Source organism: Lagopus leucura, unplaced genomic scaffold, assembly GCF_019238085.1.
Source record: "Lagopus leucura isolate 7727_CA_CO unplaced genomic scaffold, USGS_WTPT01 Super-Scaffold_100009, whole genome shotgun sequence".
NCBI lineage: Eukaryota > Metazoa > Chordata > Aves > Galliformes > Phasianidae > Lagopus > Lagopus leucura.
This window is the reverse complement of record NW_024962266.1, coordinates 8745422-8889600: the sequence shown is the minus strand read 5'-3', so window position 1 is coordinate 8889600 and position 144179 is coordinate 8745422. Positions and strand designations below refer to the sequence as shown.

Sequence of the window (144179 nt, the reverse complement as noted above, 5' to 3'; positions counted from 1 at the left end):
GGTTTTAGTAAGGGTGACAAAGTTGAGCTTTAATTTGCCACAGTGAGGACATGTGCTAGTGATTTTCTCTTTACTACAAACTAAACAAAGAGCACTGAAGTGTACAGACAGATTAAGATTTTTTCTGTGTTGGTATCTTCTATTTGGTTCTGTGGTATTAAGAAAAGTTCTTAGGACAGCACTTCCCTCATATGAGAGTATTTGTCTAGACAAGTTAAAACAGGGATGTACTTCTTTCTCTTTTCATTTAAAGAAGCAGACTGCAATGTCTAGGAAGTTTCTGATGCTTGAAACTTAGGGGGCAAAAAGCAAATAACTAATTACAGATTTGAAAGAAAAATGTTGATAAAATTTAGAATGAAGCTTTTGAAGGGATAGTGAATTGAAAGAAGCTTTTGAAGGAATAGTGAAATCTGGATTTTTCATCGAGATTTTGCAGTGAGCATATGTATGTCTGTTGTGATACAGATCTACTCACACAATATTTCTCTTAGAGAAACACAGGATCCTTTTTTTCTCCTCGCTGTTGTCAAACCTCTCAGTTGTATCTGATCAATTTATTCAGTGGAGAGGCTGTTTCCAGGCTCTCTTTCGTCTCCATCTTACTTGAAAATATCAGGAAATTTTATTTTATTTTTTAAGTCTGTTTGTTGTAATGTGTTCTGACTGCTTACTGAAACAACTCAGAGCTATTCATAGGTGTAATTTTTCTGGAGCAGACAAATCACTGTGAAATGCTGTTTGCAATGAGGAATGGCAGGCAGGCAGATGTAAAAGTATTGAATTACCTTTGCCAATGCTTGAATAAGGTGCTTTAGTTCTATGCGGCCAGTTGCTAAATGTTGTAAAAAAGCAAATAAGTTACTCATATTTCTATTTGTATTCATGTTCCGATTCATATTAAAATATACAAATTGTTGTTTAGGAGAGCAGAATTGAATGATGAACATCAAAACAGAATATTATTTGCTAACATATTTTAAGTTCCTTCAGCCAGCGTACACAACTTTTTCCATTGTCTTTATGAAGAAACTTGTGTTTCTGAAGAAGTCATGAGGTAGGAAAATGCATGGGTTTATTCACCTTGGATAAAAAGGAGTAAAGCAAAGAAATGGGATCACTGAGACTGCAAGAATTCCTATTAACATTTGAATAAGCTACAAGAAAATGAAATGTCAAGCCTTTTGCTCTCTTATGATGAGTAATGGTGGCTTTTCTTTCTAGTAGCTCAGAAATATTTGCTCTTGACTCTCTGTTTTGTAGGGGCTAGAGAGAGAATGACAGCATGTTGAACTTTATCTGGAGCTCTTGCTGTTGCATGCTCAGGTCAGAGCAAGTGCTCTTTGCAGTTTCTTTCAGCACCTGCTTCCTTGGCAAGAAGGAAATGACTAGGCCCCTACTTGAGGCAGCCAGGGGATTTCAGCTGTTCTTTGGTTATCAGTTAAGAGACGACGAGTACATCCTAAAAGTTGGACCAGAGGGAGTGCACACTTAATTCAGCCAAGTTAATATGACAAAGCTTCTAAACTGAGCTCTTTGGGGCACATTTAAAACTAGTGTCTTACTTTGTTTTAGTATGGGAAGAGCTTTAGCAATGGTACAGAACACAGTTTGAAATTCCACATGTCTCATTCTGCTGCCCTGATTTGGTTACAGGCAGCTAGAATCCAGGAAAGAGGAATGGAGATCATCGAGGGATGCTGAATACTAAGGCTTCAAAAAGGGTGCACAATCTTCTAGTTATCAAAGTATTAAAAAAAAATCAGTGACATTTCTAGTACGTGGCCTTTCTCATGTATTAAACTGGTTCGTGGGGATAGAGGTACATTTTCTTGTCTGTTTGCTCCCCGCCTGCTGAGACAGTGGTGTACCTGTTTTGATGTGAACATTTATTCAGCTGAACTGAAACCATCAATTCATTTTTGCAGAGGTCACCAAAAATCCGTCAGGTGGTAATGACATTCAGTCACTACTGATGTGGGCTGGATGTGAGCCAGTGATCTAGAGGAGAAAGGCAGTCTAACCCATTACCAGTCCCCTGGAGACAGCCAGTCCCCCACTTTTTGCTCATCTTTCTGCTTCTGCTGCTCTCGTAGGTTAATCTTTCTTCTGTGTCTAATGTGATAATCTTTCTTTTCTCATGTATCAGCTTTTCACTTTCTTGACAGTACGGCTGACAAACATCCTCAGCATTTTTCCTTCTGATGCATAAGGTCTTAGTTAGGGCAGTGGTCAACACGGATTATTTAAATACAAAACAAACCAAATCCTAACCACACAAAGGGAATATTTTACTATAGCCTTTCAAAGAAGGGAATAAGTTGGTAAACATTTTAAAAGTTCTTATAATAAGAATATGGACATGAAGGACTGGTTGGGCTGTACTTGGTGAGAGAGCTGGAAATCTGTAGCTATGTGCCAAATGGTATACAAAAATGGTATACAGGATACAAAACTGGATGCCGGTGAGCATTTGTTTGGACTCAGTGTTCGTTCTGAGGCGATAAAACCCAAGAATTTTTCCTTACTATTTTTTTTAGATGGTTCCTCCTTACTGCTATACTGTATAAATGCATTCGAAAGAGAACTTCTAAGAAAAGTTGCAGTGGAGCAATAAACTAACACGTTACATAAAAATGTATTCATCCTGGAAAAGGGTTTGCAGCCATCCTGAAAGTACTTTGTTGCCGCTGGAGTGTCCCTAGTTAGGGGAAAAAAGAATCCTGTGACAAATTATAATGTGCAGGATTTGCTGTGAGTATTTTGAAAGCGGTTTGTGTTCTAAGATGCTTCTCCATAACAACGCAGTCTATTTTTAAATGCTTTATCAACATTTAAAAATAAAGCTTTGTTATTTGAATTAATTAATTTTGTTGAGGTCAACTCAGTTTTAAATGGATACTTTGACCTTAATCACGCATTACTCCAATGAGCTGAGAGCTATAATAGCAACATCTACCCCAGTGTCCTGGGCAACTTTCCACCCTCCCTCCCCTCACTCCCCTTCCAAGTGAAAGAAGTCAGGGCCTACTGTTTCTGTTTAACAGAAATTGTTTTAAATTAGTCTGGAGGTGTGGTTACTCCTCTAATCCAGTGCTTGTAAACATGCGATCCTGCCAACAGAACAGCGTAGGGTATTTTAAGCTGATATGGGGTGGATCTATGCCAATAATCATTTTGCTGGAATGCCTGTTTTTCTCTGTCATGCCTCGCTTTGTACAGCTTCAGCTATGCAATAATCCCCAAAATAATTGTGAGCTTCTGTGAAGAAGTTGGAAATTTTGAAAATTGTACTGCAGCAAACACAGCAAGCCTTCTATCACTGTGCAAGCAGCCTGTAGTTGGGAATTCCCTTTCATTTGCATACATGAAATGTGCAATTACTGTAAATGAGTTGGAGCAAAGCTAATATTGTCACCGTTTCCCTTTTGCATTTGATTACATCTTGTATCTTTTCAGGAACTGTTTGCACTTATCTGCGGAGCTTTAAATACTGCCTTAGTGAATAAACATTTCATTTCAGTAAACAATCCCCAGAAATAGATTTTTACCGCAAGCAGTTTGTTTTTAATAACACATGCTGGCTCTTGGAGTTAGATTCCTAAAGGAACTGTAAAATGCATTGCTGTCCCAGCATCTAACTTCCCTTCTTTGTCAGCCTCTGACAGATGTGCTGGGTTCTCCGTAGTTACAGGTCAGCTTTTGTTTATTAAAAGCAAAACCAAAGCAAATCAAAACAAAACAAAAAAGAGGAAAAAAGAAAAGGAGTGCACATATACCAAGGTAGGTTTTTAAATTGTAAGTTGATCATATAGGATCCCAAGTAGTTTTTTTCAAGTTAAAAACAAGCTGATCTTTAAGCTAGTCCTTTGTAATTCCAGGTGTGGTACAAAGTCAGCATTTTAATTCTTTGTGGCACCATTTCCGTGAAAGGGCAGTTCTTGCTGCCATTTTGAGCTTGCCTGTATTCCTTATGAACCTCAAGCCTGAGAGATTGAATTTGGTTTGTTTCTCTTAGTAGTGGTCTGTGACCACATATTCTATGAGCAAGTCATTTTGCTGATTTGTCTGGGGCATGTGGGTGCTGACATGGGGGTAATGCTGTAGGGATAGCACGTAGCAGAAGTGCGCTGAGCAGGAAGAGGGAGCCTCCATGCTACAGGAACATGAGCCCACAGCCCAGGTCAAGTCGAAGTGATGAGAAAGGGTATCCCTATAACGCAGTGTGCTCTGAGTCGTGCCATGGGCTTTGAGCCACAGGAAGGCTGGGCAGAAGCTAGGGACTTCTGGCAAATACAGAGTGTAGTGAGGGTATCTCAGACCTCAGCCCAGAGCTTTGAACATTGGCCTCTCTTACCAAAACTGCCTCTGGGTTTGCAGGTAGTCTTGCAGCAAGAAATCTTAGATTTTATGTCTGAGAGCTGAACAAGGTAGACTCATGATCATAACATTTTTTTAATTTTTTTTTTCCTCAGCTCTGTTCATTTTGTCAGAAACACATTTGATTCAATAATATATTGCATTTAAATCTGGTACGTGGCCAACAACTAGGAGCAACAAGGAGTCTGAGAGCGTGGAGAGAGTTTCTGGATTGGGCTACTCTGTCAAATGTTACATCACTGTACTTGTAACAGATGAATGTGCTCCATTAATATTTTGATTTTTTCCTTGATTTCTGGTTGTTTTTTTTTTTTTTGTTTGTTTTTTGTTTTTGTAGCATTCCATGTCTAATGTTTGCTACACATTTACAATAGATTATATTCTGAGTTCCTTTAAAATAATGTAAAACAAACATGATTTGCCTGGAAGATGTGTCAATATATTCAAATCAGGGTCTGCAGCAGAAAGCTCCCCTACAGCTTCTGTTCTTTTACATGCATGTGCTTGGAAAATACTTGTGTCTGTCATTAGTCTTGTCTCACAAATTTCAGCCATGAGATTTTTGTGAACGAAGGGGAAAAAAATCAATTCTTGTGGATTCATAGTGCTTGTATATGAGGATTAGGCTAATACAGATTCACAAGGAAAAATCAATACAGATTTGAGAAATCCCTTCTGCTAACGATAGAACTGATTGTGCAGTTCACAGCATTAATTATGTATCTTCTTTATGAGACAATAGTAATATCTCTTCACATGCAAGTTAAATTTAACCTTCCACGTATACTTTTTTTTTCCTCACTGGGAAAATATAAGAGAAGTACTAAATATTATTTACCTGGTCAAGAAGTACTGAAAATGACAGGCTATTTTATAATTTGCTCAAAATCATCATCATAAAGAATGGATTCACTTCCCCAATTTCCTGTCCTCCAAAATAAAAAATGTAGAGTATTTCCATAGCAGTGCTGTGTACAGAAATTGTGGTGTTAGGCAGAGGTTTATGGTGATTAGAAAACTTATCATTCAGAGTTTATGCTTTTATGAAGTAATAATGCAGAGATGTTGTGATTTAAGGGTAATAAACACTTCTCAAGGGGAACGAAGGACCCATTTCTTCCAAAGGGTTTCATGTGAAGTCACCCACCTCATCCTGATGGTTACTGAAGAGCTGAAATGCACCACCAGAGGTTTTTGTGGCTGCTGCACAATTACAGAGTGGTTTTCCAGGATGGGTTTCTCTGAAGGCATGTAGGATGCAAGTGTGGTGCACATCCCAGTTGAATTTATGGTCCCCATAAGGTATACTGGTAGGAACAGATGGGGCAGGCCTTGCAAGCTCCTACACTGCCTGCTGCCACTCGTTTCGAGGTTTTGAGATATCCTAACCCAGCTGGTATTCAGCAGATTTCCTTCTTCCTGGTTCTAAGCAAATAAGCTAACCTGAATGCCACTGAATGTTCTGTTGGAGGTCAAATAATATATTAATTTCTACATGCCCACCCTTTCCATCTCTCTCATTTTTACATCTCTCTCATTGCTCTGTCTCTCTCATCCACCTGCCATGGTAATAATTACATCATTTTTGCAATGGTGTGTGGCTCTGCATGAGAGACAAGTTCTTCCTGTGCTCTCCAACAAGAATAATGATGCTCACAGAATAAGCTGTGAATAACAGAGATTTAAAAAAAATAAATAAATCATAAACTCTAGAATGGCCTGGATTGAAGAGGATCTCAAAGATCATCCAGTTTCAACCCCCTGCTACATGCAGGGTTGCCAGCCAGTAGCCACATCCAGCCTGGCCTTGAATGCCTTCAGGTATGGGGCATCCACAACCTTTCTGGGCAAACTGTTCCAGTGTCACCATCCTCTGAGTGCATTACTTCCTCCTAATAGCCAACCTAAGTCTCCTCTGTCTTAGTTTAAAGCCATTCCCCCTTGCTCTGTCAATATCAACCCATGAAAAAAAAAAATAAATAAATAAATAAAAAATTTTCGTTTTGGTGCACCTGGAAAGGATAGAAGTTTTACTTGGTACTTTGAGGAGCAAATAGGGCTCCCATCTAGCACACTTTAAAGAAACAGACTTTGCCAATTATCAGTAGCATTTTTTATTTGTGTATTTTTTTTTTATTTAAATGAAGAAAAATACCTGGGTAAAGAAATGCTTGGCTTGATTTGACTGATGTGTTGCTGAGCTGGAGACACATCCATTCTCTTGCTTTGATGCTTCTGGGATAATGCAGCATATGGTGGTTATTGCTGGATTAAAAAGCAAGGCCCCATTTTAATTCCAGCTGTGATCATGTGACTTTTTGTGAGCTGCAAACACTGATGAGGGGTGGATTTAGAATATGGGATTTGAATTTTATGACCTTGATATTCTCTTAAAAGGGAGCTTTAGATTGTCAGTTCTTTAGATTGCTTCAGTTTTCTGGATTTGTAATGTTAATGGCAGTTGGGCACAGCTGGTGTTGGTTAGGATCGTCTTCTTGAAGGATACTATACCATGTGGCTGCAGAACAGAAAGAAATGTAATTTGTTAGGTGTTTAGAGCAGCTGAAATTCAACCAATTAGACCTGAAACTGTCATTTTGAGATGTATTGTGTTTATAACATAGATTGTGTGAGAGATGATTTAGCTCATGATTAAGAACTGAAATGAGGGGGGAAATCCTAGAGATGACAGTAATTGAGATCAGATGGGAAAATACTGTCTAAGTGGAAGAAATGTAGCTCTCTACAGCCTTTTCAAGATTGTAGTTTGAGTTTGTCTTGTATCTGCCATGGAATGGCCAAAGTATTAAGGTTTGGAGGGAGCTTTGCTCTTCACAGTGTTATGCTGAAATCACAGCAGGGAATTTTCTAGAGAAAATAAAGTTCACAAATAGAAACATTTGTGCACTCTCAAACATACTAAGCACTGCATGGTAGAATACATTAAATCTCTCAACTTTATGAATGCTTCTAAGTACTTTTACCATTTCCTTCCTACACCTTTCAAACGTAAGTATGTCACCTCCAGTATTTTTCCCATCTTTTCTTGAAAATTTTTGTCTGGTGAATAGTTAGAATCTTTGCCTGTTCACCACAGTTAAGTTTTCTCCAAAAAAGGTAACTAACTGATTTTTCAAAGCACGATCTGCTGCTTCTATTTGTACAAGCAATATTCTCTCTCTCTCTCTCCCTCCCTCCCACTTCCTTTCATTCTAGAGCTTCCAGGGTTCAATCAGTGTTTTTCTGTTGTTTTTCCTACATTTGCCTTCACTTTCACTGTTACTGGTTTCAGTTTGGTCTTCTCTACAATATTTTTTTTCAGATTCTCTTCCTTTTTTCCTGTATTTTCTCTTTGACTTCTTTTGCATTTAAAGCTTCAAACCGTGCTTTCATGCTGATGACATCCAAGTTCCCCCTGAAATCTCCATCTCTGACTTTAACTCCTTAGCTATCTAAGTTATCTATCTAGTATATATAGTATAAATATCTAGTTACCTCTAGCTCCATCCCGATCACTGATCATTGCTCCTAATGCTCATGGCAAAGGGATTGATTTTGACTCTTGAGCCTTTTTTCCTTTATCTTGGTGGATAAACCTTCTTAGTTCTTCCTGTGCATGTTGCTTGTTTTCATTCCTGCAATAAAATATTTGTCTTTTGCTGTAGTAACTAGGGTTTTGTTTGTTTGTTTGTTTGTTTTTGTTTGTTTTTTAACTAATACAATTTCTTTCAGTTTGGTTTCTCTTCTTCTCTCTGCAGTCCTCAATCCTATGAATAATGCTGCTTTCTTATTTGGTACCTCAGGATACACCAAAGCCTGTCTGATTCATTGAGAGCTTTCTTTTCAGTTTCCGTATCAGTGACATGACTGTTGTCCTTTGCCTTGTCTGCTGTTGTCCCAAAGTCCCCAGGTTTTTCTTCTTCCTGCTGTGCTTATTTCCTTGTTGCATTATTTCCTCTCTACCCATCAGGGGCATCTTCTCTTCTGCTGTTTGAGGTTAGATCAAAAGGTTTATATGGTATTTTAAAAAAATAAAGATTCTGTTAGTTCAAAGAGGAGGATCTGGTGTATTGTTCTAAGCAAGTGACGTGCAACTCAGGAGCTTGAACATTGAATTTTCCACCTTTTCATTTTGTTAGCAGGAAGTGATGAGATGGTACTGAAGGGTTCTTCTGCACAGTAATGCACATTCAGGAATAATTTCAATTGCAACTTAAAACAAAAAAAGATACGAATTGATATCAAAGAATCAATGAACAGAACAGAGAATGCTTAATAAGCTTACAGGAGGTCTGCAGTGCTGAGACCTCTTCCCAGTGATTTAAAATGCATTTCATGTTGATTTTCCAAAGTTCAGAGGGATTTATATAGGAGATTGAGAGGCTTTTCAGTGCTTGTTGCTTGTAGTTGGCATACCCTTAACTGCCAGCCATATACTGTTACACTACCATTTATTTGGACTGCATACAAATTAAAAAATAAAAACAAAACAAAAGCAAAGCTCATATTTTGATCCTGAATGCCTCTCTGGTATACTGGCAATATGTGCTTGCTTGTTCAGAATACAAAATTGATGATATTTATGGTTGGCACTTGTGTCAGGATGTTTTCCTCTCCCACAGTCACTGGTGTCATCCTGCAGTGAACGGAGGCCCTGCTGCAGTTTTCCTTGACTGCCTAACTACGTGAAAACTGTTTGGACTCTGATTCAAAGCAGAGGTTTGCCAGGTGTTAATTATTCTGGAATCAGCAAACGTGTTTAAGTTAGAAATGCTCCCACGCCCCCCTCACCTTCTTGAAATGTGGGTGCACTCCCATGCAGGGTAGAAACAGTGTCTCAGTTTTCACTAAAGAAATGCCAAAGCACTTAGAACTACTTTGTTTGGAGAGCTGGAGCTTTAATAAATGCAAAACTAAATTGATAATGAAGTTCTGAAACTAGGCAACATACATCGATTCTATATCAAAGTGTATATGGTTCTTATATACTCAAGAAGTTACAAATATTACAAGTAATAAAAATATCTTAACACAGACACGAAAACACTGCTGCCTTCTAATGTTTGCATTACCTGGCCACCTTGTGCTTTATTTAATTTTGACCTCTGCCTGTTTATTTTGCATTGCTTTTAAATGTTATGTGCTCATTAAATTAAATATTAAGTGACAAAAATAACTGAGGAAAGAATGAGAAATACCAGCAGCTATGCTCAGGGAAAATTAAGTTGGTCATTTTGGTATGTAATATTTAATGTATACGTATCATACAGTTTTCCTTACAAAACTTTTTCCAGATGAGGAGTGTAAAACTCTGCCAAAGTTTTCTTTACGTGTGCAAACTTAAACATGTATAATTCCAGCTGCCCACATAGTCCCTGTCTTCTCGTCACTCCATTTGAGGCAGGCATTTAATTATCTTTTACAGTTATAATCTCATACAATGGGAAATATATTAATTTTTAGGAGGATAAAGTAAATGAATTTGATTGAAACTGCCATGAAAAAGCAGTCTGCATCCTATCCTTTCCTGCAGAGTTTAGTGTCTCCAGGAGAAAAAGCAACTACCACTGTACACTATCAAAGTACCTAGCTTTTGTTCTCCTCCGTAGTTCTTAGTTTTGTCGTTAAACACACTAAACATTTCCCATTTTTGCTCACTCTTGAAAGCATAACGTCATATTCTCACACACAATATCCTAAGTAATACCATTGTTCCCCCCTCCTTTCTTCTTAGTGAGATCCTACGTACTTGTGGTTTCAAATTCTGATTGTGCCACTTAAATCTGTTTAAGATTTTGTTTGCTGGTTCTGGCAGATAAAAGTGGTTATGCTTATAGCTCTGTCTGTATCTCAGGAAAGTGAGAGAAACAGGTATGGTTGCATAAAAATGTCCAAAACATCATTATCCTGAAAACGTTGCTGGTCTGTCTTGTGAGATTTCAGACTCTTCTGTTGCCTCACAATTGGGAAATATGTTCTGCAGTCCTCCAGGTACTGCTCTTTCTGTGGGAGAATCAGAAAAACATGAAAACTTTTTCTTTTGAAGTGTCACAAAGCAGGCAAGAGCTGACCCAGGAGGATTGCAAACTGACTTCTTACTATTGAATGAGGTCCTGTGGGTAGCATGTAGTTAAGTTTGGGGGGGGGCACCAAAAGTGAGGACTCTATTATTTATATTCCAACAGAAACAGATTCCAGATCAAAATCTTATTTTGCTACCTGCTGTTCCCCTCTGCAGAAATGGTCCTTCCTATGAATCTTGAAGTCTACTTGTTCCATTTTCAGGTATGGAACATTAGCAAACCTTCCTGATTTCTTGAGGATGAAATGGAGACTTCACTGGTCAAAAACAAGTTGCAACCTGGAAAAGTAGATGTCCAGTAGCTGTCGTCCTGCCTTGACTCTGAGCCAGTAGCTCCTTCAGTATTAGCTTACATGCTCCCCTTTGAGTACAGGGAAAGGAAGTGGAAGCAGCAACATTTTCCCCATTCAACCTCCCTGCTTAGGATGAAATACTGGAAAGGGGGAGCGGGCTTTGTAAAAATTGCAAAGGGAGAACGAATCTATTCTTTGCTAATTAAAGGTTACCTTACTGTTAAAGTCCTGTAAAACAGTTCATTCAGAATGCTGATGTACAGATTTATTTTGTGAGAAGACATCTTGCAGGTGTTGAGACTCACAGCTGTCTTGTGATTCTTCACTCTTGCTATTGAAGTTGCCTCTCCTCTGGCATCACAGAATATCGTAAGTTGAAAGGAACCCACAGGGATCAGTGAATCCATCTCCCAGCTGCACAAAAACCATTTCAAAATTAAGCAACAGTGCATTCGAAAGAAGCATTAGTTTAAGTCTGTTTTGTTGTCTGTACTGTATCCTTCGGGTTTACCAGGTGCTGCTTAGCTTATGCTCTATTTTGTATTGTAAACATGAAGAATTCCAGGTGCTTCTTTAGCTGATTCTAAGCTCAGGCTCAGAGTGTATGTGGCACATAGCATCTCCTGAAAACCTGCATGCTTTACAGGAGATGTTTTTTCTTGTATAAACTCAAACAGAAGTATAGGTAGTGTTTGTTTCTAAAATTTTTGGTGTGACTCCTGTGACTCTGGCTCCAGTAAGTAATGCCAGTAGCATGGGTAGATGGATCTGACAGGGCTGAGAACTAACAGCGTGTCAGGCGCTTTTCTCCAATGAAGGCTATAGATCAGAGCTAGGAATCTGCTGGAGCCAGAGAGGGTGACAGGGGAATAACATCCCTTTCTCTTCCATCGACAGGGGTAATAACTCCTGGCTCTCTAGGGACAGATTGTAAAAGCCAATAGCCAGGAGCTGTGAAGCAGGGAGGGTAGAAGAATTGAAAATTAAAGAGGGAGTGAAAATTTTGTGTAAGGCTTTAGTGAGATGTTGGAGTAAACCATCAAGTGTCAGCCTTTTAACTGCCTCGTTGTGGATAGAAAAGGTTCTTGCAATATTAGTTTTTATTACTTTATAGAGTTAAATATTAGTAAAATACTGGTTAAAATGATTAACTTATGCTATGCGTTGCTCTCATGTGTGGCTAGCTATCACGTGTTCTGTCATAACTGATGTTATTGAAAGAGTGTAGAAAAAATGATTTACATTTATTGCTTTAAAATTTAAAATCCCTCGAATAGTGAAAAATAATATTTTGTTAACGTCACTACTGTATGTAGATACATTTTGAGCGCGGGGATGCTCTTCATTGTGTCAGAATCCAGACATGAATTCATACGGCTGTGTGATTTATGGCTGATCTCTCTTCTTAGGCAAGATTTCACATTCTTGGAGCTTTTGTACTTCATAAGCATTTGAACTCTGCCTGCAGTTGTACCTAAATGGCTAGATTTTACTGGAGTTACGGTACCTGCATCAGACTGAGACTCCTTTGCTCGTTTCTTCCCAGAGCAGAAGCTTTTAGCAGTTTAATAACAAACGTTTACAGAGGCAAAATCACGATAGAAAAGTGGTGTTTTAAAGAAATAGAAGCACTTGAAAGCGGTATTTTTTGTATGAGTTGTTCTTGTTTAGTTTTTAAACTGTGACTGGTGTTTAGTTAAATCTTTTACAGACTCAGTTCACTGAAGGTGACAGAAGTACTCACTTGAGCTCAATGAAAAGTAGACATGACAGTAAATTTTTCAGTCAGAGACAGGAGATCTTGTTATAGGAGTCAGTATGGGGGTCAGGGCAGAGCCTGTTGATGATTGAGGAAAAGAGAAGTAAATTCATTCTGCTTCAGGCACTTTGTCAAGTGCCAGTAGCTTACCATTGAGAACTAGTCACCCGTTCTAGTCTTACAGCCCTAGAGGTCACTCATTTGATATAAATCATAGCACCGCATAGGCTCAGCAACCTATTGCCATTCGAGATGAAATAAAAAAAGAGGAATGCTTCATTCTGAATTGAAATGACTGTGAATATCCCACCACATGTTGCTGTTTAATGCAATATGTGCTTAGATATTGATCTCCAAAATCAAGTCATTAAAATGTGCAGTTTTTGTTTATTGGAATGAAGCAATTAAATGGTTCAGTTATGCCAGACCTTACCTTTTCTGATGAAAACTATTGATTTCTTGCCACAGCTTTATAAGCGACAATGTTTTTGATTACTCTTGACAAACCTCCTTGGAGTGTTAATTAAAATTGTACCAGATGAGCAGGTGTGGGAGATCATTAGATCGCCCGGATCACACACCGCACTTCATATTCTGCAGCCTTGCATAATGAATAGGGCACAAGAGGGGAAAAACAATATCTTCATCAGCAGAATTAGCATCTTCTCTCTCTTTTCTTTTTTAACTAGGTGACAGTACATTTTACAGTGCACCCATTTGTCAGCTCTTGAATAACTTCTACCGCAACCGATTAAATTAAATTTCTTTTGAATTATTACATTGCTGCACAAGCGTAAAAAATTAAATACTCAGCTGGTTTATGTACAAATGTTCATAAACTGATGATATCCATTGTGGTCTTTTAAAAGTAAGGCAGAAACTTTCGAGATTTTCCCAAATAAGGCGTTGTAATAATACCTGCTTTCTTTTTCTTAACCGTATGATGATATGAAATAGCATGAGAACTATTGATTAAGTTGGTTTTGAAAGAGCAAATTGTTTCATGATTTATTAATTTACAATAGATCTTTATGTCTGATGCAGTATTAATCATCAGTTAATAATTTTTTCAAACCTTATTACTGTGATAAGATAACTGTATTGCATTTATTGTACCTGTGTTGCACACTACAGGGGCAGGATGGAGAATGCCTGCTATGGCAGGCAGCTCTTTTGGCTTGACGATATAAAGAAAGAAAGGGAATTAAAGCAAGTAGGAAAACTAGGGATGTAATGTGAAGACATATATGTGTGCAACATTTGTTCACAAGCTGCTTGGTCTGTAAATAAGCAGCTTCAGTTTCCTTTCGCGTCATAGGTCAGCTTACTCAACAGTTAATTGAGAGTCTGTGTGGTACGCTTGTAACCTGGCTCGCCCAACTGAACTGGCAGGTAGGCACTTTGTGGTCTTAAACTGAAAACAAGGATTCTTTTTTTCATTTTTTCTTTTTCTTTTTTTTTCAAATAATATTTGGAAAAGGTAGTGCCTAAGCATCAGCAGCTTTTGGTATAGATGTTCTCCTCTACTGATCCAGAGCTGGAAGCCATGTGCCGCCCTTTGACTAAGTTGCCTTTTGTGTGCCTGTTTGTCTTTCTGGAAATTAGATAAAATGTAATGTGTAGTACTTGCAGTTTGACAGTATTACAATATGCACTCAATGTTCCTAAAACTACTTGAAATCTTAGCATGAATGTAAATTTAAATTGCAGATCTAATCTACATTTCTAAATGATTAATTGGCTGTTACGCTTTCCAAAACCATTCTAAGGGAAGTAAATTTGAAAATAGACAATTCTGGTTTAACTGCTGTGATTACAGAACTATGAGAGCTAAGACCTGACAAAGATAGACAGGAAGGTTTAGAAGTTACCTACGTGTTGGAATTGAGGATATATTTTTGTCTTCCATCAGAAATCCAGCTGACTTGATCTGTCCTTTTGACTTTTGTCAAGTAATAGAACTGAGATGTGGTCCTAAATATAGGCCTTCCTATGTCCAGCTGGACATTTACCTTAGCCCGGGAAGCGATTCATTTGCAGGAGTATTGGTCTATGTTTGAATGTTGTAATTTAATTTTTTTGTTTGTTTGTTTGGTGTTTTTTTTTTTAGCTTGAATCATTGATCACTTATTTTCTTTGTCCGATTCTGCAAGTTGTGGCTATTTTTGAGATACGTGAGGTACTCTTTAATTCACATAATGGATTTACTATTTCCTGGCTTCACCAGCATATATCACTTCTCATTATTTTTGAAAAAGAAGGCCTTTATGCAAATGCGTATACTTTGTCGGATATTATTCTGTAGGCAACTTGGAGGCACTCTGCCATCTGATTAGAAGAAGATATTTCAATTTCAGTTCAGGTTGAAAAAATGAAGGAGAGAGAAGTGACCAAAACTGCCACCTGCATAACAGTTGCTGGGTTGTTCCAAAGTGCATGGAATGAGATTGATTCTCAAAGGATGGTTTGGTGTGGGCACCTCTGAAACAGCTGCTGTCACCTGGTACTCCTTGGAATAGCTTTTGTGAGAGGTTGTTAAGTGAAGTGAAATGGAAACTAATACGCATTCCCAGCCCCTGTCAGGGCTGTGGTATATTGTGAGAAACCTTGGACTGCTGTTGCTTATGTGCTGCTGTTTGGATGGGTAAATAGTTTCTTGCAATGCCTTATAAGACTCAAACTTAAAAGAGTTAAAATTTGCAGGAAAAAGCCAATAACGGAAAAGATCAAGTAATCTAACAGGTATGACAAAGAGAAAGAAGAGAATGTCATGTGTTATAGGCAACTGGGGTGGGTTTCTTTTGTGTTTTTCAGTAGTTTTGTTCCTTTTAATATGAGATTTTATGAATATAATGAGTACAGTTAAGATTTTCACCGGCATGCCAGATGTATCATGATTTATTGAATAATTATGCTGCTGGTAGGAAAAAAAAGATTGCTGTAAGTAGTCAGTGTCCTTAGAAAGGCTGAGCCTAAACTATTTCAGTTTTGTACCCTAAAACTTAAAGTGTTTTTCTCCTGCATGAATGCACCCAAATAATAAGCATTCAGATTGCTGTCGTTCCTGTGTTCTGTGCTTGACAGGCATGGAAAAACGTGTCTGCTCCTAGCTGCTGATTTCCTAACTTTTTTCCAGAACAATTACATCATCATGTTTATTAGTAACTTTTTCTTTTGTTGCACATAAAAGGCTGTTAGCCACATTGCATGTAAAATGAGTGGGACCTGGAATCTCTCAGGACTAGTGGTTCTCTTTATTCTTTGCTCCATATTGAAAATCGTTCCTGTCAGCTGATGCTCTGCAAGCTGCCTGGAAGAACTTTGGCATAGTTTTCCTAACCTTTCAAACAGTAAAGGCAAAACTCTCCTTTGATAAAAAAGCCGGAGGACTTTGGCCCCGAGCCATTAAGGATGCAGGCAACCGCGCTGCGATCTGACAGTGTATTCCACAAAATACTGAGAAGTTCTCCTCGGGGTCCCTGGAGTGGGCTGAGGCACTTTGCTTGTACTTAACATATATCAACTGTCACCCGATGGCAGTCGGTGTAGAACCAAACACAATGGAACATCCAGATGGTCTAAACAAAGCGAGCAAATGTTCGCTGCTATTAAAAGCTGTTTACATCAACTTCCAGTATTTCATGTGCTGAAGTTTATATTGTGTCACTACTGGGGTGCTTAGCTCCATCCTCAGCTCATATCAGGGATTTCTAAACTATTGTTGCTTATGTGTTAAAATAACATTCTGAATATGCCTCAAGTACACGCCGCTGAACCTTTTTGTTTTTTAGATAGGAAATTGGTCATTGTATGCTAATCAGACGCTTTCAAATATTGTAATTGATTGTCCCATCTAATTTCCCCTTGCTTTTCCCCTAGCGTAGGCTTCTTCCAGCACCTCCTCCAGCCAGCACACACAGCACACAGCGCGGCACCGGCTCCCGCCAGGCACTCATCCCTCGCTGCCGCAGCTGTGTGCCACCGCTGTGTGTGCCCGGCTGCTGGGGGCACGCCTTTCCTCTCTCACACACTAACATGTCTGCCGCTGTCCTGTCTGTGGGAGAGGTGTGTAATGACAAATGGATGCCTTGCATCTCCTTCCCCTGACCCTTGTTCCTGGTATCTGCATTACTGAAAGTCCAGGTCCACTGAAATAAATTAATTGGTGGGGCACAAGCTTCCCTTGCTTATTGCTTTTCATGAAGCTGATGTGAAATTCCTAGGAAGACTGAGAATGAAGAGAACTTTCCAAAACGTTACTGTGTTTTGCAAGCATAGTTTCTTGTTAATTGCGTGCTGCTCGTGAAAGGATGATCAAAGGTGCTTAAAGCTCTTCAAAAACAATGATAAATTGAGATGATTTAACCAGTTGAGAGAGGTAATGGTTTTCTTTAAATGAGCGAAAGACCACTTCAAAGCTATTGTGCATTTGCAGAATACTAGCTTACAAAATACAAATGAACTATTTATTCCATTTGTTTTAAAATGAAGCCTAACCAGCTCTTCTTCCTCCCTACAAGCATCAAATTTTTCAGGTCTTAGAAAAGATAGAACTGGACCCTCAGCTTTTTCAGGTGAGGATTGTTCTCCTGTGCCCTGTACACCTAGCAGTTGATGCCAGTCACCATGCTACAAATAATAAAATTAAAAAAAAAGGTGCTTGAAAAACATTTTTAAGGACAAGAATTTAATTTGGGGATTTCACTATTATTTCTTATTACCATTTGTATTTACTCCAGCTTATATCATTCAGCTTCTCGTTTCACAACAACTTGCACAAAACGAACAGAACCATGCATATATCTTCTGAGAGAGAAATCCTGTCACATTTCATAGGTTTTGAGTAAATAGAGCTCTGCAGCATCTAAACAGCACTGCTGTCAAAAGGGTTTATGCTGAGTATGTTAAGGATATTTGTAAAATGTTTAAAAATACAGAAGAGTTTTGAAGTAGTACTGTTGATTTTCAAAATTACTGCCTTAACAAAATGCTTAGAGAAATTACCATTCTGAATTCAAGAGTTTCCTTTAATAAACTATTAATATTTTTTAAAATTGTAATTTTATAATTTAAGTACATCAGTTTATGCTGAAAAATCTTTTTTGCTTGTTTGCAAATAGTAGTTCTGTTAGTTTCTAAGCCTGTTAATTCCAGTGTTGATTACAAGAGTTTGGATATTGAGATACTTCTATCTCAGTATTGAGAACTGTGAAATGATTCATGACTTTGTAAGCGTGATTTTAATTGCTTCTTTACAAATGGATGAATGAACAGTTGAAATGCCTCCATCTTGGTGTCCTTAATGTACAAAATGGGGGTACCGCACAAATGAAAATGTAGTTTTTTCCAGAGCCATTTTCTGTTAGGACAACAATATGTGACCAGAATATGAAATAGAAATGTTAATATTTGATTTTGCTATTAGATGTGAATGTGATGATACAAATGCAAGTAGTGTATTTTTGCCTGGTTTGTTCTAGACAATAATCATGCTGTTGAATACAAGACCAATTCCTGTTTTCACAAACTTTGCATGTGAGTTTCCTAGATTCAAGTTGAAGTATCTGAGTAAGCTGGCATTGATATGAATGACTTTGTCAAGTCTTCCATTTAATTTTTAGCTTTAGTAAAATATTTAACTGTAAGCTCTTGATTTGAAAACTTTGTTTTTTTGTGGGCTTTTTTTTTCTTCCTAAAATGTTGCAGAAGAAAAAAAAACAACAACCTTCCAGGATTTTTGTGCTCTTGCTATTTTATTGTTGTTGTTTTTAAATGGCTAAATTCTCTCAGCGCTGTATCTGTTCTACAGGGACCACATCCTTGGCTTGGCAAACATCCTTAGGAAGAAAGTTACTGCTAGTTGTTTCCTTTGGGCTCTGCAATGCCCACAACATTTTCAGAGATGAAATGGCTCCCAGAAGAATCTTTTTTGGGGATTGTAATGGAGAGGGTCTGATACATCTGTCACAAAGGGCCTATGATCCACCTTGTCCATATTATTTCTCTCTTTTCACATCCCCTTAATCTTTGAACCTAGAAAGTACACAGACTGCTTTGGTTATGTTGAACTTAGCTTTCAGGACATGTAATCTAGAAGCACCTCATTAAGCTTTTGCACAGCATACTTGCAAAATGTTTAATTACTATGGGGTCTATGCATCAGAAAAATATGAAGAAGTAGAGTTGAACATTATTGCCTTTGTTAGATGTTTAAGAATTTTTTTCAGAAGGTACAGCAAGTTCATCTGTTGTGTTGGAACATGACAATGAAATAAATTAATATAATTCACAATTTAAAAATGATTAATCTTTGATGTTTCTGGTCCAAGGGTTTTACTACCAAAACCATAGGAAGTGGATGTACGAGAAAATGTTTTGGCATAGAAGTGATGTTATTAATTTTAAGTGTTTCACTAAGGAAAACCTTTCCTGATAGTGAAGAATGATAAAGAGGAGAAGATTGTACTTATATGAGGGAGCCCTGAGAGGTGTCAGCGCAGAGAACTATTACAAACCCAGAGTTTTCAAGTTTGACAGGGTTCAAGCATTGTGCCCGCCGTAGATGAGACGTTTGGAGCCAGATTGTCAATCCAAATGCAAGCTGCTCCGTTTCCTGTTTATGCCTGCACAGAGTTACACATCCTGACACGCTTGCCTTCAGCTGCAGGTTTTTCCGCACTCCCTAGGAGATTTCTTCCTTAAAACAGCTTGTTATTTACCATTTAAGTAAGCCATTGGAATTTTGTTAATTCCTGTTTTACTTAACACATGCAAAATGATATCATTGGCTAAAGGAAGATAATGTTAAGGTAGTAAGGGTTACTGATACTACTAATTAAGTGACTGTTGCAAAACAAAATCTGATCAGACTCTGCCTGAATGTAGAGAACTGATGCCAAGTTTACTGCTTCAGAGAGGCCTGGCCTATTGTATATCTGACCTGAGGTTATCAGTAATTAAAACCTGGTCTAGTAATTTAAAAATAACCTTTTGGATATTAAAAATTTATGTTTTTCTATCTGTCATAAGGTTAATTCAATATTTTTAGCAGAAGGATTGCTTGGTACAATTATGAAATTCCTCAGATATTGTTTTTGTTATTCACCAGTCTAGTTTCTAATTCATCCTTCTTTTTTTTTCTTTTTTTTTCTGCTTGTCCATGTGAACTAAAACCAAAACATACCTGACAAAATTTGCTGTGCTTTGTCCTTTCCCCCTAAATCAGATTACAACGAGTAATTCACATTATAGCCAGGTTAGCCTTATCAGAGCCCTATTTTGGAGTTCTGCTTTATCTATTTTATTCCTTTCTTTTAAAAACTGAAGTTTTTTCTAAATGTAATTGGCTTTCTTACAGGTAGCAAGAAGTTTCTGTTGATTACCTACATGCCTGGCTTAAAAGCTAAAGGTGAGTAGTGTCTGTGAAAGAAGATGGCTAATCGAGTTTTAATTTCAAAAAAAGTCACTGTTATATGATGAAATTACTGCCAAGGAACTGTATATTCCTCCGTACATCCACCTTTCTGTTGCTTTACTGTAATTTGAAGTCTGATCTGTGTCACAAGCTGCACTGATTTATAACAGCACAAAACTGAAATGGGAAGAAATTTTATTAATCTAACAGTAGCTTATCCCTTAAAATAACTGATGTATGGCACGAGCAGAGTCAATTTATAATAAAAAGTCAGTATGTTGAACCTGCATAATTGGGAAGAAAAAGAGAGATTGTTCTGAAGTTTTCTGCAAATGGAACAGAATTAGAAGTAATATTTTCATCATACTCAGGATTCAGCATTATTTCAGGGGTCAATTGGCCTAGCTTTAAAGTTAATGACCCTCTTGTCATTGACTCTGTCAAAGAATATATCTTGTGAGGTACTTACAGAGATTCTAGCAAAAATATCTAAGCACTCCTAATGAAAACAGAAGTTCTTCATTTGATCACTCATTCATAGTTTGGGAATAATATCATTAAACTCAGTAGAGCGATCTTTGCTTATGGATGTGTTTTATATTGCTATAGTACCTAAATGCTTGCCAAGGATTAATGGATTTTAATTTAGCACTTCCACCGTGAGTTAGAAAAATCTCATTGTTACAGACCATGTTATTTTACAGACCATGTTATGCAGCAGTGACCGTGCTACTTATGGTTTAGGACTATTCGAGACTTAAGCCCTGGTGATTTCAGGCGTAGCCCCCAGGTGGGCTTAGACACTCATCCCTTAAACTTACATATCCAAATTTCACACCTGACACTGATGTTCTGAACTTTTGCCCACTTTTCAACTCCTTCCTTTCCCCTGCCAAAAATAAAAAACAACCTGCAAACAAACCACCCCAGGGCACCAGTCAGCTTTGGAAAACACATTACAGAAAATATCATTCATATACACAACTGAATGAATTCTTTTTCTCCTAAGGGATGATTATATGTAATGATAATGCAGAGCTGGGGTTTGGAAATTTGGTTTTAATAGATGTTACACTAATGACTAAATGCAGTCAAGTTTATTTCCTATGTTATTTTAGGTCGAAAGGGTGCTGACAGCCTCTTTCCAGACATTCCCCGTTGTCTTGATAAATTTTGCTAAATAATAGCTGATGAGAGTATTTACATCTTGAGCAAAGTGAGTATTGTTTGACTATAATTTTCTATTTTTATCATTTATTGTTTGCTTCTTGCATTATAGAAGTAGTTGATGTAAATAGCAAAAAAAAAAGTATTTTAAACCTTTTTTCTCAATTGTCTTTTCAGTAAACACAACACCACAAAACAACTTTGCAGTACCCAAGTTAACATTACAATGGCTAAGCAATTCCCTTGATGACTGTGTTCACATTGTGAGAGGCATCAACACACATGTTTTGACTATCAGGCCAAAAGCATATCCCATTTAGGGCTTTTCCCCACAGTAATCAAAGCTGAAGACAGCAAAACAGCATTCCCTTTAGAGGATGCAACAACAAAATGAACTCAACATTTGTTAAAGCTCTGGTACCAGTTCCTTTTTGCATTATATTCCAATGTGTCTTCAGTTTCTTACATTTCTTCATGTCTTGAGTTTTAAGGCGCTGAAGTTTTAAGCAAAAAAATATAAGACAGCAGATTAATACAGCAAAAAGCATTGCTTTGTGTAAAGCACCCTAGGTTCAGGCTGTTGCTAGTCATAGTTGGCCTACTGGCCCTGGTTCACTACTTGGGTAAACCTACATATCTCTGCCAAGCTGTGCTTGCAGCATGAAATGTCTCAGGCTGTAATTAAATGAATAATGCATGTAAATAGACTTTCCAGATGTTTTCTTTAATGTAACTAATACAAATCTGAGCCTAATTTCTTCCTTTATTTTGGAGGTGAAATGTTGTGAAATATTTTGTAACTTAAAAAATTTCAAAACGTGATTTGTTTTCATCTTATGATTGTCACTTCTAATTTTTTTTTTTAATATCATTTATAGCAAAACACAGTTTGTGTACAAGAAACATATCAACTGCCTTTTTGCTGGAAAAAAAGCTGGTTGGCATAAAAGCAAGAAGCTTGTGGATTTGGCCAGATGTTTAAGGAAAGAAAAAAAAAAGTTGCAATTAATTTCAAAAGATTACTTTTCCATTTTCATTGTACCGTAGTTGAGAAATGTGATTAGAATCAGCATCACAGAATAATAGAATGCCTTGGTTTGGAAGGGACCTTAAAGATTATTTAGTTCCAACTCCTCTGCCATGGGCAGGGTTGCCGTCCTTTAGATCAGGCAACCCAGGATCCCGTCCAACTCACCTCCAGAGGTGGGGCATCCACAGCTTCTCTGGGCAACCTCTTCCAGTACCTTACCAGCCTCTGAGGAAAAAAAACTTCCTCCTAGTAGATAATCTAAGTCTCCCTTCTTACAGTTTAAAACCATTTTTCCTTTTGTTCTATTGCTATCAGCCTGTGTTAAAAAAAAAAAAAAAAAAAAAAAGTCAATTTCCCTCCTTCTTGTAAGCTCCCTTCGAGTGCTGGAAGGCTGCAGTGAGGTCTCCCCAGAAGCTTCTCTTTTCCAGGCTAAAGAAGCCCAGCTCCTTCAGACTTCCTTCATGCTGCAGCCCTCTGAGCATCTTTGTGGCCCTCTGAACACCCTCAAACAGCTTCAATATTGGTCTGACTGTTCTGCACCTTGGGATGGCTGGTTGGAGACTGCCACAGATTTTGCTTTATTAAAAAAATAAAATGACATGGCCATATTCTTTAATCAGTACCAAGTTTTTCTAGGCTTTTTGTAGAATTTTCATTATTTTCGTGATTAGATTAGGGGCTAACTTTGTCAATTTGCTTTGCCTTTTTTAGTTTCATTTTGTATCTGAATTCTTAACCTTTCCATACTTTCAGTGTATTTTTAAATTATTGCAAAAATTCCCTTCCTTCTCCTGTGGCTAGCAGGAAGCCAGCAGGATACCAATACAGCTTACTCACGGAAATTAAAAACAAAACAATAGGTAAGGAAAATAAAGAAATAGAACAAACAAGAGACACTATCCTCTCTGTTGAAGCTTAATTGGTTCTGCAGTGCTTGTTCAAAATACGGGAGCTTATTGATGCTTACCCAGGAGAGTTTCTACAGAATGTGGCTTCTGTTTGTTTCAGTGTCTGCCATTAAAAGACAGTGTTATACTACTAGCAATGTCTCTGTGCCCATAAAATGGGTAAAAAACCAGTAAACTGGCAAACAGTGGCCGAGCAGCCCAGACTCCATACTCAAGGTGTGATAGTTTATTCAGGAAGGCAGTTGGTTTATTTATTCATTTTTGAAGCACAGTTTTGGCATTGATGGGACTCACCAGGCAGGCACAGGTGACGTTGGGCTGTCTGGATGTGCTGTCAATCCCCTCGGTAGATGAGGTCCATCTTACCCTCTTATCCTACCCTGAGTTGTCTGAACTATCCTGCACTGCTGCTCGCAAGCAAAGCCACAGTGTGTGCTAGAGGAAGACTGCTTTATTGTGCAGAGTCCCAGACAGGAGCACTAACAACTCTTCATTGCCCAAGTATGCCCTGAAGTCCTGCTTGTGCTGTTAAACATGGACTTACTAAAAAAGAAAAGGGGAAAGTATGTTTTTCTCCTGGTGTGATTCTAGTAATGTGGTTGTATGATGAAGTTGCCTACTTCTCCTTGAATCAAAACAAAGAATCTTAGGTCATCTATTTTAAACATTTATTTGATAAAATTATTTAATTTTACATGCATGTAAGTTGTTATCCTCCCATCTTCAAAAACCATTAGTTGTTCACCTCGTTTTCACCAAAGTTGCATTTATTTTATTTTCTTCAATGTTTATTCCAAGCTCATCCGCACCCTGGATGTATGGTCAGAGACTTGTATCCAATTTAATGTCTTCACTCTAGACATTGGGAAAAAGAGACTTCTTCATTTGCCACTGACAGGTGTGTGAAGAACAGCTCATAACATGATTGAACTCCATTGATTTTTCATAAAAGTTTAATAAGATGATACAGGTCAAAAGTCCTGCAAAATTTCCAATAAATTCCTGTAGTGATCTGAACAAGACTTGGTGGGGAGAGCTGATACCAGAGGAATTTAAGTACAAGTTGAATTATATGGAGGATTAATATTTTTTTTTGTCTAATCACTTTGAACCTTGGATTTCAGATAATATTTCTAATACTGCACGCCTCTCCTTGTTTGTGTTCTGATTTTCCTTGTGTGTCTAATTTTTACAGATGGCTTGCACATAACAACTGTTTTAGTCCCTCTATTCCTCCAGAAAGAATCTCAGGAAAATGCTCAAATCACCCCCAGAATAGGAAACCTCGGATTTACATGTGAGTAGGCTGCTTCGTTTCTTGCCCATTTTCCCCTGAATATTTACTAACATGTAATGAATGGTGAAGCTCAAGCAATGCTATGGTATTTAAGCATGGTGTAACAAATCCACAATACAGCTCTCTAACAGGTTCCTTGGGCTGGTTACAGCAGGGGTTAGGCAGCTTTCAGAGACTGGCCAGGCAAAAGGTAGAGTGGTTCATCAGTTACAATGCAAAAAATATCTCTGCAGAAAGTCCCAGTAGCTCTTCCAAGGGCTTGAGGGTTCTCCCCCATCCCCTGTTCCATGTCGGTCCTTGGGGAAGCCTCACTGCTGCACAGCGCTGCTGCTGTGCCTGTGGCCACGGGCAGCTGAAGGTTGATCTGAGCAGTAGCAATGCCTTTTCATGGCTTTCCTTTATTCCCCAAGGTTGCAGGCTACGGAGGAGCAGGGTGTTGCTACAGATACAGTGACTGTTCCCCTTGAGGAGGGGCTGCCTTGAGGGCAAGCACTGCTCCACGTGCTCCACGTGGGGTGCTTTACAGCCCCACCTTCCAGCAGTGTTGTGTGGGTGCAAGTCCTGGGGACCTGACAGAAATAGGATGTTTGAGTTGTCTGTGCCTGTCTGCCCTCGTTTTCCTTTTCAGAAACAGAAGGTGTGTTATTCTTTCCTCCTGTGCTTTGTACGCTCTTCCCAGTGCTGACAAGTGCACTGTTTGGTTTTGCTCTCTGTGCTGAGCTCCAGAGCTCTGTGTGGCTGTACTCAGAGGGAGGGAGCATCGTGAGCCATTGGAACCTGGGTTTAGTAATTACCAAAGGATGTTTTAGATTTAAAACCCTCTGGAAAACATTCTCTATAGCTCCACTGAAGTCCCTTAGCTAGTTCATTGTTTACTGTTGACACCAAAGACATCTGAATACTCCTTAATGTATGGGAACGTCCCAGAGTGTCACCAGTAAGAATCGTGCTCTTTTTGGAATGGCACACAGTTTCCTGTGTGTTCCTCTCTATTATCATCATCGCTGTTGACGTATAGGTGAAAAACAGGAAAACAAATTCTCCATTTACTTTATGTGTTGCTTCAGTACAGCAACTACATCCCAACTACATCCCAGAGTGATCTGCTCTAAGAGTGAAGTATGAACCCAGCACTGGCTGGGGGGCTCTTCAGGAGCTTTACATTGCATCTTCTCCTGAGCTTATTTCTGCTCTCACTCTTGCTGTGCAGAACTGATTTCTGCGTTTGGATTGACGTTTAGGTTTATAGGCTAAAAACTTCATGGCATTTTTCTGTTCATCTATCAAACTTAGGGATCCTGTATACTGTTCAGTTTTGTGACTATTTTTTTTTTTTTTTTTGAATTATAGTTCAAGTGAAATGATAATTTCCATTTTCTCCCTTAAACTCTCCTCTTAGTACCTGGATTTCATAAAGACAGTGTAGCAATGGTTTAGGTGCTGATATTTTATAATTAGTATCTTAGAATTACAGTAAGTTGTCATGTAATTTTAATTTATCCAAAATGTGTTTCAGGCTCTAGATCTCTGCACAAAGTCTATTGCTACTTAAGAATGGTATTTATTAGTACTTCAGACATATGACCTATTCTGTTATTTCATTCACTCATGTCTTGATGATGTTTCTATTAGCATCCATTCTGATAGAGGTATTGGGATTAGGAGCTGGTTAGAGGTTTTCAAAAATCATCACTGGAGAGGGTGATACTTTTGCTGCATCAGCAAGTCAAGGTGGCTCATCAAGCAAAAAGCATCCTCTGAGCTGGGAGGCAGGAAGGGGAGGCAGGAGAGGCTCCTGTTGCCATCTCACTGGTGGGTGTGGGCAGCACAGGGGCTGGCCTCTGCCCTCTGCCTTCCCCCCAGCTCTGCTCTTTGGGTGCTGGTGGAAGCTCAGGGCCCTGGGGTGTCACCCTGCCCTTGGATGCACGTTGCTTACTGAGGGCTAAGCTACTGAACAGGGTAGGAGCTGAAGATAGATTATTTTCCATTTCTATTCTGCACTCCCGAAGGTGCTCTGTACATTTCCCCAAATCCCTCTGGAACTCTTTTCTGTTTTCTTGGCTACGTTTTATTATTATCTAAGCCTGTTATTTTTTTCCATCTCTGTCAAGACTTCTGATGTTGAGCTGTGTCTGTGCAGTTTATCCTCCTGCAGTAATGCCACGACTACTTGTATGCTGTGCTTCCATAGGATTCAGAGCTATGGGAGAACGTGCAATGTTATATACCAAAGGAATGGAGGAATATTAGTGTGTTGAAACATAGGGAGATAAAAGTAGAATCCAGACTTGCATTTGTCTGCAAATTACAGGAATATGAACAAGTGTACTTTAACAGAGAATGGCTTAACTGTGGCTTGGTAATGATGCACCTTATCCTGTGCAATAAACAAGATGGTTTTACTTCAAACACAGAGGTAATATGTCACAGAGGGAAAACAGCGTCTCTTGCAGGTAAAGCAGGCGGCCCTAAGGCTGCTGAGGTGCCGGCACGTGCCCTCACCTCCCGGCGGCGCAAGCCCGTGCTGTGCGGCAGGACGCGGGGAGGCCGAGCTGCCCCACGCAGCTGCACCCCCAGCGGGCGGTCGGACAGGTGCCCGTGGCGGGCGCGGGGAAGGCGCCCGAACACTCGCGGGAGCTTCAGCGAAACGCTTTGAAGTGAAATCTTTTTGTACCTGCTGCCTGGGAGGAGCCGGGCCCTCAGGAAGCAGGTAAGTGAGAAGGCGGAGGGCTCGGCTCGGCTGTAGCTTGTGTGGAGCCGCCAGGGCGGAGCCGGGCCGGGAGGGAGCGCAGCTGGGCGCTTTGCACCGCCGCTATTGTTCTCTGCAAGAATTGGAGCACCTGCGTAATTGTGTTTGAAGTGCTTTAAGTGAAATTAATGAGTAATTTATGAATAAATAATAGGAGGAAAGATTTACATTGTGGCCATAAAAGTAATTTTGCATTAACCTTTTAAACTTTCACCTCTTCGTGAGGCCCCAAAGAACAGCCAGGCGGTTCTCAGTAATTTTTATTTGCACCTTCCCATATAGTTGGCATGGCGGAAAATCCTGTTTCTTTCACCTTGGATTTGTGTGAGGATTTTTCTCTGTGTTCTTTTTTTCTTGTCATTCCGGTTTTGAGATGATAATTTTGTTTTCTCCTTTTCATCTTTATTTTGCTGCAGGAACTTTGTTTTCACTTCTGTACGTTCTTTTCTGTTACTTTCCAGGAGGTGTTCTGCTTTTTGTCTTTGAACTTGTGCAAAATATCCCTTCCAAGATCTTGCGTGCACACATAACTTGATTTGCTGTGTTGTACACAAACGTACTGGTCAGACTGTACTTGGCATGGTTTTGGCACTAATGCAAAAAAACATCCAGGGAAGGCCATACCTCTGTGTAAAAAGTAGAATGCAATGCAATCCTTTGCTATCACAGAAACCAAAGGGTGACGTTTTACAAAAGAGGTGATAAGTGTTACTGCCCGCACTGGCTCCAGTCCCGTGATGGGCAGTCCCTGCCCCAGCACTACACACAGGGCTCAGGTCAAAAGAGCAGGCGCATATCAGCCTTGGCTGCTCCGGCTTTGCATGCTCCAACACAGTGATCTATAGTGTGATCTGACCACTTCTTCCTGAAGCTATGCTGAGGACATATGTTTTTCCTGGAACACTGCATTGTATACATAGAATCTCAGTCATGCTGCGTGCTGTAACTGTAACAAAGGGTCTGGGTAAATGCCACCAGATTTAGGTGAAGTACTAGATAAATTCTTGTAGCAGGGGAAAGCTGGCTTTGCTAATTTAGTCACCAAAGCGTCTTTCTCATGTGTGTGTAGAAGAGTGTCTTAGGTGGTACACTGTGAAATGGCTTCTTGGGAATATTGACATGAGTAGCTGCAGGCTTCTGTCCCTTGTGAACACCATTATTTCTGAGAAATTAAAAAAATAGTCCAGACTCATAGGATGTAAATAAGTTCAAAAAACACAAAACTTATTTTGAGAGCTTTCTGGCTGTTGCTGTGTTTTGGAGTAATACATTGTCCAAGACATGGCACCGCTATGATGTATTAATCTAATATATCATAAGAGTGCCATAGCTTTGATGATGTATTAATGTAATATATCGTTAAGGTGCCATTGCTCTTTTGATGCATTACTCAAAACATTACAAACTGTTTGGGTTAGTGCACAAGCATCTGTGTGTATAAGGTAGAAGACAGCAAGTATTTCTATATTTGAAAGTACAGTGAAATTTTAAAAAAATTGTGCATGTGCAAGAGCAGTCTAGGAATCTTAGAAAACTGGAAGCCTCTGTAGAGAGGATTGAACTAGATGGGACCAAAATTGAGGTGGGAGCTGTGCTTGAAAGATCTCTGTCTGAAAGATGTACAGAAGCTTTGCTGAGGGGAAGAGAAATTGCCTTTATTAGAACCAATAACAAGTTTTCATTTCCTTTTGAAGAGTAATGTGATACATGCTGTAATACAGGAACAAGTTCAGCATTTCCCAAAATGTGCTGATATGATTCTTCTCAGAGTACTTTTTGCACCTTATCCTCCACCTTGTACTTTGCTAACATATTTTCTGGGAAAATGAGGCTGGATAGATTTTATGCAGACATAAAAACTCTTTTGCCTTGACTTTTATTTGCTAGCATTTGTTGTGTATGTCAGCCACTTTTGTTTTCAGAAAGGAGCATAAGATAATAATAAATTTTATATTTATTATAATAAATAAACCAGATAAATCTGGTTAGCACTGAGCATCTTTCAAAACTCGTTTTTACCACATTTTCTGACATATCTAGTTTTGGACAAGCTTTGGGAAAGCATTCTGAACCAAACTGAAAAACCCTTTGCCCTAAGCTGGATATCAAATTTGACCGAAAGATACTACAGCATGCATTAAGTGCTGATATGATGATGACGGATACTGATCTCACACACTGCTTTCTAACAAAATGTCTGTATGTGTTAAGTGTGCATTTATCCTTCTGAACTTTCTTGCCTTCTGCAAATGCAGTATAATTGAATGGATGTTGTGGGTGTTGTTGACTGGACATACGTCCTTCATTGCACAGCCTAGGTTGTGTTGACAATCTAGGTCATAAATGCACTAGTCTTGCAATGATAAGTTTAAATATTGCTGTTTAGTGTTATTATCTCAGTTTTGCCACTACTTTTTTTGTTGAGCAAGATTTGCCCATGTGTTGATTTTTTTTCCTTTGCGGAAGGTTGCAGAGGCATATGTAAAATCCTGTACTTTGAACACATTGAGAAGTGCTTTCAAGAGCATTTCTGGGTACTGAGAACTTAAGTATAAATTGCTCTTTTGCTCTCTGTGTTGGCAGGCATATAAAAAGCTGCATTTCTCAAGTTGCTTCCTGAGAGTTATTAGCCAGAACAGTGTGCAAATTTGCCCGGTTTTTAACATCCTGCTATATTGACCACTAGATGGCGTTGATATTGTTAAGATAAGTGGGGAAGAGATGGATGGTGCTGAAACGTCCTCTCCTCAATGGCCCCCAACTTCCTTCCTGCCATTCAAAAAGCCCAACCACACGAGAAAATCCTCAAGTATCCAGAGTTAAGGCCGTACCTTAATTTTGAAGAGCTGCTCACTGGCAGCACGGTGACTACAGAAATGATGACGTAGTTCACGTACTCATATGCGGAAGATTCCTGTTCCCAAATAATTTTCAGTTGACTGAGTGCAGGAAAACAGCTAAGATTGCAGCTGCAGCAACCTCAGACTTAGCCCAAGGAAGGCAGTGGGGTTGGAATGTGCTAGCTTCTGCACTCTAACGCAGTCATCATGCTTAGTGGGTTACCATTTTAATTTTTTCTTTTGTGTGTTTCCTGGTAATAATCTCCATAATACATGCATTGCTCTGAAAGTAATGCCTCCTATTTTTTCTTGGAAAACTACAACAGAGATAAAGAGCATAGTAATGTTATTTGATAGAGCAATTTCTCAGCTACAAAACACTATTTTTTCAACATAGTCGCCACCATTAGCTGTGCATTTTTGTTAGTAATGAACATACCACACTCATAACAATCACCATCCAGAACATAGTTTGTCTTTCATGTCTCTTTTGCCATTGCTGAAACACACCACCCGCCACCTTAGTGCTACCATCCACTGCTTGGACTCTGTCAACAATCAGTAAGCATCAATGAATGTCAATGGCTGCCATTTTCTTTTCATGGAAGAATTCAGTGATGCACCTTTGCTTCATATGAACTTTGATATCAGACTGCTCATCTGCCGCCATCTGTGACATGGCACAAAAATGTAAGGAATACTTGGGGAAGGTTCAACCTCTACTGCTATACCACCAACATCTACCTCTGATGTTTTAGTCGTAATGTAATAGGAGGCATTACTTTCAGAGCAGCCTTTGTAGTTATTGCCATGCTTAACTTATGATCAGGTCACTCCTCTTGTATAAAATTATCAGAAAATATGAAGTTACTTGGTGTTCCTTGAGCATCCTGTGATGAGACGTCTTATAGTTGGTGCTACTAACCAGGGATGTTAAGATAGATCTATCTGTGTAGATTTGCATCTTCTTCAAGCCAACAGAACAGTATTTTGCAGCAGGAAAACTGAGACTGGAAAGTCCCGGAGCTGCTTTTTGGTTGTGCTGGTATAGCCTTAGCTTCTGTGAAATATTACTTCTATTTATTAAAAATCTGGATGAAAAGCTTGAAGAAAATCACAGGAAGGTAAGTATGATCCTATAAAAGGGTGAGGAAAGTGATGTTTAAAGTAGACTTTTGTTTTCCTACCTTTGTTCTCCTGAATTTTTTGAAATTGGAGTGCCACTGGTGTGTTCCAGCCTCAGAAATGGGAAGGTGCTTTGGATGGTGCTCAAGACTCACACCCACCTTGCTTATGCAGAAATAGAATTTAAATTTAGGTTTCTTAGTAGCAGAAAAACAGACTTGTTTGTGTTTTTTTGGGAAGCAATAGGTATTCTCTGCTAATAATGTTGGGAAAGTATTTCTTTGGATTTGCAACACTGCTGCTGATACTGAAGTGTAAAGAGAGAAAAAAACAAGCAATTTCTTCTTCCAGTGATTTCTTCAGTCACTGTGGCTTCTGTCCCATCGGCTTTGCTGGCAACTCAAGCAGTGTGGCAAGTGGTAGCTGTGATAGGTCACAGGCAATTTGACAGTTTGGCATAGTTTGTGACAAGAAGCAGTTCCTAGACCTCGCAGATGTTGCCTTGCTGGTCTCTGATCACTGCACACGTTTGGGAGAGGCTACTGTGTGTGTAGCTGTGTGTGTGTCACAGTTTGATGTAGACTAATATCAAGTGACGGACAGCCTCTGGGACCCAGCTTGCAGCCTGCATGATGCAGGAGCTCGGCATCTCAGTGCCTGCCTGAGGCTTAGTAAAGGTTTGCTTCCACAATCCTGTTTCTTTTGGGATGATTGTTGTAAAGGATAGCAAAAGCTGTTTGTGTTTGGAGATCAGAATTTATGTATAATAAGTAGTGAATTGTTTAGAAAGCAATGCCCAACTTCCTCCAGTATAGCAGTGTATTTCATAGAACTATTTTTAGTCTTCAGGAAATCATTTGTAATGTGCCATTAGACCTAATTATTTTAATGATTGTTTGGTAATGTGATACCAGGCTTGGAGAAGACAGGTAAATGTATTCTCAGAAAGCTGTTTTGTGATTATCTGTTTTCTTTTTCCTATTGTTTTGTTTCCCGATTAAAGTTAGGGAGATGGCATAAGAATGAAAGGACTAGAGCCTGAGAGACCAAGAGGCAAAGTAGCTAATAATCATTTTGTGCAGACTGTAACAGATAGAGTCAAGAACACTGTTGTGTTGTTATATATACTTTTATTAAGCATTAAACTTTTTCAAATTTATTTTGTGCTAATAGCTAGATATTCAGCCAGGTCAGGGCTTTGTCATACTGGTGATAAAATCCAGCTTCCTGCACAGTGGATAAAATTTTATTTCTTCTTTTTAGCAGTCATGAAGATAATCTCAATGATTCTACCTCCCAGTTGTAGACATGCATGCTGTGATCTCTGTCCTGAAAATAAACACTGCTAAGGTAAGTTGATAGAAAACCACATAGAAATGTCTTGAAATAGAATCCTCCTTTTTTCACTCTTGATGAACTATGGTGCATCAGCCAGAGCTGGAGTGTGAGCGTGCTGTTCTGAAAGTATGAAATTCAGTCTTGGAGTGGAGGAGAGGGAAAAAAAAAAAAAAAAAAAGTATTTTGGACTGTAAAAGCTATGCTCTGTTGCTTTGTGCTTTACTGAACTACATAGCATCAGTCATATGTCTGCTCTGTACTGGTATGTTCAGAGGTGTTCCCTCTGAAACTGAGCATCTTCTTTGAGGAAGCCATGAAGGTGGAGCGCGTGTGATTCCCTCCTTGGTGATCCTGTAGTTTGCCTGTCTAGTTGTCACTTTCCTAAGAAAACCCTCAGTAGTGTCAAAGAAGAAAGGAGGCTCTTTCTTACTTGTAGCTTGAACTAGGTAGTTGAACTATGAAGTGCAGGCCAAAATTTATTAGTGATGTTTTCTCCAGAGTAGTTTGCTCTCTCGAAGGAAAGTTGGAAGTTGTATTCCAGGGCCCTGTCTTTTCTCCTACAGCTGGAGTTACTATGTGGTGAACACATCTACTTTAACACTGTAAAAAAGTAAAAGGCTTCTTACTCTGCTTTCACGTGCCAAATGTTTCCAGTGAGCCACCTGAGATGTTTGTTGTGTGGTGACTTCCTTCCACCCACAGCTCTTGGCAGCAGCTCTCTGTGCCAGACAGTCCTGGAGGAGGCAGCTCAGTGGTGGCCAGAGGGGATGCATCAGGGTAGGGAGGTGGACAACAGAACAGAGATTGGTGGTTTTTAGGCCCACTTGGTTGGAGACACACCTTTAGTAGAAATACCTGAGACTTGTCTACTGGCCAACCGATTCTGAATTATAGTACTTGCCACACTCCTGTGTTTTAGATCAGAACTGTCATCTATTGTGGTGTGTGTCTGTAAGGTGTTTTCATTTCAAATGATGATGTGGAGGACCAAGTTAGATCTGGGCTAGGCTTGAGAATTTGTGGTGCACTTGTGAAGGCAGATAAGTAAGAAATGAATGGTAAGAAGGTTAGAGGAAGAACAAAAGGAACAGATCTCTGATAACTTTACAGGGGCTATTGAATCATGTCTTTGGGAAGAAATATGTAACCGATGGTTTTTCAGTAGATTTGTCTGGCTTTATTGTGTGCCAGATTTTGGAGGATTTGGAGAAGAGAATCATGAGAAACACCAAAACTCCCATCATAGTATGATGTGGGGTTTCAGCAAGCTCTTCAGCATCAATTTATTGATGTCAGTGCTGGTTGTGCATACCATTTACATCAGTATTGTTAAACTGCTGGTGGCAGCATGTAGTGTCCTTGAAAATATCTGTGGTTACTATGTGTATTACTAGGAACTGCTGTGTATCCCTCTTTAAAAAGAGAGGCTGGTCTTGGAAATCAAAATGGCTAATTTTTTTCTCTATTAGCTTCACAAGGAGTTCCTTATAACTAAAACCACTAACCCAATGAGCCAAGTACCTCCATCAAATGTTTCATTTAATGATGTCTTTTATTACAGTTCAGCGACCCAATAGACTGAGTATCCGCATGGTGGGCTAAGTGCCTTTGAAAACTCGGCAGTAAAACTTCCTGCGTGTCATAAGCTGTGAAAATGTTCTCCCCTGACTGGAGTGTGCTTTTTTTTGTGTAACTTTGAAGAAATTAAGCAGCAGACAAAACAAATCAGGAGAACCAGTGCCTGTAAACCTACCTGTAATAATCAAAGGTCATTGTGCTCCAGAGAGATGTTTTATAATGTGAATGAAATAAGAAATTAATGTATTTCAGTCAAAACATTGATTCACCCTTGAGAACACATTTCTCTGGGTCCCCTCTTGTTCTCTCTGCATATTCTATAATTTGCTGTGTTCTCTTGCTAGCCATTTTCCTCGATTCACTCTTGTTCCTTCTATTCCTGTGGTCTGTGTCACTGCTATAGTGGAATAACCTAGCGATTCCTGGGTGAAGACTCTGATTTGTAGGCTGTGTTATCTTCTGCAGGAGCTTCTGCAGGGCACTCAGCAGCATGGGCAGGTGCCAGTCTTGTGCTCCCAAGCTGCCCCGTGGGTCCCTCACCATCTGTCATAGCAGTTATTTCATCGTGGCTTGTGTGAGCTGAGTCACCAACACTACCATCTTCAGAAGCACACAGGCTTGTGGCTCTTACTGGGCTGAATTTTTTGTGCTAGTGTTTGTTTTTTTTTGCTTGTTTTTTAATGGCAATAATGGCATTTAAATAAACTAATTGAAAAGTGATCCCCCTTTTAGTTTTCATACAACACTAACCAACTGTTACTAACTGAAAATGATTTATAGAGTTTCTAACAAAATTGGAGCAGAACCATCACACCACAGTGAGTAACTGAGTATTTCAGAGTATCACCATGCATATCTCTGTGCTTAGGAGTGCAACTGTCAAATACAGAATGAGACCCATTCCTAAACTAACTGTGAAGCTTTGGGCTTGGAGACGATTGTTTCTGCACTGCAGTTTTTCCCACTCTTATTTAGTTATTTCTTAATAATTCCATGTGATCCCTTTCCCTTTTAGCTCTTGCAGAAAAACATTCTTGGATTGATGATCTTGTGGTGTTTACATTCTGCAATGTGTTAGAATGAACAGAAACCAAATAAACTATGTTATGTGAATGAGCTGTGCAAATAAACTCTTAGGATAAAGTGAATTGACTGCCCTCAATCATTTTCAGCTTCTCTTTTCTCTCTAATTGGAATGAATTACTTTGTTTACATCTCTGCTGGGGCTTTGTGTGGTTTCTTTTAAAACCTCATCTCCTAGTTGTTCCATTCTCATTTAGCTGTGCAGTGAATTTTACCAGCTTGTAACAGCTCTATCAGTAAAGGGAGGAATACTTCCTTCAGCAAGGTCTCAGTTATGGATATCGCAGATGTGCCTTGTGAGTTCTGCTCATGAACCAGGTAGGCTGAGATACTGAGACTGGCAGTTTCTGAGGTATGTGAATGAGGCGTGACAAAGATCTAAAACTGAGGACTTTATTTCTGGGGAAGTTCAGATCCTAAAGATCAGTTTTGCAATACAAACTGAGTTACTTGGAAAGGACCCCTCTCATCTTTACACACATAAAAGATGAGTATTCGGCTTCATGTCAGAAATGGGAATTAACAGAATTTTTAAAAACTTTTGAAGACGGCTGCAATTGTTGTATTTTGTTTTGGGTGGAGAATTTCAAAGGTTTATTTCATGAAAATAAACTCTTAGGGGCAGGAACTGTTACTCATCCATATTTGGAAAGCACCACCAACACGATTTGGATAACAATAGTACTACAGAAGGCTGAAAGAACAATTAAAGAGTGGAAATAATGAGCTAAGGGGGGAACATGTAACTTAGTGTGGGGATGGCTGCACGTTGACTGAGAGAGGCTAATGCTGCCAGAAGAAAAATGTTGAAGTTTCTACTTAGAGATGATTGAAATGGTATCAAATAACTTGAAGAAAAATCCTCTGAAATGGAAAAAAAGGAATTTGGCCTCGTTCATGTGTTCTCCCAGGAAATTTCCTTCATGCTTCAGCTCTCTCTTTTTCCTTCCTTGGGAAGGGGGAGCCTGTCAGTAGAACACCATCCTATATGTGTATGCCAAGAGACATACTGAATAGTTACCTTCTGCCTGGTAAATCCAACCAGTCAAGTCTGCTGCCTCCACTTGCCCCTTTAGAGTGGTTGAGTGCTCTTGAGGTGCTCATTGACCTCTAGAGTGGATGTGCCAGTAACAGTTCAGATCCTAACGGTATTTATAAACTAGTCCTTGTGTTTTAAATATTACTGTGACAAATAATCGGGTTTTTGGAATAGCGTAGCAAGTAGGTCAGACTTGTCTGTGTGTTACAGATGATACATCTGGGAATTTTCCAGGATTTCAGAGGAGTTTGTGACTGCAGAGGGTTTTAGGGATACCAGCGTTGGCTGCTCTGGATCGCAGTAGGCATCGCTCATACCAGCTCTGCTACAGACCTGAACCTCATGTAGCTCAGGACTGGCAGCCCTATGGGAATAGTACACATTTTAAAAATATTTATTTTTTAAAGAAAAAGTTGGATTGAGACTTTTTGCTCTTTTATCTCTGTTCTAAATTACATGAAGTATGTGTGTACTTGCTTATTCTAATATAGTTTCTTAAACTACAAACGACCTTTTTTTTTTTTTTTCTGGATTAAATTAGTTTGTTTTCCATTAATTATGGTTTTCATGAGAAACATTAAAAAAAACCCAGGAGAACAACTATAAAGTAGCTACCAGGAAGAAAGCAGGGTTTTTCTAGTGTCCTTGGTCTCAATTTTATCAACCTAAAGTGATCACTTCCTTTCTGGAGCTGTTTTCATGCTTTGTGTATATTATTTCTGTGTGTTGTTGTTCACATGAAATTCACCTCCAAACAAAGCTAAAATGTAAATACAGGGGAGGTGAGAGGAGAGATAAGCTGGGTAAAACTATGGCATTGGTACAGTGAACTTTTAATGAATCATTTGGTCTAAATATTAGAAAATATGCTAGTAAAATACTGCTGTTTTCTTCATGACTCTCATGTTAGATAGGTGGACACTGGTTGTGTAGTAGATAGGGGGATATAGTGCTAGATGACCTCATAAAATGTTCCTTCTGCTTCTGTTCACAGGCTGACCACTTGTGACACCAGTGTGCTGTATCCCCACATAGGCAGCGCTCAGGCTGTGCCTGCAGCAACCTCTGTTGCGTGTTTGTTGATGTTCATTCTTGAACAAAACAGTGCTGAGACATGGTTGATGCTGTTCAGGCAGGCTTCCTGAGGGCTCTGGAACACCAGGTGAGATATCAGCCAGCTTTTTCTGACCTGCAAAAGTGCCTTAACTCTGTCACCCTGGAAAGTACGGCACTTTTTGGGAAGTTTTATTTTTTTTCCTTGCAGGATGCTCAAGGGGTAGGGCTATGTCAAAGCTGGATATACAAACAAATTTAAAAAAGGAAGACTTTGTTCCCTTTACTCGTCTTGGCAAAGGCTGTTTCTTGGTTATATTGAATATTACTATGTGTGTTGTTGGAGCAAAAAATAAAAACTGTCTTAAAATAATTTCATTCTAGCACTGATGCTGCTTCTCTGTTTAGATTCCACTATGAATATTTTAGTGTTATTGTTAAACTAAAATTCTTTTATGTTTCCTATTTTTATTCTGAAAACAATGTTTGGTGAGGACTGTTGATGTTTTAACTGGTTGTTGTAAGCTAAGACATAGCGGGCTGACTGGTGACCTTGTCTTGCTTTTGGCTGGGCTTGCTTTAGCCTGGTGTGGCCAGGTTTCAGCAGTTGTTTTCCTGTTTTGACATTTGTGGTCACTCTGCTGCCTCTAAACATGCAGACACTTACTACTAAATCCTCAACACTCCCATTTTTATTCCCTTCATCCTCCAACCCTCAAACGTATAGATGACTCTTCTCAAAATATGAACAAATTGGGTCAAGTTGACTTGTGATTTTCTCTTTGTGGTACAAAGAAAAAGAAAATTAAACAGGGAAATTTCAGACATGAAAGAAAAATGTGGAAAGGCAGCGAGAGCTCATATGAAGAGTAATGATGTCATCACTGGAAGAATCAGGTGGGTTTTAAATAACATAATGAGCAGAGAAGAGACACTAATACAGAGAAACAAAAGTCAGGAGATGTGCTCAGCTCCAGCGTGTTGGGGCCAGCACCTCTCTCAGCTTCAGTTCTGTTTCCAAAGACATGTAAGACCTGGGGGAGGTCTATAATTGCAAAACCAAGTGGTGTGGAACTTGTGGACAGGTCTTATTTGAAAGAGTAAGAATTTGTTGTAGAGCATTTAACTGAATTTGCTAAGAAAAACAAACAGTGTAAACTTTGGGAAGGAGCTATAGTGCGTTGTTTTAAATTAAAATAAACTCCAGTGATAAGCTTCAGTTGTCTCAGCAGGAGTTTAATATATTGATTAAACCTTCTTAACTAATTATTCCACGTCATTTTTATCTGAAATGTATAAAAATTGTAAAATTAAATGAAAATTAGAAACAGTATCACTTGCTGTGGCAGGTCTGTAAAATATAAAAATAATAATTTATTCAGGCCTTGTTAATACTTCCAATTGATGATAATAATCCAGCATATTTTATTTATTTTTTCTTTTACATTAAAAGTGAATCATGAAATATTTATGGAACAGAAATATCAGTTTGCATATTCTACATTTGTGCTTAGTTCTTCTTATGTTTTCTTCTGGAGCACCCCTGCCCCCAGTTATTTCTTTTGCTTTCTACTATATGGACTGATTATAATAGGCATCTGTGTTTCTTACTGTGGGATTCAAACTCAGGCATTTTTCTAGACCTTCTTCTTAAATAAAGCTGTGATGTGCTTTTGGAAGCACTTTGTAGAACTTACCCTTTTTGATACTTGCAGGTGTAGATCAAGTGGTGAAGAGTACCACAGCTATGATGTAGCACATGTTATAAATGCTGTTGTATTGTTTAGAAGAGCATGCCCCTCTCTTGTATTATTCTGCACCAACATGTTTCTGCTTACGCAAGTGGAAAGGCAGACTGCGAAGCAGAGCTCTAGCTATCCCCATGGGGAGCACTGCCTCACAAATCGTCCTGGACAGCAACCAGAGAATTGGATTTTTGAGTGCTCTTAAGGAATTCCCTAAAGTGGTTTGTGGCACGTGTGCATATCTGTATGCATGTCAGTAGCTATTAAATGGCCTTCAGCAGGTTTTGTTGTACATACAGTGTCTTGCAAATATACTTTTTTCCCTCTGATACAGAGTCCCCATATTACTGTATAACCGACAGTCGGCAGCGATAGTATCCAGCAAACATTCTGTAATATCTGTCATAGTGTGATTGACACAAATGCCTGCAGGGAAGCTCCTGTTCTGTGAAGTTTTTGGTTGGGGATATTGCACTTGATGTTGCACCATGGATCACACAGCTTCGTGTAGCTGCAGCAGCACATGCAATGAGCAACTGGTGTTACTGAAGTGTTTCTATGTTCTGCACCTCACACCAAGAATCATTTCCCCATTTTACAGTGAACTTACTCATCCCAAAGCATAGGAAAAGCAAAATCTAAGAGGACAAATGATGACTACAACACTAAGTTTTCCTACTGTTCGTTTCAGCCTGTATTATAAGCCCTGTGGTTTGCAATAGGGTTGGGCTCCAGTGATCTGAGCAGAGTACTACAGCTGAGCCATTGTTAATATAGGCACTATCAGGAGTCTGTATTCCATCCACATTTTGCTTTACTTTGCATGTGAATTATCCTCCTGGGTGTGCGCAGAAACTACCATAAAACTGAATGTTAATCTAGGACTAAAGGACATTAGAGTGATTTCAGGAAACAGGGGTCATCACTTTCTTGGAGTGATGGAAAAAGCTCACCTATTATTGAGTAAGTCCAATCTTGCATGCCAAACTTAAATAAATTGGAAAGACTTTTGTCCCACAGATGAGCAAAAAAAGGGGCTTTGGAAAACGTTTGATGATGGAAAGCCTTGTCTTGTCCTATGGGCATGGGCTGGACTGGGCTGAAACTACCAAGTAATGCAGCTGCTAGCAAACTTGGTTCCACTGACATCAGGGAAGGCATGTCTGCTCGGAGTGAGGTTAGGTCGTCTTCTACCTTTAATAATTTAGCAAAGTTTTCCATATTGTTGGCAAAAACTGCCATTAGAAACTGAATCTTTTCTCTAAAAGCTGATACGCAGCTGAGAATATGGGATGGACACAGAAGTATTTACTCTCATGCCAGCATCACAGGGTTACAAAGCTGTGAGATTTGGTGCTCTTAAAATTTACCTGGAATTTTTTTGTATTGTTATTAGTTCAGTCTAATTCTCTGAACTGTGGTCTATAGCAAATACATCTGCACAGAGAAAATTATAGCAACTGTACTGGAGTAGCTAAGAGTGTCATTAGAAGTTTTATCACGTATCTAGACTATGGGCTTCATATTAAGGGTTAATGAAAAGTGTTATTCAGTATTCCAGGAAATTGTCAAGATCACCAAGTATGGTACTGGTGACCTGTGTTACACTGAACTCACTCTTTCCATGTTTCCAATAAAAACACACAGCAGATTGTTCCAAAACCAGTGTCAAACACAGTTAAAAATAAATTCCCTTATAATTTAAATCTGTAGTACATATACTAAATATAGTCTTTCTATATATAATATAAATAAATATGTTTTCCTTAGATGAGATTTTAATCCTGAGACCTCACCTGGATCTTATGAGATATTGTAATTTTCAGTTATGATTCCCAACAGTTAGAAGTATCCTTTCTATTTGACTCTGTTTTTATTGCAACACTAACATGGCTTTGTTTCATTCAAACACAGTATTTGTAAATAACTAATTATGGACCTGTTTCTTCCCCTTGAAGCATTAACACTTGGCACTGTGCAAAACAGTCCCTTTTCTGCTACAAGACAGCTTAGGGGAAGCAGTGGACTTGATCTCAGAACAGTAGGGTGCTACTGACAAGCTGTTGGACCACTTCACTCCCTGCTCTTGGAATGGCAATGAGCCAGAGGGCAACTTTAAGAGAATATTTTTCTGTAGTAGCTGTAACATCTGCCTCCTTGGCAGCCTCTGATGGCAGTTGTGCTGGAAGCTCTGGAGTTGCCCCTGGCCCTGTGCTGTATTTACATTGCTGAGAGGTTAACCTGAGCTCTGCTGGATCCTGTTGCCTGATTTTCTTTTGTTCTGTCATTTTTCTCCTCCGATTGTTTGGCTGCTTAACCCTTTTTGCACAGTGTTTAGAGTGAAATCAATTGTGCAGAATGAGATGAAATGCATTAATGTTTTTAGTAAACATTTTTTTGGTAAATTCCTTTTTGAGTCAACACAGCTTTTCTGATCTCTTTAGCTGGGTTTATTTTGCTTCAGCCTATGCAATTTCACCATTGCTGTCTGAGCATTTGAAAGTGCTGTTCCCTATGTTTGTACTTTTCGCTTAGCATCAGTTTGTTTATTTTTCTGGGGACTCTGTTGTGTTTTATATTTCACTCTTCTCTTCTGAGAAACTGTATTTTGATTAGTGCTTCATTTTGGTGGAATGATGTGGAATGCATAAAGACAATTTAAAAGTAGTCAGCATGAACATATCAATATTTATTGAAATACTGAAAAAAAATCCATTGGCGATGAGAAACTTCTGGCAAGAACTGACGTGACAATATGTATTTCACTGATACAGTAAGAAAACTTCAACTTCAACAAGTAACTCACTGCACATTCTAAGAGTTGCATGGATTTAAATCCAAGGCAGCTGCAGAACATCTGTAGTACAAATAGTCAGACTTTACAGATTGTCTGTTTACACACACAGAACAACTATAATAAACCAGCCAAAGCCAAAACCTTTGAATTTTAGTCTGCTTTTACTAATGTGTCCTGTAATCAATAAGACAGTCAAAAGCAAATGTCTGGTTACAAAGTAGTTAACAATTAACATGAGGTTAGGTTATTTTCTTTTTCTTTTTTTTTCGTTTGTTTGCAAACTTTGGGCAATCAAGTGGGATTCTTGGAATGACAGATATGGGCAAATATATGGTAGTTTATCTGAAATTGTTTCAATTGTTTAAATTGTATGCGAAAAATCTTCTCTCTTATATCCTTATTTAAATTCTTTTGTCCTGTATGTAGATTATCATGCTGCGAATACAGCTAGTAACATTTTTAAAGCTTTTTATGTAAATATTCAGTGATATTCACTGTAGCATTTCAATAAGAAAAAAAAAAAAGAAAATGCAAACACTTGAAATATGCTTTGTTTTTCTTTTAAAAAGGAAATGCATGACCAAACTTTGAACTATGCTCATGATATGTAGATATCACAGCCACAGTCAATTGCCACCTGCATCTTACTATCTGTTAATTTAGTTTGTTTGACGGAGCATGCTCTTAGGAAAATAACGTTGCCATGCTTGCTGTGTGGGATGACCATGGGGGTGTATATATGGTTTGCTTTTGGCCAGTATGTCACTGTGTGCATTCTGTGATTCAAGGCAGGCATCTAGGAGGTGCAGACATTGGGCTTTGCTGTGTTTGTACCCTATGCATGGACAGAATACAGCTGAGTAATACAGGTGATTAAAATAACATGTTAACTAATGCAGATGAAATAATTAATGTCTTTGGTATACAGTGTGTGGATAGTTGGAAAAAAATGAGAGAATGCACCTTTTCAAGTTCACATGAAACAGAAAAAGCTACAACTCACATAATTTACAATAGATTTAAATAAACTACATTTAAGATTATGAAGATTTACAGACAATCAAGTGAATGATTTAAACTTATGAAGACCTTTGTGTGTCCCTGAACTATGTTCCACTAGCTTGAAGACATGCTACAGTAAACACATATATTTGGCTTCTTCATTCTGGCTATATCTTAGATAAAGATGAAACCAACAAACAATAAATTAGCATCATAATTGTCTACAGTGGAAACTATCATATACAGTATAAATAAACTATTCAAAAGCCAGCAATCTTCATGAAAAAAAAAATCAAAGAATTAGGATTTTATACAGTTTCTACAAGTGATTGTACAGCTGATAATCTCAAAATTAAAGTCAAACTAAAGTCCCCTCCCCCCACTGATTTTAGTGTCTCACGACATACAGTAATTAAGTACTGGTAAAATAATTACCAATTTGAAAGCAACATTAAGGAAATCACTGCTTTGCAATTTTATCACAGTTTTTTTTTTTTTTTTTTTTTTTTTTCTTTCTTTCTTTCTTCCCACAGGACCTAAAGAATGTAAACACTATTTTTTTGTTAATGTTAGAGGCTAATACTTTATTTTTAAATATATGTTGATCCACATCTGCACAGTTACCTTTAAGGATAGTGAAATAAGGCAAGACTTAGAACCGTGGCACTACATTTTAATACTGATACCTTCATTTGGACAGAGAGAGATTTGTTTGTTCTTCTTCAGTATTTGTTCTGCAGCAGACTTTGGCCTACATAGATATAGCAGTATCACTCTTCTTTTTTGTGTTAAAAAAGTGTGCAATTTACTTGCCTTTTCTTGCATTGCTTAATGCATTTCTGTTCTTTTTTATTTTATTTTTGTTTAACAACAGTGTTTGTTGAAGAAGTTGTCACTTTTAGTGGCTTGGGTATCTTCCTTTTTTTTTCTTTTTTCTTTTTTTTTGGAAAAGGCCATGAGTACATAGCAGAGCTGTATTTTAGCCACTGCAGTAGTGAAGTATATATTTGAGTTGAATTTTTGTTGTTGTTGCGTATTTATGTTAGATTTTTAATGACAGCCAGTGACAGTAGTAGAAGAAGGATACTGCCTGATTTAACAACATGAACACGTAATGAAACAGACTTTAGAACATAGTAAGAATGCCAAGCTAACTTGAAAACAGACTCTTGATATTAGCTATCTGCAGGCCTGAGAGACTGTCAAAACCAGCGTCTAGGGAAGTGGTGGCCATACTACCTAGAAGGTGGCCTAGGCCAACTCTCTCGTACAGACTGTTAAATGGATGCCACATCGTTTATCACAGAAGAAGTGTTGGGTCCTTGGGAGAATGACAGAAGATGGTATAGATGCAGCTTTGCATCTGTTATAACTGTTCTAGAAGTCCTGCTGTACAATGAAGGAATTTAGTGCACTCAAATTCCCCACTCTCTTAGCTCAACAATACAGATCAGTTTTCCCCTAAATTTCTTCACATTGGCAATCAGAAGTTAAATATACAAGAATCATTCTGTTGTTATTCATGTTGACATTGGTGATAGTATCCACTTTTTAAGTTTACTTCACTCCAGTTTATAAAGTCCTAAAGAGATTCCTTTGGGGATGTGTAGCATATGATTCACAGTTTGCAATACAAATACCCTGATACATCACTTATTTACTATTAGTATTTGATTATTATACCATTTTGCAAAGTCTTAAAACCACATTTTAATTAGTGTTGCTTGGAGCAGTTCAGAGTATATCTTTTCCTTGAAAGCAGAAGCTCTAACGGATATAATTTATGCTCTCTTTGCATGCAGCATCTCAATGAGAAGGTTATTACATGGAACATCTCCGTTCAGGTGTTTGTAGTAGAGGTATTCTTCTGCCTGCATACTGATGGCCCGGATTTCTGGTAGTCGCAGGAGAAGCTGCCCAAATTTGTCTGTTTGCTGTGGGTAATTACACATTGTGTAGTCCAGCAGAGCAGCATTCACTTGTTCCTGAACACCCTCCACAAGCTGGAAGTTCTCTAGATTTTTGACATCTGAATGATAATTAAAACAACAAGAAAAAGTAAGAACAATTGAGTTGCATTTTAATTACAGCTTACTAGGGCAATTTTTCACTAAATGTTGTGGGTTTTTTGTATTTTTTTTCCTCCTGACAAAAGCATACTCTACAAGCTGCTGAATATTCAGTGATCCCTTTTGCGCACTTTCCTGGGAAAATGATCACAAAAGAGCTTTAGCGGAGTGTCTTGTTGAAATTCTGCATATACCTCAAATCAATTAGACACCAATGGAGTCTGAGCAAGGTCAGCTCTTTTCATATCTTACGAAAAGAAAGGTTGAGGATTCCTAAAGTAGAAGACCATGATATATTGCTAGCAAATGAGTCCCAAGAGGAAGCCCTATCTTTAACCTAGTATGTTACACAATTCATATAATTCTGTATTAATTTTTCTGACCCAAGGTGAAATCTGTGTCCAGGGTATGATGTAGTTAATTCTAATAAAAAGTGACAGGGCTCTTGTTTCTGTTTGACATTTTCTAAATGATTCTGAAAGCCTTTGACTTGTCTAGTCTATGTTAATGAACCATCTGGTACACTCCAGTGACTGCCAAAATAATCTTCCCTACTAGAAACTCTCTAAAATATATATTTCATTGACTAATGATCTTTATAAATTGAAATCATTGTCCTTTGGGTGGAATACCAGATAAGAATAGTGCCCTTTAGCCTGACTCTGCTTCCTGAAATCCAACAGGCTAATTTTATTTGATATTGGACAACACAGGCGCTTACATCAGTAGGTAGGCAAGATTTGTTCACTCTGCCTCTCTGATTATCTTCTTTCTGTTCCTATGCAGGAAGTTTAAGCTATGGAAATGGCAGTCAGAGATAAATCACAGAATCATAGAATCACAGAATTGTAGGGCGGGAAGGGACCTGTGGAGACCATTGAGTCCAACCCCCCTGCCTAAGCATGCTCCCTAGAGTGGGTCGCACAGGTAGGCATCCAGGTGGGTCTTGAATGTCTCCAGAGAAGGAGACTCCACAACCTCCCTGGGCAGCCTGTTCCGGTGCTCCGTCACCCTTATCACAAAGAAGTTCTTACTCACATTTGTGCGGAACTTCCTATGCTCTGGTTTGTGGCTTTTTCCCCTTGTCCTATCGCTGTGCACTGCTGAGAGGAGTCTGCCAATATTCTAACTCCTTACTGTTTGAGTCCGTTTGTAAAACCTGTTTCCATGCTGTCTTTTGAGATATCTGAAGACTGCAGAAATTATCCAAAAATTTGCAAATCAGACTGCTGCTATAATGCAGAAAGTAGGAAGCAATCAAAGCGCTCTTGCTGGGAGAACTTATTTTGGTTGACGTTCAATCATTTATACCATCAGTAGAGTACTGTAATACAGTTTCTTTGAATAAAGACAAATGTGTCCCTATATGGATGTTCTTTGAGCAAGGGAGAGTGGGAATTTGGCAGAATTTGGTTCATTGTAAATCCTAGCCTTTGAATGGAGGGGAAATGAGTGTTTTCCTTTGTAAAACACTTTGGTTCCCCAATCCATCAGTAGACTGGAAAGCTGTGTAAGTTGGATCTAATTGCACCTTTTCCTAGAAGAGCTTTAAATAGAACAAATGGTTCCTGCTCATTACTGTGCTAGAATAAGAGGAAAATGGTTGAAGGTGGCCAACATTTTTCCTCAGGATCAGAAAACAAGAGGGAAGCTACGGATCCCAATGGCAGAGCTGGACAGCATGCACAGACTTTGAGCAGGAGCCTCTCAGGAGCATGCTGTACTTGCTGCCGGCTGCCTGTTAGCTTCACTCTTGCACGGGCTTTCTGCAAGGTGGATGGTTCCTGCCGTCATTACTCTCTTGCCTCTTTCCTGTCCCAGTTTCGCTGTGGAAATGAAGCAAGTGGTTCCCTAAATCTGATGCTGCTTGCTTGGGAGCCAAGACATGCCATCTGCTTGAATTTTGCTATCTGGCTTTAAAGAACTCACTAGCAGTACTTAGGTGACGATGACTGTCCAACTAGAATCATCTGAAATTTCAGTATCCAGAGTGAGGAGAACTGGAAATTTCAGAGCCACTGTGCGTGGTCTCTGAGCTATTCACACTTATTTCTCTGAAGTCTTTCTGCCCGTGTCCCTGGTAAATCATGTTTTCATATGTTACTCTGGATGTTTTCTAAGAACTGTTTGTTTTTAGGTACCTAAAACTCCCAAGGTATTTTGCAGTGAGTGTGACTTGATTTAAAAGTTAAGTGTTTTGTTATGATTGCTTTCAGGGGCAAGTTGCAATCATGAATGAATTGGCAGAACATAAATTTCCCCAGAAAATGTGGCCTGTGTTGGAGTGTTAAACTGTGTTAAACAGGCAGATAAATTGTATAATGATTTTAGAATTAGCATGTCAAACCTTTTTCCTGCTAAAAATAACTTCAAAATCATTTTAAACGGTTCTTTAAATACTTGTGCATGGCAACAAAAGCGTTAGAGTCAGATTTAAAAATAAGTACAATCAACACGAACAGTAAACAAAAAGTAGTTCTGGGGCTTCTATGCTGCATCCAGGCAGAGGAAATACTTTTAATGTATTCCTGGCATTTGTGATGAGAATCGGATGTTTGTAAACAAGGTGGTTTTAATTAATCAGTCTGAATGCAAGGAATTTTCCTTACTCTTTCTATACTGAATCGGAGCATTCCTGGTCCAAGTGACTATGGTGTTGGACATCATGACATCTGTGTGTTGATCTCTCTGGCAGCACAGTCATGACAGAGATGGTGTGGAGGCAACCTGATGACCAGTTGTGTCTTGTGTGTGAGGTCCTCATGGCATAACCAAGATTGGCAATTTAGTATTCAGATGATAGTGATTTTATCTAACTACAGTTTTATTTTTGTTGCAGATGTTTCTCACGTGCTTTGGGTTTGTTTCTGTTCTTGACAGTTATTATTTAACTTTGGCTAAAGGAGCTTGATTTAGTTTTCCAAGTATTTCCTTTTCGATAAGGATCCTTTGAACGCTAATGAGGTAAACTGGCAAAACACCAGGTGATGCTGATGTAACTCTGCTGAAGTCAGAGTTGTATAACGAGCATGAAATCTGCTACTGATGTACAACACATCAGTCTTTTGTGCTTTCGTGTAATTCTTCACTCCTGTCTGCTTTTTAGAATTGCAGTGTCTCTTACCAATTTTATTTCAGTTAGTAACAATTTAAAATACACATGTTTAAGCTTAATGCAAGAAATAATTTTCCAGTGCTTAGACACTTGTAAATTAAATGAGTAGGAATAGGTCCCCCCCCTCCCACCCACACACCCTTAAATCTAGCAGCTAGAAAAAGTGTTTTGTGTTGCTTACAGTAAGTATCAGCCTCTTATCTCTTCTACTTATTCACTCAGGGACTAATTACGAACTTTTTACATGAAACAGCCTTACTGCAAGCTCACAGTGGGGCGCACATCTATTTCTATCCTTATTGGAAAGTAAACCCTTAGGTCTTCTGGAATATATTATATGTTTTACAAGAAATAGCAATTGCTTTTCTGTCAAACAAAGAATTTTTTGTTCTCTATAGCTTACTTTTGACGATTAAGACAAAAGCAGTATTATACTGTGTCAGGAGCTGCTCTGCACTCACTGTAAAAATGTGCTACTATTCCTACAAATCTCCCAATTTTGATTCTTTTATACATCTGCTGTAAAGCTGTGTTTTTAGCTGAAACTGCATGCCACATTCAGAGCAACATGAACACTTTTGCATATTTTTCCCAAAAATGGGTCTGGTCTTCAGAGGGGAAAATATTTAGGTTTCAGAGAGGTTTTCTCCCTCTCATATTCTGAACATGAAATACTGAAAATTTGGTGGTGTATTAATCTGTAGAGAGATTCCTTTGGTCTGGGAATTCTGAAAAGCAAAATGAAAGAGAATGAGAGATTTAAATCTGAAAAATAGTAACTCCTTAGGAGCAGCGCAAATATTTCCTAGCGAAAGCTGGTTAAATTTTACTGCACACATTTTATCAGGCACCTTTTCCATGTAAAACGAGGAACAGGTGCACACACTGCTACATCGGCTTCCACTGTGGATTTTGCACCATTGCAAATTATGGTATTTCAAAGGTGAAATAAGGTTATGTTCAAGATTCTCTGAGGGTAGAAGTCCCTCATTTTCATAAGACTGGAAATGGACGTTCCAGTCAGTAAGACTTGATCCCAGCCCAAGGCTCATCTTCCTCTCCTTGAAAGGGTACAGCACTATCCATGTAAGGAGGCTAAGGGATTTCATTAAAAGCCAACAGGCCCCAGTGCTTAGCAACTCTTCGGAATGGTCAAAAAAGTATAGCTATAATATGTTTTTTAAACTATGCCAGGATGGCCTTCAAGCTCATCTTCAAGAATTTTGTCCAGCTGGACTGGAAATTTTGTTGGTAAATTTTGATATGTGATCAAGAAATCTTTGAGAGCAAGAGTAGTAATGGTTGGTAACTGCCAGCTTGAAAATTGTTCATGATTCTCTGTAGTTTAAACAGGAGCATCCCAGCGCATCTGCCATGATAGCAGATGTATGACATTCTGTGTCTAATTTCTCTTGACAAGCAGACTACTATAATGAAGGAAGATTTGTGTAAAGATGAACTCCTTATTGGAAAATTCCCCTTGGTTTTATTTGAGCTTGCTTGTACTGAATATTATTTACTTAGAAGGCATGGGAAACAAATTATTTTAGATGTGTTTATTAATTGATTGGAAGGTGCTATACTCAGCACTTCCCAAAACTTGAAAAACTTTTACATTTTACACATCTGTCTTCGTAGAGCTTCCCAAATCTGAAGTAAATGTATTGAAAACTTTTCCTGTTCTCTAAAGGGTTCTTTCTCTGTCTCTAGCAGTGTAAAGATTTATCTCTGACTGTTTATGAGGGTCCTAAAGCAATTTTCATCTTGTGTTGAACATAACATCAGATAATGGGCACAGTGTTTTGAAAATCTTAATTAAATTATTCTCTAGCAATGCATTTAATTCGTAGGTGTTAGGCAAAAAAAACCAACAACTGTATTTCCATGGTAAGAATAGGACACTAATGAGAAAGGAGGCTGTAATTCATAGTCCAAACGTATTCCATCCCCCATATTTGATCTTGGTGGACTTTTGGTTTGTTTCAGAACAATTCAGAAATCAACTAAGACATATTTTGGTGTTGTTTCATAGCGATAGGCGTCTTTCTAATGGTATTTAAAATATTGAGGCATATTTTTTCTCTGCCAAAAAGACTGTAAAATCACAGATTTGGACCTGTATTTATTTACTTCATTAAATAATTTTATAATTGCTTTTGCTACTGTTAGATCTCCAATGAAAAGGGAGCTAGGGATTATTTATCTGAGTTCTCTTTACACAACTGTGAAAATATTTTACTAAATTTCAGTTGTTTCTGTTCTTGCACTCTCAGTGAAGTCAAAGGATGAAACCTGATTTGATCTTGTCAGTCTTTATGACTGGTGTAATTACTGACTGAGTCATCAGTCAGGAAAATAAAACAGCTTGACTTTCAGCAGCTCAGGCTGAGAGTTTACTGACTTTAAAGTTAAGCAAACAAACAAAATTTCCACCTGCCTCTCATCCTGGCAATGCGGGAATGGACATCCTTATACCTTTCAAATGACGCATATATGATATGGTAGTCATTGAAACATAACAAAGCAGGATCCTGCCAGGCCCCTTCTGGAGGAAGAGCTGCTCACAGGTCCTGACCCCAAGTCCATAAGCAGCTACCTGTAAATGTAAAGTCCAGTGCTTCTCACTGGGGCTCATGAGGGAAAGCAGGACTAGGTACAGGAACACAGCTAGGGCTGTGGAGAGCCAATGGGGAGAGCAGGTTATCCCAGAGGAGGTATGGATGGACCAGATACACCAGATCCAAGGAGTGGTTGCACAGGTAGCACTTCATTTTAGAAATGCCTTATCTGTAGGGACCGCCTAACTTTTTTACCCACCGGTTCCCTACATGCCTGGAGTTAATTTCCTGCTGATGTTGCATTCTTATCTGTGGATTGGGTGAGCTATAAAGCATGTGCTTAACTCTTTGCTCCACCTAGCATTCACTGTATGCAACCTGTTGATATGTTAATCCATGCTTAGCATTCACTGATGTAGTTAGGTTCCGTGTAAGAGAGTTGCTGCTGCTTTCTTTGAAGGCACAGAAAAAGGGCAGGAATTTCACAGAATCATGGGATCACAGAATCTGGAAAAGACCTCTAGAGTCTTCAAGTCCAACCATCAACCCATTTCTACCAGGTCCACTGAACCGTGTCCTTCAGTGTCACATCTGCATGTTTCTAGAACGCCTTCAGGGATGGTGACTCCACCACTTCCCTGAGCAGCCTGTTCTAACACTTGACCACCCTTTCAAAGAGAATTTTTTTCCTAATATCCAACCTGAATGTATTCAAAGAAGAAAGTGGAGTCTCCTGACTCTTCAAAGGGTGATCTTAGCTATTGCTGGCTACAGGCTGTTCTTTCTAGAGGTATGCTCCAGTCTTTGAGTTGAAGCTGTGCTGCTGCAGAGAAAGGTAGAACACAAGGATTTAAGCCCAAATTAAAAGTCTGGTTGCAAGCTGGTGATGAGACATGTGAAACAGCTGCCTGGTCCGACATGGCTTTCTGGTTCCTGCTTTCAGGATTGTTTGTGTTTTTGATAGGGTGACCCTTTCAGTTAACCTGCAGATCAGTCTTAGGAAAAAAAATGACTCAACCCAAGTCTCTTTTTCAGGGACAAGTTCTATAGCTCTGTCCTATGTAGCCATGGTTGTATTTCTATGCAGGCATGTGTTGATAGCTGGGGCTGAAACAGTTTAGGGAAGATCTCATGGATAAACTAAGAAAGAACATCACTTAAGACTAATTTTTCCTAACTCCTCACCTATTCCCAGCTCCATAGTGTAAGCCTGAGCTAGAAATGATTGTCTTTCAAATATTCAGTTGGAATAAGCACAGCTAAGAAAAACAGCTAAGAAAGTAAATGTCATGATATCAACAGGCTTCAGTAGATGCATGTTTGAATGTGGGCAGACCTACAGCCCTACCATTAGTTTTATATCACACAGTGACCAGAGAAAAAGAATTACATTTGAGAAAACAAGAAAATTAGAATTATCATAAGAGTTAACAAAATAAGAGTAAACAGTAAATTTAATGAACCAAGTAGTTTCCCAACTTAATTTCTGAAACATCACTTCAATCTTCAGTAATGCATGAACAGTACTGGATTGTTGATATTTTAAAGAAATTGGCTGTCAGTATCTACAATTTGTAGGGCGTGGATGGTTTAAAATGTCATAAATATTTATGAAGTTCCTGTGAATGGTGATAGGGACATCATACAAAAGCCTTGAAGTTATGAACTGAGGCAGAAAGGGTGTTGTATGCAACTTGCAGTAAACGGCTGTGCAGTGCAATGGAAAGAGGAGCAAGGAACAGTCTGCTGTTTGGATGGGAAGCCACTGAGTGCGCAGAAACAAAAAAGAATGTACATTTAGAAATTCACCTCCTTTTAGAAAAGTTTGCTCTGCTTTTGCTTAGATGTTTTCAACTTTTCCGAATTATTAGATTTGTATTCTGCAGTCACGAGAATTTTAGATGTTATCTATCCTTTTCCTCCCTGTTCCTCTTTTCTGTTACTCAAGTACTGCTTAAAATAGGAATAATGGACCAGAATAATATCAGAGGTATTTCTGCTGCTGTCACTGGAACTACACGAAAAGGGAATGTAGTCCTAAAAGAAGTAGTATAAATATTTTCTGGAAAAATACCCTATATACATTTCTACTGAGGTTAAAGCACAGAAGTGCAGCTGCCACTGAAACCCTTTTGAGTAGCAGGCTCTATCCTTTTATAAAGCCCATCTGTCTCTACAGAGTATAAAAAATGCATGATCATAAAAAGCAGTGCTCCTTGGGGGAAAAATCTCTCTGTACTAATCTTGTAGTCACTTTACAAAACAGTTTTTAATCCCAAATTTGCATTTGATTTTCAGTCAGGAACTTTTGTGGTTTTTGCAAAGTTTTCTTATTCCATTAGAATAAGATATGAGGTACAGTTTGTTCAGGTGGCAAGTCCAGACTATGAATAAACCAACGTTATCATATGAAAGAGAATTAAACAGGCAGATCCAAGTGGGGATATATTAAGCCAAATTTAAGCTCCAGTAGTTGAATTTAGCCTGTACTAGATGTCTGGTTTGCCTCAGGATATATTCAGCTTTTCAGCTAATCGACTGAGGAAAACTGCCTCAGGTATGATAAAATTTACAAGACAGCTCAGTCGAATAGTTCTTGTTATAAATACTAGCTTAAAGGCATTCTTCTGGTCTTTGGGATCACGACTGTATTTGCATTTAATTATTATATTTCAAACTTTTTTGAACTTGATTAAAAATATTAGGCCAGCCAATTATATTATTATAGTGGTTTCTAGGTAGGAGCAGAACTTCATACCACTTTTTTACTACTTGGTGAATTTTTGCACTTTTCCTTCTGTTTATTTCCAGAATCCCACAGGAGTGGAAACTATTACAATGTCTTTTCTTTAAAAGAGGAAAAGCAAAGGCGTTTTAGTGCTGTTCTGCTCTAGGGGATACAGAACTATACCACAACACTCTGTCAGTGTAATCAAGAAACAATTTAAACATTAAGTCCTGTGCCTTATTTGAGACAAGGATCGGTGTGATACAGTTATCCTTTCTTTTTTTCCAAACTTTGATTTAAAAAAAAAAAAAAAATCAGTAAAATAACCAGTGTTTTATTGTCTTATTTTGAAACAATCTGAAGCAAAACATCATTCATTTACTTGCTCATTGCTGAAAGCCCTATGGCACAACTAGAGTAGAACTACAGACTTCTCTTAACCAAACACTTGAATTTTCTACTTAGAAGAGCTAGAATTCACTGTTGACATTTACAGCTATTTACTATGTAAGTGTAACAGCAAGCCGCAATTTGGTACATTTAAGCTGTTGTCTCTGAGGTATTGTTTCAATTCCACATCAAATTAGTGTTGATAAAGAATCTGCAGGCTTAGGTGAAATGTGTTGATGAGTTTGGCTTTTCTCATATGTTTGTATCAGTGATCATATTATTACCAGGCCTGATCACAGCAGCCTGTGTGCTTGCCCAGCTGTAGTGCACCAAGTGCTGGGCTCCTGGCTGAGTGGCAGCAAAGCCCAGGCCCCAGGGCAAGGCTCTTCCAATCTCTAGCACTGGTGGAATAAAGGAACGCTTCTGTCTCTGTTGTTGCCTATTGATCTGAGAGAAAGTTACGGATCTCATTTTGTCCTGTGATACGTATGTGCTGTGTTATGGAAGAGGTTTATGAAAGGAAGCCCAAACAAAAATGTCTGCAGCTATACGGCACTCTGTAATGCTTCTTGTTTGAGTCTCGTGGTGCTTTATTTGTTTAGGTTGTGGATTTTGTCTTCCCTACTCACCCTTTGGAAGCATTTTGAGTTTCAGATTCACCACAACCTAAATTCACACTCACTGTTGAGGGCAGTTGTAGCTCGGCCTCCCTACGCTATGCAAAGCAGGGTGTTCACCACCTGGAGGTATTTCTGGATGGGCAGGACTAAATTGCCATTTGGAATGAAATTTCTATTTTATTTTTGATTTTTTATTACAAGATTTCTGTGATGCTTTTGCATTTTTTGAAGTACTGATTTGGATTTCTTTCCTTAAAGGTTAATTTTACTAAAAGTTTTGTCCAGGGCAAGAAACGTGGCTTTCTTCTAATCTTGTGGCCGTGATAGATGATGGATGTACATTTCATGGGATGCAATTCATGTAAGTACCCATGTGCATCCTCATGTTTGAGTTTCATGGCAGTGCACAGGCTTTCAAACTAAGATATTCAGCAACAAACACTGCATTCATAGCTATAAATCAGCACAGTCTCCAGGAGCCAAGGTAATCACTGACTTCTGCAGCAGAGCCTGCCCTGCAGGAGCTCTGTGCTTGAGGACACCAATGGCCTGAACATGCTCAGAGCAATGCTTGTTAGCATTTACTTTTGTTCTTGGCATTCCTGGTTTACATTCACTAATTGAAGCTCTGTGTTTCCACTGGCAAATAAACATATTATACCAAAAATTATGCTTCCCCTCCCCCCCCCAACCATGCATTGAAAAGTTTTTTCTTAGTGTACAGTCCAAGGAGCACCTCTGATCCTGTAGCCATAGTGTAGTATGGCTTTTAATCTCTGCTCTGTTTGTGAGATTAACACAGATGTTGTTGGCCCGCTCACCATAATCAATTTACTTGATACAGTCTAGTTCAATAAACATTAACACAATTCTTACCACTTCTGTTCAACCAAACATAATGAGCTTCCAGTGAAGGATAGCCCAGCAATATGTTATTTTTATATTAATTTCCTGGGTCAGCTAGAGATCCCAGCACAGAAAAGACAAATCAAGGCTGACGCTCAGATAAAAAATCACATACTCAAAAAATTTGACATGGAATCCAGTGATGTCAGAAATCCTAGCTATTTGATGCTTCAAATTCAGACATTCTTCATGTAGACCAAAATAACAGACATTTATAGTGTACCTTACTGCTGGTGACTATTTAACAACTAGGTGCTCTCACAGCATGGTACTCTTTATGTGCTCAGTAATGAAAGTTGGCTATTGATTTTTCTGTAGCTGCTTGTAACTATTATAGTTGATACATCAATAGAAAAGGAAAGCACAATGTTTCATAGCAGGCAGAAAATCAGAGAATACATGATGCTGTGACAGTAAATCATGGCATAATCTCAAGAATTGATAGATGGTTACTGCTAACTTGAAACCCATGGCTTTCTCTGAAAAGGCTGGCTTATAATCACCCAATACGTTCTAACAGACTGACTGCCCGTAATAGTGGTAAAGGACACCACACAATGCTTCATCTTCAGAATAATGGTTTCCACGAGGCAAGTTGTTTTGTTGTGGTGGAATTCATTTTGTGCCTTACCACAGAAGGAGGGCAAAAGAATGGTTTGAATGCAGTTTAGATTAGCAGTTAGAGGTTGTAGGAAAAAGATTGTTTTATTTTCAGGGAAGCACAAAAAGGTTATGTTTAAAAAAAAAAAAAAAAAAGAAAGAAAAAAAAGAGGAAGAGAAGTTGTCATTAATTTTTAACTTGCAAAAGTCTGCAGTTAGTTGAAAAGGAAACACAAAAGACCTGATTATTCTTGAGATCAAAATATTGGAGCTGTTCTGTCAAGAAAGGCAAACTCAGAGAAAATAACTTTACCACAGCCATTTCCAGCTCCACAGCATCCTGAAAGGGCGCCAAAGGCACGTAAGTAATTGAAAGCTCTTTTTAGTGCCTGCTTCTGTCTGCCATGTTTTTGAGGGGGTACAACACACTCAAAACTTTACAGTATGCCTACTGAGGGTTTAGCAGGAAAGTTCTTAATTGCTCTGTTCTCTCCTTACTCCCTGGATCAACTCTGGTATTTTTCTATGGTTTTAATTAATTATGGGCTCTTACTTTCCTCTCTTAAAACAGAAAGGGAGGAAGAATGACAAGTAGAAGTGAGCTGGCCAGCTGGAACACAGTGGGCAGTTGAGAGGACGCTGGTCCTGCAGTAGGCTCTTGGCAATGTTCCTCTCTGAAGGAACACTTTCAGTGTGCCGTACTGTTTTCCAGCACTTCTTTAGAGAATGTGAGTATGATACCTGTCCTTTTCAACCTTGCCAGTTTCCCCATTCTCTGGCACCAAACGTTTCCCTGGAGAGATGCTTGTAGACAAAAGGAAATGACTTTCTCAACCTACCCATTCAGCCTGCTTCAGGCTGAGCATGAAGAACAGTCTGCCTCAGATGTTCTGTTCTGGGATATGGATTTTCCCCACTGGATGACAGGATAACATTGTCTGTCTCATCCTGAGCAGTTTGCTGATCTCTTACAATCTTTGCTGTTGGCAGAGGGGAAAGATACTGTTGTAGTGTAATTCCCTGTTCTGATGCTGAAATTCATCTCCTTCCTGAGAATTGCCTTCACCTGGCAAGCAGATGCCTTGTACAATATATTTAAAATGTTCATCTACTGGGGATGATTCTAAATGTAAGATTCTCTTTATTAATTCTTGAATAATCTTATATAGTGAATACTTAAAATTTCCTTAAAAAAATGGCTGTGTGCAGACTAAACTTTTGGAAGCCATGTAGACTGTTTTTAGGCTTATGTTATATTTTTCAGTTTGCCCCATTCTTGATGGCTCTGCAAAAGCTCAGAGTAACAGGGAGAACCTGTGCTCTACGAAGTTCATCCAGCCTCAATAGTGGCTTTGCAAGAGCCTGAGGAGCTGCAGTTTTCACTCCCATTTCCTGCCAACATAAGTCAGTGGGACGTGCTCCAAGCCGTGAGCTTGGGAATTAGTGTTTCTGCACAGTCCCCTTCTGATCCCAATTCATGATCACAGCTGTGTTCAAGGCTGACCTGTAAAGTTTGTTTCTTTCCTGTTTGCCACTGTTTCCTCTCTCTCCCTCTCTCACTTGGCTTTGATCACAGTTCCATGGTTTCTCTTTCCTTCCTGTCTTTTTCCCCCTTCTTGGTTCTTGTTCTGCTCAAGTATCTTATTCTCTACTGCTCTTCTCCCACCACTTTTGCAATTCTTTCCTTCTCCTGGCTTCTGTGTATTTTTTCCCAAACCTATTTTTCAGTGTTTCTTTGCAGTGTTTGGGGTCTTTTTCCTCAGTTATAGACAACCACTGCTTTTGTTTCCCTTCCCTTCCAGTGTCTAAGCTGTCATAGGCATCAAAGGGATAAGAGAAGAACAGGGGAGTGGGGCACGTGTCTGCAGTGTGTCTCCAATGAATGGCTGACAGTAGCAAACAGCCTTTCAGGTAAGAGTCTCTGCAATAGAAATAAGTGAGAAGCAGTTCCTAATCTGTGGGCTGTACCTTGTGGTATAGAAAGTATTTCATAAGTGGTCTGTTACAGAAACAGTCAAGTGAATTTTGCCATTGCATTCCTTTAGCATGTTCCTCCTTCAGTGAAGCATTTAAGTATATGTCCAAATGGAAAATATATATTTAAATTAAATATTCATTTGTTTATTTAGATATTTAAATATTCTCACATTTAAATATACTCAGTAAGTGATTCTGGGAGCCTTGTCTAACAAAAGTAATCACTGATATTAAGTGCTTATGCCAATACCAGCTAAAAATTTTATATAGCAATATATTTGTTCCATGTAAAATACATTCAAGCTTGTATCTTAAACATCCACAATGTGTATTGAAGGTGGGACAGAAATTCCAAAAGTATTTCCAAAGTGGACACGAGTGTGCTTCTGAGTTATTTGCAAGTGATTTTTCCTACTTGTAGGAACTGTTTGAGCCATTCTTGCTAGTATTCTATGGACATATTACAAAGTGTAAAAGTGCACACCAATTGGGTTATTCTGAAATCCTCACTGTCTGCACAGAAAGGCAGCTGCACAGAATGCAAATACTGCTTGATACTCATGTTTCTAATTACTTGTGAGATTTGTATTTAACAAATAAATGACCTAATTTTCTCTCAAGCATCTAATGCTTTTGTTATTTCAAAACCTTCTAATATATGCATTTTATTTATTAAAAAAAAAAAAAAAAAAAAAAAAGGAAAAGGAAATGCACTTGATCAAATCTTTTTTTCCATGGCTTGCAACTGGCAGACAACCAGATAATGTAAACCAGTAATGATCATGTTCATTGCATTTTGTGAAATAAAATCAGGATAAATCAGAAGTGATTAAATTTTATCTATAATTTAATGTAATTTATAAAAAAAACAAGCAAAAAAAAACTTTGGTCAGCCACAAAATAGAAGGCTATTTCTGAAAATTCTGCAAGAAGTTTATCATTTATGACTTTGGCATCCAAGGCTGAGAAGAATTACTGAAATCTTGTATTTAATAAATACTGGTTTAGTTCATAACTCAAATAAACAACCCCACTATTTATCTATATATATGTAATCTGTATTTTATTCACAAGAATAATTGACCAGACATTTCATCAAGAAAGATATCTGCAATATAGCTGCTGCCATGACTTCTTTCATCCTTCCTGCGCTATGTTTGAAACCTGCATGGGAGGCTGAACTAAAACCTGTCAGCTCCATGAAAAAGTGTTCTCAGGAGCAAAGGTCTGTTTATCAGAGTCTCCACTCCATTCATCATCATTTAGCGTCTCTAAGAACTTTCAGGGACTGATTTTTAATTGTTTGACTGTGCTACAGATTTTGATAGATAAAGAGAAGGGAAGATGTCTTTGCTTTTGTTTCTCTAAAGAATTCAGTAAAAACAAAGAAATAAAAGAACACAGCAAAAGGAAATCCACTTGGTCCTGCATGTTGCACACAATGCTACAATTCACTTCTGAAAATATTGTTTTTGCAGTTTCAGATGCTAGCATGAAAATAGAGCAAGGAACTCCTGTAATGTTATTTCCAAAGGAAAATATCAAACTTGCTCAAAATGTATTCTACGTACTTTAAATCAGGTTGATTTAACTATTGCCTTTGGTCTTTAGCTTACTTAAACAAAGCTGTTTTCATTAGGTTTCATTAGGTTGTATCTTACATAGTATCTCTGGATTTCACCACTTTTTACAAAGATATCTCTAGTATTCATTTACCAGATAAAGTAACTCAGATATCATATAAAATTCTTCTGAGCTCTATGGTCTGTAATGGAGTCAGAAACAACCATAAACAAGAGGATTGATTTCTGTATTTCTGTATGCTGGCTCTGTGAATGGAGTAAGTCCTTCATGAGCTGATCCTAAAATGATCTTTGTTTATTCTTTTTCATTCTTTCCCAGAGGATTAAAGTAGAAAAGTGGAATAGCTCTTCTACTTGCAGAATAGAAAGGAGGACAGGCTGCTTTACCAAAAAATCAGAGACAAATTAAATGTTTCAGGGCTAGACTGGATATTTAACTGTTCTACTGACCCACATAATCTCTAATGAAACAGTCATCCTTAGTTTCTGTCATTAACATGGGACATACAGCAGTGAGAGTCCATATAGAATTGCATTATAACTTGGAAGATTGGGTAGAGCTTGTAAAAACAGTGAAATTGCGAGACTCATGATGAATTTGAACTTCTTGCCTATGAAATTTGCTTTCGCTGATGTGGATACAAGAAAGGACCTTTATAGTTGTTATCAATATCTCCTTCATCATTTTGTTCAGTTCAAGTCGAACATCTCCATTTAGATGGTTTGTACATTGTCTATAATTTTCAATCCAGTTATGTCAAAATAATCTAAATAATTGTTCATCTTGATTTCTAGAAACAGAGCCTCCATTTTATCTATAGATGAGATCACCCAAAAGACAGTGATGTTGACCTTTAAGTAGGCCTATTTCTAATATAAGTAATTCCAAACTAATATAACATAGCTGAACCTGTAAATGTGTTTTTATAGACTTCCATGGACTATGAACAGAAGCCATTGTTTGCTGGGTTTAATTCTTAACAAATAGCATTAGCCTCATCGTATTATGTCTCAGTTACCACAACGTTTCTTCCTTTGACCTTGGGAAACACCATTTTCAAGACTCCCTTCCAATCTCACTGCTTTGCTATCTTTGCATCCTCCCTTTTCCTCTGCTACATCAGACAAAAATTGTATTCACTGTATTCACTGTCAAGGTCCTGTAGCTGTTCCTTCCATATTTATCATCAACCATCCAGCATCATGAGGTCACTTCCTGCCTCTGGCTTGCCCTACAATGCCATCCCTGTCTCACCCGCACCCTTTCCAGGCTAAGTGCCTTTCTGCTTTCTCCACTCTGACTCATGCTGAATTGGAGCTCTCCCCAGCACTCTTGATCTACCTACTTCGTATTCACTCTCAAAGCTTTTACTGTGACATTTAAGAAAAGTGACCCTGGGCTGTAGATGTGTTGGAATTGTGCCTCTCAACTTTATATTCTGTTCCAGTTAAAACCTAGCTATCATTGCGTATGTGCATCACAAACTTTAAAGGAATATAGACTGTTAAGAATCCCTCACCAGAAAATTAGGAAATGTTATACTACTAAGAGTTTTACTTTGAACAATGAGCTTTTCACAGTGAAAGGATCCTCCTTGGTAGATGTCTCATTTTAAGTTCTCTGGTGTCTCTCCCAGCCTTTCTGTGGCTGGGGAATTCCTTCAATAAGTCTTCTATTTGAAATACTGTTAGTACAGCAAAAAATAATTAAGAATCAAAGAGAGCAAATATTTTGTCAGAAACTAGTATGTGGAAAAATGTACTAAAATAAATCTTGTCTTTATCTATTAGCCAGTTTTCAGCTAGCAATAAATTATATTCAGTCCCTCCCTTGTTATAAATACATATTGATTAATTTTAAACTTTGAACTTCAGAATGAGTTATATCTGGTCATTGCTAAACTGCTCTCTTCACTAAGGGGGAAAAAAAAGCCTCAACACCTATTACACTGCATTTAATTAAGACAAGCATCAGCTTTATGTACCATTATTTGCTTCTGCCAAATCTCAATGGCATAAATATTGAAGTCACATCTCCTGAATGCTAATTTATCCTTCCTTAATTCCAAATGATTACATAAAATTTAGGAAGAAGTTTCTTTGCCAACATTATCCTCATATACTATTGTAGATAGATATGATAGGATATATTAGGATATATTAGGATTTGGCCCTGCATGTGGCAGGGGAGTTGGAGATTCATGATCCTTGAGGTCCTTTCCAACCCAGGCCATTCTGTGATTCTGTGATTCTGTGATTCTGTGATTCTGTGATTCTGTGATTCTGTGATTCTGTGATGTGAGCCTGAATTTAATAAGTGTGCGGAAACTGTTTTTCTAAATTCAGATGTGATGTGGGGGAGCTTGAAGGACATGGCTGAATGCTGATTGTACAGAACACCTTGACTGCCTGTTCACCAGGTGCTGTCTTAGAAGTGCGCTTCAGTGAACTTTGGATGAATATTAAAAAACTGCCAATGGATTTAAAAAAACCATCTCATAATAATGACACAACTATAAGTACATGCTGTTGATTACATATGTATGCAATTGATTGTGAAAACATTTGTATATTTACAAACTATGAAAAGAATAAACTGGTAAAGTGAGCGTTTTGGCTTCAGAGCTGTCTCAGGGCTTTAAGACACTCTTCAAGATTTAAGTGTTTTCTGTTAGAGGAATTAAGAAGAGACTCAGTGAGTACCATTCTGTTCCTGGATGAGTGCTCCACCATGGACTTGTACTGGCTTGTCAGGGCAGCCTTTGTTATGGTACACTTTGCATGTTCAGAGCACCCACTTCAGATCTTGCACTGAAAGTGCTACTGAAAATAAAGTATTGTTTTCTGGTAATTTTTGTTATCTTGCTGAAGAAATAGTAGGCCAGTTTACAGAAGGGAAATCTTTGACCCTGAAATTTATAAATGACTTAGGCTTATCTTGTAAGAGCATGAGAATAGCCATACTATGGCACTATGGCTCATCTAAATCATGATCTGATCTTTGACAGTAACCAGGAACAGATGTCCTAGGGAACAGTGTAAGAAGAAAACATGGAATGATCCCTACCAACAGCAGCTGCTGAGGTTCCAGCTGCTAGAGGTTACAAACAGAACTAACAGTCCTCTGTATTTCATAGTTTTAGGTGGATTTTCTTTCCAGTAATTTCTCTGAGTGACTCTTAGCACAAAAACTACAGCATTCTCTGTATCTGCTGTCTTGAAGAATATGTGGTTGCATTTTGAGCTGATCACCTGCTAACTTTATTTATTTAGTTCTGATACCAAAATTTGCAAGTGATGGGAGAATAGAGGAAGATATTTTGACTAATTCTCTTTTTTTAGTTATGTTCCCATTTTTTTCTGGACTGAGCTTTGAAAAGTTGGTGCAGTTTCTTTAACTAGAAAGTGTAAAAGGCACATCTGCAGCTGTTGAAAGTATAGTGGGATTATTAGGCAGGCTGCAAAAAAAATCAAAATATACAAAAATGTCTTAAGTTGTGCCATTATATTTAAGGGTTTATAATCCTGCATGAATACTTTCATGTATAATTCTCCATTTGTATTTCCTATTTCATTTTTCAGGCCCATTCTGGTCTGACAAGGCCTTCTGCCTCAATAGCTCCTTTATTTCTTTGTCGTTCATTTTGTTTCTGTGCCCCTAAGTGTCATCAATACCACCAACACGTAATCAGTATCCCTTGTTATTTTACTTCCAGTTGATGCTTATACACTAAATTTTTGATCTGCATACATCAGACTGCAAATTAAACCGTCAATACGAGCCATGGAAGTGGAAGTCTGTACATCTGATAGACCAAGGATGTTATATAAAATATACTAAAAAGTGCAATAGCTGATTTAAGTTTGTTGGTTTTTTTTTTTTTTTCCAGCTACAGGGATTTTCATAACTGTGCTGATTTGATTTAATGGCGCAAAATGAAACTAAGCACAGGCAGGCTCTGTGCAACTACTCCTGTGTGTTCACAGGAAGCTTCTCATTCACTGTGTTTAATCTACATGAGGATCCTAACAGGAAGGGTTTTTTTTCCAAAATTGCCTGCAGTGGAGCCCAGTACTGAAATCTACTCTCCTCCCATCTCTACCCTCGAGCTGTAGGGAGACTGAAAGCATGGAAATATTTGCTAATATTCTTCTTACCCAAAAGAAATGGGTATGGAGTATTGCCTAGTCAGAGTGGATCTTTGCTGTACTGTTAAGTAACTGCTGTGGTTTGTTTGAAAATTGAGTTTTTTGGGTTTTTTTCTCCCTTTCTTTCTTTTATTTGCCATCCATAGCAAGTAAATGTTTACCATTTCTACAGGTCCACAGGTCCCTCTTGACTCACATTAAGTGAGATGTGAGATCGATAGTGGCTCTGCAATTATTTGCCTATTGATAAAACCTTCATTTCTTAAATGAAGTACATTTATCTGTGCCCTGACAGTGATAAGAGGGCAGTACCAGTAAGTTGCTGCCTACTCTAGCATTTAGCTCCAGGCAGACAAGTGCTTGGACATGGGTCAAATGATGTCTAACTTTCTTCCTATTGGCATTTCACTTTATAAACTGCTTTGATGGAAGGCTTGACAAATCATCCTTGCTGAGTTCAAATAATAAAAGCAAGCAGGACAAATGGGAAGTTTTGGGAAAAAGTGAACAGTGGCTGATTTCAGTTTAACTGAACAGTTTGTAACGTTACTGAATTGTGAAACGAAAAGAGATTTGTTACATCAGAAGATAATAAAAAGTAACCTGTATTATAGACAGTTGTTTGGTTCACAATTTTTTTTTTTTTAAATCACTTAAATCAAATTGAGTGGTTGAAAAGTTGATCTGAACTTTATTTTGTGATAGGAGGAAAATTAAAGAAACATTGAGGCGCATTTTCACTCTGGTAAAATCAGTGAGAAATTCTATTTGACTTTAGTGAAGCCAAGATTTCACTACAGTGAGTCATGGCGATCTATTTCTTCCCCAGTATTAGAGAATTCAACGTTGAAATAAATAATTAGAATGAAGAGAATAAAATAGAAGAAATTTCTAACTCTGTCACAATAGAAAAGGAGTTTCCAAACTGCTGTCAGATTCATTAGTGGTAATTCAGAGATAAACAGACTCAATTGCTTTTCCTGTCTGCAACATATGTTGATTTAAGCTAGCAATTTTTGATGATGTGTACTGTGGACTATATTGGCTATATACTATTGGCTGTATACTATAGAAAAATTAGTCGTATTACTGTGGGTAAAGAAATTGCATTATTGACAACTTGGCTAGCTTTTAGAAAGACAGTTATGTTAATTTCTATTTATTGGGAAGTTTGGTAAAGACTTGCACACCTATCTGATAATCAGCTTTCTCACATATGCCCTTTCTGTTTTTTGGACATGAATTAAGAAATGTGAAGCCTGCAGAGCAAATGGGAAAAGTAGTCTTAACACCCAAGTCTCTCAAAGATTCCTTTCTTCTTTTCCAGTTTATTACTATGTGCCTGCTCAATATGTTTCCATCAATTGTACAATGACTATTGTTGAATTGCTTGGTTCACCATTCCTTGAAAGAAGCCTCTCAAATGCAAGTAAAAAAAAAAAAAAAGAAAGAAAAAAAAATCCAATTTTTATTTATGTCTCTCTTGAGCTACTGAATATTTTTATTGAATACCTTAAGATTGTGGAAAAAAATTGAGTGTAACACTTAAATTTTGATTTGGAGTCTACCAGCTCGCCTCCCTTCCTCTGTTGGAATTAACAGGAGAATATATCTCTTATTCCTCTTCAGGGCCTGGCAGTGAGTGGACTGATAGCAAGAGAAGCCACTGAGGATGGACACACATTCACTGAAGTATGAAGATATGTTGGTGTGGAAGGAGAATTTTTTCAGTATGGAGAGGTAAAGTGTTTTTTTTATAACCAGTAGGGGAAATTTAAAAGTTAGCTAATTCTAAATGTATTCATTCTAGGTAGGCTAAACTAAAGAGAGGTCACACCATCTAAAAACACAAGGTACCAAAATGTTTTGGTTTCTTCAGCTGTATCATTATGTACTTGGCAAGGTTGCTTAGATGGGACAGGTGGCTGGAGAAAGGAATAGATCTCCGGTGCCTGGATGTGCCACTCATATGGCTGCAGAAACAGTTGTGCACTGCTGGCTACAAAGGTTGCGATAAATATACACCTGTCTAAGCTTCCACAGCATCTTTACACTACCAGCAATCAAAAACATTTTCTTATATAAATCCTTCGGAACCTCTGGCAAATATATAATGAACAATTTACCTCTCTCATTTAAACGCTAGCAAGCAAGACTGATACGATTAAATTGTAATTTTAAAAATTTTTGTATACGCTATGAGTTTTGAATGTTATTTTACTGTTAGTTCACTCAGCCTTCTGAAATGTCTACTGTCACTTCTGAAATGTTAGGGGAAAAAAAGAGGCGGTGTTATTTGCCCTCAAGGAGATGGCCATCCTACGAAGATACAGACAATAAGGTATAGTCAAGAATAACAGACAGCTTTTCAAGGTAGCTTTGTAACTGTGATTATAAAAAGCCAAATGGTTTCTTCTCAGTAAATGAATGTTGTGGATTATTGAGTCTGTGCTAACACGGAAGCAAGAGTATAATAGTATATATTTACACCATGGAGGGGATATCCTCAGAAATGAGAAAGGTTGGTATTTCTTGATATGCTTCTTATTCCATTAAACGTTACAGAGTCAGATTTTCAATGAAAGTCAGCTCAGACTCTTGAAATATTGTTTTGATTAATAATGTGTTTTCAGCATTAAGTTCACTTTTCTGTTAAGATACCTTAAGAAACAAAGATATGCATCCAATGCATCTCAGTACTTAGATACAGTAATTACTCCCAATTTTTTCCACTGAATTTGCTGCTTAGCTAGTTTTTACAACTCTGCTGAATGCTTACCAGCATTGCAGGGTACTTTAGTGTCTTAAAAAACCTAACTCACTCAACTTCATCCAGACAACTCATTCATACTTTTGGGCATAAACTAACATAGTTAGCTGGAAAAGTTATGTGTGTTTTTTATTTCAGTTTTATCATCGTTCTCTACAAATATATGCCTTAGCTCTTTGGGTCAAGTGGCAACACCGTAGTATTTTACTATTTACAGAATAACATCTAATTTTGACTTTCATGTAATTGAGTTACGCAATGCACTAACTAGTGAATTAATAGTTGGGAAAGTGCTGACTCTTTTTTTGCTACATTGTTTCTATAAAGAAGCAATATGACTGCAAGGCTTCCATTAGCAGGAGAAGTAGCTCTTTTTATTGTAGCGTAAATCAGAGAAAAATGCTATTTGTGTTTTGAGAGAGCTTCATCTAAACTTTCCATAACAGATTCAAACACTATAAATACCACACAGAAGGACATATTTCAGAGAGTAATTGAGTTTTCACAGCGTATGCAAAATTGTCTTACTTCTCATGGTTTATCTGCAATTGTATTTTTGTATTTTAATAATTTGTCTGTAGAATTTTATTCCTTCACAGAGAAGCTTTAAAAAAAAAAGGGTAATTAAAGAAAAAGATCGTTAAATGTCAGCACTGCTGGTATTTCTTTCATTGTTGTGCTTGGCTCAACTGTTCACTCTCTTTGTAGACAAACAACTTCTGAGTAAAACCATAATTTTGGCTATGGAGAAATTGCTGGATCTGACCTTATTTATGTTTTTAAGTCTCTCTTTTCAACTGCTTGTAAATAAAAAGTAACTGTAAATAAGAAATTCACATAGCCAAAGTTTATTTAGACCAGTTCTATTAAGTCAACAGTGTGCAAACCTGAAATAGAAGACAAGAGAAAAATCTGTTCCTATGAAGTCAATAGGAATCCATCCCCCTAAGCCCTTTTTTTATTCCTGGCGTTGGTGATTTTTCTTGACTGATTCATTGAAGGACACTGGTTTAACTAATTTGTCTTGCATAGGTATCTTTCCTCTGCATCCTCTCTGCTAGTGCAAAACAATCTTCCCTTTAAAGGTTATTTCCTACCTAGATTTGTCATAAAGCTATTATCATTAATCTGTGCTTCAAGAGTTCCTTTCACTTTTTAAAGACCATGAGTTATCTTCCTGATTTATGTGTTACAGTGTGACAACCATATGCAAACAAGACTGTTTATACTTACCTGAAGTTCCTTTAAAAAGAATATTTTAATCATCTCTCCAAATCATCTGCTTTATATAAACAAATATCATAAAAATATACCAATCTATATTTTCCTCTGTCCTCTGGAATTTATAATAAAATGTTATCTTTGTTCAGGGATATTCAGAGAGTATGTAGAGTAAGCTTGTAATACTCTACTAAATTCTGTAGGTTTTAGAAACCACTACAATCAAAACCCACTTTTAATCTTTCCATTTAATTGTCCTGCAAGTTATAATTAAAAGATGATCATCTGTTTACTGTGGACCTCATAAAATATATTTTGAAATCATATTTGTTTTTCAGGAAACAATAATAAAAGCAAAATATATTCAGCACTTTTAGGGAAAAAAGAAACAATGCAGCAGTAATAAGTAAGGAATAATGTAAGCATGAAAAGTAGAACTTACTTACCTAAACTAAACAGCACCAGGAATTTGAGACATACAAATTCTCGTAGATCAAACTGCAGGGAACGAAGCTTTGCTACTAGTTCTTGTGCGTGGCTCATAAGGTTGTTGAGGGTGGCTCCAGCTTGTGATGCTATTACAGAATAATCTACCTGCGAAAGAGAAGTACATATTTCTGTGAAATATATCTGTCTGTGCCCACAGAACCACTTTAGAATATTTCAAGTAGTCACATAGTCACAAGTAGCTAGGATACTCCTGGATGAAAGAATCACTCTCAATTTAATGATGTCATCAAGTCAGGATGATTTCATATACAAACCCATTTTAGCACAACAGTATATATTGGAATTATTATCAAACCATACATCTTAATGGTATGTCACATCTCTGTGAATGCTGGTTTGTCTGTATTAGCTTGTGTTCGAGGCTTTATATATGACTATTGCTTATGACACTGGGAGCTATGTCCCTTATTAGTCTGTCTTATACACTTGGGGTCTCTTGTTCTCATTGTAACTGTATGATCTTGCGGGGAGAGACTGATGAAGTTGGGCTTTGCCCTCACACCAGGCATATTAGTCCTGAGGGATATAAAGTTATTCGTGGGAAATAATCTGGTGCCCGTAACTTGGCCAGAAACCTCTATTCAAGCCCTGAAATGTCGGTGTATTCCCACAGGAAGTGGAGGTATTGTGAGGGTAGTTTCTGTTCTCTTTAGCTACACAAAATCCTGGCACTTTCTGGAGGTGGCTCCAAGGGACTTTTTCTAGCAGTTCCTTCTCTGGTATGAGAGGAGGAGTGGGCAGGTGTGTGGCACAGGCCAGCTGCACAGACACAGTCCCAGGCAGTCACCGTGGTGCACGAAACCCCTTCATCTGTAGCACAGTAAGGAGTGTGACTGCAGGGGAGGTCTGCTGCCCTTGACATGCTGCCCTTTCCTTCTCAGAGAGACTGGCCTCTCCACAAGCTGTTCTAAACGTCTCTTGTATGGAGAGGACCAACAGAAAGCTGCAATGAATGCACTCTATTTTAAAACGGCAATGTTTATTAGCCAAGGGTGCTTAAAACCCTTCCTAGCTGATATACTCAACTGCAATTCTTGAAATCAGTCAACCTCACCACTGTGCATACCAAAACATTCTTATGGAAATGCTAGTGTCATTAAGGGGATGCATCCATTCAAATGGCTGCACCAGCCACTGCCACTCTGAGAATGGTCACTGCTAACTTCTGTGGAATTTGTTATGGGATGATGAAAGCTGAGACGTACTTAGGCTCTATGGCCTCAGGGAATGCCATGGTCTAGAGACAAAGTGCAGCAGCTATGATGTGCTAGGTGTTTTCAAAATGCCTTTCTTGCCTGGCTATTCTAATATTTGCAGAGCTTTAGTCTCTTAGGGGCCTCCACAGCAACAGGGGAATTGACAGCCATACTTCATATAACCACATGTTGGTGAAGCCCGGCTTTAAACTAAGGCAAAGTCTAATGGTAAGTGCACGCTGTAGGTTAACAGTGTGTTTAAAGATGTCAGTGCACTAACCCAGCCTTTAAGGTCTCTCAAAATAAAGTATTTAATGAAGAAGGATCAGATACCACCAAAAGAAATAGAACAGTACTGAAAATTTTGTTTTTCCAGGCACTGATCCCTTAGAATTTATACTTTCTAAATAAGTGCTATGGATACTGTCTTTTGAAACATATTCTTTCTTTATTTTAAAAGTATTAAATTATTTCGCTCAATCATAAACAGCTATAAAGCAAGAAGAAAACTCTAGGACTTAAACCTGTCAAAATTTCAGCCAGGAAAGATAAGATAAATGATTGAAAAGGTCTAAAACTAACCTCTCCTAGAGATGACCTTTATGTAATCAATAGGTTACAGACATTAATAAGACATTTTATTTATATATACTTAGTGCTCCCAAGACATTGATTGGAAGCAACTGTACAAGAAAAATGAAGTTACTCTTTTGGCATGGATGTTAAAAATAGCACTGCAGAGCATTTAGTGTTGTGCTTATGTTTCAGTGAAGCCAATGGATAATGCTTAAATATCCTATGAGATAGTTTTTATTGCTGTCTTTTATACTTGGGAACACTAAATTGTTATTACATATGACATTAAATTGTTTATTCTCGTCCAAAGAAATCTGTGACAAAACTAGGATCCAGTCTTTGTGACTCCTAGACAAACTGTCTTTCAAAAACTGCTTTCTACTTCGTCCGTTCTCTCTCTCTCTCTCTCTCTCTCTCTCTCTCCCCCCCCTCCCTCCCTACCCCCTCCACATACATAAATTTATTTACATATTTCTTTATAGATAAGGATATATGTTTACTTAAATAGTAACAAATAAGTAGTAAAGTGCCCAAATGCTTTTTATTCATAGAGCAGTTTAATATGGTGATATGATTCAACTACTTCCTATTGAGAAACTGGTCACATACAAATATCAACTCATTCTCAACTTAATTTCCCTTTTGTAATGTTAATTCTTTGTTATGTGGAGGAAGAAAGCTCGAAATCCCTCACTGAGGTTCCAGTTTGAGGGGGAAATATACCTTTCAATTCATAACAAGATGTTAAGATGTCTGGATGTCAAGAATATCAGTGGCTTTAGTGCAGCAATTATGCCGTAATGGAAAAGCCCAGTAGATGTCTGGATCTCCCACCATCCCTCTACTGGAGAGCTCTCACACAACCTGCTACTCTTTCAGGTGCATTTAATATTTGCAACACCAGCAAATTTGTCTGGGAGGCAAGTCCTCATCTGCCACTCACCATGAGCAGGCTGTATTAAATTTTTATATTTATTGACATTTCATTACCATAATTGACTGCAGTTGGTTCTCTAGTAGAAGGCACAGGGCTGCCTCCTAAGCAGGAGAATTGGTCCCTTGAGTAGGATTTGCAATTAAAAACAATGCAGAATGGATTTTTTTTTATTGTGTAAATATGATGAGTTGAATTTTCGGCTTTAACTAGAGAATACTGGGTGTGCAGGAGGCTTTTTTCAAGAGTGAGCAAAATTGTAAGTCAGTGGAAAGACGACCCCCAAAGGTGTCAATCAGTTTATAGAAAATCAACTGTGCATGAAAAAGCCTCAGTTAATGTCTTTTTGGAAAAAAATTGGTTGCATTAAAGAGTATACTATCTTGCTTGTTTGGTTCTGTATGCAGAAAGCAATGTTAAAAGGTGTATTAAATCTTTCACCTTTCAGTTCATGATTAAAAATGCTTTTAAAAGACAAAAAGAGCCTAGTTCTTGAGCAAAATGCTTACTTGCATACTGACATCTTAATATTTACTTAACCCTGTACGACAAATTCCACTTGGTAAATCAAATCAACAAATGGCTTCCCAATTACTATTACTGCACAGTTCAGTTGATATTGATGGTGACAAGTTAGCTGGCATTTTTGAAAACAGAAGCTTCAGTGATGCTTTCATATCACCTAGTTTAGAAATAAAGCAAATGGCATAAAGTTATGGCTGCACAGATGACTGGAGGTGTAAATTCCTCATGTACCAGTACTCCATGCTATCTTGCATGGTGAATATAGTAATGATAAAGAAGTAATGATCGAGATTTAACTGGGTTAGCTCAGTACCAAAGCAGTGCCAACAGAAGAGCACTGTATAATTTATGCTGCCACTTGTTCTTGCCATTCTGGTACTTACACTTAGTTGTTTGGGGTTAGTGTGGATATCACTGTATGTGCTATACTGCAGGCTGTGCTGTAGTACCGTTTGCTAACTGATGTGCTTAAATCTAAAATTAGGTACTAGAAACCTCCACTCTGCTGCTATCTAACTTTGCTTAAAGTCCTTGCTGGTCTGTCTTCCACTTAGAGAGTCAAACTGGCTCTAGGCATGGCCAGGACTACTCCAGTCATGACAGTGGAAAGTAACTGTGTGTCCAGCTCATGCAACAGCTCTTATAATATCTGTGGACTAGATTACCTAAGGCATCAAAAGTGCCAGACTGGGAATTTTTCAGCAGTCAACTGAGATGTGAGAAGTCCAGGGTCAGATCTCTAGTCCAAAGAGTGCATGGAATATATTAGTGTATCCTGGCAGTTGGGGCATCTGTTGAAAGTCAGAAAGATCAAGTAGCCTCAGGTAAGCCTCATACATCTTGTAGACACGTTCTGATCAAGAATATTGGGCAGAAAGAGAGATCTGGGGGAGAACTTCCAGTTTTGTATTCCAAATAGAAAATTGGGCTCAATTCATTTCAACAGGCATGTAATACCCTTCTTTTCACCATTTCTAATAGCTACTTCTCACAGCTACCTCTGAGTTTGCTGGCCTTCCCAGCTGCATTGCAGAGGTAAGGGCTGGGTGGATGAGGCAGCAGGCTTTGCAAGAGAGAATACAGAAATACTAACAGCTCTGAAAAAAAAAAAAAAAAGCTGATAGTAAAGAGGATCATAGCTAAATGGGACTGCAGAGAGATATGGCCATGCTAAGTATTTTTTCTAAGTCCCTTTTTTTGATCCAGTTCAAAGTGACTTAAAAGTCCAAATGCCTTAAATGACAGTGGAAGCAAGTTAGGCCAGTGCTGAGTGTTCATGACAATTCTTCTTAAAAGTAATATATCTTGGTAAAGTACCTACAGTTCAGGAGCTTTTAGAAAGTCAGGTGTCACACAAATTTCTCAACTGATAAGCAGAGCAGTTAAGAGATGGAAATGACTAATACAGCAGATTTTTTTTCTCACATGAAGTAAGTTAGCTCACTGTGGTTTTGGCAGCAAGCACCTGGGTGCAGCAAAATGACCATCCTCTTCCTCACTGCTCTGCTCTGTGCTACTCTGGTAGCAGAGCCTGCTGCTGGCTGTGTGGACTCTGACACTGCTCCCATCCATGGGTAGCAACCTGCACTGAAAGCCCTGAAGCCTTTGAGGTGGCTCTAGTGTCTGGCTATGTGAGTGGGTGAGCATTTCTCCCAGAAAAAGGCATTAGGCATAGTATATTCCAAGCAAGCTAATTTACTATCACAATCTTAATTACTTTCCCTATTTCCTGAGGTAGGAGAGAATATATATTTTGCTGGCAATTGTGGTGATTATTAAATTCATTAAATATTTTCATATTATTAATACTTTCATTAATTATATTTTAAAAATGTTCATGTTATGTTTTAAAGCAAATGTATGTAGAAAAACACACAGGAGAGGTGCCTACAGAAAAATCAAGGAGGATTCAGCACAGACAAAATCAGCGAATGCTCATATTAGTTTTGGATATATTAATTAAAATTGTGATGACTTACACAGTGTAAGATGCTTGTCATTTTAACATGATATACAATAATAGAAGATAATGAATTAAGTTGCCAGTGGGCCTTTCCCCTAGGATGATGTTATTGTGCTTGCTAATTAGTTATAATATGCAAATGGTAACACTCTAAAGTATTGCAAAGTATGTCTAACTTAGTTTCAGAGAAGACTAGTACATCAAGATTGGAAAAACTCTGTGCCCAGTTGTTGATCATAAATAAATTCATTTATAGTAGAAATATTTATGTCATAAAAGGCACGATGATAAAAATATTTTTAAGTTTCATTCAGGGAGCTATTTTAGCCAGTTACATTACATTTTCCTATTTTAGTAATTGTGGTAGTTCATTCTTCAAACTGTTATTAATATGAAGATGTTAAAATATAACTGAACTAGAGTACAGTAGAATCCATTTCTTTGCTTCAGTGTTGCAATGGTCTTTGTGTTTCTTATGTATAGAAGAGGTGATATGCAACCACTGCTGAATGTACAATATTGGAAGACAGTCCATCAATGGAAATTTTTTGTAAATGTTTGGGCAGCATCACTAGGACTGTACTAATTCAGTCTATTTCTTCAGGGACTTTTAACTCTTTTGATTTCATTTTTCTGTCTTACACATTTATATGAACCTCTTCTCTACTAAGTTGAACACTTTCCCATTGGTCCAGAAGACTGGTTGCATTTACATTGGATCCCAAAAGTATTGCTGCTTCGGTAGGCTATGGATAGTTGAGACAGATAGATGTATTGCTTCTGTCTTTGAACTGGATTTGGAATTTTATCCTTAATACCTCAGTGCTACAACAGGTTCAATAGCAAAGCAAATGTGAATAGAGACCAGATTTTTCACAGGCATGTTCTTTCTCAAACACTCTTCTAAACCTGTACAATAGCTTCTGCAAGGGTCATCCTTATTTGTGAAACAATCATCTGCAGCCTACAATCTGAAAATGAAGCTATTTCCTGAGAACCTTTTCAGCAGTAAGGCAAGTTGGTCACCTAGACAAGCAGATGAAGCCAATGAATTCATGTACATCAGGGGAGTTAGAAGCCTTCTCTGCAAATGGTAAGTCTAACAAAAATGGCATTGCCACAGAAAATTCCCCAGGCAAAGCCCCTATGTGATACCTCAAGACCTTTCAGTAAGGTACAGCTGAAAGAGCTACAGAGCACCCCTTTTCAGTGGAAGTTCAAGCCACAAAATTCTGATCTAACTTGAATTTAGATTATGATTTGCTTCAAAACAAAATGCTGTTGAGATCTTGGTTATTCCTCATGCTCTCCTCAGGTGTTGTCTTAGAATATAAGTCCGGGTGAGAGGATATATATGTTTGATGTACGTAAATTAATCAGTAGTTTGAACAGTCTCAAAAAGTATCAGATTTAGGCATATTCTTAGGCACACTTTTGAATCTGAAACACTTTGACCAAACTCAGCAAACAGAAGGTTTGGCAACACTGAGGAGTGGAGGTATGAACAAAATGAGCTGATCCTACAATTGATGTGTTGTGTGTTGAATGCTGCCTGAAAACGCAAGAGCAGTGACATTCTGTACAGAACTTCAGTGTCTATCCTGTGTGTGCTGGACCTTGGAAATTGACTATGTATTGTTGGAGCAGAAGATACAAAAATAAAGTGCTCAAGTTGGATGCATTAAATTTCTATAATTACAAATTGTCTGTTAAAATTACAAGGCACATGGCAAGCCAATTAAACTTTACGGATGGAGAGCATATTGGCAATGATTTACAATTAACTACCACATTGCAAATCACTCCTTGGCTGTTTTCTATTATGAAATGCATTTGTGCTACTTTATTTCCTTTTGAAATGGTAATTACTGCTGCTAAGGGGCAGTAGTTAGTGCAGAAAATGAAGTGTGCAGCACAGGGAGGAACTTGTTTCTGAGGAACTGCTGAGGAATTGTAATGATATGAAAAAAGTGCTTTCCTGACACACATGCACACAAAAGAGGTTCATTTATGAAACTCGAACCAAATAAATAACAAAATAAAGTAAACCACAGCCTTTTTGTGCAAGGGACATTGTTCACTTCTTTGTTGCTGACTGTGCTTTTTTTTTTTGCAATCAAAGTAGGACTAGTGGATTGACACTGGGAAAAACTCATAAGCCAGTGGCTTGAGGGAAACGCACGTGTATGGTAATGTGATAAGAATGCCCTAGGGTAACAGGTGTGAGCTGATGTGTTTGAAAATTATCGAGTGTGCTTCTAACTACTAGCCCATTTTAGATACCTAGGATTGAACAAAAAATGGTACGGCCCTGGAGAGCTAGATTAAGTTTGACTTTTATATCTGAGGAGCAGAGGCTGTGCACTCTGAGTGGAGAGAGCAGGTATGCTCTAATTAAGTGGTGGTAAGCTCCCCCCTGACAGCTTCTCTCTTGACTGTGACTGTAAAAAGGACTGTGTTTATGAGTAACTTTTATGGAGGAATATATTAAGGTAAGCAAGGAATGAGGCTTCTAGGGTCTCCAATTTGGTAACTTGTGATAATCATGATCTCTCAGGTAATAAAATAGGCTATCTAGCTCCGGACCTCAGTTTAAAGTTAATATATTTGAAAACAAGGTGATTGACTGTAATTTTGCTCATAGTGCTCTGCTGGTAGCTGTAAGTAAAAACATATACAGCACTTTTTATCAGAGGTGTCAGAGTGCTTTCCACACTTGAATCAATTAATTTCTGTAATGGTTATTTCCTTCCTCCTACTGGAGGAACTGAAAGTATTGGGGCAGCAGCCAGCAAGTATGTAGCATTTAGTGAAGCAGCAAATACTGGTAATGCCATGGTCTAGAACTGTGGTTTTCCAGAATTATTTTACAGTTAAGTAGTGGAGAGCATTGGTCATAATTCCCCTGTCATAAGCACATTTGAACTAGACTTGTGCCTCAGAAGGACAACAGACCAACTTGATGCTGCCAGGATGGTCCATTCTGATGTTCAGAAGTAGTCGTAGTGAATCAGATTGGCTTAACAGGAAATTCAGTACTGAGCTACACTGCCAAAAGGCAGTAGTACGCAGCAGGTGAAAGCTGGAAATGGCTCAGAACAAAAAATATGGAAGCACTGTCTAAGTATGTAAGGAAGATTTTAAACTAGTCTGTTTAAATCAGCTAAAGCTGAGACTTGTGCAGGATGTCAAATCACTAGTAGAGGAAAAACAGGGAAAATGTAGAACTGTTGCTGGAGTTGGCTGGTGATTTAGTATTAGTGAACACAGACTGGACTGAGGTACTCGGTGCCACCTTTGCATCAGTCTTTGCTAACTGGGTCTCCTAAAACTCTCTGCTTCGCAGCAGAGCTTAGGGAGGAAGAGAGTTGTATGCTGAAAAAACTTGCTGGAAGGAAAGGGTCTGGTTTAGTATTCTGATAATACGGCTCCCTGCTCCCCAAGCAGCCTAATTCAGAAGAGGAATGCACAGAGGATGGAAAACTCAGGGGTGCTTGCATCAGTTTCAAGTGACAAATGTTGGCATAGAAAAGCCAAACTATGTTAAAAGGAGGATGCATTAAACTTACTTGACAAACTTGGGGCAAAAATCGATGTAATCTGTTCAATTTACCCAGGTTTTAATTTAGTTGGAAATATACAGCTTCCAAAACCAGGTGATGATTTCTAAGCAGTGCATTTAATTAGCATGCTGCTGTCCAACAGCAATAAAATGCTATGCTTTGCCATGAGAACATGTACAGCTGCTTTTTTTCTGCAAATAAAGATAAAAGTGGCTAATCCAGATAAGAACTGTTACTGTGGAGAAATGGTGGCAGTGGCAAGAACGTAAAGGAATGTAAATGTCTTCAACAGTTTCTGTGGAATTTATGCACTCGGCACCTTTAAAAGCTAGCGCATCACATAACAAAGGAGGCATTAATTTAGCAGTTTATTCAGTAACAGAAATTAGTCTATGTGCTTATGGATTAACAACAGAGGAATCACACAAGAACCCTGTGTGGTAAATGAAATAGTTGCCAGCGTAACTCTTTCCGCTTTGCAGATTGTGAAATGCAAATAAATAGAATCAGTAATTTTATTCAGTAGCACTGATATGTATCAGGAATGATGCAACTAATTTTTTCTCATATAAATAAAGACTACCACTTTATTTCATCGAGGTTTTAGGGACTTTCCACAAAGGTGCAGGAGCCAATTCTATAGAATTTTCCCACTACTTTTCCTGTACAAGTGGATCATTTTCCCCTTCTACTGTACATCTTTTAGTCATGAATGCAGTCATTTCCTTAGCCATTTCTTAATGCTAAGAAGTGTTTATAATGATTTTTATAAACACTTCTTAGCATTAAGAAATGGCTACAGTGTTAGAATTGTGACTAAAGCTATAAGCAGATTCCTGAGCACACAGGCACAAATGGAGAATCTGTATAGTTAGAAAAGGGAACTCTCCCATGTGTGTATGCATCTAGGCAGTTCATTTTGCAGTTCCTTAAGTAGCAGTGGACTATCATTTGTTTTCACTTTGAATCAGGAATATCACACACAGATGCATTTCTCTTTGATACTGAGATTTTTTTTTTTCAGAAAAAAGAATCTTAGGAATAAGGTTCTTTATTGTCTTCTTTGTGCTTTGGAGAGTATGGATGAGTAAAAACTTCCTACTTCATTCAATTTTTCTCACAGTTTTCCTGGTATTTGCCCACATTACGGCTCTTGCGTTTTGGGTAACCCAAGCATTTGATATCTAAAGAAAATTAGCTGTTGGAAAGCTGTGCAGGAACTGGAGTGCATGTTCCCCAAGACAGCTCCTGAGACAATATCTGTGTGCATATCCTATGGTCTGAATTATTTTCCTGGTTTTAGGTGTCTCAGCTCCCCAGTCTCTCACACAAGCGCATACTTCTCTAAAAGCAAGGCATTTTTGAGGCACTAGCTGCAAGTTATCTAGGTTTCTGATCCAGTTAGTGATTCTTTTGAGTAAACCATTATTCTGAAGGGAAAATAAATTGCTTAGACCTGAAGCACAGAGTTTGGGATGTCTTGTTGTTGCTGTCAGAAACAAACCATTTTAGCTCCAAGAATATAAATCCTTGAGAAACACTTCTCATCTGCTGTTTTTCAATCATTGAGGTATACAAGTATATTTGAAAAGCAAAGTGCTTATGATTATATCTGCTTTTATAAGTTTAACTATAATCAACAGACCAAGAACTGAGTGCACAAGTCATTTTAGCTACATTATTTGTGGAGAATGTCTGAGAATACAGAAGTGCTTCTGACCTAGTTAAACTCCTGCTATTTTGAAAATGATTATTAAAAAGCCATCAATACTTCTCTGAGCCCACATACTCACTTGTTGCCCGGTAACCAGAAGGATGGAGCCTTCTTTCCCGTGTACCACTTGCCGGTAAATGTGATCTAGAATTAAGAGTTCACTCCAGCAGTTCTGAAGCAACTTCATTTGGTCATCAACCTGTAAAGCAGACATTGGTGGTGTTACACTGGAAACGAGTCCTACATCACACTACAGAGTCCGAAAGCTGGCTACCATGCCTCCTCCTTCAAATATCAGGATAGTCATGAGTACAGAAATGCTATCAAAAATTATTTGTTCACAAAGCTGCTATTCTCAGCTGAATAAACACAACACTGCTGAAATCATTATCTGTAAAAGGCATAGAATATTTAAGTTGATTATGTTGTGCAAAGTAATAATAGTAGAATAAGATAGTTCTGAAATGCTTGTAGCAGCATTATATTGTTTTTGGTAAAAAAGAAAAATAGCATATCCAATGCTAATGTGAACCTTCCCATCATTGGGTTCATCACTGAATCTCAGCTTTTGTAAACAGAGAAACTCTGCTGGTTCAAGACCACTAATGCTGCAACAAGCCCGAGTCAGAGCCAAGTCCCTTTCAAATGGAAAAAGTGAAAAAAAAAAACCAAAAACGGGTAAACATTCTTGGTAAGAATGGCTGTGTAAGTATGAAAAAATAAAACATAAACATGAGCTGGGTGTCTTCAGCAGGGCACAAAAGAGATGTACACAAGGCAGTGACAGACATACCACTGCCTGCACTTGTGGACAGCAGGAGCATTCTGGGCATTCTGTACAAGCAGCCTGTATTAAGTTTTTGGTATAATGCTATTTAGGATGCGCAGGATATTGGACAATAAAGGCTCTCACTAAACTGACTGTAATTGTAACTAGATAACTAGATCCAGTTTCATTCACCTAAATAACTGAAAATTGATGAAAATTTGCAGGAACATGGGGAAAAACTGTAAATCAGAGTAAACAACAGTATCGTCTGGATTTGTTCTTGCAGTGCTTACTGACTTCCTCCCTAAAAAAAAATAAAGCCTTTGACTTCAGACAGTTTTAGAAGGGTTAAAGGATGCATACGTTAATTTCGCTACAATTGAGTGGCTAGGGTGGATGTGGCAATAGCATCTATGTTGTTCAAAGGACTTTAAGAGCCTGCATTGGTAGTAACTGCTGAACAGATTTAAAATGATATAAAATAGGAGAAATAAAAAAGAAATTAGCAGAGAGTATTTGCAGTGGACACTTGCATTAAGTTTCTCGGAGACAGTTCTATTAACATAGTCTTCCAGGGGCTCTTATTTTGATTGATTTGGAGCTATGACAATGCCCAGGAAATTGTGTATGAAGAGCAGACTTGCACAAGCTGAATTAAATACTGCAGTAGGCATTTTCAAATTTGGTAATCATTTGTACAATGAATTTTTGCGTTTTATCGTTTAATACTTGTTTTCTAGTTATGTGGTACAGAAAGGGATAATGTTTATAACTAATGGATTTTCCAAGTGTCACCTATGAAAGTTAACTAGTATTTTGTCCTCATTTCCAATCACTTGCCATATGGCTCAAACTTCAGTATCTTAGACGTTCCCTTCTCTCGTTTGTCAACTAACCTTCTCCCCTGTCACAATTGTCTCCCAACTGTTCTGGTCCCGTTTTTTCTCCCTTAGATTTCTGTATCAAATTATTCCCCCTCGTTGGACTGTGCAAGGAAATGAAATCAGGAGAGAAAGGGAACAGATCAGCATGAAGCTGATGTAGAAGCACCTGTGTGCAGCACAGCCTTTTCTCCCCCACAGCCTTCGCTAGGACCTTCTCCACGACTGCAGCAGGTATCCCTGCTGGGAAATGCTTCATTCTCTCCACTGTGTTTTCTATGTTGATAGCATTTTCTGTTTGTTTTTCTCGTTTTGTTTTTCTTTTGGTATTCCAAAAGAAAAGAGAACAAAGGAAATTATTTTTAAATGTTGCCAAAATAACATATAAGGTTGCAAAAATTAATCACTACAGAATTATTTAATGCTTGTGTTAAGATTGTCTGTCCTATTCCTGTTTTTTCCAATCGGCATTTTGTTGTAGTAGAGATAGTAATGCATAGGTACAAGAAAGGCTGAATTAGTATGGGATGAAACACTCTCAATTTTGGTATTTCAAAAGTTTTACTTTGAGGTTTTGAGCATAATCTTTGAACATAATTGCTGTTCTGCCTACAGTCACAGTTAATACATGTAATCCCAGATAACACCTATAAGCCACATAGGCATGGGCAGCAGAGATGGAGGACAGAAGGTGTGGACTCTGTAGATGGATATATTACTAAGTCAGAGTAAAGCTTGTGCTATCACAAACTCAGCCTTGCTCTATCTGTATGCTGTCTGTGCCTGTGATAATTCATTTCTGTTCAGACTGCAGAGCAAGGCTGATTCTGTATTAAAAGGTATCTATTCCCCTGCCTGCAACATGTCTTTGACTAGAAAGCCAGTACAACCAAGTGACTTTTTAGCTCAGGAGTGGTCTTCTGAATTCTCCCAGTGAAACACTCACCACCAAAATGTGTGCCAGATTTGAAGTGAAGCATTTTTAGAAGGAATTGTTTAAAATTTACGGATTTTAGTACTCTTGGTTTTCTTGGTTTTTGTGTGTTCATGATCATTCTCTTCTGTGTATAACAAAGTGTTACAAAATTCAAATACATAATGCCAACATTTGATCCTAAATTAGCATTTCAGATAAAGCTACCACAGCTTACATCTGAACAAAACAAGCTGTGAGACAGTTTAAACACTGAACATCCACGTCATAACAACGAATACCTGAATAAGAGGTCAAGCATTTGATTGTATTATAAATGACATATTTCTAGCTAACCCATCTGTCTCAGCCACAGGCAGCAACTTTTGAAAACAAACTGCACTTTACAGGTCTGGCTTTCTGAAGGCCCCAACAGCAGCTAGTCTGCAATCAAAGCCTACCTCCCAAGCTTTATCATGTCATTACTGAGCCAGTGCTGTGAGAACAGTGTGAGATGGCAAAATCACAAAAAAATGTTTTGCACATAGCCTGTTCCTGCTGTTCCACAAGACTCATAAAACTAGCAACAGCGAACATCTGCTAGTAGTTCAGAAAATCTGTCTCTCTGTATTCACTGCAATTTAACCAGTGAAAGCCTATAAAATGGATATCATAAAAAGCAAAATACACATCCAAAACACAGTGTTGGCTTCAGGAAACGATTAGATCCAGCTGCTTTTGCCATTTTAAGAAAGCTGGCAGGGCAGCAAAATGCTTCCCAGTTTGTTGTAGGAAGAAACAGAGATGGCTTTGAGGAGGGTCGCAAATTAATAAAAAGGAGGAGCAATTACAGCCTACTTCTGAAAGGAGTATAGATGAGGAAAACCACATACCTCTGCTAACAGATACTGGATATAAAATAGAAAACAACACAAAACACCGAGTAAATGTGGTAACATAGCACACCTTATGCTAGGATTAGCTGGCAATCTTTAGGAAGTGTGTAACGTTATCCAGAGCACAGATGCCTTTGTGTTTCTGTGGCACACTTGTGCATAAGCATACATTGTCTGACAAAACAAAAAATTAGCGCTTGGCCACAACAAATGCATATCTTAAAATGATCTTGAAGCCAATGAGGCTTAAGCTTTGATGGATAAAGTGCAGAGTGAATCCTGAAAAGGAAGTACTTTGCAGAAAAAGCACCTTGTGGACTTCAGTTTCTGTGACTCCGAAGCCGAAGCATGCTAGTCCTCCTCCATAGTGAGGAGAAGAAAGGGTAAGATTCTGTGACCATGATGTCTTAGCTCCAGTCATTAGCTTCAGTAATCAATGTTGGTTTTGTTCATAGTATGTATTCAGTTAGAAGCAAGCCCCAAAGCTTGTACTGGTGACTAAATTTCAAGCTTTTTTGGTTTGTGGAGATTTTTGAGACTGTTATCAATTAACAGCAATAACAAAGTGCCCTTTGAAACAACTACTGAGAATGCTTATAAATAAAAATTGAGCATCATATGGCCAACAACTGGCTACTACAAGAACTCTCCCCAGATCTGCAGCTGCTCCCTGCCATAACAAACTATTGACATAAGCATAATGTAACCCATGTCTCACCTAAGCAAGCTGTCAAATGATATGTCCATTTGACAACTATGTAGCCTCAAGCAAAAACAAGAGTGAATACTGTGCTCAGATGGTTAAATTTAGGTCCTGTCTGGCCAGCGGCGTTCAGATGATGACTCTCATCGTCAGGGACAGTGTAACTGGAAGTTGTTGCTGAAAAAATGGTTTTTAAGGAAAGATGTGAAGGAAGCTAAGGAGGAAGTGTGTGACTCAAAGATAGTGTGGGATGAAAGAATAATAATGTTAAGATTGTGAAAGGAGTAAGATGTCTTACTTGTAAAACAGTGATTGGATAACAGAGGAAGCAAGGGGAGTACTTAGGAGGAGGTTGTAAAGGAAAGGGTGTTGTGCAGTGAGAGGATATGAGGGAAGTTGGACGTCAGGTAAAACCATGAAGGTGAAGATGATGAAGTTGGATATCATACAGAATTAAAGGGATTGTGTGAGAGTAAGTGAAACTGCTGGGGCAAAGAAGGAGCAAGTACTTCGTGTCAGACAAACAGAGGATGGCAGTTGTCACGAGCAGAGATGAAAATGGATATGTCTACTATCCACGCTCAAGAAGTAAGAATATTAAGGTAGAGCAAGGAGTAGCTTTCTAATAGCTTTAGTACATGATGGCATCCTATTTCAATCCTTTTTTCTTATAAGAAAATCCTATTCAACTATGATTACAGCAAGGAAAAAGAAACATGTCAGAATTTGGAGTTATCCTTGTGCTGTTTGGATTACTTGGAGCATTTTTCTCACATTACAATTGGAAGATAAATGGTCATTGTCACAGCCACCCACCACCACCAAAAAACACAACACACAAGCCTCCCTGCATCTACAAGGGTTGCTCCGAAAGTAATGCCTTCTATTTTATTAAGTTGGCCCGCAATGTCTGAAGTGGATGTTGGTGGTATGGAAGAAGAGATTGAACCTTCCCATCGATACTCCATTATGTTTTGTTGCTGTGTGACAGATGGCAGCAGAAGAGCGATCTGACAAAATGGTGTCTAACATGGAAGTGCATATAGAGCAGAGGTGTGTTATTGAATTCCTCCATGTGAAAAATTGCACCCACTGACATCATCAACACTTGCTGAACATTGACTGAGACTTAACAGCAAATGTAGCAAAGTGAGGCAGTGGGTGGTGCATTTGTTTCAGCAGTGGTTATGGTGTTGTTAAGGACAAGCCACATTCTGAATGGCCATGCACAGCTATCACACCACAAAGTGAAGAGTATTTCGTCAGCTCATCCACATTGGTGGCTTACAAGCAGAGAAATGCACATGGAGCTGAATATTGGAAATTGGTGGTGGTGTTGGAATCTTGCAACATTTGCTCAAGGTGAGTCTCAAGAATGTTCACACATGAACAGAAAGAACACTGCGTGCAAGTTTGTCAGGGCCTGTTAAACCAATATGAGGCTGAAGGTCCCAGGATCACATCATTACTGGTGATGAGACGTAGTGTTACCTCTACAAACTGGAGTCGAAACAGCGGTCAAAACAGCAACACATTAATTCCACTTCAAAGAAAAATTTCAGGATGCAGCCCTCAGCAACTAGATTGATGTGCTGGATTTTTGGGATTCCCCCAGATGAGGGAATTACTGCTTGCACAGCCTCTTTGTCACAGCACTTGAAAAGACTGCAGGCTGTGCTCTCCCCTGGTTGCCTTCAGCCATTGTGCATCTCAGCTCTTCTCAGTAAAGCCCCAGTGCAGAACTGCTGTATGGTTTGGTGAGGGGAGAGCATGTCTCAGGACCAGACCAGGTAAAGGTGGATCTATCCCCCAAGCATGAGGTATTGCCTGCATTATCTTCCTTCATAATTTCACTATGCAGTAGTATTTCTCTTGCAGAACATGAGAAAAAAAATCAACTTTGTGTAAAAAGTGAGACAGATATGTAATTCTCTGTTCTTTCCATGTCTTCTGACCTTTTCCCTGGGATTTAGTAGGACCATGGGGCCTAGTGGCACTGTGACACTCCTTTGTGTCCACTATGGAAGATTCACATGCTTTGCTCATCTGTTCAGCGAGCTGTACACTGTTAAATATCCTGATAGAGGTCTAAATACAGATTCCCAGAGGAATCGCCAAGTTCTTTCCTGCAAACTGGAGTTATAAGGGGACTTGAAATCACTTGAGTTCTGTGAGTTCTGAGTTCTCTGCTGGCACAGATTAGAAAACAAGTATGGACTAGAACATATTTAGACACCACTATTGGTTTGCATAATTCATCTTACGCTATGTAACAAGTCATGCAGGATATTTCTGGGGGTGGAGGAAATAGATTCTCAGATTGAAGCGTGAAGGTCTAATCCTGAGTTGTGTGGTGACACATGATCTCTTGGTGGGACAGAAAGTTGGACTGAGCTGGTGATGAGGCGGTTGCAATTGTCTGCCTACTCTGGAGTCCCACTCAGCCAGGCCCTGAGCTCTTTTTTTGGGGGAGCGGGGGCTTGGGAGGGGATAACGACTGGAAGGCTGTCTGGCTTACTGGGGCCTCTGTTGACACTGCAATACCCAATCCCACATTATCCATTGCAGCTTAAGGAAGGACTTATCTCAGAAATGCTAGTTACTCATCTGAAAAATTATTTGTGCTGATGTTACAGATAAGGAAGGCTAGTGCAACACAAGAGTAGTATTGTTGTAGAGTGTATGCTTCCCACAGCATAGGACGTTAATCATTATAAACTTTTGTTGTCTTTGAAGAACAACATTCAAATTGTCAAATGGTAAAATGAAGAATAATGTGTATGTTTTGCTGAAATGCTCCTTAATCTTATCAAAACCACACCGTATCTTTCTTTTAGGAAAGGGCTTCACAGTATTTAGAGTACAGTAACAAATAACCCACGGACTTATTGCGATATTTCTTCTGAAAAGGTATTTTCAGCCTGGCGCTTGATGAAATACCTGTTAAAAGTTTCAGGGTCATGCACTTTTTTTGTGTGTGTTGCTTTAAACTAAATATTTTCACTATAATTATTGCTGCAGATACAGTTAAACAATGTGCTCACTTTTTACCCCTCTCTGCACCCCCCCTCTCTGAGAATCCTTTTTCATCTTTTCACTTGCATCAGCCGGCACTATGGCTCTATGCTTTTCTGCTACTGAAAATTTAAAAGGGTATCTAATGTTTAAAACAAAAAATATGTTTAAAATTTATGTGATAATAATGTGTTGGATTCAGCTGAATTGTTTTTACTTATGTTTCTAAAAGGGAATGCCAATGCCACTTTCAAATTCTACGGCCATTGAATAGCCATTTCCTTGTGAACATGAAGTGATTAAACATCTGTCTGAATTGTTCAGCCTGAAGCACAAAGGTTCAAGGGGTGGCTGAACTTCCTTTCAAATGTACTTTGGAGATCCCTTACAAGTCATTGCAGACATATAGCTTGAGTTGTTACTTCATTTTCAGATGCTATAATGAAGCAAATTGCCCCAAATCAAAGTTTTATAAGACAAGAGCATTCCAGAGGCTAATTTTTACTACTGAACACATACGTGGTTTCCAAATCATTACATAGGTAGGAAAGCATTTGAGCTCTGCACATGGGTTGCTACTAACAGTGGGAAACCTGTGCAAGGTTGCTGCCAAAAGCCTGTGCGGTTTTGAAAGAAAATGCGCTAACTTACATCATCAATGAATACCTTACTAAAATGTGATTAGCATTGATAACCTCAGTAATAAAATGCTACAAAGTTCAAGAAAAAATGATTTAATATTAACTACAATTGTTCCATCTCTTTACTTTAAGCTTGTGTTATGCAAAATTGCCCATTCTCTGTAAAGCCAGTGAGCATCTTTAGAGCCCCTATTAGATGACTGTCCTGTTGGTGTCTAGCTCTAGCCTGAAGGGAGCATAAGACATGTTTGGTAGCAATCTACATTTTTTCATGATTTAGAAATGAAAGGAAATATAGAAATATTCGAGTGTGTGCCTTTTCCTGCTCCTTTATGGCATGTAAAGAGCATCTTACAAAGATGCAATTATACTCAGTATGTGCCTGTGCGTGTGTATGCGCATATGTGCATACTTTTGCCCTCAGTAACTTCTGAATCCATCAGCCAGTGTCAGCTGGCTTCAACAGAGAGTTCATGTATCCAGGCCATTACGTTCCTACCTGCTTTCCAGGAATCGGTATCCAGATAGAGGAAAGTAAGTGCTAAGTACCACCCTGAAGGAAAGACTAATAAGCTTACCCTATATTCAACATCAGAGAACTGAGAGAGAGAGACAGAGGGATAAAATGCTTCATTAATTCCCTGCTTGTAGAACTACTAATATTTGGAATATCAAACTGACTTTCACTTTATTAAAGGCATAGATAAGGAATTTATAGCAGAAAGCATTGTTTTGTCTTAGAAAGGCCCCATGCTTTTGTATTCACAAAATTTGAAGTGAATACAGTGTCCATACTTTGAATGGCACATAGTGTTTCCTGCTTAGCAAATGCCCATGGGGAGAGCAATGGCTTTGTAACATCTTCTCTCCCCTCATGCCCTGGGACAGCTCTCTAAGATAATCTGACGATTCCTATGGGTCCCTTACAACTCAGGATATTTTATGATTCTATGATTCTTCTATAACTGTGAAAGGGGGGATCACACCAGCCATGGCCAGGCATTTCCCAGTTTCAGTGTTCACCTTCTGTTTAGTCAAATACTTTCGTAAAAAAACGGCCTTCAGCATCAGTTCATGACCATCCTGTGTTCTTGCAAGAATGTAATACAATGTGTATGGTTCTAGGGGCCTCCGGTTGCTGTAGTGTATAGGGATGCAGCAAATGCTTATCCTATTAAGGAACAAGACCTCTCTTCTTTTATTAGTCTTTGGATTCTCTATTTGGAGAGCATCCCACTCTCCAAATACAACATATTTAAGTTCTTCAAACATCAAATGAAAGGTCTGTCATTATAAACTTTATGTGTATGTATAGAGTGCAGCAAATGCAACATAAAAACCTATTTTCCTCCTGTTCCTGAAAAATACATGTATCTCTTTGCAAACTGCACAAAGATTACTTAGTATTTTGCAGTCAGCAATATTTCTGATGAATTATAAATGTGTTTTTCTTAGGTTCTTTTTTTTTAAATCTGAAAATAAGGAAACAACTTCTTTGTAACCCCAACTGAAAGTTCTGCTTACAATGCAATGTTTTTTCCCTCTCAAAGCGAATACAAAGGAAAGAGGAAAATTATTCTTCTCAGCACCAGTTTCACAGTGTGAAGAAGGAGATGTCTTCTTCAGGACTGGACCCATAGAACTGATCTTCAAAATACTTCTCCTGTGTTTATCTCTACTGATGTTATTACAGTATACATTTATGCATGGTCAGGTCTAGAACTTAAAAAAATCAGGTAATGCTGTGTAGTTTGTGTAGCAATCTTGAGAGTAAAACTGCTTAGTTCACTTGAATTACTCCAGAAATACTGCTGTGTTTTCTGATATCAACAAACTAAATTCCAAAATCTGCTGGGCCTGATTCTTACCTCTCACCTTGCATGAATGTAAGTCCTTAGACTTATGTCAGATCCACACAATTCATCATTATCACTGTGGGTCTGATCTGCATTTTAAGAACCATAGAGATGTCCTCTGGGGAATCAGAAGAGAAGACTGAGTCTTGTAGATTTTAAAGTACTGGTAGTGAATTTATTCTCAATATATTAAATCAGCAGTTTCACTCCATTATACAGCAACTTTCGATTAAAATCTCCAAGGGCTTCTCCAAGTCACAAGTGTTTCAGCATTATCTGAAAGGGGTTTTAATATGTAATGTTCCTTTCCTGTTCGATGATTTGTTGGATAAATTATCACAACATTTTTCCTAGAATAATAACACCAAATCTCGACAGATCAATACAACACACAGGTATACTGTTAATAGTGTAAAATATTCAACTCATGGTAATAACTGTTTTCTACAAAATAAATATTCTATTAAAACTCAAGTATGGATAATATGGAAAAATACTTTTAGCTTGTGATGCAAGAGAAGCGCTAATTTCAAAAGAGCCCTTTAGTATGGGAATGGGCTGGCAGAGCAATCTCCCAGCTCACTGCATCCTATTCCTTCAAGTGCTGTATGCCCCCTGACACCGGTTTTTGCATTTATACCAGAGTTGCTTAAATTGGCTCTAATTTAAATTGCATTATATGGATACCTCCCATTTTGCATTTCTTTACATCCAGGATATCTATTCAAGGGGTGTGGAGTATGGGAAGAACGTCAGCCAAGAGAAGTAGTCTTATTCTTTTAACAGCTGACACCTACAAATGCTGGTTTGTGTGCACAGCACCAGACTATTTTCCCCATATGGGAAGTGTGCAACAATCTGATTTCATGGCTGAAAAGGAGTTACTTTAAAGTTACAGCAGCATAGAGAGAAGAAAAATGTTTCAGGTGTGTGTTAGAGATACCCAGGATGGGAAACTTTATAGACCACATAAAGAAACTAGTAAATCAGATGTTACCTATCATTTCTAGTAGGCACCAAATGTGAATGTAGAACTAACTTTTATTCTGAAGGATCTTTTTTGATTTGCATAGTAACATTTAGGTTTTTGTTTTATTTTGGTTTTATTACATCAGTAATATTTTCCAGATTAAAATATGTCGTGATGTGACTCCCATGGACTTCCCTCTTCCGCTAATGTTGTATTGATATTACTTGTTTGCCTGCTTAATATATATATGTTATATGTGCAGATAACTATGTTGGATATAGAAAGACCAGTTCTGTATTTTAAGTGTTCTTTCTCTTGATTGCAGAGCATTTCATTCTTTGTCAGAAACTAGAACATGTTTCTATACTTTGCTTTTCATAATCCTCTAAATACTTCTGACCAACATCCAATTGTTTAACTGCAGATATTTCTTTTTGCCCATATTTGAATCACTGAAACATATAGAACTTAAGTCTCAAGACTGGGTGCTGCAGTTAAACAGGACAGAAAGTCACCTGTATTACACCTTTGGCAGCAGAAACAGGTAAGGCACTGCACTTGTGACACAAATGTACTTCCCACTGTTTTCCTGCTTTGTAAATTGAACTGCTGAGAAAATACCAGCGAAAGCAGTAAGAAATCTTGAGAAACAGTGTTTTCGTTCAAGATGTGAAAGAAAATGCAATACTGATGGGAAAAAAAATGCAGAAAGGTTACCTTACATCCCAGGAGCTGCAGCAGTAATAGTAAGTCACTGGGGCAGAGATAGAGAAAGAAGATGCAATGATACGGGAGAAAGTGAAAGAATGTTTAGCATTGGAAATGGGGTTTATCATGTACTAAACAAGTGCCTTTCTGATTAAATAGGAAAAGTTTCTTAAAAGCATCCCCAAGGAAGCTGAAGCCGTAGAAGAAGGTAAGAACTGGTGAGTTACTGTATACAGGAGTGATCCAAAACACTCGGTTCGTCTCTTTACGTCTTAAAAGCATTGCAGGAGGCTTTTGGTATGCAGCTACTACCATCTAGCTAAATTCTTTCAACTCTGAATATCATCTAGATGAAAAGTTAGCTTCTTTCTTGACAAATGCAATTGTAGAAGAGCAGACAGAGCCATGCTATTAAAAATCACACAAAGTGTTGATTGAATGAATGTTCAAGAAATAGAGTATTAAAATGTTTTTTTCATTTATCCCTTTATTTGGCATTGCTTCATTTATCCCACTTCCTTTTTCCTGTAAGCTCATTTGAAAATCTCTTAAGCGTCATTAAAATAAGGTTGTCACAGCTCTGCTCAGGTCCCATACAGATATAAGCACTGCAGTTAGGATTAATGTTAATGTTTGTTTAAAGATATCCTTGAATAAACTGTTTTTTATTTGAGCTACTTTTTCTGTTGATGAGAAGAGTTTTTACAGTACAAAACATGGATCGAGAAAATCTTTATGGGTAAAAATGGTGGAGGACAGGTGAAGGAAGCAAGCACAGTTAAGCAAGCCACTGACTTTTCTCTGTTGTCAGAGCTGGACACGTTACCAGGCATCTAGATTTTGAGCCTCTATGCTGAGCTCCTAAATATTTGCATGGAAAAGAATAACTGTGAGTTTAGAAAAACGAGAGACTAATCAATCATCTAATTGATAAGTCTTTTTTTTGTTCATTTCTGGATGTTCCATGTTCATTGCAGGGGAGTTGGACTAGATGGCCCTCAGAGGTCCCTTCCAACTCTAAGGATTCTATGATTCTGTGATGTCAACTTTGGAGATGAACAACAAAAGTTGCTCTGATAACTTTCCATTCACCCTGGGGTGCACCATATGCTACAACTCCGAAAGCTGAGTTCTAGTCAGACTGGCAGACCCTTGATCCATGGACAAGAGTTTGTAATAAGATGGCATAAATTTTGTTTTTAAAAAATCAGCTTGAACACAACTTGTGTTCACATGTCTGTCAGTCTGCTATTAATCTAGACCTGAACACCATTTTCTTTGTTTTCTGATTAAGCTTATGAGATTTTTTTCCGAAGGTTTACTATGACTAAAATGTCGCTTTGAGACCCAAATGTAAGAGGATTCATTCATTCATCCCATATTTATCTGATTTATCAAGGGAAAGTACATTCCAACGCTGAATCTAATAGCTCTTGTCTAGGTGTATTGGAACTTACATTTTAGTATGGCTTCATATTAAGTCCATGTAAATCTGTATCAGGGCAATTTTCTTAGCTATAACAGCCTGAATGGCTTTGAAATCTAAATAAGTCAGGATTATACAAACATTCAGCATAATTTTACTGACAAATAAGAGACTGATTTCTCTCTTTGACTCTTTTTTTCCCACCAATCTGCCCGAGTGTCTGTCTCTTTCAGACTACAAAGCCTTTAAGGAAGGTCTGCCAATTGCTATTTTTATGCAGTACCTGCTTATGCTACCGTAAATCTGATAGTAGAAAAGCGTTGCCCTTTTTTGTGCAGCATGCATGGACACTTCTCTGTAAATAAATTTTAATATCACTCAGTTTAAACAGCCAGCCTACCAAATAAATCCAGAATGTCCAGTTAAATAATACAGCGAGATATTATTAAAGTGCACTGTCTTCTTGCATAAATGTAAGCATCAGTTTAACAACACAATGAGAATATTTTTGCCAGTTTTTGTTGTTGTTGTTTTTACAGGGTTATTATATGTAACCTGGCATCTAGATAACAGCATCTTAGGTACGGTGTTGTATACAATCCTGAGGTTGGATGTATATAATAAATTATTGCATTTTAAACATCTTTGAGACTTATTCAACAGTTCATATGCAGTCAGAAGTAAAAGAAACAAGCAAAAAAAACCCCATAACAAAACCAAAAAAGCCTGTTCTTCAGTAGAAGACTTCCAGAAGGTTCTCAGTTTGCATTGCTTTACATCTCGGAAGACTCTGCTAATGCTTACATTTTTTTAGTACAACCTAACCTAAGCCAACTTCTGAATTCAGACTCTGGCGACAGCTCCTTTTGTATTCCCTCTTGCATGAGCACACACAGCACCAAAATCCAATCTACTGTGTCAAATGTATGCATTTTGTAAATATGTGACTAGTTGATAAATGGCGTTGAATTTTTTTTTTTTTTTTTAGGTTACTTCTAACAGTGGAGTGATGTGCATAGTTTATTTTTAGCTCACATGTTGCATGCAGATCACCCATTTCTACAGTATAATGTGCATACAAAGTTTGCTGAGGTGTCCAAACTAGATTCACTGTGAGTACTTCACCAGAAATATGCAATTAAAATGTAATTCATTTCTAGGTATCATCAATATTCTGTCACAGTATAAGGGGAATGGACTAGATGACCCATGAAGTCTATTCCTACCCTCATATCTATTATTATTACCACATATTAGCAAAATTACTTTTTGAGGTCACTTGTATGTACTGATTCCCTTTACACAAATATTTGGCATTTACTAGTTGTTTGTGTCCATTTCTTCATGTTCTATTTATAAGGGATTAAGTACAGGTGGAACATCAAATGTAGGAAAAACCTGATGTTTTGTTGTAAATAATTCATAAAACAATGTTATGACCCTTATTCCCTGTGAGTCATCCACATAATGAGCCACCCAAACGAAGCAGTGAAAACATCCACTTCCCCTGCCACGGGTGTGCCCTGACGGGCTCCTCGGGGTCGGAAACCCATCCATCTCTTTTCACACACGAGCTAATCAATTCAAAGAGGGAAGTGCCAATGAGCTATTGGATCAATATGGTGAAGTATGGAGATTGATCTTATCCCAGAGTGACCGCATTAACAGACTCGTTAGTGTGACCTCTGCCCTCAGGCACGCATTATACAGGATTGCAAGTCTGATATCAGAACGAAGACCTCAGGTCATTGCTTTTAATAATCTGCTTCGCTGAAAGAATTGAAATTAAATCTGCAAAGAGATGACTAATGAAAATACAAAGTGCTTTCTTCTCATCTCATCTTGGAATGCTTGCAAAAATCGGGCCAGCTTTTTGCAGCTCCCACCACCAGTGGCAGCCTGGCACAGGACCTGCTAGGCTGCACCGGGCTAAAATCTGCTGAGGGCATGTAAGTACAACCAGAGGTGTTTTACTTTCCTGCCACAAAGAAATGAATAAAAAGAAATTGAGCACAAAACTCTAAAAAGTAACAGCTGTGTTAAAATCAATGAAAGCCTTCAGTGGATTGCTCTCGCTGTTCTGTCTGCTCCAGAGTGAGGCTGTGTGCCCGAGGTATTTCCCTGGTGCCTGCAGAATTGCAGTGGCTGCTGCTGCTGCAGTGGAGTTGCTCACTCTGCTGAGCACATTGCTGCCAGCAACGACATGCACCAGCTTGAGCCCAGCCCAGGGAGGCACAGCACGCTGTCACTCAGGCCAAAGGCTGGTGACTTTGGTGTCAATTACCTGAACAGCTAGCATGGAGTAACTGCTCAGGAATTGGCCCCACAGGCTGTGCCATGGGACATCTGGTGTGCTGATCACATCCTGACCCAGTAAAACTGGTAAGATCCTTCTGCTGTGCAGAGCTCCTTGGAGGCGCTGGGATTCTCAGTACGTGTGTACAGCCTGAGTCCCATCCTGTCCCTTTGTTGACCTGTGCCAGTAAGTGTCACTAACTTTACAGGATGTCTGTACATTAAGTACTGCAAGGAACGCCATAAGCAACCATTTCAGGCCGGCTTGTTTTAAAGACTAATCTTTCTGACATATAGTTTCAGAGATGCTGAACAAAACTGCACTTTGTTGCCTCAGAACATGATATTCATATTGTTAATACTTTTAAAACCCTTAAAATTTTCTTTGCAATGAAATATTTATGTATAAACCACATTTTAATACTGTATTTTTATTATACCAAACATTTTTATTGTTCAGTGTATAATTGAGTCAATGAATTAGATGACTAAAAAGGGATTAATGCATTTTTAATGAAACTGAATGATATAACTTGTTGTTCACTAAGAATAATGGCAAATCTATCAGGTTTGTATAGATAAGAGCTTTGTGAGTTTATCTGAAAGCCCACATAATGCCTCTCCTTTAACTGTAACTTAGAAAAAGAGACTTAACAATCCTATTCAGGCTTCTAATTCATTGTTTACTTACATCATCTCTTTTCCACCTTGTGATCAGATCACCTGTCTAATCATGAAAATATGAAGCTCTTCAGCAAAATACATCTATATCCAATTGTATAACACTTTTTGAGACAATACTCTTTCGAAGTCTAAATGGAAGGACCGAGATAGCCATACAATACCCATGGGAAATGTGTCTGAACTCATAGGTTAATAGACAGGGGCACTGGTGAGAACTTTCTGCACTAATAGTGAGAATGCAGATGTTTCACTCTTTGCACGGCTTGTGTCCTTAATTAGCTCACTAGTCAAAATCAGAAATCTTTCCAGGTAGCAAATGCTGTACTTAAAAATATCTCAATAGAAAATCCATGTGTTAGTATAATACCATGATTGAAATTCTAACATTGCACAAAATATTACACTGGAAGTTAAAACAGCAGTAGCAAATTGAGTTCTGATTCCAATATATATATATTGTGTTCTTTGCAATATGGTGTTTCATTTTCTGTTCTTTTGCAATGGATATAAAAACAGATAATGAACATTTACATTGGTACAATACATATATATTGTGAATGAGGAACTTTATAATGACACTCTTAGAAATAGTTTTGCATTGTTCCATGGGAGGCATGTAATTAAATTTGTTTGAAGAGGATTCTGCAATTTCTTGTATCTTTAAGTACAAAGTGAGACAGGATACGTGCATGTCATGTACATTCATGTCGTATACCAGATGCTGTAGTACTGCTCAAGAACTTCGTGATGTGTAAAACCACATAATTCAGTGGCAAACCACAATTAAATGGGTAACACCAGAAAAATTAGTGTACCATTTTATTTTCCACCACTGCAACGGGATTTTTACATCATACTCTTTCCAAACAAAGAAGCTATTCTAGAAATGTTTTAGACTTAAAATGTTTTTAGAATTCTGCTACTATATATGTATCCTTTCACTTGTGAAGCAGAGAACTTTGTACACATCCTATGGTTCTAGCCTCAGGAGGAGATTGATTCCAGAAAGCACTTTCCAATCTTATTGAAGCATTTGTTCTGTACTTGCTGACGAGAAGTGGAAGCTCATGTGTTTTCACTAAAATGGAGGTGATTCTTCTGAACAGGAGCAAGGGAAAGTAAACGTATAGCATATGTGGAACTGAAATACCTTTTCTGTAAATAATATCCTTATAAATTGAGTGCCACGCATCCAGCAATTGCAAAAATTGTAAAAGTAAAAGTTGCCTTCTAGTGAAAAGGTGGTTTGTTTCCCCTTAAGATAAACCACACAATTTACAGTCCTGTCATCTTTATCGGACAATTAGGTCTTTAACTTACTACCAGTAAAAAATGACCAATTTTCACTATGAGTTTCACAAATGTTTTATGAATTTTATATTTTGGGCATAAAATGCAAAGTTTCTGGAGTAAGAAGTTGCTTCTCTTTTTTAATGGCAACTGCATGAAAACTGGTCAGGAATATAAGGAACCAAGAAAACATTAAGTAGTAGAGCTCAGATGAAGACATTAAGTTGATAATAAATATAATTTATCCTATAAATCTGCAATTTACGTTATAGGTCTCCAGATCATACTGTGGTGTTACTGCCACATGAGATATCAACAGATGCACCTGTCTGGTGTCAGCATCTATGGCTGCAGAAGGGATATCCGTTAGTGGTATCTGTTTAGGTGCCTGTTACTTATCTGCCTACAAGTAAGTGATACATATTATTTTCTAATCAATGAAACCTCTCATTTTAGCTGCCGTGTAACAGAGGAATGGCCAGATGCATTTTTTAAAACGCCCTCATTCAGATTTCTACTGTGAGCAGCTTACAGACTGATAACATTCATGAAAACTTTAACAATAAAAAGTTGATCTACTGGTAAGTTAGATTGGAAATACATAACTAGAATGGAAATGCTTCCTTTGCCTCCACAGAATAAATAATAAATGCTTTCCAGGTAATGACTACAGCTCTTTTGATAACATATATATTAATAAACTAAAAACATCTATAGATTGACAAGTGTTTTGTGGGCTTATACTGAAAAGCCAACAGCTAATTATGAAAGCCTGACTTGACTAATCAATTATTCAGATAAACATTAGGTGCCTATTATATGCATAAACATGGGAATTATATTTCCCATAAGTAACTTTCCAAAATAACAAACCCCAAACATGCAAATTTGAAATAGAGAGAAACAGCACTATTATGCACTTACTGCACGTGCAGACCTCCCACTGAATTATTCAGGAAACACTGAACTGGGAGCCTCAGTCTTCTGACTGTGAGCAGCACAGCAATAGCAGCTCAAGCCATGTTGTATTTGTTATGCATGTAGTATTGATTTAGCTCATTCTTGCTGGTCATGTTTCAAATTCACTTCATGTTTAGGAGATGGAGGAAAGGGGAAGCACCCCTGCTATTTGCAATATATTTTTATGCCTGTTGAACACAAGATTATCTGATAAATTAATAAGACCATGGCTTCCGAGTGCAGAAAGAATAAACCTTTGAAAAGGAGCACAAGTAAGGTAATGAAGTATGTTTAGAAAAGGTTTATATTTGCCTGATTCCCCACCTCCCGCATGTGAAGACTAGGAGAGTGCTAGTGTTGTAGAACAGATTCAGTAGCCTTCCAATTAATTGTAAGGCTCTGAACACAATAAGGCAATGCCTGATTGTTCTCTGCATTTAGAAAAGACCACACTCTTAAACAGAATGCAGCAACAGGGATACCAGAAATAGATGTGACCAGACACCTGATGACAAACAGTGACAAATCCCACTGACACTGCAGTGACCCCTGGTTAGTCAAGATTTAATTAAGGGGTATAATTAAGTCAGTGGAATGGAACACTAATGAGTGTTGATTTTTTTTTTTTTTTAATATGGGTAATTACACATAAGAATACGAAGTAAGCTAGGCCCCTTAGTATGTCATTAAAGTAAAGAGTATAGAATGACAATCAGAGCTTTAAATATGCCTCTGGTGATTTTTCCTCCTTTGCTGGAATAACACTGGTAGAAACAACACAGCTCCAGTCAAGCATCTGTACACATGCTAGCAGATGCTACTGGCCCAATCCTGCATGTGTCCAGCGTGTCATTAATGTGACCTTTGTGGCCCAGCGCACACTAGTAAAGTTAAACATGCATGGTTCTGTCTGCCCCTGTGTTTGTACTTGTTTGTACCACGCAGGGGGCATGCCAGCTCATTTTCTAACAAGGGACATTCTGTTGCTCTTCTCTTTCAATTAACATCCTCTAGATTTAATTTATTGAGTCTCTTTATTATAGCAAGCAATTGATTACAAGGAAGACATACACTACAGGCCATCCCTGTGACTGCCTGCAGGGTGGGTGCAGTTCACCTTTACAGTCAAACAGCACATTTCCCACAGCAGTGGTATTTTATGCCTGATCTCTGCTTCTCTGGAATTTATTTCTAGGCAGTTGAGTGAGATAGCTGAAATATCTTTATCGATGTGATATTTGCTTAGATTTCAATCAAGACAATATTGTAAAGGAGATTAACTTAAATGAAATGCTAAACGGGTGGAAAACATCAACATGAATGATGATGACAATGGTAGGAAAAAAACAGTTTTCCTATGATCTCTAAGATTTAAAGGAATGCCAGGGCCAGCCTCTGCTGGGATTACTCTATCTGCTCCCAGCTGGTAGCCAGCAGTTCATGACAGCCTTTTATCCGTTATCAAAGCAACAAGTGGAAAAGCAGATCCTCCTGACTGCTAACATTCTGTTCAGTTCTCTCTGTAGAATTTCTGTTTCTAAGTCTTTCCTTTTAACAACTCCTCAGATTTCCTTCCTACTGCTGCAGTAGACACTAAATATGTCTCTCAAGTCTCTAACTCACTTGTCTAACTTAGACTCTGCAGGGCACTAATGGAAGAGGGAATAATTGCATTACAACAGGACACATTCTACAGGGACTGACTGAAGTGCAGCACAGTCCTGATCCTGCTCACACTAAGGTGCTGAGCGTTTAGCAGCTGGGTTCAATGACAGAAAAACAGATCCTAATTACTCAAACGATGCACTTGCGGATGCAGCACTTCGATGACAATTTCAGACTGAGACATGAGGTAGGATTAAATTTAATCTACTATCCCAATTTTTATAAGTAGAAATTTCACTATATTGACAGCAAAGCACGCTATATTGAAAATATTTCACGTATGTTCTGTGCTTGCTTTCCTTTTCTACACTTATAGGGAAAAAAAGAATGTAAAATTTGGAGCTATTAAAATATAATTCAGGCTGAATTCTTTCAAACAAAATCTATCCACTGAAACAGAACGGTTATTTGTTATTAAAACAAGTCTAAGTGAATATATAGTAAGAATATACATCCCAAATTTCATAAATCATTCTGTCACTGAGTAGTGGGTCTTAGAAACACAATACTATAACAGTTATTACAAGTATATGTAAAAAAATCAAAAGAACAATTTGACTAACAAGCTGCTAAGTAGGGTACATTAAACCACAAAGTATTCTATGAGTTTTTAATTATTTTCTAAACTGTTTTTTAACCAGATTTTCTGTGGCATTTAGTGGGTATGCTGGGACAGAGGATGCTGTGGGAACACCACTGGGTAGGACATACATCAACACCTTTCCTCTATGCACAGAAGCCTCTGCCACATTGCCTGAACACCTGCTTGTTTTGGCCAGTCTCAGATTATTGGCAACGAAATGGCATGAGCTGGCTATGGGTCTTCAGAATCTTGGTTGAGAAGCAGCAGGTAATGTCACATCTTTAAGAGGTGCCTGTTGTCACCGCTCTGGAGAGGGCGCTGATAAAAGGCATGGGATCACTGCTCTCGCTCTTTCCTGTAAGCTCAAGCGTGTGAAAACCCTTGTGAAAACGAAATACAATAAAAGAAGAGGGCTTGTAAAAACATCACGTAAATGATTTGCCCGCTTTTATCTCTATGCAGGCATGTGTCAGTGTAAAAGAGTGGATTAGGCAGGCTCGCTTCCTTCTGGGCTGTAGACACACGTATGCATAATTGATTCCTGACATCTTCTTCTCCCCCATGCTGTCCCCACGAGGCCACCCCTGTCCAGCTATGTATGAATGAACAGAAGTGTCTTTCATCCCCCACTTGCTTCCCGGTTCAAAAGGAACTACAAAAATAGCAGCAACAAAAATCCAGCAGCCTGCCAGAAGGCCTGCACACGTCCCATTCTTAAAGGCATGTGAAAGGTTGGAGAGCTCAGCAAAATTTTTATGTACGGGAGCAGGCCCAAGGAAAACTCACACGCCATAACCAATTGTGGACAGAGGATCATCTATCAGCAGACAAATGCAGGAACTCCAGAATGTCTCTCCTCAAATGAAATAATATATCTTTGAAAGCCAATGCCCGTTTTAGGCCTGAGGCCCATATATCAAGCCTGAGAGGCTTGTGGATACGCTCCAGGGCCATTAACCTTCCACCTGTTTCCCCTTGTCCTTCAGGATGAGACCCTGCCCTTGATTTTACTCCCTTCCCCTGTTCATCTTCCGACAGAGTGTAAATGTAAAGCAGAGGGCCTGTGAAATAATTCAAAGGCAATGGACCAGGGACATGGTTACAAATCTCTGCCACTGGCACTGTGACTTATGCAGGCAGTTTGTCACACATGAGCCAGGTGACCTCTGTGACATAACAGAGAAAAATATCGCCCGAGATCAAAAGATGAGATTCAGAGCGCTCTAACTAACTCTGGTGCGGGCAGCAGCGGCCCGGGCTCGCCTCCCTTCCTGGCATAGCCAGAGGGTGGGCTGTGCTCCTGCTAATTGAAGCCGCCTCGTTTGCTCACCTCTCTGCCCCTCTAACCATCCCTGTAACACCGCCATCAGGACTGGCTTCCTCTTAAAGCCGCTGCTTTCCGAAATGGCTCATAGCTGTGAATTGACAGCAGACGGCAGAATGTTGATCAGCAGATCAAAATGAACACGTACCAATCAGAAACATCAAAATGGCCGAAGAGTCACTTTTGCAAATGAGTCTGTTTTAAGCCAGTAATTTTCTGAATGCTAAGTGACAATGAAGCCTTGCATAAACATGTCCTGCCCTGGTATTGCAGTGAGAAGCCTTCAAAGCCTAAAACATTTACTGGGATTCAATTGTCATGACAATTACAATGAAAGCAGAGTTAGTATCAAAAATGATGTAATGCAACCAGATAACGCAGCATCTGTATTGATTCATGTTTTACAAAGAGACATACTATGGAATCAGAGTGTCAGTCTTTTGGAATAAAGTCTAATCAGATGGATTTTTTTAGAAAAATCTTGAAGTCATTTTTCAAGCAGTGTAGTGTATAAGAAGTTTCCCAGCTGTTTTCTACATTCAGGACATCTCTGCTGGGTGCAGACAAAAGAAGTCTAGTGCGGCGTTTCTCTTCCGCTCCCCGTAACCTAACGAACCTAACGGTATGTCTGGTATGGACATTTAATTTTGCCTATTTCATAAAATAAAAAAACAACACAATACAACTGTTGCAGTATCCCAAGCATGATAATGAAATGAGAAATACAACTGTAGATAGATCAGCCTAAACCCCATCCTAATCCTAAATCATTTTGGCACTTGCCACCACCTAGTTGATGAAAAACTCAGTTTAATCCTTGAATATATATAAAAATGCACAGGAACATGCACAACATTTAGTGTGCTACTTACACATGTGCTACGCATTATCTGACTGGCTAATTTCATTCAGTCTTATCATACGCTGACTTTGAACATTTTGTATAGAGTTCAATCTCTCATGCAAAATGATCTGAACGGATAGTGTTCCACCATTAAAGTATTTCTCAATTCACTCAATCTAAAATCATGAAAAATTTGAACTGTGGTTGGGACTTAAGGCCAAGTCATTGCAGTAGTTAAAAAGAAAAGTACATCTGAAAATCATTTCATTGACAAAAGCCTGACATAGATCATTAAACTACTGTGTTGCAGTACACTGCGGCAGTAAATACAGTAAACAGAAGTTATTGTTAAAGGAAGATTACTGTGAAGTGTTACTACATGCTTTTGTAAAAATAAGGCAGTTGCTTGATTTTACAGTGCTAAAATGTTTTGCTCTTCAGTCCTATGATTACACACACCTTTTCCTTTGTTATATATCTCTAAAAGAAGCCTGGCAGAGATACAGTAGTCAGCATCTATATCCAAGTTCTGCCACTGATTTCAGTGAACTCCAATTTAGATCCCAGATGTCTTCATTTTTGAAAATACCTGGAGCATTGCTTTTTGATGTAAAATATAGGTGATATATCCAAGGGTTCTGGAACTCAGATCTTTAGCTCTCATTGAGACTCCTACTGAATATATTCATTTGTATTTAGACCTGATTTCATTTATGCTTTCTGCATCCAGTTTTTGCTTTTTTCTGATATATTTGATGTATCCCTGTAAAATTAATATTTAATTTAAAGAGCACCTAGCCTAATCCATTGTCTTTGACAGTAAGTATGATCTAGTGCATCTTTTTTGTAATATTCATGAAATTTGGAAATCAAGGCTAAGCATCATATGTTACTCTAATAGAGGATTTTTCTCATTGAAAAGTTTCATCAGTTCTGAATGACCAAATGGCCTGCTAGAATTTCTAGGGCATAAAGAAACTACTTGCAAATGTTACTATGTGTATAAAATATTATGTTAATGTAATAACTCATAACCTTTATAAATAAACACTCTCAGACACACACACAACATCCAGTTTACCCAGTGCAGTGTGCTTTTAATGTACCTACATAATGAACATCAAGCACTTTCTAAGACTAGAAGGTTACAGCACCTTTATTCTGAAGAAGTGAAGTTCTTGTTTTTTGTATATAATTTCTTTTGCCCCAGTGAAAAAGCCTTAAATTTTTTGGTTGACATACTATGCGGATGCTCCAAGTCCAACTAATTGCATTTTTTGAGTCCTTAGGCCTCCTTGAATCACTCGTATAAAACAAAAGAAAACAAGAAACTATTTCACATTTTAAAGTAATAATAGTAATTGGGGGCATGAATCATTCCTTACATTCTTTTCCAGCTACAAACAATTTCTGTTTGGACAAGTGCCATATAGTATCGACAGTGACAACAAATCGTATTGTCCGGTGAACATCTGTTTCCGACTCCCACACTGATATTGCAGGTTGGCTACTTCTGAGTTAGTCCTCACAGGCTGCCCAACCTCAGAGGAACTGGAAATTACTGGTACGTTCAACTTTTATTATTGGAACACAGGAAAACTTTATCATCATGCTGGGAAGTCCTGTATCTTTTGAAATATTATAAAGAGGGTTATGTTAGCACAGAAAGCCACATGTAACAGTTTTTACAAAGGAGAGAAGTGGCTCCTGTGTTCATTGTGTCCCTCAGTACATGCAGATATGCAGGTCTGAGATCAAAATGTCGGACATTTATTTTTAATAACACAAGCAGCAGGGGAAAAATAAATTAAAAAAAAAGGACCAGATTCTGTCAGTCTTCCTCAGTTATGTAGTATTGTGTCCCATATAAAGTATCTCTGAAGGCCAAGCACTAAGGGCAGAGCAGACTGGGGCTTAGTTTGGGTTGCACAATCCAGCCCTGGGGAATGGTGGTCTCAAAGAAAGAACGGATCCGTTCTGATTTATGTTTGTTGCACCAGCAATGAAAGCATCCTATAGAGAAAGACTGTGTTAGCTAGCTAAAACTATAACTGTTAAACAAACACAGACCTAAGCAATGTTTTCAACACTGAGAGGAGTTTGCTAGAATGATCATTGTTATTTTCTTCTGTTCTTAGTTATGCCACCATTTATTATTAGGTCTGGAGTAAAAGGTAAAGTTCTGTTTGTCTGGGACAGAGAAAAAATGAAGTTATATTCTGTATGGGCAGTATGTGCCAGTTTGATAATGCCCAAGCACTTGATCAGTAAATACACAAGCTGGTGTTGGGATAAGCTGCTGAAAGCTATTCTCTTCGACTGAAAAAGAGGGAGAGAGAAACTCTGCTGAAACTGATATTAATTAGAGTGGCCAGCATGCAAAGGAATCAAAGGCAAAACATGCGGAGCTCCCACTAAAGTCAAGAGGAAAAGAGTATGCCTTAAAGGAGAGGCATGCGAATGAAAGGCAAATGCTGTTCAATGTTGGCAAATGAGCTAGCATGTAAACACTGCCTCTGAGGCATGGCACTTCCCGCTGCAAATGCTCCCAATGAAAGTTCAGTCTTAGGAGGGAGCGTTGTCCTACGCTTGCAGAATAAGTACCTATCTCAGCAAGGACAGATCAAAGTAAAATAATTGTCACATGCATATTTCTATGAAAGAGTTATTATTCTTATTGCTGTTTAAAACACTGTGTTTTAAAAAAGGACCCTTGTTTTCTGAATACTACATCACAAAGATTGCTTTCTGATACTTCTCCTTTTAGCAGTTTTGGATTTCTCAAGGCACAGTAAGTCTGGGCAGAAACTTAGTAATGGGGCCAATATTCAAAACATTGTTGAGAGATTTAGAATCTCAGTCTCAAAGGCAGAAAATTGTCTAATCTTATTTTTCACGTATGATATCAGTGCGTATGTACCTCCCAAAACAATAGTCCAGTAGTATTTGTGAGTAGCTGTCTTTCTGTCTCGTTTTCTCCATATAAAGGCAGGAAGAACATCAGTGACTGCACGCTGGTTACAGAAGAAGCTGAAACTATTGTATACCTGGTGACCTGGGCATGAGCTGCAGCATTAGTTTTGGCTTCCACTTGCACACCAGATAATTGGTTTTGGTGATTTTCACTGAGCTACAGGAGTAGGAAGATGGAGTGGAGACTGCAGGCCTGCATGACCACCCACTCTGGGCCTTCTCCTCAAAGATTTCCATCTTTTCCTGAAAGGCTGTGCAAGGAGTTGAAGAGAGTGTTGGTGAAGCACACTGAGTGTTGGTGAACTGCTGCACCCTCTGTAGGTCCATGCAGCCCATGGCCACAAATAGCCCCAGTTACTGCTGCCCACGTACTGACTGTGCTGCTAACGTAATTCCCAGCAAGGAGAAAGGAAAAGAAGAGCCAATAAATAACAAAAAGGGGATTTAGGAACAACACATAGCAAATGAAACTTAAACACTTGAGCCAGGCAGCTCTACGGAAGAAAACAGGAAACTGGCAGATGCTGTGCGAGAAACTGGAAATGCGCTACTCAAGATCTTAACTTGCACTTCTTACTTGGACACTGCAGTTCTCATCAGCCTCACTGAAGTGTTCTTCCAATAAGCAGACAAAACCAGACCCATAAGCACAACCTGGCTTAACACTGAACATCACCATATGCAAGACTGACTTCTTCAGCTCTCTGTTTAGGAGCAGCTGTAGGTACATGTCTATTTCCACGTACAGGGAATTCTTGCCACTGCACGGAGAGGTTCCCAGTGCTCTGTTGCTCCTACAGACATTTCCCCCAAAACTTTTAATAGGGATGAGATGGAATAGTGGATGACCAGACAGACACCCCTGGTGCCCCTCCAAGGGGTTGCAGTGAGTTGGTTCAGGGACCAACCATGACTCAGCACCACTGGCCATTGCTCATTGCTCAGGATGAATGACAGGAGTGCAGTAAGTGTTCCCCAGTAAATACCCAATGGTTTCCAGATGGAACAACCAGAGGGTGCTGACTGTAACACCGGAGTAAGGACACAACTCTTCGTCACATCCAGTGTCACTTAGTCGGGACGATGTTTCCTGTATTCAGCAAACATGCCGGTAAAAGAATTTCCTTGGCATGGAGACAACTTGGAAATGTCCTTTTAAAAATCAGTTAATACCAACAGAACTCATGAGCTAGCTGGAACCACTTCCTATGCTATGGAAAGAACACTTGAATAAGGCTAACCAAGACATTTCACCCTCCCCACCTCCCCCCTCCCCATCTATTTCTGGATGTCTTCTTTTGTTCACCCTTTGCTAATTATAGAGGCCTTGCTTAGGTTATATTTATAGCCTTAAAAGAGTTGCCTGACTTTTAGAACACTTTATTCATGTATATTTCCTGTGTTTATTGTTGCCTTCACTAATTTTTTAAATTAAATTTACTTGATCCAAGATTTTATTTAGCAACAAATATCAAAGTAACTTCTCTTTCAACAAATGAAGCGCTGTATTTAGATGCAAAAAAAGCATTTTTCTATTTCTGAATTTCTGAAAAAACGATTTTAGTTTCTTTCCATTTCCAAGTGATGAGTACGATGGGCAATTCCAGAACTGGACAAAATGCATTTTCTTTTTTTGCCTTTTTTTCCCCCTAGTTTGTACCTATAAATGTATATATATACATAAATGTATATATGTGTATACACCTATATCTCTATATATCTGTATCTATAGATATAGATACATAAGCATGTATAAAACTACAACGGTTGCTTTAATGCTTGAGGTGTTCCCATAACAGTGTTGTTTATCAGCCCAGCCTGCACCTGCAGCCCCGAACTACCAGCTACAGAAGTGGAAAAAAGCTACTGAAGGTGTCCAACGAAATCGTAGCTTCATTTTCCTACTGGAGCCGTTTTTTCTCTCGAGTTCTCCTTCTTACACCCGCCCTTCCATTTGTTCTGGAGTTGCTCTGCAGACATGCCTGCAGCATTGCTGCATGTACCAGCAACTTTTATTTGCTGCTCAATCCTGCAAATAAAGACCGCGGCGCCCTGCAGCCGGCCAGGGCGAGCAGCGGCTGCTCGCCCCGCACGTGGCGAGCGGCTCGCTCCCCGCTGCCCGTCCTGGCTGGAGCAGCGCGGCCTGCAGCCTGAGGCGCGTGCGAAGTGAGCGGTCTGCAGCCTGCAGTCCGCGGAGCGCGGGAAGAGCGCGCGGCTTGCAACCTGCAGCCTGAGGCGCGCGGGAAGAGCGCGGTCTGCAGCCTGAGGCGCGCGGGGAGAAATGAACGGTTTGAGGCGTTCGGGGGTAACCGCTGTGTGTAAACGCTTATGCTTCGCGTCGCTTCTAGATTGCGGGTAAGACAGCGCTTAAGCACGATGTGTCGTGATTTAGCGAGCGTTAGCTGACTAAAGCTGCCGTCTGTCAGCGTGCCGAAATAGTTGGCAGCCCGGTGAAGATGGCGGTACTCTCTTTCAGCTCGCTTTTAACCGGCGCTTCCATCGGCGGCGTCACCTCAGCGCACGGCTGTGCTGCACGTGTTCGGTGCGGCGCCCGCGGGTTGCGTGCTTTGTCACGAGGGTCAGAGTAGAGCTTCGCTGCTCGGCGCTTGTCCCCCGAAACGCCCTTCTTGTTATTTAATGGATTGATGGAATGCTGCGATGTATTGGGCGCTTTCGTCTTGCACCAAAACTTGCTCTTTGTTGAGGCTTTTTTTTTTTGCACCTTTGCCTACAGGTGGGGGGAAAGTAAGCGACTGAATCTTGTTTGCAGAGCGCGGAATTGGTCTTTGTTTCCATTTATATGTAGCCTGGCACAGATTCGGATGCTTTTAACCTGAGGCACTGAAATGGAGTAAGCTGTGACTGCTTGGTCGGTGACCGAAACAAAGCGGTGCATGGCTGTACTTGTACGGAGATAAAAGACTGATTAGCGCGGGCTGGGCAAAGCCTGGGAGCTGAGAAGCGGTGCGCTGGGAGGTGTGAGTGCTGTCTGCTGCTTGCTGTCACTGCTTCCATCTGAAGCTTTGCTTTGTAAGAATTTTTAAATCAGAAATGGAAAAGACTGAAGTCCACTGCTGTGTTCCCAGGCCTATAAAGCTGCAGAATGCATTTAATGCTCTGAATTGTTTTTTTTTTCAGATGCTGTGCTTGTACGTGGCTGCCATGAGGCTGTACCTGTTGTTTCATTAAGCTGTGGTTATTTAGATCTCTTAGTTTTTCCTTCGTAAATCATACTTTCCTCTGCTTTTTCTCAGCATTTTCCAGCCCTAGAGCGGGGTGCATTAGGTGTGCCTTAGTATGAAACCTGTTGGCTCCACAGTGCTGTATGAGCAAAAGTGACCATCACTGATCTGAAACAGCTTATCTCTATACATGGAACTATAAATTATAGTGAATTATATTATAGAGCTTTAGCAGGGTTGGTAGGTGTTGGAGGCAATGCAACAGTAGGAAGTCTGAGTGACTTCATTATTGCTAACAGGAGAATATCCTTATATCTAAACAGCCCAGATATAATTATAGAGGCAGACTTTCACTGTGCTTAGGAACTATCTCATATGAACAGAAATTGGTGCTGTACAAAAGCACTGTATTAGAATGATATGAGTGTCATACAAAGGCACTGGACCTGAATGAGACAATTTCCACAGAGCTAAGAGCCATGATCTTCCTACATAAGACTTAGTGCCTGCTTCTAAGAAATGCAGTAATTTATAAGGGGAGAGGAGGGCTGTTTTTGTGGCAGGAACTTCCAAGTTCGGCAAACCATCATCATATGCAAGTTCTGAACAGCAGTGTTGGTAGTTCTTTTTTTTTCATACTGCCCTATAAGAGTGCGTTTTGCACCTGGATGATCTGGATAATCTGGCACTGCTGTCAGCTGTCCTGTGCTTCTAATCGTGATCCTGCTCTTTTGAAGGAAAAAACTGAACTCTGATGTTAAACTTCCACTTTGTATAACACAAATGGCACCAAGTTGCAGATAGATATGCATGTGCAGCTCATCCTTCCTGCCAAGGCTGCAGTGGGAGATTCAAGCTATCAAGGAGTGGCTGCAGCTGCAGACCTCCCTGTATCCGTACTACAGCCTGCATCTATGCTTGCTATAAGCATTAGGATGCTCAGTTTTTTCTGTCTAGAAATAAGTGGCAAAATATTGCATAGTGGCTGTTTGTGGGAATTGAAGAAAGCTTGCTGCAGTGAACTGCAGTGGGAAAATACACTTGCTTGCTAGAAGTGACAGGCTTTCAAAATGCACCCACATGAGGCACAGTAGCTTTGTCTCAGCTTGCTGCTGAACATCCGCCATTGGGTGGGAAAGTGACTGCAGAGTGCTGAGTTCAGCCTCCTGCTATCAGAGGTGACAGCAGCATATGGCAAAGTAGACTGCTTTGGCATGAATGAGCATAGGAGAATGCTGTCATCTTTTTACCCTTAGAAAAGGCACCAGAGGCTTGGAAATGAATAAGCAGTTTAGGAGGGCTATCAAACAACACTCCTGCATGCTGGAATACTGCATTTAGTCGCAGGCTTTGTTCAGAAGTCAAGAAGATCATCACATGGACTTCTAACAGAGTGCTTCCTATACAAGTTTCAGTGGGGTGGCAGGTATAATTCCATGCTTCATTAAGCCTGGGTTTTCTGGTGAGGCTTCTTTTCATTGCAGTCATTTCACTATTTCTTTCCACGTGATCTCAGAAAAAGAATTATTTCTTACTATGAAACACACCTGGTTAAATCAAATTAATGTTTCTAATGCAAATAACTTGTTGGGTCAGTAAGATGCATACTTTCCCACTTCCCCCAACATTTAGAAAGTTTGAGAAATGGTGACTTTTTTTCAGATCCCAGTATGCTCAAACCAGCCCAAAAATCAATAGCTGCGTATGACACCACGCTCTGTAGTCAGACTGCTGATACTAAGGGAAATCCTCAACCTCGGTTTCTCACTGCTTCCCTGACTGAAAGACTCCTATGGCAGTTTTATTTCATCAGCTATGTTAGTTACATTTCCTGCCCTGATAAATGGATGCTACAAAGTCCAAAAGCACTTCAAGTTATCAAATTGCCTTTGATTACTTAGGTCTAAATAATATTTCAACCTTTTATCACTCTGAAGAAAAACTTTTAAGGTATTCCACTACTGATATTTTTTTTTCTAAAGAATAAAACTTCCCTCATCTCTATGTATTTGGTTTAATAATTCACTTTCTGTACCTTAACTCATTATTTTTCTGTGCACTTCTTGATATTCAATTTCATGGAGATTGAAGTTTAAAATTAACCATGATGTATTGAATATTATTATTACTATATTTATCTAGATGTGTTTGATGTGACAAGTAAGAGGGACTCCAGTGCTTCTGTTGACCCAGTTCACACTAAGTTTGCACTGTTTTAAGAGATGATTTGAAACTCTGCTAATATAGTTGTGTTTTTGAGAAACACGTAATACACAACTGAGCACCTGTTTGCTTATTAGCTGCCAAGACATCTGTACTGCCATCGTACAGTAGAAGTCCTGCAGACAGGCCCTTTGGAGAAATGTGGGTGAAGCGTTTCTTTGAAAGATGCGTTTCCAGCTAATGGACAGATGTGTGCTTAGTGTTCCAGAGCTGGTGCTCTGACATCAGTGAATGGCCTAAGTCAGTTGACAAACTCAGTGAATGGTTTTAGGATGAACTTCTTCAGCATGAAGTATGCTGGCTCTTCCTGCAATCATTCACTAATTGGGCTTGTGCTCACATAGTACTTTGACCTGTGACATCCCCACTAAAATAAGCAAATAAGTCAAGGTAGTATTTTTATGTGAGTCACAGGTTCTTTAATGCCTTTTTTATAACTATCAACGTTCAGTGAATTTTCTGATCCTCAGCCATGTGGAAGTATCCTGAGGACTGTTCTCCAGTGCAGGCTTTATTTTCTTCTGCCTCAAGTGGAGACTGCTTGCTTTTATGGTTTGAAGAATACTTTGGAAGTAGTTGCTGAATTTTCCCTGCTGTGAGCTGATGAGGAAAGACCAGTCCCCTGGAACTGTCTGCATCCTTTCTTGGGGCCAGATAACCTTTGGACTCTAGAAACTCTTGCAATATTTTCTTTTTAGCTTTGTACAGAGACCTTTCACATGACTCAGACAGCTGGCTACAAATTTGGCATCCCTGGGGCATTCCTGAGTTTTCATAGCTGAGGATAAGGTAGATATATCTTACTTTTATGTTTACTAAGCTTTCAGCAACTCCAGAATAGCAAAGGTCTTCCTCACTGTTAGTATTATCACTGTACTCGGAGGTTTTCTGTGTTCATACTTTGTCTATGCAGAAACATTTCTTTTGATGCAAGAATTGTGTGATGCCAAACCACTTTTCTAATGTAATTACTAATTAAAGAGTATCCCTACTCCACAACACAGGTGCATGTTTGAGATTTTAGCAGATGTTGAAATGCAGGTTATTAGACTGCAGCTTGCTGCTTTGGCTCTTACTCTGGCATTGTTACTCATTCCAACTAGTTTGCTTCATTAATGCTTCCGTTAACTTCTGATACCCAATATGAAGATGGAAGGTTTTGCACTTTAACAAATACGATCTTTACATTACATACTTTTAGAACTCATACAAGGGTACCTTTTAATGCTATAAATTGTTTCATTATTTGAAGCTGTTAAAATTTTAGTCTTAGATCTGCTAATGCACTTGTATATCTTATCTGGAATGCATCTGATGGTTTGGTTTTCATGTAGAAGAGCCAGAATAATAGGAAAATACTTCAAGCAAATATATATTTCTCAGAGTAGGTAGGGAACAAGTTAACTGTTTTGAAAATCTATTTGAATCTTCCTCATAATTACCTTTTCCTTCCTTCTGCATTTACAATCTCTGTCATATCCTTAGGTCCTTTTTTTACTCCCCACAGGTACCCGTGTTCTCCAGAGCAACCTGAAATAGCTGTTGCTACGCTGACTGGAAGGAGCTGACAGCATGGATGGACAGAAAGGTCAGGAAAAATTTCAGTTCTGATTCTCTCTTCTCAGCTGCAAAGAGTTGATGCTACCTGGTACTGGTGTGGTGTCTGATCTAAATGTGCTGGTAGGACCTCAGGCTGAAAAGTTGGAAGTTCTTAGCGTTGTTGTAACCTTGTTCCTAAGTGATGGACTTCTGAGTGTGATGCTGTCCTGGAATGCTGTACAGTTTAGCAGATATTGTCCAATTAAGAAAAATGAGCAGGGTATGCCACAGGATGCAAAGCTAACTGGAGGTTCTATGATACCAAGGGCACAAATACTGAAAAGAAACCATTCCCTCTGATAGATGTAGCCAAAGCCTGTATGCCGTGAGTTTCTAGAACGTATATATACGTTGTTAGAGATCTGTGTGTATGAAGTTGTATGCACATACTGGAAGAGTTAGGAGCAGTTTATCAGCACTTTAATGAAACAGATTTCTGCACCTTTTATGTCCACACTAGTAAGCGTGCTTTAGTTGAAGAGTATCAACCAGACTGAGGTTAGAAATGAAGACCATCTCTGAGACTGTTCCCAGCACAGCACATTGAATGCCTATAAAATCTGCCTACAGAGAAAGCAACGGAACCATGAAAAGTAAATATTGCTCTAATATCTTTTCATATAATCACTTTAATCATAACTGTAATTTTATGGCAGATCGTGATAACTTAAAAATCCTTACACTGAATAATATCTTCTGCAAATCTCAGTAATTCTGTAAAATGATTACTCCAACCTTAAGAACTGAATGGGTTCAAAGTTCCTGGTTCCTGACTTTAAGACATAGTCTCTTGGAAACTTATTCTGTTTGTCATTCTAATCTGAACATTGTTTAAGATGAGAAGCATGGCTTACTAAAAGATTATGAACAACATATGGCAAACAAACAAAGATGTGACAGTTTTTACTCCTTTTTGATCCATTTTCTTTTCTCCCCGGAGTAACTTCCTCCCTTTTTTCTCTTAATTTAGGCTGAGTTTATAATAGTTCCTTCAATCATTGTCATGAAAATGTCTGAGAACAAGTGGAGTTGTATGTACAACATATACAGCTCACTGTTCTTGTAGTCATGGGCTTCATTTCTTGTGTCTGAATCATTAAGGCTGTGATAGAAATGCTGCTGTGGCAAGCATCCTGACTGCAGATCTTTAATGGGCTCTCCCCTCTGTGCTCTTGATACAGGTAGATTCAGTTCTCAACTTACATAGTTACTGTTTTTTTTTGGATATTTTATTATTTTTCTTTTGCTCAACAATTAAGAAGTTAGGGGTCAGAAAACTTTGCAGAGTTCAGCAGCAAATAGTTACATCAAAAACATCTCTGTGTTGCAGTAAATTCAGTTAACTGCCAGTATAATAGGGAAGTTTGGACCTAATATAAGTTTCTCATCTTGTGTTTGATTATTTGTTTGTTTTTTGAGGTGAAAGGTGTTTTATTCATTTCAGAGCTAACTTGTAGGTTGAGAGGGTGTGGCTGATACCACATTTCTGGCTTCTGATTTCTGTGTCAGACCTGACCGCAACAAACAACAAAATTGCCTGAAGTGACATCTGACAAATGTATAGGGGGAAATTTCTGTCCACCAGAGAGCTGTGCGTAAGGATTGGGTGTACTGAGGAGTCCAACTGCCTAGTGTCCATAAAGAAGAGCCTAAAGGTAGTTGTAGATGATGTGGAGTACAGGAGTCCCCAGTGTATCAGTAGTGATAAGTACCAAATGAGTCCTAAAGATACTTTCTTCCTCCTTGCTATCTGTTATGTGTATCCTGCTTACAATTTAGCCTTCATGGTTAACTACACGTATACATACAAAATAATAGCCCAGTGAGCAAGTTAATATTCCAATATGCACTTAAGTAGGGAGTGAACATAGATGGGCAGAGATAAGGTTACTGTGTTACTTGAGGTAATAAAATAATTATGTAAATGAGTGCAGAATGGTAACAGGCATTCTTCAACTCTGAGTACAAGGCAGAGAGAGGCTGAAAGGGAAGGAGTAAAATCTGTGCTATTCCTATGGAGTTAAACAACTATTAGGATAAACAGTAAAATAGAGAAGAGTAAAACCGAAATCGGCTTATTGCAGACTAAGATGAAGACGGGTACAAATTTCTCACCATAACAGCTTGCTTACTTAAAGCCAGATAAATTAGAGGTGCTTGGGGAAACAGATAAACCATGCTTTCTTGCTCAAAGTGCAACATTAAAAATCATCTTTCTTAAATAATACAATGTGAAATTGTTACCTACCTTAAGTTCTCTAAAAAAGATGCTACTCCTAGCCCACTCGACGATGGAGAATAGGGTTTGGTCAGCCATTTTACACATGAGCCCAAACGTGTTGAGCTTCTCGTGTTTGCTTCTGTTGGCTTGCTCTTGCTGCAGATAAGCCATGATCTTAGCTTGGACTTGTGGTTCGTCTGGCTCACATTTCAGGAGTTCCAATATCAGATGCGGAATACTTGCTGGTGAGCTTGTTTGATAACCATCCATGTATGAGTAGCCCATTATTGACTCTGGTGAGCTAGTGTAAGGGTCGGGGTACTCGGACTTGATAGCACGGCTTGGGAAGTGGCCATACGTTTGGTAACCTTGCAAGCTGCCGTGGGGTGGCATCGTCATACTAATTGGAGAGGTTACAAAGGGGCTTCGGTCATAGTCTGTGGGAGGCAAGGCAGTATGGTTCAGAGGTAGGCCCTTGGAGGCAGAATGGATGTTCTGGATCGCAGAGGATATTGTCAGGTCGGTTGGCATAGCTTGGATCACCTGAGTCATGGCTTCCAGTTTAAGTCCGTTTGCTCGGATGAGAGCTTTCTTCTGCTGCTTCAGCGCCCTGTCTCTCTTGTACATCGGTCCAAACTTGTTTCTGCCGCCGCGCATTCGGTCAGCTCGCACAGCTGTCAGGGGAGAGGAAGAAGTAAATCGTAACGAAAACTGGAAATGGACGTTCCGTAATGAAGCGCACATTAGGGCAGGGATAAATGTAGACATGGAACTCCTTGATTTATTTCATTTTTTTCAAATTCAAAGTAGAACTTACTCCTAAAGAAGGAGTTATTTGATTTAGCAAGTGTCACTTATTTCTGATAACTGACATAGCGCATGCACATTGCTAGCTTGGGAGGACTGCTCTTTACAGTGATTAGGACATGGGGACAGACACAGTGGTTGGCTACAGGAATTTCACACCTGCTATGGGATCACGGGGAGATCTTACCATATATTTGGTTTATGTCAAGTTGCTATGTCATTAAGAAACTAGGGCTGATGTCCAGAATATGTCTGAGACATAGCCAGTAGACCACAGTGCCTCATTATGGTCATTCCATTAGAACATCTGAAACAGAAATTGTGAAATGTTCAGTAGTCACAAAGGAGAGAATGTCTTTTTTTTCCTGGCAAAAAGGAAATACTTCCTTTGAAAGATTCCGTTCAGGCTGGTGTGTGACTTTAAGAAATTTCTAGGTATCTGAACAGCTCTACAGAAATGTTCGGCTGCAGCTGAAACGCGCAGAGAAAAGCTGCCAGCCTGCTGCCTTCCACGTAGAAGGAGGAAATGACACAAACTGCTGGTGCTGTTTTGGCTTGTAATATGTCTGGAATTAAAAATAATTAAAACAAATCCATGTCAACAGCTGCCTTGGGAGTCACGCCGGTGGTCTGTCCTAGCAGTGACTGTCACCGTGCTGTACGTGTCATGGAATAGAGAGCAGCTCTCGCCAAGCCCACCTCGCCCAACGGCAGTTACACTGCGAGAGGGACCTTTGACAGCCGGGTGACATGTGGGCACTGCTGAGATTGCTGGAGGTTAAGTTCTTGAGCTTTTTATCTTAGGGATTAGTAGGACATTAAAAATTTATTCTGGATGCTGAATACACATAATACTGTGCATTATCATAAGGACTTCAACGTTTAATGATTCTCTATTTTTTGGCGCATGGTAATTTATGAACAAGATTTAAGGCTTTAAGGCTGTTTATATATATATATATCACTATCAGGGAAATACACACATAAATGTCACAGGTATTTACAGTCACAGAAGCACGTGGTGTTAACAATTCTCTAACGAGAGGAAAAGAAGTTGTATGGGTGTACAGCCAAGGGAGTTGGAGTACACAGTACACTTCTAAAGCACCTTTAAAACTATGTGCACCTTACTTACGTTTGCAGTCAAAATGTTCCTAATAATGCTGCTGAATGTTGGTTTTGAGTGAAATGCAGAAAACTAATTAAATCACAGTGCTGCCAAATGTAACTTTAAGTCTGCATGCACAGTGTCCTTCCAGGTATCCAGAATTATCAGCTACATGGCAAATTCTATTAGCAAATGCTCTTGGTGTAACTCCTACAGAAGTTAGGGTGCAATGCATGAAATCACAGAAGCACAAAAATTGCACCTGTATCATTGCCCACAATTGAGAGGAGGTAAAAATAGTTTATGCAATTTATCCTTGTTCTCTGCCAGCAAGGGGAAAATGACTCCCAACGTCTGGTTATTTTACTGCTTGAATTTGGATGTGTGTGCAGGGTTTGGGATGTGTAGTGCAGCATCAGCGGTAGCTGAGGCTACGGGCAGACAGAACAGTGTTGAATTCATCAGATTGCAGAGGGCTGATTATTCTGTTGATCTTCAGTTATAGCAGAAGTTTTCCTCTGCCAAACTCAGGTGATTGGGGCTTGTCCTTTATGGCTCCCTTAATGGTTTATTGTATCCCTTGTTAATCTGATTCTTCCTTGTTAGGTGTCTCAGGTAAATGCCATTTCAGCACAAAAGAAGAATAAGGAATTTAGAAGGATGTGCTTGGTTAAGTAGAAATGCTTTCTGCTTTGAAATCTCAGTTTATTTTATTTATCAATGTTAAAATCAACTTGAGTCTCACATTTGAATCTCAGTGACATTTTTTCATTTTCTTTTCTCAAAGGGCATCGTATCCTCTTCATTCCTCTCTGTACAGGACAGAGCCAAATGAAGTAAAAAAGTATACTTCGAAGTCCTTATTCTTCCATTGGTGATAACATCTCAGGTGTAGCACCACGAAAAATACAGGACATAACTTTAGAAGTTTTTGGTCCTTAATCCCAAAAGCAAGTCGCTGTAAGAAAGGACTTGTATATTCTGTCTCTCTTTTTGTGCCATATTATCAGAAGATAATACTATAAAAGGAACCTGGATAAAATAGAAATAAGATCACATCACTCTAACAAAGAATGTCCAAAACCGAGATGCCTCTTACATATTTAGTGTAATTTAAATTAAATCCTTTTCTAAAGCTGCAGAACTAATTTCCACTATCTGGAGCCCTTCATTTGCAAGGTTGGAAGTACTGAAATATCCAAGTACGTACATACATGAAAATGGAGTGTATGGTTTTGGCAAGTTTTTGGATTTTTTACCATCTTACCATTTTCTTGTTATAGGAAGCCTCAGTCTCATTGAACACAAGCCACCTTTTACTACAACTTTAAAACTGTGCTATACAGCATAATGTTCATAAACCAGCGTTTATCATAACGTGTACTGCTGCAGCTGGTGTGAGCAGGGCTGGGGCTCTTACCTTCTAGTTTCATTCCAACACTGAGGCATTTTTGAAATCGGCAGTAAGGGCATCGCTTCCTCTGGGTTTTGTCAATCTGGCAGTTCTGGTTCTCTATACACGTGTACCTCTTGTTATTCTGCACCGTCCGCTTAAAGAATCCCTGCATGGGAGATAGGAAAGTCAGCCCTCTTGCTTGAATGGTGTGTTTCAGCATTTCATTGCACAGAATGCATTGTAACATATTCGTCAGACTCTTCATACACAGTTCTGCAGTTGGGTTTAAATGAAAGTTAGGAAAGAAGCACCAGACCCTACAGGAGCTTCTCTTGAGCTAGGGCTCTGCCTTCTGGGCTTGCATCAAAGCTTAGCAAGAGGCTGTAGGCAGTGTGGAAGGAGAGGCTGGGCAGCTCCTTCTGCATGACTTAATTGTAAAATAAGTGTTCCCTTCAAAGCAGTTATCTGTAAAATAAGTAGGAACACTGTGGCAAAGATAAAAACAAGCAGAATACCTCTGGTGAACGTGTATCCCAGTGGTGTGTGCTAAAGGCATAAGTGCTTGTTATTCAATTCTCATTGATTTTGTTTTAATGAAAATATAATGTGCCAAGTTAGTTTTGCTGTGCAGCTAAGTGTTTTAAATTGCTTTGTTCAAGCCGTGGAGCTTCCTTACAGTGCATTACTTAGATGGCTGTAAAGAACTTTGCAAATTTTTACCTGACAAATTGATCACGCCATAAATTCATGTATATTTAAACTTGAGTGTAACAAAACCGTGCAGATAAATTAATTCGGAAGTAGTTAAAGGCGGTTACCTTTACAAAAACGTTATTCTCAAAATAAGGAACAATTGAAAACAAGTCATACGTTTGTAGCTTTGTGTCAGGTGAGCTCTGGCAGTGTCTGGCTGCTGTAAGAACAGCCGAGTCACCACTGTCACAGAAATGTGCTGTGTAGCACCGAGGGATGGGAAATGGTACAGCTGCATGAGACTGTGAAAGTGAGCTGTGCTGAAGAGACTCTGGCTTTGTCCTCCGGGAAAAGAAATAGCCTAAGCGTACCTAAATCAACGGAGATCGATATTTGGGACAGTTAGGAGTAAAAGTTACGCTGTAACTACGTCACTTTACAACAGCGAAACACTTTAAAGTAACACTAAAGCTACGAAAACAGCCCACATTGTTTCTACCCTTTTGTGCAAATGAGCTCTCTCTCATTTCACACTTCTAATCCTACAGCGTTTTGGTGCTTAATTTTTCGTGAGAATCTAGCAAGAAACACATTAGAAATAAGCCCAACTATTAACTGCCTTAGTTTGTCTTTTTTTGCTTATTTTGAAAGTTTTTTTGCTGTACTTCTGTTTGTATGAAGCAGTGAGTACAGCACCTTGCAGCTCTCGCAGGTGAGCAGCCCGTAGTGGTACCCCGACACTTTATCTCCGCACACCGGACACAGCTCCTCCAGGTCTTCGTCGTAAGAGTAATTCACCATTTTAAACTGAGACACTGGGAAGAGGAGAAATAGCACGTTCTATTAGGATTTACGTTAACAACTCGCTTTTTTCTGCAACTGTTCTAGAGGAACAGTTCTCTTTAAAGTACAGCAGAAAGTATTGCAGAAAGTTCGATGTTTCAGAGTACGGCTGGCACTGCAGTGTGCAGCTTTTGCCCAACAGCAATACCGTGTGGCTCTGAACAGGTGAAGCCAAACCCCTTGGCTCCTCACGCTTAGTTCTCAGTATTTATGTTCACGGAGTGCTCTTAACTCAGCGCCTAGCTGAGGGAATCACAAGCTTAACGAGTTCGTTTAAATCCGAGAGTGATCGGGAACGGGCTTTAAGAAAGTGCAATGGAAAGATGAAGCGTCACCGCCGTATTTAAAGTGACTCGGTTGTTTCCTTTAAAGTTTTCTTTCAACATCAGCCTGCAAATATTTACTTAGCCTAGGCTCGTATCTTACAGCCCAGCACTTTTGTGCCGCGTTGCAGTCAAGTTACTTACTTGCTAAGCGGGAGCTCGTGGGCTCGGGGCGACCGCCGCCCCCCGCTCCGCTCCGCAGCCCGGCCCCGAGCCGCAGCGGGAGCGCTGCCCGCAGCTCCGACCTGCCTCAGCCGGGCACGGCGTCGCGCTCAAGCTCGGCGCTGCCGCCCGGCCCCGGTGGCGCGGGCAAGGAGCGGGTCCCGGCTCGGCACCGGCGTCCCTGAGTGTCGGGGGCCACGCGCCCGGCGTTCGGGCCGCTCTGGGAAGGGGCCGGGGAGCCGCCCGGTGGGCGCACGTCGGGCTGAAGGCGGGCGCGGAGCGCGGTCGCTCGAGTCGGGCTCCCTCCGAAGAGCCCGCTCGGCCGCTCCGGCGGGCGATTCACGGAAAGCGAGCCCGTCCCGAGCGGCGCCGCCGATTTCCCTCCCTGGACCTCGGGTCGGCGGCGGCGGAGGGTTCCCGAGTGGTCGCGGGAGGCGCCGGGCGCGCAGCGGCGGCGCTCGGGACGTCGCCTCCTTCCCGGTAGCCCCGCTGCTGCCGCGGGTCGCGGGCGGCGGAGCGACCGTAGCCCGCCCGAAGCGCCCCGGGGGGAGCCCGGCTGGGGGGCCGCGGGAGCTGCGCGCCGGGGCATGAACCCGCCGGCACGCGGCCGGGGCAGCGGCTCCGGGGCGGCCTCGGCACAGCCGGAGTCACCGCCTGCAAGCGGCGTGGGGCGGACGCGGGGCGGTGGCGGACGGGGGAGGAGAGAAGCCCGGCCCTCCCCTCTGCTCCCTCGGCCGCCGCTCCGGGACCCGGCGCTGGGACCGAGTTCTCTCTCCTCGCAGGAAAAAAAAAAAAAAAAAAAAAAAAAAACACAAAAAACAACAAAAAAACCCGAGTGGGAAAGCAGGGGTTTTCCGAGCGCTGGGTGGGGAGCCTCCTCTGCGGGCGAAGAAAGGGGCGGGCGGGCCGCCCCCGGCACCTCCGAGCCCCCGGCCCACTGCACCCCTACTTCCCTGCGGGCTCCCGGGAGGACGGGGGACGGCTTCCGAAGAGCCACGGGGCAGAACCCGCCGCTCGGGGCAGGCAGGGGGCGGAGCGGGCAGCTCCCGTTCACGGGGCCGCGGGAACCGATCCTCGCAGCCCCCGACCCGGCCCGGCCAGGCGAGGCGCTTCCAGCTCGTGCGTCCCGCCGTCGCCCGCGGGGGGACCCGGAACGGTGCACGCGCGCCGGGGCTCCGGGCGAAGTTTCGCCCCGCGGCCGCTGCCACCTGTGCTGTCCCCTCGGGCCCCGCGGTTGGCACGCGGGCTGTTCTCCCGGACTGTCCTGCGCGGCTCCGTCGCCGTAAACTTGGCGATAGTTTCGGGCGGAGCGGGGATGGGACGCCAGCGCCGGTGTCCCTCGGGCGAGGCTCCCGACCGCCGCGGCCGCGCCTCCCGGCCGGGCCCTACCGCGATCCAGCGCCGGTGATTTGGTGCCCGAGCCGCGAAGGCGCGAGTTCGGCGGAGCTCGCGGGCGGCAGCCCTAAACTTTTTTGGCAGGACGCGAGGGCGGTTTGCAGGGGTGGGGAGCCGAGCGTGCGCGGAGGGGGAGCGCCGTGCAATTCCCCCCTTACCTTGCATGTTTTCTGGCATCTGCCCCTGTTCCCCATTCGACCGGGCGAGTCCCAGGGCCTCCGTCTCCACTTTGGGCAGCATGACAGGGCGGCTGCGGGCCGGGCTGGGGGCTCCGTGTCCGTCCGCGGCACCGGCACCTGGACACGGCAGCACAGATTTAGCGGGACCGCGGGGCGCTCGGCGGCCGACGCCTCTTCTTCCTCCTCCTCCTCCTCTTCCCTCCCTCCGCTCCGCGCCGGCCCTTGCCCCGCTGCAGCGGGAGCGCCGAGCGGCCCCGGCCGCCGGGAAGCGCCGCCGGGTGCCCGCGGCCGGGAGAGCCGCGGAGCGGTTGTCGGTCTGCAGGCGGCGGGGGCGGGGGCGGAGAGGAGAGGAGGAGGAGGAAGACCGGGGGGTGTCGGAGAGGAAGGAGCGACCCCGGGAGCCCGCAGCAGCTCCGCCCGGGGCTCAGCACGGCTGCAGCCCGGCGCCCCGATCCATGCGGAGAGGCGCAGTGCACGGGAGCGCTCTGCCGCCGCCGGTGCCGCTGGACAGGGTTCCCACCCCCGGTCCCCTCCTCCCTTCCTCCCTCCTCCTCCTCCTCCCCCTTTCCCCCGCCACAAGTGCGGAGGTGCCGAGCCGGGACCTCTCGCCCCGGACGCGTGGGGAGGCGCTCCCGGAGCCCGGAGGCCGCGGGGGCTTCGGCGAAGGGGGGCACCGACACGGCTCTCGCAGCCAATACGGCGGAGGAGAAGCGAGGACACCCCCGCGCGACACACGCGCGCACACACGCTCGCACACAGCGTGATCGCCCCCCGCCCGCTTGTTGGCCGGGCTGAGGGCCGCAGCCGAACCCGCCCGCCCCAGAGCAGCCCGACAGCCCTCGGCCCGCCGCGCACCCCGCTGCAGCTCCCCTCTGCCTCCCGCGGGACCCCCGGCGCTCGCCTGTCTCCCTGCGGGGGGTGGGGGGGGGGGGCGGGCAGCGGGAACCTCGGCGTCTGGGGAGCCCCGGCCCTCGGGACCCGCTGCCGCCTCTCTGCCCCAGAGCCTGAATGTAGAGGGCGGGAGCTCGCCTATCTATTCTGGCTCGTAGCGTCTCCTTTCCCTAAAACTTCTTGCGAAATCTATCGGTGCCGGTTGCATCGTTTGCACAAAATCCGATGCCCCGGCCGAGCCATCGCTTGAGCAAGAGCTTCCCTTCTCCAGCTCACGGTGCGGCGAGCGGTACTGCTCCCCGCGTTATCTCAGATAACTTGTTTCTCTCGAGCGGGCGTCTCAGCGGGAGCCGGGCGGCCCCGCAGTGCGAAGCAGCCCCGCACAGCCGCGCTGGGGCCGGGGGTCCGCCCGCCCCGCTGCCCCGCCCGTCCCGGCCGTTCGGTGGGCACCGCGGGCTCCGGTCACCCCCACCGGGCGGTGTGGACTGAGCGCTATTGTCACCTCTGCAAGCATCCGAGACCCCCCGCCCGTGCTGCTCTGAGATTTCAGTCACCGTTCTGTATACTAAAAGCCGAAAACTGCTTCCGATTGAAAGTGAGGCACGGAACTGTCCGCGGCGCTGGGCCGCTTTTCCCATCGGCTAGGACAGATTGCGGAGCAGCCGCTTACAGCCGCTTGTGATGAATGAAAGGGAGTGGGGCCGGAGTGCATCGCGTGTGCCATTTTCTCCACAGTTCGAACTTTTCTCACCCACCGACGGGGAGAGCTTTGCTTAACTGAGTGCAGACCCTGAACCTACACAGACAGAGAGTTCCGTCTTTCCTGCTCTGTGCAGGGTGTTTAGCTTTGTGGGGCTGGACCCAGAGCGCATTGAAGTTCGGAGCTTACGGGCTCCTTACGTTTTGTCATTCCGAAGTTTTGGTCTATGTCATCGCGTTATTTCTCAAGCTGTAACTTCACACCTTAGCGGTTCTCCTGCAGCGCGATGCAGAGGCGTGACGAGCCGCGGGGCACCAGCGCGGTGCTCTGCGGGGCAGCCGAGAGCCCCCGAGGGAGTGCGCCCGTGCCTCGGTAAGGAGCGGGCCGGGCGAGACCGTGCGGCCGCTGAGGAGCTTCTCCCCCCGGCCTCAGTCACAAACAAGCCCTCGGGACGGCGTCGCCATGCGGCGTCACCCGGGCCGGCTCCCGACTGCTGCCCGGCTCTGGCCGGGGCTGAGCGCAGCGGCAGCTCCGCTCCTTCGGCCGCCCGCCCCGGGGCTCGTGGCTCGAAGCTCTGAGCTGGGGCCGGGGGCCGCGCTCTCGGCGGGGCCGCGGCTTCGGGCCCTGCGAGAGGGAGACCCGCCGAGCCGTCGGGGAACCGCCGCTCCCTCCCCTCTCGGTCACGCCGCCCGCCGAGGCGCCCCGTGCCTCTGCTCTCGTGAGTTTTGCTCCGAGAAAAGCCCCCGCGTTTGGGCGAAAAATAGGGCAGAGAGCCACGCGGGCAGCCCCGGCAGAACGGCCGGAACGCCCTCACCCCGGGCCCGGCCCTGGCGGCGGGCCTCGGGAGCTCTGGTCTCACTCATGGGCTACACATCGTTCTGCCGGGCAGGGGTTGGGCAAGCACAGCGCTGCAGAGCTGCTCTGCCAGCCATCGCTACAGATGGACATACTTTGGAAAGCTTATTACACATCCACGTTTCTCCAAAGTAACAGTTTAGGGCAGTACACATTATAAATGATACCTGGTCCCTTGTGGCTATGTTTAATTTAACATGGAGTCCTAGCACTCACGATTGCCTTGAGCAACCTTAATTACCCTTTCTTCTAATCTCTTCTCCATTCCTTACCAAGTTCTCCAAACTTTTTTTTTTTAAACGTGATTTCTCTCCTGAGTTTGCCTGCCTTGTTCTGACTTTGCCTGAAGGTCTTGATTGACGCGTGTAATTATAATTATAAAAGATGATGGCTCGGGGAGCCTCCAGCAGCCTTGATTAGTACAAGGAGCAAGACCTGGAATATTTTATACTTCCCTATTTAAATGTATGTTCATTTACATTAAAAAAAAGCACACAGACTGATTTTCAATAATTTGAAACTTCTTCCACCTCTCTGTTAGAAAGCAGAGGGTTCTGTGCGGCGATACTTCAAGCTCCAATTTCTTACGGCTTCAAAGAGGCCGCAGAACTGGTGCTGATGTTGCACACACAGAGACATCCCCATCCCCGATGATCTGAGCAGCAGGTAGCGCTCCCTGCCACCTCTGTGGGGGAAAGTGGCCCGAAGAAGGTTGGGTTTATGTTCCCAGCAAGCAAGCTTTTCTTCCAAGTATCACGTTTTTAGCCCCAGAGTGAATCTCAAGGATGTCTCCCCAAAATCGGTGCCTTCAGACAGTTGTGGGTGAAGTCCCTGCCACGGAGCTGGCCCAAGCGATCCCTAGCAGCCCAGCCCTAGCGGCACACCTCCCCGTGCCGCTCTGTGCTGCCCCATGCCGCCTCACGCTGCCCAGCCCCGGACATACACGGGCAGTGCCCCCGGGCAAGCAGCGTGTGACTGAGCGGCGTGAGCAGCTCCCCTCTGCAGCTGCAACATTTGTAATGCTGCGTCTGCTTCATCTCACTCACTTCTCACTCCCAACTTTACGAGATTGTTTATACCAGGAAATATGTATCTATCACAGGCTCTATTCCTTTCTTTTTCTTTTTCTTTTTCTTTTTCTTTTTCTTTTTCTTTTTCTTTTTCCTTCTTTTACCTCTCATCTCTTACCCCATGTCTTCACCCCCGCCGTATCCCTGCCATCCCTACCATCACAGTCACCCCCACGGTACAACAGGGAGAGTTCCCTGACACCGCCAAAGTCGCACAGCCCACGAGCTCCTCTCATCACTTAGCCAAGGAGCGTTACTTTTGGTTCCTAGGGATTCAGTTGGGCGGAGGTTGTTAGTGCTTCCAGCTCAGGCTTTAGAAAGCAAACTGTCCCTTCCAGAAAACGGCAGAAAGCACAAAAACATGCTTTATTTTTCCGTAATGTTTTTGATCCGCTGTCAGCAAATCAGAGACAGTGATCGGGCTGCAGTGCTTTCTGAAGCAAAACGCACACCACAGAGGATCACTTTCCAAAGCCTGTTGCGTTTTTTCTGCTGCAAGTCATCACCGCTGCCTTGCGGAGATGCCGATCCTCTCCGGTCCGAACCGGAGAGCCTTTTCCAAGCAGTCAATTATTGACCGAGAAGCTATTTTTAACGCCCGGCCGAGGTTACTGCTGCACGCTGGAACGCCCTGCTGCCTTATAAACACCTGGCAGCGACGGGTGATGCGAAACTGCGGGATACTCCAGGGCGAGGAGCGCGTCGGGCCAAGTGGGTGGCAAAGCACCTCCGTGATTGCTTTTCTTTTATTGCCGGTGACTCACCGGAAGGCGTTGCGATGCCGCACCCCGTCCTGCCGCAGCCCGCCGGGCTCGGGGCGCAGCGCGGTGCCCCCTGACGGCTCTGGGCAGCGGCTCTCCCGGCGGCTCCCCGAAGGGCTGCCGGCGCTCCTGCGGTGCCCGGGGGGAGGCGAGGGCTGAGGCAGCGCGGCCGGCCCGGGCGGCCGAAGGCACGGGCGCCTCGGGAGAGACGAGCCCTGCCCGGAGCTTGCGGGGGGGTTCCCTGCATCGGCAGCACCGGCGGCACCGGCGGCGAGCCGCAGCCTTCGGCGCAAGCCAGCCTTTAGCCTAACACACTCAAAGAGTCGGTTTTGCAAGTAGAAAACACGCTAGTTTTCTTTCTTTCTTAACGCTAAACGCTATGCCTTTCGTAGGGGAGGCGCATTCTATCCCAGCACTGCTCGGACCTGTTGCCGCTAACCGCGCGGAGGGAAAACGTCCTCGCCCCGAGGACACTCAGCGGGCCCCTCCCTGCGCCCGCCCCGCAGCGGAACCGCAGTCCCAGCCCTGCACGGGGCGGCGCGGCGCGGCGAGGGGTGCTCGGCAGCGCTGCCCGCCGGGGCCGGGCCCAACCGCCTGGGTGCAAACAGCCACCCAGGTATTTGGTTTTTTTTGCCGGTGGGGTCCGTTTGTCTCGGCTGCGCTGCCCCTTTGAAGCTGCGCGTGGAGCATCTTAGTTACAAAGGCTGCAGCCTGGTCTGGAAGTACTCCAAATATATTTGTGTATAAAGCAAGGCTCCTGTCAGGGCTGAGCGCTGGCCTCTGTACCATAAGAGATAATTGATTTCTATCCTGCACAGACAGACTTAAAAATGAAATTTCTTTTGCTGAGGCAACTGACCTTGATCTGCTGGCGAAAAATAAAAAAAATAAAAAGGAAATGTTTTAGGTCCGTTCCTGCCCCCTCCCCTCCCAAATAGTGATTATGTTTTGAAGCTTGCAAACTTTATTTACAAAAAGTAGTTTAATAGCTGATCTTTATCGTGAGCAAACCCAGAGCTCATAGATGTATATGTATCATCTAAGGGTTCTCCGCACATAGGTGTATAATCATAAAACAAACCATGAAAAGATAAAATTGCAAGGTTTATATTGAGAAATCTCGATAATGATTGTGTATGTATGCAAGGCTGTCCATTATTTATAACTATGTATTAATATATCTTATACCTACTGATGCACATATCAGCTCTGCAATACTTGTGGAATAGGAGAGTAAACTCTACACTTCAGTAACGTTTCTGTCCTCACCGCAGCAAGGCACAGCTCTTGCTGCAGGTAATTCTTCCCTGCCACCCTGTTAAGGACTGGCTGGGAGCTGACCTCCTAGATGCCCACATGGATGGGTGACTGGAGGCTTTTCCTCTGGAAACCACAGGCATCATCATTGTTGTTTTGCTCCATGTATTTGAGTATTTAAAATTAAACTTCCTTATAAGACTGAAGAGAACCAAGTGTATATGCCACTTTTCTAAATAGTTCATTTGCAGTATAATGATGGCAGAAATATTTAAGGAGAGGAAAACTGCGTAGAAGTCATGATTAGCATTGAGATGTCACTGTTAAAAGCTGCCCTGCACTCAACCTCTGCTCATTCCCATGGAAGCTTTGCTTGCTCTGCTGGCCAGAATCCTCATCCAAACTTGTAAAGACAGCATTTGCTGTCTTTGCCAGTGATGTGAAAGTGCATGATACATGCATGCTAATAGTAGTAATCCATACAAACAAACCTTGCCAAACTGGACAGCACTGGTTAGAATACTGTAAATTCTAACCAGAATTTTGATTACATTGATGACATTAAAATTAAGATGGCAGTAAGTATTACACAAGCTGAAAAGCCTCAAAGTAAGAAATTGCAAGGAGATTATTTGTCCTGCTCTGCAACTATTTTTTTAAGTTAATGAAACAGTTATTTCTGTTATATAGTCATAGGTATATAGGTATTTCTGTCATATAGTCATGCTTACACCAATTGCAATGTCCCTAAGGATGCTAAGACAGCGGTATGACTGGAGGAAAATCCAGCTGGTTGAGTGACTTTGTGCTGCCTAGGAATCCAACCAGAAAAAAATCAAGGCACTTCCAGAGGACTGTATGATAATCTTCACCTGGAAGATGTGATGTTCTAGTAAGATCCCGTGAATTTCAGCTACTTTTTTTTTACTACATGACTGTAAACCTAAAAGCAGGTGTCAGCTCCATTCTGGCTGTTTGCTCTCTGAGGGGCAGATCCACTCCCCTTTAAATGAGAGAAGGAGTTTTATTGGTGTTCATGGGAACTGGACAAGGCCAAGAGGAAGCGGGCTCACCCTTGCAGTGGTATGTTGCTGCTCTGTACCACGGACTGACTTATCCCAGTGGATAAGCACTGGCTGTTCATGCACAAGTGCCCCCAACAGGAGCACCTCACACACTCACCTGCTTTGTTTTGGCGTGGGGAGGAAAGAGCAAAGGATGTGCTGGGAAGGACTGGACAGAAGGGAAAGTCCAGAGATGAGATTTAGTCTACTTGGCATTTGTGCAGATTGTGCTTATTCCATGAAGGGAGAGCAAATAAGAGCAGGATCCTGCTCCTCCTTACATTTAACCCTAAGGGCACGTGGTATTCAGGGTACACACATCAGGTTAGACTTGTCAGGAAAGCCACCAGGAGCTGTGGCAGTGCTGTGCCACACAAGGCAACAGTCCTACCCTGGACAGAGAGCACTTAGGATTTCAGAGACTGGCACAGGATTCAGATCTGCTTTTCCTGCGCCTTGCTTAGAGAATGTGACCTGGTATGACCACAGCACGGCACATGAGTGCATTTTGGAAGTGTGGTGACAACAGGGTTTTGCTAATTCACAACCCTCTGTCCTTCATATCTACATGATTTAGAGAACCCTAAATATATTTGGTGTAAGTATGATGGAGAGGAATGTCTCATTTTTCCTTCTTCTACTGTTGTGGATGGGTACCCTTACAGAACAGTTATAGCACATTATCCTCCAGCCATTCATTCACAGCCCAGCAAAGTGTGCTGTGATGTTGGGCATGGCCCTTGTGTGGGAGGTGTAGAGCAGGAGGAGGGGGTGAGCAAGGAGCTCCTGGGGGCCGGCGGCCTGGGGCACAGCTGGGTCCCAAGTGGGAACCTGTCCATGGGTACCCTCCCCTTCTCTGGAGAAGGAGCAGCTCAACCTAGGAGATCAAGATCAGGTTTCAGCTAGATTTGAGGGTACTTCCTGCAGCTGTTGCTGCACCTTCCATCGCTGCAGTGCCTTGATGGCAAGGGGCCCATATCACACCCTGCATCAGGACGAGTGCCTTGCCTGCACACAGTGACGCACTTTGGGGTAAGAAGAGGGTAGTGATCCCAGGTACGTGGGCCCTGGGCCAAAGCTCCCTTTTTCATCCTTGCCATAAACTGCCGTGCCAAGGCACAGCCTTGCACAGCCAGCGGCTGTGGAACCTGCGGCGTGGCTGAGCTGCCTTGCACAGGCAGAACAGCCTCCCAGTCCATGTAGGAGCAGTCTGCTTTGGCATGCCATCTGCAGCCCTGCTGGGGCTTCACCACAGCCCCTGCAGACCTGGGCAGCTGGGGCACAGATCCCTCGTGTTGGAAAGCCAGAGCAACCTGCGCCAGCTGGCTTGCTCAGTGGAGAGCGAGTGGGTGCTGTTCCATATCTGAAAGTGTTTCTTCACTGCTCTGAGGTATCAACCGACCTTCACTATCTAGCCCATCCCTACTAAATGAATATCTGTATGTGTTTTAGATACTAAAAAGAATCTGTATTTAACACCCATGTTACTTACAGAACTGCAACAACAACAAAAATACCCTGAAAACATTCCTGAGGTTTTATTCAGTAACAACAGTCAGGCCGGTAGCAATTTATGCTTTTCACCAGTGCTGATACACACACGCGCATATGCAATTTCTTAGTAATTAGCAATTATAGTATTTAAAAATACTATTAATGGTCCAATGGTAAATTTGGTAATCACATTATCTCTGCAGGAAAAAATCATTCACTCAGTCATCGGCTGTTTACTTTCATTTTACATAGCGTCATAAAGTTCTCATTTGCCTAAAAACACATGTAAATTAATCAGTTTTGTTTGCTTGCCCAATCGTAATGATTTTTTTTGGTTTGGGCAGCCTCAATCTCATATATTTACGCAGAGTCATCAAAACAGAAAACTGTTACTTACCGACTGATGTAAGTCCATGTTTTATAGATTCCTGTATGATGGCCGTGTGAGAACTAGAAGACATCATTGAGTGTAAATATACAGTACCCTTGGGTGCAAGGTGTACAGCATTGAGTACGGAAGAGGTGCAGCCTGTAAACTTTTCTGGCCTTGAGACCAAGGCTATAATAACCCTCAGTGAAAGTCGGAGTGATGAACAACAACAAAAAAATTATCCCAGAATTCAGAAAGTAACAAGCATGTCTTTCAGTGGACTCTGTACTTTTTCCAGCATTAGTGACCTGCTGTAAACCATGTATCCCATTTCATGATAGTCTCTAATCAGAAGAATTGGAACTTGTGATAGGTTTGGCCCCATCACGTGATTTAGTACAGCTTGATAAGAAGGCCCTGTTATAAAGTGACAGCAGAAGAGATAAGAACTCTTGGCAGATAATGACAGAGAAATGATTAACCCGGAGTGGAGAGGTGCTATGAAACCCAGAGAGTGGAGGGTTGTAAAGTTGTGGGGTCATAAGATTATACCGAGTGGATGAAAAGCCATACCAGTGTAAGTGTAATGACTATAAACTCAAGCTTGTGACCTATCTTCCTGATGTCATCACCTCTTTGCACAGTGTACTGCAAGCACGGTTGTTTTGGCTCTGTAAACACTCTCGGGATGGCAAAGCAAGCAAGCGTTAATTCCTTAAAGGAGGCTTGGGAATGTGCTTGGGATTCTATGCCCGAGTGACAGTGTGAGCAAACCTCTGTGATGGGTTTGTCAGACAAAGGATTTTATTGCCCAGCCTGCAGGCTGGAGACAGCTCCAGGTTGTAGCCGCTTAGCCAAAAGTGTAATGCTTCTGAATAAAGTTGGGCAGATGACTGGGTGATTGCTCAGCTTGGCTCTGAGTGGCCAAGTCCTGCTTTGTGGCCAGCAGAGGAGGTGTGGGGCACCTTGCCCTGCAGCACCCCAGCCCTGCAGCGCTGTGCCTTGTGGCACCTCGGTCCTGTGGCACCCCATGTCATGCAGGTGGGTAGGGGCCGTGGGCCCTATAGGGGTACGCTGCTGTGCCCTCGGCGCTCACTACAGCCTAGGTGCAGTCTGTGGTGTGAGGGCAGGCTCCCACCTGAATGCTCAGATGATATTTGATATGTCAAGGCTCTTAGAAAATCAAGTTCTTCCATCGTGGGCTGGATCTGAAGCCTCTTGAGATCTGCCGGAGTTTTGGTTTTGATATTTGCAGAGGGCTGTAAAGCAACATCTGCTCTTTTGTGTGGTTCATCATGATGGTTGGACTTGGATGATAAAGCAGTGCTGAAAGGGGACAACTTTTCAGGATTCTCCTGAGACTGGGGTTGTTGTGGCAAAACTCTGCGGTGACTTTGTAAGGCGTGGGCATTATAGCCAGGAGCCCTGTGCTGTTGGGCAGCCCCCCGGCGAAGGAGTCAGGTTTGAGAGGGAGGACCTGATTTTCCAAATTCTTGTTAAACAACTGCAAGTGCATGTCAGATGCGTTATCTACCCTGATGGTGTGTATAATTGGCCATTTATTTGTTCACCCATTTAATGAGTCCCAATCATAAATATTCATTGTGTTTATGGGACATGCAGCAAGTAAAATCATATTGACTTGTGCACCAAAAACTTCCTGAGATCAAGTTTCTCTTCCTTGTTTTTATACTTGTAAGGTGAGCAAACTGCCAGACTACTTCTCAGAATGCTGTGAATTATTGTTTTGTAATGTTTATGAGATGCTTTAAAAGCAAAAGCAGGCAATGTAAACACATCTTTCTATTTATTATGGGAAAAAATAATTTGTAAGTCTGGTTAAACAGACTCTATGGGTGTTTTTACAAAGTCACTGATATTTTTTATCTGATTAAATTGTCTGGAAGCTAGAAGCCAGTTTTTACCACAGTTTTAATACAAACCTAACGAATTGGTCTCTCTGTCAATTCCAATTCATCTAATCATCAAATCGCTTTTAAGTTCTGTTCATACAGATACAAACAAATCATTTATTCCATCAAATAATAGTAATAATAATAATAAAGCAACCTACATGTCTTCCAGGACAGGAGCTAAAAGAGAAAAGCTGAATGTAAGGCTTGAAACTTTCTACTGTGCCATTTGGAGACTTGCTGGAGCTCCACTGGCCCATATGCTGGAGTGTCTATAAAAGAATCTGCCCTATGTGAGGGAGAGAGATACTAAATCATAGGAAATAAAGAAACTTCATGCTTTTGGCTTCCAACTAGGTCATTCCTTTCCTTGTTTTTGCATCAGTATCAAATGTCAGGGTCACTTAAAAATGTTCTTTTTCTCCTTTCTGATACTTTGTCTCCATGGATACAAGAATGTGTGCCAGGTGCATGACCAGACAGACTTTCTTTGCCTTTCTTTACACGGAGTCTGAAGGGGAAAAAATAAACTCATAGGAGAACTCCAGGACGATCTGTATCAGTCCATGATCTGGCATCTCTGTATATTTAGCAGGTCTTTCAGGAAGATAAAGATAATTAATTGAAAACTGCTTACTGTCTTTATTTTGCCCGTTCTTGTATGATGAAATTGTCCCTTGTTTGTCCCTCAATCAAATGTCCCTCAAAGAAAAGGCATCTGATTTCAAAAGCTTGGCAACGATCCCTCCTTTGACTCTTGTACATCAAATTATTTTGCAACCATTTATCACACAAATGGAATTAGGAGTTTCTCCTCTTGTGGACATTTTTCTCTCATAGCATTTCATCTGGGCATGTGAGGATGTTAAGAAGCTCTGGGAACACCTAGACCAATGAACAGTGACCTCTTCCAAGAGTCTCAAACCCCGCCTTGTCCACGTTGGTGTAAATTTGGTGAGGTCGGGCATTTTCTCTTAGTAGTTTGGATGTTGCTTTTCTGAATCCAGTACGTTCCTCTTTATCTTTCTGTGCCATCTCAAAGTATCACAGAGCTCCCTAGAGGTACATCTCAGCAAAACGAAACGTCTGGCACAGTCATCAAGTGAGAGACAGAACCCTCATATAACTGAAAGTCCGGGGCAAATGTGGCATTGAGCCCAGCATGGTGCCCACCAGGTGTGAGCTGTTACCTGGTCCTGAGAGTAGGCCAGTTGGTTTCAGCTGCAGCTTTGTTTAAGTGGGAGGACATTTACAAGCCTTATTCCTTTATCTGGAAGTCACTCTGTAAAAGTTTCATTTCAGTCATTCTGCCATTCCTCCTGGCCTACCACAGACATTTAAAATTCTTTTTGCATGCTTCACTGTATTTTCTCCACCATCGTGAACTTTGTATTATTTTGCATGTGCAAAACTGGAATTGAAAATACAGTTTTCTGTGGAAGAAATTAAGAAAATCTGATATACCTGTTGGTCATCTTTTGGGGTTATCAGTGAAACAATTCTGGTACTGAAATGTAACAGTTCTAATTTACGAGATTATTTCCAGCAGCTGATTCTCAGTTACTGTTTGGTCATGTGGTGTGACTGCACTGTTAATTGTCTTGCTTATTTTCTTATGTATCCATACATACTTGTAGGCCACTCTGAAAGTAATGTCTCCTATTTTTTTCCATGAAAACTACAGTAGGGACAAATAGCATAATAACACTATTCATAGAGCAAATTCTCAGCTACAAAAAATAATTTTTCAGCACAGTCACCAATATTAGCTGCGCATTTTCTCCAGGGAGGAACAAGAGCCTGCATGTCACACTTACAACAGTCTGTGGAGGTGACCCAGCATTTCGGCAATGAAGAGTGCTGAAATGCACCATCCGTTGCCTCATTTTGCTGCATCCACAGTTTGGTCTCCATAAGTATTCAGCAAGCATCAATGAATGGCAATGGATGCCATTTTTCCTGCATGTCAGATACCATTTTGTCAGACTGCTCTTCTGCTGCCATCTGTCATGCAGCCAGAAAATGCAATGGAATGCTGGTGAGAGCCAACATACACCTCTGACACTGCCGACTGATACAGTAAATTTGGAGGCATTACTTTTGGAGCAGCCCAGTATGTAAAAACATGTCATGCTTATCACCTCAGTAATCAATTGTAATGATGTTAAAAATTCATGTCACTGTGTGCTACTCCTTACTTGTGATCTTCAGCATATTCAAATTCAGCTGTGTTGGACAGAAGCTTGGTGAGTTCTTCACAGGTGTTAACAATGCAAATCTTTTCCCATGACTACTTTAATCTTTTGGAATATTTTCATCATAAGTTTATCTTACAAGTTTTCATAAGTTTATCTTCTCTGACTGGATGAATGTAATTGAACAGAAACCATATTTGAAGAGGAAAGGTGAATTGTAGAAATTATAAAATTGCTTCTTGTGATTTTTCCCTGATAATTACTTAGAAAAAGTTTTGTTTTTTTTTTTTTAGGTGAATATTTCTGCTGATAAGTGAATATCCAGAGGAGTAGGTAAATACAGATGTCTGGAAATACTCCCAAGGTTAAATGAGCAATAGGGGAGCCTTCAGGAGTGCTTAGGAAGAAAACTCAGCTCTGTGCAGCTGTGGATTACTAAAGTCCTCCTTTGGTCTTAACTGAATACCAAAGCAGAGCTGGAGTAAGCTGTGGTGGGGCACGATTTCATGCTAACTTTCTGCATTGGAGAAAATCAACCTTCTTCTTGGCAAGCCTTTTCTAGGCAAGTTTTATGCCTGTCTGTCTATCTATATCTATGTAAGCAGCTTCAGTTCTAATTTCTTGCACAAATACTTTCCTTCAATAATCTAACTTATTGGCATACAAAGAAAAAAGATATTAATTAATTACAAAACCTTTTCAAAGCTTATCTAGCAGCTATTTACTAGAAATAGGAACAGGGTATTTGACTATGTGAGAAAAGAACAGATTTCTGTGGAACAGGCAAGGGGAAATTACTTCCACGTATGTACCAGTAACAGGTGTTGTGAACTCATCCATCATCGTACACAGCACTCAGGAGCAGAAAGCAGCTTCTCCTTAGAGCATTATTAATAAAATATTAGGAATATGTTCCCTTGGAGGGAGGAGAGGAGAAAGAGTCCTAAAGTGAATGTTAAGTGGCACATAAAATCTTTTGAATTTGGTAGCTAGGTAATCTGTTTTTTCAAGATATGTGCAGGGAGAACAGTTATGCCCTCTTCTCCCTGCGAAAAACAAGCCCCTCACAAAAACCAAAAGCAAAAAAGGCCCTGCACCTTCACTTGAGGCAGACTGGATGCAGTAAGTCTTACCTCAGGACCCTGCATCCTGAAACACCCCACGTGCTCTGATGAGTTTCTCCCAGTCTCTCCCCCTGAGGGACACCAGACGTGCTTCACCTCCCGCTGCCCGGCCTTGTGTGGGTGTGCCTGAGCTGGCTGCTAATGCAAAGTGGAAGGCAGCAAAAGCAAGCGGCTCAGCATGGCACTTTGTATCCTGCTGGGGGGCTCTCCTAGCAGAACCAGGAACGAGGGCTGCCTGGGAGCTGGGAGACAGAGGAGTGGCACGTAATGCCCACTGCATTGGCTTAACTGCCACAGGAGGCAGGAGGAATTGAGGCTTACTGCTGGTGCGATAGCTTGGGTCCGGTGCAGATGAGAGCTTTTGCTTCTGTCTTCCCAACAAACAAGTGCAAAATTTGTCCCACTTTCAAAGCCAGCTTTTGTTGGGAAGCGTACTGGACAGCAGAGAAAAGTGGGGCAAAGGCCATTCAGAAATAATGATTTCTGATCATTTTATTAATAACTGTGAGAAATGTGGCACCTGGCAAGAGAGATAAGTGGATTTTCCTAAGCTCTGTTATAGGCAGGTAAATATTGCTCTGGTTTATGGCAGTAATAATTAAACAGTGCACTAGTCTTTATCTTGACAATTTAAAATTTAAGGTAGTTGTTTTCTGGAGGCATATGATGAAATCTGGACACCCACAACTTCTTCAGATGTAAGCTTCATGGTAAAACACCGTATCTATTCTGTCCAGCAGATGTATTTCACAAGCACGTGTAGCAGTGGAGAAACACAGCTTTTTCATTGTCTTCTGAGTCATGTAGGCACCACTCTCGATAAATATCGCAGTTCTTAAAAAACAGAACAAATAGACTTAAGATCTGAGAAATGCTTAATTCCTTCAAGAGCGTATCTCCCCAGTGCAGCCACATGAATAATAGATTAGTATAACATATTAATTAATATTTTTGTATCTTTTTATACTGCATGCCCAGAGTTTGTCAGACCTTATCCTCATTTCATTTTAAATGCTTGGATGACAATACGACATAGGGATGACTCTGGAATTGGGGTGTCTGTATTTCTGGGGAGAGCAGGAACCTGTGGGATTTCTGAGGAGCCCCAGCTGGCAGAGAACAGCCTTAGGTCAGACCACTGGCACATCTGCTGTGATGTGTGTGGAGCTGTTCTGCCCTCCTCTTTGCATAGTGCTCAGACCAAGTCCTGCATCTCAAACTGAGGCTTCGGGGGTACTTCAGCCCTCTCCCTTAATAGCTGTAAATTCCCATCAATCTCTTACTAACACCACCATGCTTTCTTCTGTTCACCACTGCCTGTCCTCCCACTAGACTGAAGCGTTCTTCTGTGGTGCAGACAATGGTGTGCACAACTGAGTTAGATACCTAACGGTGAGCTCTAGAAAGCCCCATAAAACAAATAGATAAATGCAGGGAGAAAAATTTAGTAGAGTAGGAGTGGAAGAATAATTTAAAAAGAAGCTTTCATCAGACACCAGCAGGCCTTAATGACTTCACCTGGGTTCCCCTGAGTCATGCCTGGCCTCACCTGTGCACCTACCCACATGGCTGTGGGGCCATATAAACTCTTGGGTGGAGCCTCAGCTGTTTCTTTGAGCTGTGCTGAATGTGGGTCTGATCGTGCATTGTTCTTTGAGTTTTCTGATTTGACTGTGTATCTCTTGTAGTCTTCCTGATGACTGTTGGTGACTCGCTGCTGCTCTGCTCAACCAGCTCCTGTGCTGTGGGACCGTGCTCTTGGTAAGGTTCCTACCCATTTTGTGTTACGTTTGCTGTTGGCTGCAAGTTTGTTTCCTTTTAAGGTACAGTTGGCCTTTGCTGCTCTCTCACAGTCTTTGTGCCAAGAAGTTACTGCTTTCAGTTCATTTAAGACTCACCAGTTGAAAAACTTAACTCTACTCAAGGAATGTCTACTCTACTGTTTCTTTTCTTCAAAGCCCACAAGAAGATCTGGTTTAGAAAACAAAAAATACTCAGAGCAAAGTCCTGAGTTAAGGGCTGTGCTGAAGTCAGTGAAGCAAGTTCTGTATGTTAGGTAAACACACATTTTCTGAATGTCTGGATTTTTTTGTCAGTGTTCTTGCATTGGTGTTACTGGTCTTCATTTTGCAAGATTAATTTTACTTCTATGTAGCAGAGAGGCTTTTGCTACTCTTTGTTTAGTTTACTGAGATTTCCCTTGTGAGTAAAGCCCGCAGTAATCGTGCTCATTTTTCCACGTTCTGCTCTTCTCTCTACACTTTTTTCAAAGAAGTTCTCTTTATTCCTTCATGCTCTATGTTCTGTAACGGAGCACATGGATTTGGTGGGGCTTGTATGTGCCTTTCTCTTGAAATATAAAGGCTCTTCGATTGAAACGTGGATCCTTCTCAGGTAGCAATTACATGGTATCACAGGATTTTGTGTTTTGATGTGTAATTTTGGCTTTTTTATTTCATTATGGGAGAAGCAATTTTGCTCACAGAGGCTACAATGAATGGCAGTTAAAAAGAACATGCTCTGTTTCTTCTGTGGTATCTGTGCAGAATCTGACTGACTTTCACATGACCTTGCTTGTGAAGAACTTGCAGCAGGTGATTGCAATATGGCAGGTACCCTTCTCATTACTTAACTTGCACCTGCAGCAGGCAGAGGACTTCTCCTAATGAGAGGCTGGAGAGAGCTGGGGCACGTACAAGGTGTGGCTGAAGCCTGTTTCTGCTGACTAGCAACTGCTTTGGGTTACCATTAACTCACTGCCATGTTGGACACTTGTACATCAGTTCATGGGAGGTAATGACTGAACAATAACAATTGATTTTTTTCATTTCATATTAACGGTGTGGAAAGTTGTGATCAGTTAGCGAGGTGGGGTTTGCCAGTGTATGTGGTGCTATTTTGCAGCAGACGAAGCATCATCTTTTCTTTCCCGTATCCCTCTCCTATGTGTCAAGAAGCTGTATAAAATTCTGTCGTTAAGGTATCAAAACTTCACCATCTGTGAAATAGACAATTTTACAATGAATTTCAGTCTTGAAACAAATGTCTGTTAAGCTTAAAATAAATAAATGCATTAGATCAATTATTTACCCAAAGCACACTGAGACAAATGACAAACAGTGAATGACAGAAGAGGGATGGAATGGGGTGGAAGTTCTTTCTGACTCAAAGATCAGTGTTCAGGTGAACGTAGAGAGGGACTGACTTGGGCTGGTGGAGATGGAAACCAGCTTTGTCATTTTTATTGAAGACAATTAACCGGAGTCCTAACTTATCCCAGAGTGAGCTGCTTTAGTGTAGTCACTGACATTGTGGTTGTATAAAACCCTGGGAATGGCAGGAGGGGAGTGTTCATTTTGAAGTTTAAAAAGTAATTTTGCACAGACAGTAGGATTTTGGCATAAAGTTAGGCCTCTCTGTGTCACTTCTCCTATAGCTTAAGAAACTAGCAGAATCCAAATGAAATCAAGCTCAAAATGTTTCCACAATATGAGTAAAAGCACATTTTGTTACATCGAACACTGACATTTACATCTTGCTTCTTTGTTCTGTTACTATCTGATCTTATTCCCCCCTCTCCCTTTTGACTTCAGATACCATTTCTCTCTTTTTGTCTGGTCTGCTGCTGTCTTCTGCTGTGGACAGAATTTCTCTTGCTGCTGCTTCCCAAGTTCTCTCTTACCTTGGCCCCACACTGAGCACCTTCTGAAATGCAGTTGTTGAGGAAGTTCAGCTTTTTCTCAAGTTAGTCTTTAGTACTGCTTAGAGTAACAGCGCTGCTTCTGTAGCTGAAATTGCTGCTTTTCTAGAAAAATGAGATTTGGTAAATAATCTACACGTACAGTGGTAACACAGCGGGCAGCACTAGTAACCTAAACTGCATGTTTTGCATTGCCTTTAGAAGACTAAGGATTGCTTTTAACCTTAGAGCTCGCAGTGTCCTGTCTTCCTTGATAGTGTTTTTTGCCACAGTTGGAGTTGGATCCGCATACTTTTGTTGTGCTGGAAGGTTGCAACCCGCAAGGTTCCTTCAGTTACCATGTTCCTCTGATGCTGGGGGCTATTGGGACCCATTTCCGCTTTGCTGTGAAGGCAGCTGAGCTTGGAAAGGCTGCTTTGTAGGGAGGTTTCCCTGAGCAGAACAATTCATGAAACTACAAACTCAGTGGCTGCCACTTACAGAAACCATATTCTGTTTCTTACAGCAAAAACAATGAAAAAGCTCTGTTTCTGGGACTTTATAATAGCTTCAAATCCCATAAGAGTCTAATCCTTATTCTATTGCAGAAGATGGTTGAGAAAAGCTTTAGATCAGGCAGCCAGGTTAATATGTCATTCATGAGAGGTAACTGCTGATAAGACCTTGATTACTCTAGAAGTAGTTGTGATCCCACTTCAGTATGGTCATCCTGCTCAAAATTGAAGCTTCCTGCAGTTTTCACAGTTCTGTCCGTGATTCTGCCAAGCCACCTTTGAGCTGTGATGACTAGGAAATGTATGTTGATGTTGAAATGAAACCTCTGTGAAATGAGACTTCTGTGTGCACTGTAGAGCTCTGAGTTGGCTTCTCAGTTTGAAGCTACCTGTAGGCCCTGTTGTCCCACCAAGCTCCTGAAGAGCTGCGAAGGAGAGTTTGCTACTCGCAGTTTTGTGAAATGCTCACCACATTTAAAGTATGCCTTGAAAGAACTGCATAACTTAGAGATGATAGGAAGAATAGCAAGTAGGTGTAGTGTGAGCTTGCTTTCAGATTGAGCTCCACTAATATCTATGTTCCTTCACGATGAGAGATGTTTCCAGAATCATCCACCGGCTTCATAACTGGGTGCACAGACTTGCAAGCAAGGAGCTAGGTTTCATGTGACATATTAGTGTTTTTATCCTGGCATAAAGGTCTTCAAAGCATTTTTTCAATATTTTACAAAGGTATGATGTAAAGTTACAGCAGCATTATTGGCAAATGTATTTCTATTGACATTTCAGACTAAACAAGGTGAATTGTTTTTGTTCTGGCAGATGAAATGCAAGTATGTCTGAATGCTGAATTGTACTGACTTAATGCTTATCGAAGAGTCACAGCTTTTGTTTCATCCGCCCTGGTGGTATTTAAACAGGACAGCCTTAATAACAGAAGAGGAATTCACTGAATTTTAAGACAAACTTTTAGAATTGAATGCCATTCTTAAAAAGGGGCTGATAGAGCTAGTTTGGTTAGGTAGGTTTCTGGTGGATTTAAGTGCCTGGTTACTTCCTCATTTTAAATGGGTTGAATTGTCATTATCTGAGTTCTGCAGATAGTATCTTAGGGTGAAACAGAGGTGGTGGTGAGGAGGCAAAGCCTTTTGCTTCTTATCTTAGCAGTGTGAACATCAGTAGAGAGCCACTTGGCTCATGCTTCCTGAATGACAGGGCAGAGATCCTGTGAGTACCTAAGGAAGCCGCCTTGCTCCAACTGCCTGTACATACCATGAATTATCCATTCTGGGAGGAAGGCAGGAGGCACGTGTGTTTTTGCAGGCAATTACATCATGTTCTGTGGACTCCTCCTATGTTTCATATTCCACGTGCTGTGGACAGTTCTCAATTTCTTTGTTCTTTCTCCTTCTCTGAATTAAATGAAATCTTTATTAACGTTCCAGAAAAACAGTAGTGTGAGGCAATGCTGTTAGTGCTAATATAAGCAGTCTCTGCAGAAAAACATGTAGCTTGTTCACAGGGAGGAACTATACTGTGGTGGGATTTCCTGTACATCTGTGCTTAAGTGCAGTATGTTTCATCCTGGTAAGGAAAATGCAACATACAAAACATTAGAACAGGTCTGTAATACAGAATAGGAAAAAATATCCATATGATGTGTAAAAATTCCTTTATCATGCCAGTGTTTGTCTTAACATGAACAGTCATATCCAAGCTGTCTTGATGGGCTGCCTTTCCAATATAAATACAATGAGAAGACAGTAGCCTATTGAACTGTTATGTACTATAAGTAATGTGCACTGGACTGTATCTGCAGTCTCAGGAGTGTTTTAATTGTGTGATGTGATTTATTATATTGGAAGGTACCAGAAATGTGGCATACATAGCAATGTGTAAAATGCACAAAGCGATACAGGCTTGTCTGTGTTTAAGGTGGTTAGAATGCTTTAGGAGAGCTTCAACCAGTGTTTCAAGTTATGATTTTGCAGAATGCTACTAATCTGAGAAAATTCATACCAGAGGGCACTGTTAGCTGGTGTCATTACATGTCCCATCTGTCTGTAAGACTCATGCAATGTCAGTTAATCACTTCAGGTACTGTAATTGAAGAGAGCTTTTTTTTAAAGTCAGTATTGAGCTGATTCCTGCTTGCTGAAGATCTAGTCCAAGGTTCATAAACCACAGTGAAATAAGAGATAACAAATAATACAGAAGTACAAATTATAAGTGAGACAGATGAAAACAGTCTTCAGCTTTTACTAGTTGTAAAACCCCAGTTCTTATACATGCTATAACTTGCAGTGTGTTCTGTTTTGTGGTGTAAGTTCTGTGTTTTGCTATGTGTGAAAAATATTCTGCTTAATTTCATCCCTTCAGCCTAGATTCACAGCAGCTGAACTGATCATCCTGGAATTACAGTTGGTGGGTCATATGCATAAGAAGCTTTCTACTTATATTTCATTTGCCTCAGTCTATTAGAGCTATTTTAATTTGAAGGACAAACGATCTGAAATGCAATTTGTGCTTTCAAAATGCTTGGTCACAAAAGGCAGCGCTGTCATGTTGGGGATTGGAGAGAGACGTGCTTCACATTGCAGACTTGTTTCATGCTTCTGTGTGCCATCATGATGCAAGTAATTGGAAAGAGAAGGGTGACTGTGGCACATGCAGTAGGCTCTTGCAGTCCTAAGGCCTGACTTCTTTCAGCTTTGGCTCCAGTAGCATATTTGGGAATTCACTTGAGCTTGGGAACCTTGGCTAATGAGCTCAGGAGCCAAACTGGAACATGATGTATTTGAACTTGCAGGCAGTGAATGACTGGCACTGAGCAGAAATGATCCATGTTGTGAAGCTTTAGGGTGCCATTAGCTTTGAAAAAATACTTACTGTCTGTTCCTGAAATACTAACTTTTTGAGGCACAGAGGTCTTTTTGAATTTTCTTGAATAAGGCATAAGGTAATCCCTCTTCTAGGCATTATGCATGTGCATCCTGCAGTGAAAAAATGTGTGTCCTTGGGCCTGTGGGACAAATTCTTCCCTTGGTTATGTGAGAGAAAATGCAGAATAAAGTCATAGCTGCTACCGAGTTTCTTTGGTGCTCAGTGATGCAAATGAGAGCTGAATTCATCCCACTGCCTGTATCTGCTGCTTTGCATAGAACTGCTCGCTGTGCTGAAATGTATTTGTAAGAATGTGTCTGTAGTTTACATTTCCAATTTTAATTTTTGAGCCATGTGCAAGAGACTCCAGGGAACACTGTGTACTGTCAGCAGAAGTTATCTTTCTGATGAATCAGACACATTGTTTGTACTCCTGCGTTTGATAGACGTGTTGTAATAAGGTCCTGAACTGCTTACTGTGTCTTTATGTACCTTCCCTCTCAGCAGTTGTAACTATTGTGCTGCTTGACCTATATTAATGGTACTACAAACAACAAGTTTAACCATTAACTTGAGAACCCTGTTTGAATGGATTTTGTCAAGAGATGAGAACTGAAGATTTAAGGAAGTAAAAATTAAGAAGAGGGCTAACCGGTGTGAAGCTTTTTCAGTGCTTGTGGATCTGAGTAGAGAATGGGAAGGAGTTGGAAGACCTAAGATAAAAACCTAACATCACTGAGTCTGAACATGTCAGTCAGTGTATGGAAAAGCAGGATCTTAGATATTTTTCTTCGCTAATAAATATTGTGGTTTATTCTTTGGTTATGCCCGTGAGGTGATCTCCTCTTATCTATGTATACATGTACTGTGTAGTGAGAGAGGGATATGCAGAAGGGGGAGTGTGTTGTCTGCTGCTGCCAGCTGGGAGAGGGAGGCTGGCTCTTAGTTGCTTGGAAAAGGTGAAAGTTGCAGAGCCCAAGTGAAAGGAGCCAGTGTCAGGGGTTGGTTCTTCAGGCACTGGAAAAGCAGTCTCATTTAGCTTGATGCAGTTGAGCTGTGTTTCAGGAACCTGTTCTGTGCGCATTATTTGAATTCTAGGTCTGTTAAAAGTCAAATTGCGTTTCTGATGCATACGATATCTTAAGAATAAGCAACTGTGATTACTGATCTGTGGTAACTGACCCCATGTGTGCATAAAGCCAATGGTGAATGTGGGATGGTTCAATATCTGGTATGATTTGTTTTTTCATGAGCAAACAGTTGTGCGCTGCTGAGTTCACCAATATCAGTGGTTTTTGAGATCCTTACAGAGTCGGTATGCAGAACTTTTTCTTCTAAGCTGTTGTACTCTGGGTTATGCCTTGGCAAAAGCTTTGTCTTCTCTGATAAAGCTGCCACATCTTATGCATGCAGGCATCTAAATCTGCTACTGTTTTTATTTGGTTATCTCTTCTGGCTGGGATTTCACCACTCTGTCTGTATGGGATGTATGTGGGTATCTTGTGTAACTGGACAGTGTGTGTCCTCCTGGGGCCTGTAACTGACAGTGCCAGGAAGATGTGCTTTAGCCAAAAGTGTTGCTTGATATTTCTAAGTGAAAATGTCAGTGGTTCATGGTCTGTGTTGGAGCTGTTCAGGTTTGTTATTACAGCTCTGAATTAAGCATTAAATTTGTGCACAGGCAAGTGAGGGACTCAGTTTTTGTTCTGAGAGCCTCCTGCAAAGGCTGTCGCTGAGGCACGGAGTTTGTTTTACACGAAATGCAGCAAGAAGTGCAGGTAGTCCTTATTACTGTGAATAAACCGGGGTGACCAGACCTTAGTTTTACCACTAAGATATTTGGTTGGAACAGGCAGACTGAGACAAAGCCTTGTCATCCAGATCTCACGAGTTGTTAACTTAGCAGTGCTCTTTGGGCTGTGGTTTGAGGATTGTAAACACTTAAATAAACCACAAAAAGCTCTGTCATAGGAAGGGAAGTGCAGGGCAGGATTGTCAACATTGTAGTGATGTGTGAGCAAAGTTGGTGAGAGAAGCCCAAAAGCAGTGACTTCCTTCTGTGTCCTGGATTCCAGAGAAAGGCACAAACTGCTCTGACTAGGAAGCGAGCTCAATTAGACTCACCAGGAAAAAACAAAAGCATTAGGGGAGGCTAATGGGGACCAAACAGAAATGTAGCTCTGCCAATAGAGCTGTTCTTGCCTCTAGGTTTCTGCACTTTTTTCTTTAGATGGCAGTAATTCTAAAAGCATTTACACTTTCACAGGCTTTTACCAGTTTAATTTCTTTGTGATTCCTACAGACAAAATTTTCAGCTTACATTTAATTCCTGAAACTCTAAAGAAGCAAGTTTAGCTGAGAGAACTCCCTTAAAAAGTGTGTCCATACACCTCATTGCCTAAGGTTAATCTGGATTAGTAGCTGGTTTCTTTTCAGTCCTGAGCAGCTATGGGAGCAGACCAGGCCTCATGGCTTCTCCTCTTTCCTTGTCTTAGTCTGTCCCTTCAGCTAGTGAAGCAGCTATGTTCAGATTGAGGGCACAGTATGGTGATTTCATTTGGAATCTGAACTTTTGTTCTAGCAGCTGTGCTGGCTGGCACCCATGCAAGGAAATGTAGCACTTCCCATTGTATTGGTACAACTGTATGGTTTTTATTTTGCTCTGAGCCTAATGGCATGTTCCGGCTTAAAATCATGAGAGGGCCTGGCAGCTGAGCTTTTGAACTGTCTGTTTGCAGCTCTGGTGAACATCTCCCTGCAACACTGTGGGCTCAGACCAGCCTGCAAGTCATCAGGGTCTTTTTGTCACTCTAGACTAGCAAGCATGCAAGAGTCCCACCTAAAGTCACTTGTTCAGATGTCTGTGTTAGCCTGATAGGGAGAAAAGGAAAGCTCTGAAGTGACTATTTCAGCCCCCTTCTTGCCACTTGTCATATGTGAAAAACAAAAAATCTTGCTACCTAAGTAAATATGGGCAAGAGGTTAAGTTAAAGCAGCATGCTAACTTGGTGCCCTGTTAGAGCTTGCCAAGAGGTGTATTATTAGACCAGGGACAACAAATTGACACAACAGAGCCTAATTTGGTGGTTACTTTTGACCCTTTCAGTCTATCCTGCGTTAAGTCCTCCTCTCTACGGCAGCAGTCATGATGAGATATCATGTCTCAGTATCTTGATACTTTCTGTGCTAAAAGGTTAGTGTGAGCTGTCCTGAGAGAATTTTCTCATATCAGAGCTATAAACCTTATCTCAGTAAATAGAATAAAACTGGCTAATGATCGCCAACTTTATTTTCTTTTCTTTCAGGGGATGGGTTTGAGAAGGTAGTAATTTCTTTCAGCAACACAGAAGACATCTTAGTCTTCATTATATATCAGTGAAGATAAGTAGCCTTTGTTAGGCTGCTGAACATTACTGTTCTCGTGTAAAGAGTGTATGTATGGCGTGTGCAGCTAGTTAGATGGATAGATGTTTCTGAACATTGGTGTCCTGAGCTCATTCTTCTGTTACATATGCTGACCTGCTGCGGAAGTCAG

The 144179-nt window shown here is 40.5% G+C and overlaps 1 protein-coding gene across 3 annotated transcripts; it reads right to left on the bottom strand.

Annotated features, from left to right (window-relative positions):
• Positions 1 to 41554: 41554 nt before the first annotated feature.
• NR5A2 (nuclear receptor subfamily 5 group A member 2) lies at positions 41555 to 128648 on the bottom strand. Of its 3 annotated transcripts, XM_042873580.1 has the most exons (8): positions 128363 to 128648; positions 119853 to 119990; positions 117668 to 117786; positions 116303 to 116444; positions 112995 to 113641; positions 78426 to 78545; positions 67812 to 67959; positions 41555 to 44708 (listed from the first exon to the last, which is right to left on the bottom strand). In XM_042873580.1, exons 1-8 carry the CDS (start codon positions 128427 to 128429, stop codon positions 44461 to 44463), a joined length of 1629 nt encoding a protein of 542 aa, XP_042729514.1. In that variant the 5' UTR covers positions 128430 to 128648; the 3' UTR covers positions 41555 to 44460. The 3 variants fall into 3 exon arrangements, with proteins under 3 accessions (XP_042729514.1, XP_042729515.1, XP_042729516.1); XM_042873581.1 differs by lacking the exon at positions 119853 to 119990; XM_042873582.1 differs by lacking the exons at positions 119853 to 119990; positions 128363 to 128648 and adding an exon at positions 118282 to 118348.
• Between the last annotated feature and the right edge of the window lie 15531 nt (positions 128649 to 144179).

Coding starts and splice junctions, on each gene's coding strand:
- NR5A2 (XM_042873580.1), bottom strand. CDS start 128,429: ATGATGTCTTCTAGTTCTCACACGGCCATCATACAGGAATCTATAAAA. Junction 78,546..112,994: donor TCTTTTTTAGAGAACTTAAG/GTAGGTAACAAT, acceptor TCTGCTTTACAG/GTTGATGACCAAATGAAGTT. Junction 67,960..78,425: donor TTCTGGTTACCGGGCAACAA/GTGAGTATGTGG, acceptor TCTCTTTCGCAG/GTAGATTATTCTGTAATAGC.